General features: G+C 38.1%; 11 protein-coding genes across 14 annotated transcripts in view; 6 read left to right on the top strand and 5 right to left on the bottom strand.

Annotated features, from left to right (window-relative positions):
* Positions 1-892, top strand: part of LOC140952837 (melanopsin-like) — a 2,003-nt gene extending 1,111 nt beyond the window's left edge. The window contains exon 2 of the mRNA XM_073402291.1: positions 196-892. Within this exon, the coding sequence (XP_073258392.1) occupies positions 196-613 (418 nt within the window). The 3' untranslated portion in view covers positions 614-892. The remainder of the gene's footprint in view (positions 1-195) is intronic.
* An 11,276-nt stretch (positions 893-12,168) lies between these two features.
* On the top strand, positions 12,169-23,742 carry LOC140951541 (transmembrane protein 180-like). 2 transcript variants are annotated; one of them, XM_073400816.1, is made up of 17 exons: positions 12,169-12,401; positions 13,281-13,365; positions 14,412-14,485; positions 15,317-15,426; positions 16,009-16,084; positions 16,523-16,586; positions 17,028-17,157; positions 17,352-17,423; positions 18,036-18,064; positions 18,523-18,600; positions 18,959-19,003; positions 19,916-19,993; positions 20,896-20,972; positions 21,462-21,545; positions 22,177-22,285; positions 22,884-22,920; positions 23,301-23,742. In XM_073400816.1, exons 1-17 carry the CDS (start codon positions 12,253-12,255, stop codon positions 23,447-23,449), a joined length of 1,446 nt encoding a protein of 481 aa, XP_073256917.1. In that variant the 5' UTR covers positions 12,169-12,252; the 3' UTR covers positions 23,450-23,742. The 2 variants fall into 2 exon arrangements, with proteins under 2 accessions (XP_073256917.1, XP_073256916.1); XM_073400815.1 differs by having other exon boundaries at positions 17,025-17,157.
* Positions 23,743-24,248: 506 nt separating this feature from the next.
* On the bottom strand, positions 24,249-26,081 carry LOC140951542 (CD2 antigen cytoplasmic tail-binding protein 2-like). Its single transcript, XM_073400818.1, has one exon. The coding sequence runs from the start codon at positions 26,029-26,031 to the stop codon at positions 24,979-24,981; it is 1,053 nt and encodes a 350-aa protein (XP_073256919.1). The 5' UTR covers positions 26,032-26,081; the 3' UTR covers positions 24,249-24,978.
* Positions 26,082-26,179: 98 nt separating this feature from the next.
* LOC140951719 (leucine-zipper-like transcriptional regulator 1) lies at positions 26,180-48,650 on the top strand. Of its 2 annotated transcripts, XM_073401036.1 has the most exons (26): positions 26,182-26,654; positions 27,731-27,793; positions 28,646-28,702; positions 29,128-29,219; positions 29,722-29,818; positions 32,034-32,117; positions 32,237-32,291; positions 34,227-34,366; positions 34,767-34,913; positions 35,406-35,460; positions 35,984-36,094; positions 36,176-36,268; positions 36,932-37,024; positions 37,913-38,045; positions 38,384-38,442; positions 38,652-38,768; positions 38,868-38,990; positions 39,812-39,860; positions 39,952-40,058; positions 40,977-40,999; positions 41,345-41,396; positions 42,377-42,474; positions 42,782-42,833; positions 44,915-44,968; positions 45,813-45,893; positions 47,082-48,650. In XM_073401036.1, the coding sequence occupies exons 1-26, from the start codon at positions 26,503-26,505 to the stop codon at positions 47,187-47,189; spliced, it is 2,295 nt and encodes a 764-aa protein (XP_073257137.1). In that variant the 5' UTR covers positions 26,182-26,502; the 3' UTR covers positions 47,190-48,650. The 2 variants fall into 2 exon arrangements, with proteins under 2 accessions (XP_073257138.1, XP_073257137.1); XM_073401037.1 differs by lacking the exon at positions 38,868-38,990 and having other exon boundaries at positions 26,180-26,654.
* A 3,246-nt stretch (positions 48,651-51,896) lies between these two features.
* LOC140951739 (uncharacterized) lies at positions 51,897-53,821 on the bottom strand. Its single transcript, XM_073401065.1, has 2 exons — positions 53,482-53,821; positions 51,897-53,316 (listed from the first exon to the last, which is right to left on the bottom strand). The coding sequence occupies exons 1-2, from the start codon at positions 53,627-53,629 to the stop codon at positions 52,895-52,897; spliced, it is 570 nt and encodes a 189-aa protein (XP_073257166.1). The 5' UTR covers positions 53,630-53,821; the 3' UTR covers positions 51,897-52,894.
* A 102-nt stretch (positions 53,822-53,923) lies between these two features.
* Positions 53,924-59,963, bottom strand: LOC140953204 (S-acyl fatty acid synthase thioesterase, medium chain-like). Its single transcript, XM_073402704.1, has 7 exons — positions 59,831-59,963; positions 58,436-58,574; positions 57,630-57,729; positions 56,862-57,025; positions 56,537-56,558; positions 55,929-56,049; positions 53,924-54,588 (listed from the first exon to the last, which is right to left on the bottom strand). Exons 1-7 carry the CDS (start codon positions 59,961-59,963, stop codon positions 54,449-54,451), a joined length of 819 nt encoding a protein of 272 aa, XP_073258805.1. The 3' UTR covers positions 53,924-54,448.
* Positions 59,964-60,027: 64 nt separating this feature from the next.
* Positions 60,028-77,748, top strand: LOC140951983 (rabphilin-3A-like). Of its 2 annotated transcripts, XM_073401368.1 has the most exons (17): positions 60,028-60,385; positions 61,015-61,161; positions 62,979-63,108; positions 64,079-64,165; positions 64,727-64,819; positions 67,357-67,447; positions 67,876-68,202; positions 68,786-69,001; positions 69,313-69,389; positions 70,286-70,360; positions 70,490-70,599; positions 71,281-71,407; positions 73,380-73,394; positions 73,903-74,045; positions 74,598-74,679; positions 75,088-75,184; positions 76,454-77,748. In XM_073401368.1, exons 1-17 carry the CDS (start codon positions 60,312-60,314, stop codon positions 76,582-76,584), a joined length of 2,022 nt encoding a protein of 673 aa, XP_073257469.1. In that variant the 5' UTR covers positions 60,028-60,311; the 3' UTR covers positions 76,585-77,748. The 2 variants fall into 2 exon arrangements, with proteins under 2 accessions (XP_073257469.1, XP_073257470.1); XM_073401369.1 differs by lacking the exon at positions 73,380-73,394.
* A 1,086-nt stretch (positions 77,749-78,834) lies between these two features.
* On the bottom strand, positions 78,835-88,613 carry LOC140951678 (protein phosphatase PTC7 homolog). Its single transcript, XM_073400983.1, has 5 exons — positions 88,300-88,613; positions 83,924-84,103; positions 82,989-83,187; positions 81,505-81,628; positions 78,835-80,780 (listed from the first exon to the last, which is right to left on the bottom strand). The coding sequence occupies exons 1-5, from the start codon at positions 88,508-88,510 to the stop codon at positions 80,577-80,579; spliced, it is 918 nt and encodes a 305-aa protein (XP_073257084.1). The 5' UTR covers positions 88,511-88,613; the 3' UTR covers positions 78,835-80,576.
* Positions 88,614-90,802: 2,189 nt separating this feature from the next.
* On the bottom strand, positions 90,803-92,682 carry LOC140952252 (lysosome membrane protein 2-like). Its single transcript, XM_073401687.1, has one exon. It carries the CDS (start codon positions 92,522-92,524, stop codon positions 90,968-90,970), a length of 1,557 nt encoding a protein of 518 aa, XP_073257788.1. The 5' UTR covers positions 92,525-92,682; the 3' UTR covers positions 90,803-90,967.
* A 14,661-nt stretch (positions 92,683-107,343) lies between these two features.
* On the top strand, positions 107,344-109,532 carry LOC140953124 (uncharacterized). Its single transcript, XM_073402627.1, has 4 exons — positions 107,344-107,436; positions 107,802-107,923; positions 108,207-108,632; positions 108,910-109,532. Exons 2-4 carry the CDS (start codon positions 107,810-107,812, stop codon positions 109,270-109,272), a joined length of 903 nt encoding a protein of 300 aa, XP_073258728.1. The 5' UTR covers positions 107,344-107,436; positions 107,802-107,809; the 3' UTR covers positions 109,273-109,532.
* Positions 109,533-117,637: 8,105 nt separating this feature from the next.
* On the top strand, positions 117,638-127,696 carry LOC140953203 (uncharacterized). The gene is made up of 8 exons (XM_073402703.1): positions 117,638-117,727; positions 117,998-118,107; positions 118,419-118,961; positions 119,217-119,576; positions 122,174-122,245; positions 126,210-126,350; positions 126,580-127,005; positions 127,279-127,696. The coding sequence occupies exons 1-8, from the start codon at positions 117,703-117,705 to the stop codon at positions 127,360-127,362; spliced, it is 1,761 nt and encodes a 586-aa protein (XP_073258804.1). The 5' UTR covers positions 117,638-117,702; the 3' UTR covers positions 127,363-127,696.
* Positions 127,697-133,138: the final 5,442 nt, after the last annotated feature.

Here is a 133,138-nt window from a genome sequence, read left to right as displayed (position 1 = left end):
CCTCTTGTCGGACGGGTGTGGCTAGTGGTGGCTTGTTTTTACCGCCGGCCTCCCCTAATTAAATGTTCCTCAATATTAGATAAAGTCAAATTTTCTCTTACTATCTCTTTGTACCATACCACTCCTGATCACAAGAGAGATAAACTAAACTCAAGATCTAGACCCACTTCGTTTTCCTTTTTGTTTTCTAACTAGGCTTCTTCGACAAGACATCGTTAAGGATAATGACCGCATCAAACTGAGGCGAAGACGATGGCAATTGAACCTTTTGCGTCTGACGGCAACAGCATTAGCTGCCTTCATACTCAGCTGGTCGCCATATTGTTTTGTCAGTGTAATCAGCATTTTTAGAGGAAACAATCTTCTTTCTCCTGGAGAAGCAGAAATCCCTGCACTGATGGCCAAAGCATCAGTCATTTATAACCCCTTTGTGTACACTGTCTTAAATAAACGTTTTCGAATGACGCTATCGCGTTTATGTTGTAAAAAGGTCAAATTCTTCAGCAAATATAATAGGTCAAGTTATAGACCAGAGGTTGTTTTCAGTTCACGCCACCCTGGTCGGCCTAGTTTAACGAAGTTTGCATCTACATTTACATTAACCAGCCGATAAAGTCAAACATATTGCAAAGGAACGTTGAAAAAGCTAAATAATGGACGCTTCGATCTTGCTACTTAACTTATCAAGAAGCAGTGTGTGTTGTAAACTCGCCACTATGATGGGTCCTCTTCATAATCGGTAAACCAGAAAGAGAGATTTCCCCTCCCTAGCTGGTCTTTTCCGATGAAACTATTTACCCTTGAGTCTTAAGATGTCCCAAGACTAGCATGAATTTACATGTGAATGATTATTCATATTATACAGAGATATGACCGTTACGTTACAGCAATGGTGGTGTTAAAAAGTGAATCAGACAGAAAATAAATCACAACTTGTCTAGGTAAATATAAAATTTCGTGTTCCTTTTATGACGTCTTCTATTTCAGCGCTGGGTCTCAAACGATTATAATTAATGGTTTCTTTGCTCATCCCCAGGCTAGACTCGGCACGTCTGAAACCAAATACCAGCAGCTCTTAGGGTGGACTTTCACTGTTACTTAATTTTAACTTGCGTACGCAGGTAAATTTTACTCGCCTAAATAAAACAGTGGCAAAGCAAAAGTTGAACTTCTCTCAACTTTTGCGTTTACGTGCAACCTTTCATACATTATCGCTCTTTGGTTTTCGTAGATAAATTTTACTATACGCCAGTACGAGTGTAAAAATTATGCGACAATGGAAATTCACCCTAAGGATAAGCGCAAGTTCCCGACGATTTTAATTGCTGTTACCCTAATAGGCCAATTGCATGATGACGTCATTTTGCTATTACTACAGAGAGCACACGAGAGGTTTTGTTTTTACCTCAATGAGCACAAGAAATTAAAACCTAGCCTTCCGCGCAAACGTTCTTAACGTCTTAATGGGAGACTAAGGCAGAGCAGCCTGTGTTCGCAGGGCTCTTGTTTGCATTAGAAAGTTTTGTATAATTTCCTGTCGAGTCAGATCATTTGTGATTATCTGATATGGGTTATATTCAATATTGTTTTCATCCTAATAATAAGTTACTGTTTTTAAAAGTTTAAGTCGTAAATATGCGCATTTGTCTGTTCAATTGAAAACGCGTTATATGAACCTTATATAGGCTAAGAAATTAATATGATTACGATAGCATAATATTCAGCCTGCGATGACAGCGTCACCCTCATAGCGAGGGACGTTTGTGCGCCTGCTGGCACTATCGGATTTCGGCAGCACATTATCCTTTAAATGCCGTCCTTGTGAAGCTATTCGGTAAAAGTTTGAACAATAATGAGTTGATATGAGTTTAAAATTAGTCAATTCTACTTTTTTATATCTTTTTCTGACCTCTCTTGAAAGTGGAAGGATTACCAAGCACAGCTTGGAAAATAAGCTAACATATACCAGCGCTCAGTCTCCTCGAACTTTGTTTCGGAAGGGTCGAAAACCGTTCTGAAATCCGGCGAAGCTAAATATGTAAAGAAATTCTTTCCTTTGTTCTTTTCTGGTTCAGGTTGTCTAACCTGTGAACACATTCGCCTCTTATCACTCTCTGTTGTTGGAAATTTTTCTCTCTCTCGAAAAGTCTGAACGTTGGAGAACGATAGGAGGCGGCATTTTCCGCAGGCTACAGGCTCTCCCTCAACTAGTAGTACACTAAATCCCATGTAGCGCTAATATGAGAGCAGCTTGTATAACCTCTACCTCCCGCCATAAGCATCCACCACCCTAAGCTTTCATGAGTCTTTTGTGAACCTACTACACGAAATACCATCTTGGATTTGCTATCTGCAAAAATTAGAACCAGCCATATACACTGTTCGTAGCAGCGTGATTAAATCATCTTTGTTTAACGAAACTTGCCGTCAAAAGCCACTCGTAGTCTGGCTTGGCAAGACCCTTTGACTGATCACAACTCGTGTTTTCCTTCAGTGTTTTAGTTTTAAAAGGGGATCAAAATATTTATATCATTTTTTTTGAAAAAATGACTTGTCATTCGGCTGAAGTCTCTTGATCTATAGAGTCACTATATTGATCCAATAAACAATTGAGAAGTTTTTCTTAGTTTGTTGCTATATCTGTTGCTATGTTTAGGGAGGAACTTAAATACGTTTTTTTAAAACAACTTAAATTTTAAGTGTCTCATGCTACTGGTGACTAGGTATTGTGTTGTGGTGTGGGTATTATTTAGTTCAATCTTGTATTACAAAACGTCATTTAGTGATCGTATTATTGGCAACCTCAAGAAACTACCCGATTTTTCAATTTCACAGGTGGGTAAAATCTTGCTTAAAGTTGACTTCTTTATATGAAGAGTGCCGAACATCTATAGGTTTAAAAAGAGGGCAGCTTGTAAGATACGGATGATAACTAGAGAGCAGGCTCGCGGTGGAGGAGCGAAGGCTCATCTCCCGACCAGCGGTTGGTAATCGAGTCTAACTACAGAGACGAAATAGATAAACAAAAAAGGACCATCACGGGGAGGGCACAATCTCATTGGGAAGCAGGACTGTCCTTTTTTTCAATGTGGTATTTTACTCATTTCTCTTGTTCCATTTAATGTTCCTGCTTCCTTATTTGTCGTTTATATGGCCTTTATAGAAGTTTTTTTACTCTACCCTTGATTTTGTTGTCGTAATCAGTTTGGGAGGCCCACTGCGATGGGTGTTGTTCTTGTTTTGCAGTAAACTTTGTTGTTATAGGCGGTGAGAGAGACCCACTATATACGCACCGGTGTATACGTTGACTTCATTCAGCGGTTTAAAAAAGATCGCCATGCGCCTTGAATGGAATCTCCTCGAACTTCCTTTGACCACTGCGACATTTCTGTTGATGTGTAACACAAAGTTCCGTCTCTCGCATGAAATAACTTTCCAAAAACTTGAACGAAAACTTCCATTCGTCACAATATAAACAATAGGGTTGTAAATCACTGAGGCCTTTGCCATAAGCGCTGGAATCTCTGCTTCGCCGTTGGTGAATACATGGCTACCTTTGAAGACGGCCACGATGCTGACCAAGCAATATGGCGCCCAGCTCAGCATGAAAACGGCGATGGCTATCACTGTCATGCGTACCAGCTTGGTCATGTACAGTTTTTGGCGCACTTGGAAATGGCGACATTCAGCAATGAAAAGCTCTCGGCTTCGAAGGAGCCTGAAAGTTAAGAATTGCTACATGTTACTACGTCTTAGATCCACTGATCGGTAGGGGTATTTTGCCGAAAGCCGAATGACTTTGAGTTTAGTGAAACTAGACTGCGTCGCAGACGTAATTTATCCCCGGTTAGTAACGTCTGCACAGGAGCGCTGAAATCCTCGTACCGGAAATGCGTTTCGAATTTCCTTTAAACCTGATTGGCAAATCGACAATGGCTTTTGTAACAATCCAATCATGGCGCGTACTCAACTCCTGGTAGTCATTTGGGGGCTTATAACATGGATTATGGATTTCGGCGCTGTTTCGCAGACGGACTTAGCCAGAGTTTAGTTTCGTCTGTGGCGCAGGCTAAGTGAAATTGAATGAATCAGGTTCCATTTGGGGTCATTAAACTGAAAAGACAGACCTGAAACTTTCGTAATTCACTCAGTTTCCTAACCCTAAATAACTAAACGCCAGAGTCATTCGGCCTTTTGCAAAATACCTCTGCCAACTACTGATACTAATGTAATTGAAGGGGCAGTCTCAGGTTTGAACTGTGAATCGAACCGTCATAAGAGAGATGGTTTTTCGCATTGCAGAGGTTTCCGCAAAAGGACAATTGACCGTAATTTTATGCGTCCATGTCGAGTTCATAGGTTGAAACGATATTTCAAGCTACTTATACCTGTATATTTTGTAATAAGCCGAACACATAACCGACAGAGGTAGGAAAAACCCCAGTACCACCAGTATCAGACTATACGACATCCCAGAAGCTGTTCTATCCGTCCAATCAGGGCCACAGCTTATCTGAGCCGCACCTGGCGCGAATCGGTTCCATCCAAAAAGAGGAGGAAGCATGGATACTATACCATAGATCCATGTACCAGCAATAAGGAATCCCAGGGTTCTCTTCGAGAATCGAAAGTTAGGGTTGAGACGCTGCAAGCTGTAGTTGATAACGACACTCATTTCAGTCAGGGTCGCGATTCCCGAAATTCCTGTGGAATAGAGATCACAGTGACAGTGGGTTCAATTTGTAGGTGCAGGTTCGTATAAAAGGGAATGTTAAACTTCTTTCCCAGATTTCTCTCCTACACGTACCTAGGAGTCCCTGGGAGTCTACGTAAGTTGATTCTTAGTATAAGAATCGAATCAAAGGACCTTCGGTCGGACCCTCGTTCCTGCAAATTTAACTCTCAGGACAACATGCACGCAGTTACGGGTAACTAAAACACTTTTGGAAAACCCTTAGATTCACAATAGTTTAACTACCTTCTGAATTTATTTAAACACAGGAAAATTAAATTGAAAAGAGTTTCAGTGATTTTTACTATAAATCTTTTAACATCTGGCAAATTCAAGTCGTTTTAAGAGGGTTTATCACGGGTCAGTGCAAAATACGATGAAAAATACGAATATCAGCTTGTTAGACAAAGTTTCACTAACATTCTTTTTGGTGGAGCAGTGATGGATGTCAAGCTTGTGAAGCTTCTCTATTACTCTGATCTAACGCGCGTCGAAGCCAGCCATCTAACAATACTTTAAGGAGTTAGATTATAAGATGTGGCCTCATCTTGCTTGCCATCTCAGAAATGTAGGCAAATCTGAAACGTTTCTCTTGTACTTTGTTAACTGAATTGCATTTTGTTTTCATGAAGTAAGTCTCAAACTTACCGACTGTCCCGTTGACAAAAGCGCTCCATATACATGTAGCGTTCTCCTTTCTTATTTGACCCCCACTCAAGAGGAGGCTTATAATCACAGGATACCCAAGAATGATGATAATCAAGCTGCCAATGGAGAGGTTTAACATCAGTGGTGTCAGTGATTTACTGGCATGTTCGTGCCTCCGTAAGATGATCACTGTCAGGGCGTTACCAAGGAAACCAATGGAGAGAATGGCAATCATTATCACTGCGTATGCCAGGTGCCAAACATTGTCCCAGTTAAAGGTATATATGCTCTGTGCCGCATCAGTTGAGGCTGACATGTTGCCTTTTCTTCACAGCTGTGGCGTTACGATGTTACCGTTAATTTGTAGCTCAGGAATCTGAGATCTGTGGTTGTTGTATTTAAAAGAGAGGAATGTTAGTGGCTGCAGTTGTTGGCGGCGAAAAGTGAGTGCCAAGTACTAACTGCGATCTTTACATCATTTGGATTATGCACATATTATTTCATTTAGAGCTGGAATTGATTGATTTGGTAACAGACAAAAACAACTTGCCTTAAAATCGCTTAAGACAGGAGATTCTGAAGAGCTTGTTCTACCAGTAATGCAAGTTGAAAAGATTACAGGAACATATTATATACACCATTTACACAAACATAAAAAAACTTTAAACATTAGTCATAAAAACATTTCTCGTTTCTGATTGGACGAGGATGATGGTAACTGCTCCGGGTCTTGGGCTCCTGTAATTATTAATTAATTTTGGGGTTAAACCCCAGACTGTACTTTGTGATGAGGGCACAACGATTGTTATACCATATAAACTGCGTCATTGAAGTCCAAGTAACCCAGGGCAACCGATATTTTTTTAAGATTGATCTTCTGTGGTAAAGAAAACCCAAGGATAATAATCTGGTTTTTTCCCCTATTTGCTTTATTAACCAGTGACTACAGCAGCGCTGAAATTTTTGTTTTTGTTTTGATGCAGATGGCCAGAATAGAAATAGATTGAGAACAAAACAGGCTTTTTAGTTCCATTCTTTAATAGCCGCGTTCTTTATCCTTTCCATCCATACACTTAGTTTAGTTGTCTTCTTTTTAGGTAAAATATAATACTGTGCCGCAAGGTTTATATTTAGCTGCTTATCAATATTTATGGCAGAAAAAAGTACGCGCATTTAATTATTAAAAGTTTCTTTTAAAAAAATGAAAAAAAAGCAAAAAGTAAATAAAATGACATTGATAACACGCACCACAAGTGGTGAAATTGTCTGACGCCTGTTACAGTAAGTAGATTTGTTACACTTGTAAACAAATTGCCATCTGCATCCGTTCCTCCTTCTTAGACGTGAATAGTGACTGCATAATCACGCCACTAAAGACCGACTGACACATTTCGTTTCTTAAGTGCTACTTTAAAATTTAATACCCCAACATTTTAGATGCCCATGATTCCAAAAAGGAAATTAATGCGCAAGGAAATAAAGGATACTTACAAATTCAGATCATCCAATAGTAGACGTTTCTTTTTTTTCAAAAAAATCGAATTAAGTTTGATACCACATAGGAGATCTTTACATATACAATTCAGTTGTTTTTCTTTATCATGAAAAAAGTTGTTTTTTTCGCTTTCCATTAATGCATGTTAAACAGCTGTTGATCTGTATCGACTTTAAATAAAAACATCAGTGATAAAAAAATAAAACCAAAGGTTGAAAACAAGCGGACATTTGTCATTTCAAAATAGAAAATTTACCTATTCTGAAAACATTACACGTGTCCTTATAGGAGTATTCTCCGCAAAAAAGAACTCTAGAAAGGGTGAACTAGTTAGCAAGGCCATCATGTTTTCCAACTGTCAGTACCCTAGTAGATTAAGAATAGCCAAATTGATTTCACACCTATATATAAGTTTTGCTTCATAATTTGCAAATCTTATCGATTCAGCCTAGATCTATTTTTTTCAGTTCTTTGCCTAGTTGTCAGGTTGTCCATCAGTTCAAATCAATTGTGTAATCAGTGGTAACATTGCTTTGAAAACCTCGCCACTTCATTTTCTGAAATGACTAGTGAGTGCAACTCTACCAAAAGAGTCGTACATTTAGCTGATTTTTGTTTTCATGTACACGATAAGACGACCTGTGATAACAAACAATCATTTCCTCATTTTTTCCCCGTGAACTTAAGCCTTCTCTACGCCATCTCGAAAGTTCCGTAGTCATGCCATTTATCAGGCCACCAAAACATTTACAGAAACAGACACGTTATTCTTTAAAACAAAAGCATAGAGATCGATAGCGTTTAACACCAGAGAACTACTTCGGGTGAAAACAATTTTCGGTAGGATAACTAAGTACAACTTGACTTATTGTGACGAAGCGCTGGTGACGTAAATGGAAGTAGGCATGATACACGCATGATTTGGGGACAGAGTCCAAAATCTTATCTACTTTTAGACTTTTTTGAGAAATGAAAAATTCATTTAACCTCTTCCAGGCAAGTTAAAGTTGAGAAGTTAAAGCTGAAACTTAAACGCCATGAATTTTAACTTGTGTCATATGTTAACTACTCCACCAGGTGAGACAGCTGGGGAACATCAGTCAGTGTCACTGAGTTTGGATACAAGACTCGCCATTCGGCTTAAGAATATATTTACGTTTGTTTTCAAAATAGAATTCATAATATTTTGGGTCAACTTTTATGTTATTCCAATAAATTGTTTAAACATCATGTTTGGAAAGTTTTTCCTCAAATAAAAAAGTCAAATTGAAATGAATTGTGAAAAATAAGTTGAGTGCTCGTTTCAGACAAAGCAGTGGCACCAGCTTGACGTTCAAATTTTCTTTCCTCTTTTCTTCCTTTCGCGTCTCTATGTTGTTATAATGGCTCTGAAATTTAGAATAGAATAGCCTTCTACTGTGCTTGCTCCTTTTTGCGAAATAGCACTTCTCATAGTATATTTCTGTCTACGATAAAGAAGGGTGGCAAAAAATGATCATTTAAACTACTAAGCGAATTTAAAAATCTTCAAACCCTAAATTTTGTTACCTTCAGTTTCGTTCTCTAACACTCGGTCTTTGGAGGTGATACACATGACACCTTCAGTTTAAGGGTGAGGTCAAACGTCTTCGGTTAAAGCACTTCAAGGCTCGATATAATTGATATCTTACTGAGATATTTTCCAACAGCGACTCCCGCAGGTGACACTTGAAAATCAAGTCAGTACCATCCTCGCTTCCTTATCTTTGATCAAAACATGGATAGTACGTATGGTCGCCCTTAAATAAACCTGACTGAATGTAATTATTTTACTGTTGTTTTCTTTATATGTACCCTTGATTGAAGGAGAAAAAATAAAAATATCAAAATATTTTCGTTTTGCCTTGTTCTGTTTTTGCCCAGAATTCCACTCGCTTCTTCAATTCCCGTGCTTTTTCCCTCATAACCTTTATTTAATTAGGGTGTTATCTTTAATATGTTGGTCGCTTTCTGACACGGAATGATTTTTCTTTCTATTTTTTTTTATCCTCGATCTTCTTTACTAAGGAATTACTTTGTATTTGGGCTTCTAATACCGCTCTCAGTCCTGCATGGATCTAGATACTTAAGTGAAACAGCGCCACACGATTTCTCTAAATTTACCTCGATTTACTAATGCAGTTTAACAACTTGCAGGTGAGTCACGTAGAAATGAAAAGTCTCTAGCTTTTGACATGAACGAAATTTACCTCGCTGAGTGTTTAAGTGGTTGTTTTGAAATTAAAAAAAGGAATCTAATATCGTGGTATCCTCTTCCAAAAACGGCACGTGCCACGTGACTGCGTTACCACCGCCCATTGGTCAGTAAAACAACTATTCACATGTACCTCTAAAAATACACGTCTCGCACAACCTCTTCACGTGTTCTGCTAAAACGCAAATGGTTTGATAATCAAAATTGTTTGTTTTTCATTAGAAGCCTAAACACTGTTTATTTAGCCGAAGTCTAATTTATGCCGCGACTTAAGCTTAAGCAAAACCATGGGATCTCGTTCTAACCAGGCTGTTTCAAGACGATAAAAGCTTTTCTAGTCTAAACTATACTGTTCATTATAAACGATGCCTGGTTAAAAGGGTTTGGAAAACTGAAGGTGACTGAAGGCGCAACTCGGAATTGGCCAACCTCCGTTGAAATAACCGGCCTAAATCTTTGAGTATTACTAATATGTTTGCTATTATCATAGTTAGAACTACCCAGAAGTACATCTAAGGCCATTTTCCTTTGCAGTGTATGAAACAAAATGTCTAGAATTCGCCCGCCGTGTGCAGCATGGCGACAAGTTTCAGCAAAGGCTTTTTAAGTTTATGGCCTGGCTGGATTAAGTAAAAGATCTTCCCCAAATAATTCCTTACTGTGAGGCAGCTGTTTGTGGTAATTTTTTCAAGTAAGTTTAATCTCAGGTAAACACTCAACCACAACCATGTTTTTAAGTTATCTTGGTACGTGGGTGGGCTTTTTCGGCACCAAACAGAAAGTGTGTAAATTCGGTGTTTCAGTCTCGTTGTTAAACTCGGGTGGAGAATATCAGACGAGGGCGGCTTTAAGCCCTCAGTTTGGGTATGTTTCCTTTGAAATGTTAGATTAAAATGTTGGTATATAAGACATAAGTGTAAGGTTATTTCATTTTGACCGCACTTTCATTTTTAGTCTGGAATGCATGATTTTACTGAGTTAGCCGGTGAAATAAGTACATTGAAACTCGCCTTACGGCCGCCTCGGTAATACTGTCACCTCGTTATTACGGCCACTTTGTTTTGGCCGTCTGGCAAAAACCGCCATACATTTTCTTGTAAAAAAGCCCTCGTTAATACGGCCAATTTTTTTCGGCACATTGGTGACCGTATTAACGAGGGTTCCCCTGCAGTATTACACTCTAAATTCATTTAAAAATAAAAATGTTCAAATGAGACTTTACACTGCTGCCCATTTTAAAACACATAAAAATCCGAGCTTTCGCCGATCAACGGGATCATCAGGGATGAGAAAATCCATGTTTTGCATGAAGCTATATAAATATACAAAATTGGTGCGAGGTAATCAATTGGTAAAATGTGTAAAAGACCGAGTGTATATAGACAAAGAGTCTTAAAAATAGTCTCTAAAAAAAAAAACTCTAAACACAGGACCTAAAAACAGTAAAACAGAAGGTCTGCAAATTAGCTACATTCCTCGCACGAATTGAGGGTAGGCTTGTACCAGGGGCACCCAACGAGGATATAGTTCAAAACCACTTAACATAGCATTGTTGAACGTATTTTAGTATTTAAACGGTAGATATAGGCACATTTTTATCCCCTAAAAACTTTTCATCTGTTCGGATTTCCTAGCTGAAAGTCTAGTGATCCGAAAATTATAGGGATCAAAACTTACCTTTTCGAAAATTTCAGCCAGGAAAAGGCTCCCGAAAATTCTAGGTAGCCTTTTTTAGGGTAAATATCCGTTTAAAATGGGTAATTATACCATTTTGTAGATGTTCGAAAATCCTAGGAGAGGCAGGCAAGCAAGAAATTTTACATCAAATGTTCCGAAAATTCTAGTTCTCAAATCGTCTTCCGAACAGATATTTTCCCGAAAATTGCCGTTGGGTGCCCCTGTTGTACTCTCTCATGTAGAGTGCCTCGTATAGGCGTAGATTTGCGGGATCGTTTTCACCCATAATAATTTTTACTTCGATGCCTTTATAGTCATTGTTCTGACAGGAATAGATATGTTTCTTCACAAAGGAGTTTACTTGAAAAGATTTGGCATTAAATGTTACGTATTGTTTCAAGGGTTGAGTAAAATCACTCTAAACGCAACAGGCTCAAGAAGTCTAAGCTAGTCTAATAAGCGATTCGAGTGCACTCTTACATCGAACTCAGGATATTATACTGACTTATAACCGCTACTAGGGCCTTGCTAAGCCGTAATCTCTTCAAGTGCACAACTGAAAGTGAATATCTTTGAATATCTATGGGGTGGTTAACTTACATTGATGATAAAACAATTTCTGTCTTTCACTCACCCACCCACACAACAACACAGCTATGTTAGAAACTATCCCCTTTTGCCCCGAAATGGATATATATCTGAAAGAAAAAAAAAGATTAAGAACAAACCCATTAAAAGAAAGTTGCCCTTTTGGATCACCATCAGTATCCAACTCTGGTCTGACTGAAAGGAATAAAAGCCAATTGGATGCCTCCTGCCTGTTGGGGCATTTAATTTTGTATGTTTATGCCGTATTTGAATTAGTTGTTTCTAAGTATTTGAGTGGAGTGCCTGTAAACTAGCTGGATAAGCTAAGTGCACTTTCCACTATAAACAAGCCTTTAAACCTCAAATAGGCAATCAATATAAAAGTTTATAAAACTAGACAGGCCTGTGTCATTTTAGCCTAATTGATTTAAACACAACAGAAACAAAACTATCTCTCTTATCATCCTCCACAACAACTGGCTTAAGACTCCGTAAATTTCATAACCATTACTTGGGGGTCACTTTTTTTTCCAGCAGGATACAACCTGGGGCGTGGTTCCATGGTAATTCATTATTCGCTACATGTTAGTTATGTGTCAGTAGTCCTCCTGATGTAGACGTCATGCACAACAGGCGTTATTTGGGGTTCTCAGGTGGCTTTAGTCAGCGCCTTCAATAACGTCAGCCTCATCCCCAGGGTCTTCTCGTTTTCCAATATGCTCCTACGATCCCGCGCCTGTGAGGCTAGAATCTGGGGTTCCTGTGGTTCATACTCATCCGCTGACCACGCGTGCCCGCAGTCAGAAAAATAATGGCGGAGAAGGGCAGTTAGAGATGCTGTGTAAAATCAGCTCAGACTAAATATATTTGCCACGTGGCATGCATCTTAAAAAAAAGGAGAAGACCCACAAGCAAACCATGGAACTTGATAAGAATGCTTTAGCATACTCTGCCACAACCTTGGCTGCTACGATGATGAATTCTATATTCAATTTCTACTATGTGAAGATTTTCCTGAATGTGTACAGGTAAAGGGACATTCGAGGTGATCCAAACGTCATAGAAATTCGATCCACGGCAAACCCAAGGGACAATTAAGATAGAAGGAAAGAAACTTCAAATCTAAATCTAAACTAATGGCATTATCAGAACTATTCAGGACCTGAACAATCAATGAAATCGATAATCGATGGCAATCGATAACAATCAATATCAATTAATCGATTGATATTGCTAATCGATGGACAACCCATCACGCAAATTTTTTGTGATTATTGATTATCATCGATTATCAATATCAATCCATAATCGATGGGAATCGATCAATTAACATAATAGATTGTTACTAATACGCAATATCAATCTATTACCTATTCAGTCAAACATTTCAATTTTCAATTTCATCGAGTACTAATAAAGTTACACATTTTGATATCATTGCTCTTCGGAATTCCACACGGAAGATCGAGGTGGACGTGGGCGTCTGCACAGACATATAAAGAAAGAAGAAGAAAAGGAAAAAACAGGCTGTTTTTGAAGGTGGTGGACAAAACACTGACCACCAGTCCATAGTCCATGGACTGCCCTAAAATAGACTATGCCACTGAAGTTTAAAGATTAGGGTTAGGAGACTGAATCACGTCTCAGATCCATTTCCCCAGTTTGATGACCCTAAATGGAACCTGACTTAATCAGTTCCCTAACCCTAATCACTAAATTTCAGCAGTGTAGTCCATTTAAGGGTTGTCCATATAGGTAGTCCATGGACTAGGGGTCAGTGTTTTGTCCACCACCTTTGAAAATAGCCTGATCTTTTTTCTAAGGGGGTGAAAATCAACTTATACCAAATTATCTATAGGAGGGTGTGAGGTTCCAATTTGATGTATATTTTTATTTTGGGCCTTTAGGATTTCAAACTATTGGTTTAACATCGCCCAAGTTGTGTTCCTTATTTGGAATGCCATCAATGACCCATTGTTTGGTTATTTCCAGGTATGGTGACAATATATTGGTATTTCTATAATTTCATTACATTCTTTTACACACATGCAAAACTTGGATTGGATCACCTAATTAAAATTCTAAACAGTTTACTGGACAGTAATACCCATTTTGTACTCTCTATTTTTCAACTTGTTTACATGTTATGTAAACAAGTTGCTCCAGTCCAAGTCTTGTACTTGCCCTACTTGTTACCTTACCTTCATGTAGATCATGATTGAAGTGTCCGCTTCATTAGGGTATATCACAGGGCTGAAAATAACAGTCGGACATTAGCTGACCAAAATTTACTAGTGACTGACGAAATCCCCCTGTGTTCAGAAATTATGTCAGGAGAATTTTCTTATCATTATTCATCTTATGGCTAGGAAGAATAAAAATCTACCTTGAGTAAATCTTACTTTGTGTTAGGACAATCTCAAAGTCATGAAACAACACTGACTTGGGTAATGCAGTTTTCTTTACTTTAGCGTAGTTATGTCCGGTATTTTACCCAATATAAAAGTTCAACCTTTTTTTTGGTGATGTCTGACCTTTCAAGAGAAAAAAAAATTATTTGCAGCCCTGTTATCATTGTTAGTGGTTTGTTATTCCAGATATTGTTGAAAGTCACAGTTGAAGCCATCTACATGCATGTGCTAAAACAAACAGGCAATATTTTACGCAAATGTACCTGCAAGCCTCAAGGGTAAATGAGACGTACTGTCTGCTACTCAAAGTGTACAATTCTGAGTTGTAAATGTCTCTTATTCATGATCAGTTCTAGAGCAGATTAAACCAGACTGTAAACATTACAAAAAAAATTGGTTTTGTTCCTCATGTTATTGCAGCTATAGCAGTAAGGATATACTAACAGTCTTGTATAAACTGTAGCTAGGTGCCTTTTTGGAGGAAATTTATTAACCTTTTGCTATAATTTGTTTCTGGTGTACCTGTTCTGGGTACATGTATTTGCATTAGCAATAAATCATTGCAGCAGAGGAGCAAGGCTAATGTGGTTCACGTGCTTACTTTGAAACTGTTCATTACCTCCCAAGGACAGTTCCACCTGGATAGTTTTACGAAAAAGAAGGCTGGCAATATTTTATGGTGCTCCCTTATTTGCAATTAGGTCAGTAAATATTACTCAGAAATTATTTAAGTTTTCTTTCATTGTTCAGTTTCAGAAAATACTCAGCATTCTTCCCCCACAGAAGGATTGTTTCTTCCAGGGGAAGAAGGTCTTAAAGCCTCAAAAATTTTAAACTCTTTTGTAAATTCCAATGATTATTATGCATTTCATTTAATTTTTTTGGTCTTGGAGACCCCTCTTCCCCAAGGAATTTCAAGTCCCTTCTATGGGTGAGTATAAAGATTTTCTGCAACTTCACATTTGCACAGGCCAGGGATTGGCGTCAGAGAACAATACCCTTCCATGGAGGGCATGGATCTTTTCTGTAATTGGCTATAGATGTAATAAAAATAGTAGACCCAGATACATGGCTTTTGTATGTTAAGTACAGTTTTGACAGTGCGATGAATGTATGTCTGCAGCTGTGAATAATAATCAATCTATTACGGCATGGTCTTTCTGTCCCACTTGTCACTTGTAGGGAAGCAAGAGCAGAGTGGTGAGATCACTTGCCTCCCACCAGTATCTCCCAGGTTCAAATCCTGGCATGGATGCCATATGTGGGTTGATTTGTTGTTGGTTCAGCTCTGCCATGCTCGGCGAGGTTTCCCCCTCTCCTTAAAAACCACCATTTCCGAACTCCAATTTGACTCAGGAATTAGGTAGATGAAGAACCACTTGGTTGATGTGCTACCTTTAATTATTATTTATTTATCTATTTTATTTACTACTTGTCTAGTAATGCAATGTTAAGAATAGATACAAGTCTGCTGTGCAGAAAGTTAGTAGATTTGAAACTAAAACTGTCTCATTTTCTTTCACTGATCTCAGCTTTCTTTCTCCATGGTTTCCTTGGACGTGGCTTGGCTTCACTGGTGATTGGGTGGTTGGTCTTCATCTTATGGTGTCCCTGTGTTTTTATGATGGACTCTTCACTTTTGGTATAAATATAATAAATATTAATTCTATTTTATGATAATTATTATTATCATGACCATTAAATGTACTAGAGTGCTAAGCATTTGTAGAGGAACATCTTAGAAAAAATATTGCTTTTTTATAGCAGACAATTAATTACAAATGGGCCATTTCCGAGTTCCCCCGGGCCTCTGCAGCAAAAGGAGGTTAAGTGCTCAACCTTTGATATGGAAATGACTCTTCATTCTCGTGCAAATAAAACTCATTTTCACAAGGAAGGTTGTGCATTTAGCCTCATTTTGAAAGTGGGGGTTTTTGGAACTTGGAAGTGGCCTATAATTGACATCAGAGGGCAACTCTACTTGTGTGTGAAAATACACAAATCTTGATGAATCCTTTCATCACAGACTCAGGGAGGGGATGGGGATTTTTCCCAAAGACTTGCCTACTTTCACATGAAAAGAAGTTGATGTTTCTGGGAGAAGACTTTGTCCCATGTTGACTACTGTTGCTGTATTTAAAGAGATTAAATACATTGGTGGAAGACTTGAATTAAAACTTGGAGTCCTCACACAACCTAATAAAATGCCCTTTTTTTCATTTAGTACTACTTGCCCAGTGTGCTCTTTTTGCTGAGATTTCTACACATCAAGAAGAAAGACAGTCAACTCTCAAATATTCGTAAGAACAAAAGAATATGAAATGAACTCTACTTTCTTTTGCTGAAATCTTATTTATGACGTCTCTCTTGCATCAAAATTATTAATTACAAATAACAGTCACGGCTTATTTATTTAGCATTAAATTTGACTTGAATGAATAATAATCATAATAATAACAATAATAACAACAACTGACTATGTTTGTTTTCAATGAGTAGATAAGTGATAATAAATATTGTGATTTCTTTTGCATGGAAAAATTATTTATGTTGTTTTGGCCTCTTTTAGATCTTAAAAATGATAAGTAATGATTTTTTGCATTTTTTATGTTCAAATGGCAATTTTTTATTTAAATCTTTGGATTTCTCAATTTCACTGAAATTTAAAAATACAATTAAATAATTAGTACATTATTTATGTATCCTTTGTTTGTTTGTTTGTTTGTTTTTTTTTTCAGGCTAGTAGCCTCTATTATTGGCTCAACTGCTCTTTTCATAAGCACAAGTGTGTATAAAGATGAGGTTTGTTTAACTTTGTCACTTTATTTTTGAAGAGAATTGAATAATGTTATTATTACTGACTTCATAAATTAATGATAAATATAAATGATAACAATAGTAGAATTAATTGACCCATTAAACTCTGTTTCATATAGATGTTAGGTGAGGACATAGAAAATAATTGTGCCAAACTTCAGTGCAAACCACTCTGAAGCCCTTCCCAAAACTAAACAGGCCATGAGAGGGAAAAGGTTACCAGAGATTTGAGATGTTCTGTTTATAGATATTGTGATTGTTTTTCTACCAAAGTAGCTATATGGGGCTCTCATTTCTGATACCCAGACAAAATCTCTGGTCCCTGGCCGCACATGAAAGCCTTTCAAAGTATAAGTACTGTTGTTTTATATCTTGATGATTTTTAAGTAATAAATGTTAATATGTTCTTTGTCTTGTTGACAGCAGAGTAATTTCCATTCATTCCAAGCTGTCTGTGTCATAGTAGCACTCCTAAGTTGGTTATTGATGAGGTACACTGGTTTGAACGTACAAGTTGCAGTGGAAGCATCCACCTCTGGCAATACATCAGATCAAAGTAAATTTTGTGAAGTCTGTTATCTGTTTTAGTTCTTTTAACACTACTAGAGAAGTTTAGTCTGTAACTGTGATGATCTTTACATTTAATTCACCACCTGCAGATCTAAAATTTTAAAAAATAATACATTGTTTTTATATTCATTTTAGATTGAAATTTAATAATTAATATTGTTTTACTTTATTCTGTTTCAGATGGAAAAACATCAAAAGAATCAATACCTCTGATTACGCTTCTGAGGCAAATTCTAACCCAAAGAAGTTTTGGTACACATATTTATTAGTAACAATGATTTCACTTTGTTAGTGTTAAAATCACAATAAAACCTGTAAACCCATTTTAGTCCTTATAGTGGAGCTCACTTTGTGAATGTGAGAGTTCCAAGCCTTTTGGCAAAGCTTGTATAAATAAATAAATATATAAATTCTTCAATGTTAGAACCGGTTCTGGTCACTATGAGGCAAGTTCACACAACAATGCCCAAAACTCCATTTAGGGTGATGACAATGTTATATAACCTAAAATATTGTTAAAATGTGTTGTTCTTGCTGTTGATGAACATTAAATGAAAAGTAATAGTATGCTGTAGCTTTTGTTCCTGATGCTAGATAATAAGTTAACTTACAATGTGGGATGTCTAAGGCATGTATGTGCTAAAGTGAAATCTTGAGATACAGTAGTGTTAAGGTTTCAAAACGATGCTGCCCTCTCTTCTTTTGATCCCCTCCTCTCTGCTTTTTTTAACATTTTCTTCCTGAGTCCCCCTTTTTTTTACTGGACAGTGTTATTACAGTTTCAAGTAGCTGCAGGTTATCAGTATCACTGAGAACAGTTTAAATTATAAAGACCCTTAACATCTTCTTTCTTTTTTGTTGCAGTTTGCTTTGTTGCAATGAATTTTTTCCAGGTACTTGTAGTTTTAATGAGGACATGCATTTAGGGATGCCCAAACCATAATAACTGTACTGTAGCCACAAAAAGTGGCACGTACTGGAATATTATTATGCTATGTGATCCAAATGCAAAATACTGCATCTTGCATGATTGTTTGGAAATGCCGCAATCTGTTCATAGTGATTGGAAATTCTGACGACACCAGACTTTGGGTGGTATTGCAATATGGAAAACCCCCATCATCTACAAAAGGATGATGAAATATCACACCAAAAATAAAACATAATTATGCTCAATAATATACTTATTATAAAGTCTTCAGTTTACATGTCTTTTTTTACATTATATAGTTTACATCCACCCATTGCACTGTATTTGTATTTGACTACACTACATTGTGGGTATTTAATTTAATATTATTATTCTGCTGTTAGAATATTGAATTTATTAAGTTACATTATTGCTTTTCAGGTGTTCCATGTCACTTTTGGTAGCAACTTCTTCCTCATTTTTGTTGAACACCTGATAGGGTCTAATGCCATTCCTGCTGTAAGTCATTTAGCCTGCATGTTTCTCGTTTTAATAATTGAAAGGAAAATCATTCCTTGTGTTGTACTTTTGGGGTGTGGCTGAATTGCTGACCACTTTTTCTTTTGGTAACAAACGTATAGCAATTTTTTTTACCTTTTTTTGACACATTCCTGCTAAAGTAAGGTCACTGCAAAAGATAATTTATTCAATGTGTGAGTTGAGCCTTACCAGGCATTATTCATCAATTCTCCTTTGTTAGAATGACTTATGGAATTTAGCAAAAAAGTAAGAAGCTTGCACTTGAATGTACATAATATTATGGATGCACATACAATTCAATTGCTGACATGTACAAAAAATCTCTTTCAATTTTTAGATCCTGTATAGTATACTTACTGGGTCTGTATTCATGCTTCCTAAGGTAGGTATTATATAGTAACAAGATATGAATTATTTATTATTTTTATAATAGTTAAGTAATGGTCCAGATAAGAAGGAGAGGACCAAAACGCAGTGAACACGTCGGAATGCAAAAAGGTGCTAACTTTACTATTGTCTCTACTAAGGTTCTGATCGGTTTGAACGTCAAATTTTATGAAATCTTCGCAAAGCAGCATGTATATTAATCCCTTTTTTTCTATCCAACTTCCTTATAACAAAATCTCGTCTGAGTCTAAGTAACACAGAAATCGTATGTGCGGATCATGTAAAATTGTGAACATTTCTTGGCCATTGTTTGCAACTCTTGTGATTGGTCGACATGTTTTAACACAAAAATACACCCTTTAAAAGTGGAGTTTAAATACATTTTCTTTCGTAAACAGCCTTTTTGTAGATTTATACATTCTCTGTGTAAAAATGAAAACATTTCTATGTGAGGAAAGTGTATTGCGCCACAACAAAAGAAATTGCTTCCCTTCTTACCTGGATCATTACTTAAATGTTGTGAAATGAATTTGTGTATTCCTATTGATTCTACCCAATAGAATTAACCGATTGCTTTAAAAATACTTTCACTGGACTTACAAATCCCATCCATTTTCAAACGTGTACAATAATAATGAGCAATGTACAATGTGCCTTTGTAAAGCTTTTTTTTTTACAATAAATTAAACACACTTGGTTGTATATCTTTGAGTCATTTATCTGAATGAAATCATAGTTGTTTAACAATAGATAGTAATAATTATTTTTGATAATAATGACAAGCATTTTAAAAGAAAAATTAACGATAAAATGAACAACACTTGCTTATTCTAGACAAAAAGTGCCTGTCAATAAACCTCAGTCATATTAAATCTTAATTTGAAACATGTTCTGTCTTTCTTTTTAGCTGATTGTTTTGTTAACAAGTCCACTGTTGGCTAGATTTGGTTCTTATAAGCTCATCTTATGGTCTTTTTACATTAAGGTAAAGAGATTGAAGACTGAGTTGGAATACATGTAGATGTTAAAGTTAAAACATATTCTAGCTTCAGAATGGTGTTTTTTACTTTTAATATTAAGACTTGGAATGCTGTGAATAATAAATAACAAATTTATCACAAGGACATTGTATGCTGTATAAAGTATACGTTGTATATTTTAAATGACATGACATACATTGTATATTCCAGGTCTTATTTGTTATATTAAAGTCATTTTATTGAATTACGGTTCTGAAAATTTGGGGAGTGACTCCTTATTCCTTGACTTGTAGTGATAAACAGTTATTGAATGAGGTGTTAATGATATTTACTGGTAGAATAATCAATGTTAAGACTTTGGTTGTCAGCCGACTCTGATTTATTAAGGTCTTAAGGCTGGTAACACCTACCAAAACCATGATTATTCTTCAATTGATATCTCAAAAGCTGATTCTAATAATGTTTTGTTATATATTGTTTAAAGGGAAAAAATGGTAAAAAATGGTATGCACTGTCCTATAGAACAGAGTTTATGTTTTCTAAGAACAAACGAAAATGCTTTGAATGAGGTATAATTCTCAGTTATCAGCTAGCTAGCAGATAACTGGTTACAGAATAACCTATAGGCTCAGAGCTACTTTGCAAAATTATCAGAGAGAACAAACAAGTGAGTACAGTGAATAATAATTAATACTAATAGTAATCACTTAGTATTATCATCATCATCATCATCATCATCATCATCATCATCATCATCATCATCATCATCATCATCATTATTATTATAGGTAACTGAACTTTCATACAGCATGCAGTAACTGTGTACATTACATGGTAGATAGGACAAGTTAGCACTGTACAATTTGCCATGCTAGATGAAAACATTATCTTTTGTTGTTATTGTTAGGTATCTTTGCCTGCTATTGTCTTTTTCGCTGGAAGAAATAATATTTGGGTCCTTTACCTTTTTCTGATTATTGACAAGTAAGTTACCATTATTTTATTTCATCACACTCCAAATACTGACATGCAATATTATTTATTATTATACATTGTACTCATTATCTGTGTCCTCATTGGCTAAGAACTTACAGTTAATTTTGGAAATTGGTGAAACCTACAGATTAGTGACTTATCTGCTAGCAGATAACTGACTAATCTTTAGGTTGTGTGCACAGTGCATGATTTCCAAGAACATTTGTCAATTCTGTTCCTTGTGACAGAGAGTTTGTCATTATTTTCGTCAAAACAATGTATATAAAAAAATTATTACCGGTAGATTCTGTTTTTGTGATATCCTAAATAATCAAGGTCCATCAAGCCTCAGCCTTTGGCTTGGCTGGTATCACTTTTCTTGAACTTGATTACTCCGGATATCACAAAAACCTCATGGGAATCCAGTACTGTTTATGGTAGAGTGTTTTATGAGACAACCTTCTATCTATGCTGTTTCAATGTTGGTTTTTATTCCAGTACCCTTCCAGAGGCAACATTCTCTTTGTTCAATTTACCAGTGTCTGACATCATTGATAAAGACATGGAAAAATATCAAAGAAAGTGAGCAAAAGGCATACTATTATTTGAAATTACGGTATATATAACAGTTATACTTCCTTCATATAATAATGGCACCCACTTCTGTTCTCTGTTAATTTCAAAGATTATTGATCATTAAGTCCTTTACCTTCCATTCTAAAGCTTCACTGAACTAGTTTTATGGATGTAAAACATATTAAATAAAAAAAATTTGTAATGTCATGATCCAGAAGGAAGGGAAAGAAGTACAACTGACTGGACATACATGCATTATTTTACACACGCAATAAGCTGGTTGCATTTAATGTACATCATAGGTTTCGTGATTATCATAAATTACTGCTAGACTGTTCACATTCCCCTATTTTTTCCTAGGAGCATCAGGGTCTAGTGCTTACAAGTATGGGCAGCCATCAGTTTTTTCATATGTACCCCAGGCTAGACGGCCTGGAACATTTGAAATTAAGATAACTATCCATAACACAAGTGCTCGATCTCAATGATCTTAAGGAAAAATAGTCTATTCAACTCTTAAACAAAAATTAAACATTAAATCTGAAAGACTTTTGGAAACAAGAGTTATTTCCTTGGAACTTATGTGAAACATTATTGCCACATTAAAAAAATAATATCATTGTCTTGGTACTTACAGTGCACCTGTTTCATCAATGATATTTGGCACCAATGCAATGTTCACCAAACCAGCTCAGTCTTTGGCTCCCATGATGGTCGTTCACATCCTGTCTTGGTATGGATACAAGGTAATTTTTTTAAGGCAACACTTAAAAAAGTGTTAATAATTACAGCTAAAGAATATGAAATAGCGAGCATTACTGCAATCGTGAAACAGAGGCAATAAGAATGCGTTCGCTCCTGATTTCCCACAGTTTTTGAAGTACTAGGTGTGATAACAGGTTGATTGAAGTTAAGCAGGTTATATAGTGCAAGTCATTATTATCATGACCAATAATGTTACAAGTTGAGATGTATAATCTTTAAACAGAAAAGTGCTGATTGCCTGGCACCTATATTATGAGGTGGCTGAGTGTAACAAGTAATATTGGATTTTGATGTAATTGATCAACATTCCATTTTTCTAGCATCTGGGCTTTGTCGACCAACCCAATGCCTCAGCCTCAGGCATGTTTTTATTTTGGGTCTATAGTGGTGATAAAATATTTATGTAGTGGTATAATTTTATGCTTAGTTATTTTTATTCTCCTTTTTTTGTTTGGTATTAATAACAATATTTTAATGTGTGATAACGAGTTTGATACAAAGGAAAATTAAATTTAAACCACAACATATCAAAAGTGACATGTATTTTAAATATTAATAGTATGTAACTATTGTTTTTAGGACAGTCAAAATGTGAAAAAAGACAAAAGCCTTTCAGGTATGTACTAGGATTTTTAACCTTAAACAGATGTCCGAGTTTATAGCTCACTTCTTAGAAGCACAAAACTAACTACATTTCTGTACAAAAATTTCTTAAACATTCATTTGGTAGGCATAAAAATTTCAAAAAGGAGGTTTTTTTTTACTGAAAATAGATTTCCAAGATAACAAAACTCATATTAAATATTTAATACCATATTCATTAGTCTTACCCAGAAAACTTATAACACCAAAACTTCTCCTGAGGTAATGAGGTACAATGTCTGTGTCTGCAAATAGCAATCTTTTAGGCATCAACAAGACATATAATGACGAAATGATCAATTGCACTCTTATTATTAGTAGCTGCACAGGTCTGACTTTTGTTCTTTCTTTTAGGGTCAACAACACAAGAACTTTTAGATGCCATGTTTTCTCTTTTATGTTTTATCCCATTGTTTGTTGCTGTTGTTCAAATTGTAGTTTGGAAGTTTTATCCCCTTAAGAAACCCATAAAGGAAAAAGATCTTTCCAAGATACTTGTATAGTGTTAGGACTCCAAAGTCACAAGTACAAGTTGATAAATTTCACTCTACATTGTCAGTTCTGTTGATATCACTAATTTAAAGGACCCTGTAAACTGTATACCCAAGAGTGACAGAGACCTTCAAGATGAGATAAAGTATGTTTTGTAGCAGTCAAGAAGACATTTTGGTTTTATTTAGTATGTGAGGAGGTGGTATTGTAAAATAGTATTGTAAATTTAGAAGTAGTTAGGTAAATTGGTGGTGTTATGAACAAGTCATTAAACCGAGGGATCACATGGATCCAATAAAGCAAACTGTACTGTTTTGATTTTATGTTTCAATACTGTATTGTGTGTCTGTGGCCTGAGAAAACAACCAATGTTCACGGGGCCACTTTTGGGTTCTCCAATTTGAGGTACACTGTACCATGAACCATCAGCTGATTACAGAAGCTATGATCTTGTATTTTTACATTTGAATTTAACTATTGAAATCTTTGCCACATTTAGGTGGTGTTGTTGTTTTTTTCACCAACCCTTCATTTATCCAATCAATAGGCTTGGTTATTTCCTGAAGATTTTTCTTTGCTCCCTTTGCATTAATCCATCTTTAGTGATTTTATCAGAGAAGATGAACTGGCCCCTTGCACGGCCGTTCTTTTGGCCAAGGATGTAGAGTTGTGATAAGCAAAATATTATTGATATCTGCATTTTATAAGAGGCTTTCCATTAAAGTGTGCATGGAAATCCTCACAAACAGAAAGTGTGGTTTTAGGAAACATTCGGTTACCCCAATGAGGGTTCAGGTTCAGGCTGGTAGAAAAAGCAAACAAAGAATTTAATGAGAGGAAAATGGGGAGCGCCACTTTCCCCAATCCCCCACTTTTTTTGCTCGCTCTTTTTTGCCCTATGCTACAGTATTTCACAGGCTTGTCCACTGACACCTCTATTACAAGCCTGTGTAAGAACACAGCTTCAATGCCTAAAACAAAAGACTTTTCAACACATAGATACATAATTCCTAGCAAACCACGCTCTGACCTTATTCCTCACAAATAATGGCTGCAATTTCCACTATTCACATAGATACTCACTAACATGGGCATGTTGTAGGATAGCTGTCTTGCACAGTTGTGCTTTTCTTATTATGCTCATTATTTTCCTGAAGCTTCTACAATTTTTACTAGCTGGTTGACCTAATCTCATACAACAACCAGAAATCCCCTTACAAATGATTTTCAGGTACTACCAGTATTATGTATCCTGCTTAACATACATTGCTCTCCTAACCCAAAAAGCAATTCTGATGTTTGTGTAGGCTGGTTTAACCGGATACCCTGCTACAGCTTCAGCTACATAAGCTTTGTAAATGAAAAGTGCAAGTGACCACCTGACAAAAATGCTTTTTCAGAGAAATCACTTTATGAGCATGTACATATCATATTGTCTGGTTGACTTTGAAAGGTTCACCTATGTTGTGTCATCATTATCGAATTGTGTGTTATAATCAAAAGCACTTTATATCAAATTGGCACTGTCTCATTTTTTGTCTCAAGTATATAGTTCAAAGTCTATGCGTTTGGAATTATAAAATTGTCCACCTTCATCATCTTCACCCACTTTTCTCACCCACACACCATCACCAAAACATCCTTCATCAGTCCATTTCATCATATGAGTAGAGCTGTAAGGTCCATAAATAGTGGCATCTTTGGTATTTTCCCACTTATACTGCCAATAAACTTCACTGTCACTAGCTGGCTCTGTTTCAGTATTGTCCACCCTCCCACTGCCATTTTTGCTAGCTGTATCTTCACCCTCCCCTCCCCCCTCTTTAAAAGCGGCCTCCAGGGCATCATCTTCCTCATCCTCTCTTTGTTTTTCTTCCAGGGTTTTCACTTTATGAGCCAACTTTTCATACGTATCTTGGTAAACACCAAAGTTACCTCTTTGAAGAAGATAGTCCGCTAACTCAGTAAGCTTTAAGAGACTCTGTTTATCTGCTTCCGATGTTGAACTTTCGCGGCTCTCATCCGAAACCTTTTGTTTCTTTGCTTTTGTCTGCCAACGTGCACTTGCAGAGGAGCTTTTACCCCGACCGCTTTCTTTCCCACCGAGACGCCTGAGTGCTTTCAGAACTGTCTCTCCGGGTAAAATGATGCCTAGAATGTCTTTCATGGCGTTTATTTCGTCACCTGGTTCTTCGGCGTCTTCGAAGTTGCTGTCATCCTCATTGTCCAGATTCTTTGTACCTTGCTCTCCCTGCTGCTTAATTTTCACCCAGTCCAGCGAATCCAACCATTCGTCTCGAATCACTTCTTCTTTTTTCTCGAAATAATTTCCCTCAGCGTCGAAATGCCCTGTTTCCATTTCTTCCTTTAAGTTGAAAGGCGTTATTTTGATTCCTTCATCGTAGTCGATCGTTGCTTCCTCTTGCCCTTCTAAATCTTCCTCTTGTAAGACATATTTTTCGTCGGTATTTTCATCATCTTTGTCCTCCTCGTCATCACTATCCAAAGAATGGAGCTTGATTCGCTGCATGGAAGATGCCTCCTGGATTTCTTCGCATTCTTTTTCCGCAAATTGTACTTTACGTTTCGACATCTTGCAAGCTAGCAAAACCAAAATGGCGGAATGAATTAATTTAAATTTGTTGCCAGGTCCTTCCCGCGCTTTCATATTTCGTCACGTGACACTCTTCCAAGAGGAAATCAACAAATTGTCACAAATGTTTGCTGATCAGCTAGACGGCAACCTTCACCGCTTTCAGGCGAAAAAGAAAAATCTTCATGCTATGCAAAGGTGAAAGCTTATTGTTTCACCTTTTACAATTCTTTGAGAGTCACGAGTGACGGCTAGGGCTCTATTTCAGTTTTTAGTGTACGCGTTTATCGATTGTTTGGGCAAAAGGACGCTTTTTTGAAAGTTGTTTGTATCATTTTTTAGAACTTAAAGTATGATACAGTTTCGATGGCTATTTGAATACTGAGGAGTACGTCAAAATGGAGATAATCATACTCTAAGGACACGGTTTAGATCCCAGAGTGGAAAGCAATTATCCTTGAGGATTTCAAGATGGCTACCGGAAATGGCAATGTTCATTGCCGTCCGTTTGAAATAGACGGGAACGTAGAGGCTATTGACACACTGTCGCTGGACTTTGGACGGTGTGTAACAGTCAACAGATGGAAAGGAATGCCCGAATGTGATGAGTTTGTTGGAGCTAGGTAACAAACACTTACAGATTGTTTCAATTTGCTGATTCAGCAGGATTCTTATGTGTTGTAAAGAAATACATGTTAGTTTAATCAGTGGGCTGGTTAGTTAGCCAACCAGAGCCATTCTGTCAAGGTCAGTCAGTCACCCAATCATGAAAAAGCTCCCATATTTAGCATTTCCAACTTCATTAGGATGTCGGGAATAGAGCAAAAGAAAATACTAAGTCACAAAAAAGCAGTACAGGGGAACCCGGTTAATACGGACACCAATGGGACATTCCATAGTGTCCGTATTAACTGGGTGTTTGAGAAAGTGTATGAGCTTTTTTTTCCATCAGGACAAACATAACTGTATGTTATATACAGGTGTCCATATTAAGTGGGTGTCTGTAGAGCAGGGTTTCACTGTACTACCGTTTTCACCAGTCAGCAGGATTCTCATGTGTTGTAAAGAAATACATGTTAGTTTAATCAGTGGGCTGGTTAGTTAGCCAACCAGAGCCATTCTGTCAAGGTCAGTATGTACTACCGTTTTCACCAGTCAGATAGTTAAATAGCCAGGCATGTACTGTTGTCAATGCTGCTAGCCATTTTGCTAGTTACCAGTAATGTAAAGACAATGAGTCAACACTCATGACCTGGTCAGCCTTCCAATCTACCATCAAAAAAATGAAAACTTTTTTAGGGAGTTGTACATTTAGGTTCTCCACTCCACTAAGAGGAGGTCACATGACTCCCTTAAAACACCTGTATGGGAGCTAGTTTTTGAGAGGGTCATTGGGTTAAACTGCTTGATTCTTCTTCAATATTTATCTTGTAAATGCTTATGAATTAAAAGGAAGAATTTCATATCTGAGCAGGAATCACTTAGCGTGGCCTTAATTCACAGACCCCTTTGCTTTACCTGTTTTGGTACATGGCTACTGCGCATGCAATGTAATGGTCTCTAAGCGTGGACAGGTGATTACCCAAACAGTCCTAGAAATCTTAGAGGCAAAGGCAGGTTGTCAGTCTCTTTGGAGTTCTAAAATGTACATTCAGTTAACCTTGTTGATTATTGATTATTATATGCCCATGTTTAACAGGCGCAGCAAGCATACACTTGTAGCCTGGAATGATGCTTTGTATGTATTTGGTGGAGATAATGGGTATGTACTGTGGTTTGTACTTCAGGGTCCAGTTGTTCGAACGCCGGTTAACACTAACCGGGGGTTAAAGTTTAACCCGGGTTTCTTTTTCTTTTTATCAAAAGCACTCTCTCGGATAATTTTCTCTATTTTTTTAGCATATCCAATCATCAAATTGTAGGCAAAGAAAATTCAACTGAATTGGCCTTTAAAGCTCTCATATCTGAGTTCAAAATTTTCCCGGGGTTATCTTAACCCAGCTTCAAACAACCCGGCCCAGAAAGTGATTTTTATAAGTGCTCTTTCAACTGATCTAACTAACCACACCCTTTTAACTCTGTGGTTGCAAGGGTGCTGGTGTGTTGATTTGGAGGTCACAGTTTCAAACCCCTGCAGGACCACCAGCCATGGTCTAGCTCCTGGATCAAGAAGTGCTGTCCGTCAGATAAATCACCATTTAGTAGACAAGGGAAACCATTTTGTGCTATCCAGTGGATAGAGATTTTTCTGGTGGGTAGCATTATCCACCTTTTGAACAACTGGGGACTGAGCAGTAAGATCATGCCAGCTGTGATTTAAGACTGCCTGTTAGTCAAGTTAATTGTGTCATATTATTCACTGACATTCAGTCATTGCAGATTTGCCCTTCCTCGTTTTTTCTTGGGTTCCTCATCCCACAAAGGTGATGTAAAAGAATCCATTTGTAAAACATGTTGTTCAGAAAGAGTAATGGATGATTGTAGACCGTTGTCCTTTCTCGGTGGAAGGTGACTGTCGTTGGCCTGAAGTAATTTACTATTAAGAATTGTCTAATAATCAATGTTTTTATGAATAAGTTTGATTTATTTATTAATAAAACAATTATTATTACAGAAAGAGGATGTTGAATGACATGTTGAGATTTGACATCAAAGACAATTCATGGAGCAGGTAGGTCCTGTGACTATCTCTCAAGCTTGTGACCTGCTTGCCATATCAGTCACCCCTTCATAGCTCAATGGTTAGATAGAGTATACAACCAGTAACTGGCCATGGAAGGACGCTAAAGTTGAAGGAAGTTAAAGTAACCTGGTAGTCATCATTTGAATACACAATAACTCTCTTAATGGGGTCCTGTGGGTCTTTATTGCCTTGACCACTACAATACCATATAACCCCAGGAATGAGGGCTTGGGAAAAGCAATCTTGTTTAAGTGCTACCTGGAATTGCATGATGAGGAGGTATACTTTGCAACAGCTCAAATGTAATAATAATTACTATAGACGGGTTTGGCACTGAACTTCCGTCACTTATATTTAGTACTGATAAACAGGTTTATCACTCATGTTTAACTTACTATTTTTTATATTTGCAGAGCGGTTACAAAAGGTGCTCCCCCTACTCCCCGTTATCACCATTCTGCCGTTATTTTTGGACCCAATATGTTAGTGTTTGGTGGATTTACAGGTACGAGTTAACTTTAAAGCCTTACTTATCAATTTGATATTATTTTTCACACTTTTAAGTTCCTTACATGGTTTCTGTTAACATAAAAAGAATGGTTTAAAAAATAATTCAGACGTTTTGTTACATCTTAGTGTTGTTTGTGTTCGCTGCAAAAAATGCAGTGTTATCAAAAGGTGTTCAATTTAAAACTGCCACAATCATATGAAAGGTAGAGATGAGTAAACCCCAGCTGAACAGAACATACAATGTAGTGTGTTATTTATGTGGCAGGCCAGACCTCTCAGTTGGTAGAGGTAGAGCTCTTGATCACAGAGAGGGAGGTCATGGGTTCAACTATACTGGAACCAGAATCGACCAAGGTGTTTTGGCTTACAAATGGTTAGACCTTTCCTTATAAAGCAAACAGTGACGACCATAAACAGTTATAGTGTACAGTATGTACTGCTGCCCTTAGACTATTCCCTTCATTTGTTACTGCATTAATTTAACTGTTGCCACGTAGGTGATCTTTACTCCAACTCCAACCTTCAAAACAAGAATGACTTGTTTGAATACAAGTTCAACACTGGTCAGTGGACAGGGTGGCGTATAGAAGGAAGGTACTAAACGTTGATAAACACAGAGTAGAATTTTAAGTATAACGAGGTTGATATTGTTCATGACATAAATATACTTTTTGTAATGAAGAGCAGTTTGCTATGCTCTATTAATTTAATCGAACAGGTTACATTTCTTTGTATAAAATGTCTGTTCAGTTATAGATCATGGAAGATGTCAAAATGTTGTAAGAATAGTCCACTTCTGAGTTCCAAAACCCTCACTTTCAAAATGAGGCCAAGTGCACAACCTTTCTTGTGAAAATGAGTTTTATTTGCATCAGAATGAAAAATTATTTCCATATAAAAAACCCACTTTATTTGAGTGTCAAGGTATTTAGCACGAAAGTACTAATTGGGGGTCACACTATTTTTAAGTCTCCTACTGGAGACGGGGTCGCCATTTTTCATGGTCAGCCGAGCTACACGAAGGTCTAGCTATTTGCAGGGCAAAGGCAGTACCTTCATTTCTTAGTCATTTTAGCCCTTTAAGTCCCAATAGTGACCAACATCAATTTTCTCCTAACAATATCCATATATTGCCAAGAGAAATGGTTATGAGAGTTAATAAAATGATCACTAAAGAGAAAATGCTTTGATCTGTTAACAAACTCTCTCAACTAATTCTTTAAGTAAATGTAAGAAAATCAGTGTGGAGAATTTGTATGTGGATATTGCGACTTAAAGGGTTAAGAACCTGAGTGTTGGTCCGGCCCTGGGAGTCAAACCCGCGACCTCCTGCTCTGCAGTCAAATGCTCTACCAACTGAGCTAATCCTGCTGCAGTCAAAGGCTGAGCACTTAAGTTCGTTTTGATACAGAGCCCCAGGGAAACATGGAAATGGCCTATTAAAAAGTGGCACAGGCAAGTACATTGATGTTCTTAAGACATTTTGATGATCTTTTGCGATATCTGTTTGTTTTCTGCAGTAGGCTATCCCTGTGATCTTTTACACTCGTTTTTAAATAAATTGAAACTACTGTGAGGTGAAATTTCATTTCAAAAGTTCTTAATTTTTCGACAGATAATGGCCGGACATCAAGATTGTCCAGTTTTTACCATATTTCTGATCATAAAAACTTTATCCCAAAATATCTCGATAACACTCTCCCAGATTTTGTCTAAACTTCACAAGCATCAAAGAGTTCCCAGTGCCGAGAAATATGGCTGCTAGTGAAATAAGTAATGACATCATTTCGTTGCTATGGCAACTCCGATGCCATTATAATCCTGATCTTAACAAATTTTCATCTTTATCTAATACAGCTGTGGTGATAATGTTTCCAAATCTTTGTTAGTGGCAGCGTAGTTTATGCTCAAACTTGGGTGGTATTGACCCTGAAAACCCCATCGAGCCATGAAAAGTTAATATACTTTTTCCAAGGCCTTCACTGGCTCAAAGCGGAATATTTGCATAATGTGTGTCATATTGCTGGGCTTTTTTGAATTTTTTCCTACGTTATGCACGGATTGGATTTTTCGAGTTGCAAAAACCCGAGGTCTTTTTTGTACTTGTTCAATTCCAAATAATCTCGCAAGCCCTTAAACATTTTTAAAACTGTGCACCAAGTCGGACAAAACATGTGACAAAAGAGGAAACATTTTTCCAATGACTTCACCTGTGTGCCTACTCTCTGATCATAAACAGTGTACAACATAGGCAACGACCAGTCACAGCTCATGTAGTATTCAGTGCATCGTATAACACGTACAAAAAATGTACACGTTTTCACAGATTATAGTTCGAACTCCATCAATAAGCGCGCAAGAATCACTCAGTTATTGCAAGAAGGATTAATGTCTTTTGATCATAATCTTCCGTGAATCAGTGTTAGTATAAGTTAAAATCGTTTGGTACTTTGGGCCACTGCACCTTGTATTTCTCCTTGTTTCTTTCATTGGTGGACTAAGTTGGGCTAAGCGTACATTATAAGGATAACTCTTGCACCGGCATGAAAACCGGTTCAGATAGGGCTTTTTTTCACACATAGAACAGTGATTTTGGAGCGGTTTTTGTAAAGGAACGAAGCTGCACCGCGCCGCGCCTATGGGTTATGTGCCTTTGTGAGCAGGGAGGGGTTCATACCAGGCCGGAGTATTTGTCTTGTTGATGTGATAAGTTATACAGTCTACTGTAGCTTTATGGAAGTAGAGTGGAGTTTTATGGACGTGAATCCTCCTTTTCCATTTGACTGATAGCCAATTGACACCATTATAGATTGCCGCCTGCACGATCCGCCCATGGAGCGGCAGTTTACAAGAACAACTTGTGGATATTTGCTGGCTATGATGGGAACAAAAGGTAGCGTAGTTAATTGATCTCGTAAAAGATAGATGGCGCATAAACATTTCATTGTGACAAACCACATTAAACCTGAATAGAAGCAAAAAGTAACTTCTTATTTCATGCATTACCCATAGACTGGATGATCTTTGGACCATTTGTTTGACAGACCCCAACCCACGGTGGCAAGAGGTATTTGTGCGTATAATTATTATTTTAGGATCAGTCTGGTGTTCTTAAAGTGCATGAGTGTTCAGTTTTCTGCTGTTGCTGGCCGGGTTCAGTTTAGTCTGGTTCAATTTTATTAGTTTTTAAACTGGTTTAAACTGTTGGATGAGATACTAAGGTGTAACTACTATCCGTCGCACCTTCGAACCTATTCTTATTCTAATGAGGTCGGACATTTCGTAAGTTGTTCGGAATACGTCGTAACTTCGGACATATTTTGTCGGGACACTTCGTGACTTGATCGGAGATACATCGTGACGTGATCGGCAAAACATCGACGGAATCATTGTTATAGATAATAAGATGTAAAGGGAGACTATATTTGTGGTTAAGTTTGAAAATGAAAAGTTGAGGGACAGATAAAATGTCCTTGAAGGTGCGCAGTGCGCATTTACCATGACTAAAAACGTTTTAAAACGTTGTTCGGGTTCGCGGGTTTTGAACAAGCAACCTTAGAATCTATATAACTTAGACTTACCTGCGCACGGTGACGATATTAAACTGATCACCGTCGCAAGGTCGGTAGGTATAAAAAATACCAATGTGTTTGGGAAACTGTTCAGCTTCGATCGAGTATCCGATGATCCGATCCACATTAAACTTGTAAAGATAAAACTCGCCATGACTATAGTTGAATCCTTCTTTAACGATTTCGTAATCTGAGCTATCCTGAAACGTGAGCTCTGTCAAATGAAGTAACGCCTTGGTTAAATTAAAATCCCGGGTAAACTGGGACTTGGAATGTGTATACATTTCACAGTGGTGGTATTTGTTAATGTGATTGGCACTCCATAAGGTCAGGATCGCGGACTCCGTTTCGGCGGGAACAGCGTAGAAATCAGAGCTGGTTTCAAGCATTGCTTCTTTAGCCATGTTTGCGATAATGTGAATAAAACGGTTGAGAACTTTTAAACAATCGTCTGTAAATTCGCGCAAGTTGAAATTGTTTGATCCACCGCTCGGAGCGCGTCCTATGTTAATTTGCGCAACATTCAGTCTTTCATCCACCACGCCTTTACGTACACCTATTGTGCAGGCTAGGCATAAGAGAGCACGTTTGATAGTCAGTTAGCATTCAGTCTTTGATTAGTCAAAGAACGTTTGATGTTTCTGACTTATAGGCATTCCCTGATTGAAGTGTTAGTCAGGCATATTTGTCCTTCAACGCATTGGATTTGTTCAGGAGACTCTTCTCTCGCATCAATTAGTTTGTGTTCATGCGCGCATTGCCGAAGAATTAACGAGCTGGAATTAACCCTAGATGGACTAGTGCACTTAAGAATGGACAAGCGTCCTTTAAGAAATGAATTTAACCGACTTAAAAAATTATATAAAAACAAACCGGCTTTGGATTATAATTACTTTTTAAGACGCACTTATAACGTTTTGGGTTTTTATAAATGTTAGTGGTGTATTAACCCAAATTCAAGAATCCGAAGTGTGCGATTTAACAGATTGGGTGGAATTGAAAGGAGATTATTGCTGCAGACATTGCTTTAGAGTGAAATTTTTTGCACTAACCAGAATTAGAATAAGAATAGGTTCTGAAGGTGCGACGGATAGTAGTGGCGTAACAATTCAGCTAAAAGATAGCCCTGGTGGCAGACGCCGGTTAGTATTGTTGGTAAGTTCTTAAAGAGCGCGCGAGGGTAACACGCGAATGGAAGAGGAGGCCTCTTCTCCCCTGCGCGCGCGTCCTTGAAATTTCTCCCTTCGCCCCCCAAAAAACCTGCGCTGCTACGCAGGTTAGCTGATAAAAGTTGATTGAAAAGTACGTGTTATGTTATGCCAACATCCTGCACGGGTTTAGGATAAAGTTAAACTTATGTAAATTGTGGTCTATCGCTTAATTAAAATTCAGGAACAGGAACAAAAGTTGCATTTGTATTTTGATTGTAGGTACAACAATCTGGAGACAGACCACCCACTTGCTGCAACTTTCCTGTTGCTGTTGTCAAGGACAGCATGTTTGTGTTTTCGGGTCAAAGTGGAACTAAGATTACCAATGACATGTTTGAGTTCAATTTTTTGGATCAGAGGTAAGTCGAAGGAAAAGATTCTGCAAAAAACAGACAAGCAGTTTGGCAGTAAATTGCAGGGTTACACAGATAGAATTACGTATTTTAAATTTTATCAAATTTACTTTAACATGACAGGCGACGAAACTGGAAACTTCGGCTGTTTTTCCCGTTATTTTGCTTTCTGAATTTTCTTTCCATTTTACATGTGTTGTAGTAGGTTGTGGATCGGACATGAGGGATCAACCCTGCGGGAGTAGCAGTAGTCCCAAGGTGTTTCAAGCTACAGAAACGTCCAAGTTCTTGTGCACCTTTTTAAATTTATATTGAAAAAGCAAGCTCTTACCTACTTTGATTTCCGTCTACAAACTACCAACATAGCTAATGCATGAATTGTGTTCTTTATATTTCTCTGTTACAGGTGGACCCGTATCCCATCAGCCCATTTGTTACGTGGTGCGCCTGCACCACCTCAGCGGCGTTACGGTCACAGCATGGTAGCGTATGATAGGTACCTTTATGTGTTTGGAGGAGTAGCTGACAACACTTTACCTTCCGATCTATACAGGTATGGGGGTACCAACGCCCCATTCTTTCTTCATCCCCCCTGATATTAGCTTCCGTTTTGAGCAATTTATTTTATTTTTCACTCGCTCAATAAAAACTCTGTTTTTCTTCATTTGCGAACTTGTCTGTTTGTTTCCAGCACAATTCCCGCATATCAATTCTTTCCGCCGAAAACGAACAAGAACAGAATAACTTTATATGGTTCTTTAGGTCTAAAGCACCTCCACGGTTTTGTTTTATCACTACAGAAAGAACGAAATGGCATAACTAAGTCCTACAAATGTGTTTCAAATGATGACTTAGCTTTCCCCCGCCCGAGTACTTGTAATGGGTATTTTGGTAAGGCCTTGCGATAATCCAATATCCCTGCCGGAGGGCGAATGACATTAACAGTATTCAGAATACTTTAATGCTACTGAAACGGTATCCTCCTGGATAATCGCGCATGCGTATGTTAGCGTAATGGAGTGTTATCTGTTCTTTGTATTAAAAGATTTTCTCTTGACGAAAAGACATGGGAGATCGTGCAGCCAGCGGGAGAAAGTGAGGTAACAAATGAAATAAGATGTTTGCTTGTGCGATCCGATGATCATCGATAGTAAACGATTTGCTAGTTAGTGATATGACCTTCAGAGTTCGCTTAGTGTAGTCCTAGAAATGCTCTTAAATGCAAGGAGAATAAGTCGGACTAAAGATAGGGAACTTAACCACTTAACCACTTCCATCTGCATGTTATGCCGCAATGCACTTCATTGCGCATGCATTACTATGTACAAATATCAGTCTGTCACAGGTACCGCGGCACATCTAAAATACAAGAAACAGCAGGTCAAAGGTGTTGTGGAATAAGTGATCATGCTATAGTTAATCTTCACATCATTATTCCATCTCCAAGAAAAGCTCGAACACATTTGGTAAATTAAACTTCAGTTAGAAGAATAGCGAAGTGGCGTTAACGAGTGATCTCTTTCTTTCTTTATGTGGAAGCCAGTAGAATCTTCAGTCGCATTTGCCCGCACGCAATTTGAAGCCAACTGGTTAATTGAATTTATATTACCCTTTGTGTCGTAGATTCCAATTGGACGACTTTTCCATGATGCAGATGTTATTAATAACGAAATGTACATATTTGGCGGAACCGTGGATAACAATGTGCGAAGTAGCGAGCTCTACAGATTTCAGGTAAATTCCCACATTTAATTCTTTTGTCTTCAGGTCTTTAATTCTTGTTGAGGTAAATTTGCTGGTTCCATCTCTCTTCAGTTGGCTAGTTATCCTCGGTGCACGCTCAGAGACGATTTTGGTCGCTTACTGGAAGCGAAGCAGTTTTGCGACATGGTCTTCCTTGTGGGCCAGGTAGGCACCTCTGAGGTTAAATTTTCTTATCACCAGTCGGCTTTACAACAGAACGATAAATTACATAAGAAGATTCTACCTTTCGTTGCTACGTGCCCAACCTGAACGTCCTCTTGATGAGCAAATTGAATTTAATTCAAAATCAACCATTAAGAGCCTTCCCTTATTATTGGGCTGCCTGTGGCACATTTCAATTATAAAATTAGCTTTCTCCGTTCGCCAGGATAGAAAATATTACACTATTGCAGCCCAATAACGCCTATTAAAGGCGTCTTGTTTCATATAAAAAGAAAATTCTCAGGGAGATATTCATGTTAGTGGAGCAAAGTCGTAAGGTCACGTGAGGTCAGGAGCTTATGAATCGTGTTTGGCCTGTCAACACCTGATTTCCTACAACTCAATTAGACGCTGAAGATCATCATACTTTTTACGCCTTGTGCTATGATTTTTTTCTTGCTCCCTACTTGGTTTTTTTTTATCTGAAAAATTATCTCATTTCCTCGCCATGAAGAGTGTGGACTCGTTACTCATTCAGTCCTAGTGGTCGACGTTATGATGATAAAGGTGATGATGATCATCGTCATCATCATCCAGTTAATGAAATAATGAAAGAGCTGATGAACCCGTTTAAACGTGTTTGTAACGAATGAAATTCACTTTCAGGAAGAGACTCGATTCCCGGCTCACGCAGCCGTTGTCGCGGCCAGGTCGACCTGGTTGAGAGCACAGTTATTGCGAGCCAGAGAAAGATTGCAAGTAAGGATAAATTTCGTGCTTGTCTTCTTGTATTTTAGTTCGTCAGATACAGAGCAGTATGATTTTCTTTCTAGTGCGTTGTTTCAACATAATAGGTGCAATAGTTTTTTTCTTTAAAATGTGTTTACGTGAATTTTTGATTGTTACTGTCTTGGTACAGCCGAACTTTTGCAATACGGACATGTCTTCATTACGGACAGTTCTTCTCTTGGTCTCAAATCCCGTTAAGCTAAAAACTTACCTGATACGGACATTTTTACCTCCTGGACAGTTCTATTGGTCCCTCACTCGTCTCCAGTCGTCTCTTAGTCTTAAAATTAACATTAACGAGAGAAGTGCGAGGGATGATGGGAAAAAGGAAAGAGGAGAGTCTCCTCCTTTCCCTCTTCCAGCTTCCCATCATCCCCTTCGCACCAGATGCCGTCATAGTCTCTCGCGACCGTTTCGTGACCGCTTACAAATAATAAGAGACGACTGGGGATGAGTCCGTTTGGTCCCAAAGAAACCAAACTTCATACAAGGCCTACCTCTGCAATACAGACACTTCTCTGCCGAGCGGACACTCGGCTCTTTCCCCGGGTGTCCGTATTAGCCGTATTGGGAAGGTCTTACTGTATTTTCAGCTTACTGACAAAGTAAATAGACCATCGTAAAGAGCTGACGTTTTGAGCGCTTACCCTAAGTCAGTGAAGAATTTGAGAACTGTGGTGTTTGTGTGTTTTTGAACATCGTGCATTCTAGTTACAGTCTTTTTGTTGGTCACATGGTGCGTCAACAACAATATAAGACCAGTCAAAAGGTTTTCGATTTCACCGATTCTTCTATTGAACATGGCCATTTCTGACATATTGACGGATAAAAGGCTAATAGGGTGTCTGGTTTCTGTAGAGGGCAAATCAAGAAGCGCAACAAGATCAAGAGGAAGACAAACTGGAAGTGAGGCTCCCAGAAGTTGAGCTCCAGTCTTTCGCGGTCACTCTCCGATACATGTACACAGACTGTATATTTCCTCTGGTCAAAGGTATTACTCTCGACTTTTAAATGTTGTGACCTTTTCCACAGTATTGACAGGACGTCAAGTGGTTTACTGTTTAAAGGTGTCGGAGAGTCTGCGACTCGTGTAGTTCATTATTACATAGCTTCGATTCATCAGCGATTTTCCTTTTAATTCATATTGTTTGTAATGGTGTCCTTTTGGGTAAAAAATAACTAAAAAAATGGCTTTCAATATGATATGTGGAGAGGTTCCTCAAAACATTTTTTAAGATGTGGTCGTTGTTTTGTCCTTTTCTGTAACCCATTCTGAGAACCCTTAGATTTTCCGAGAGAGTTGCTAATCAATGTTACTTGTTTAAACAGATTGTCAAGGTTCGCAGGACATCACTCTAATCATGGATGTTTATAGACTGGCTCTCAAGGTTAATTTATTATTAATGACAGTGTTATTCCAATATTTTCATCTAGCTCGAACCAATAAAATGGATGATAGAAAATAGAGGAAAAACCAGTGCGCCATGTTAGTGAATATTTCACCTGATATCGGTCCCAGTCCTTATTTACTGTTTTTATAACAAAAAGTTGCTAGAAAATAATCAAACTTAACATGGGAATTGATTTCATGTTGCAGCTGGAAATTGGCTCGTTAGAAGCGCTGTGTGTGCAGTATATCGAATCTTCAATCTGCCAGGAAAACGTTCTTGTGGCATTGGACAGCGCTGCTCGGCTGCAGCTTGATCCGCTAAAGGTACAGACACTTATACAAAGTCGCATTTTTTACTCACTTAAATTTGAGATCGATGTGTTCTTGCTGAATTAAAGGGTGATTGGTTTCTTTTATTTGCAGGATTTTTGCCTTCGTTTTATTGTTCGTGAAGCGAACTACAACAACATCATAATGAGCAAGAACTTTGAGTCTGTACCTCAAAGACTTATGGTTGAAATTATCAGAAGAAGGCAGGTCCCACAGGTGATTACCCGCGACCTCGTTCCCAGGGCTCTCTCCAAACCGTCCCCTCTCCCGCTCCGGGGGAAGAAAAGGAGAGAACTCTGGGAACGTGGCGGTTGGATTACCAAGGGTGCCGTCTGTTTGTTTGTTTTTTAAATTATTATTATTGGATAAGATTCTGATCGTTAAACTCCAAGAGGGTCACTTATGCGAAGGCGCACATGGCTTACCCATTTAGCCTTTAAAAAGTCCGATTTAATAAGCAATAAGTATATTTTTCCCGTAAAACATGTTCCGTGCTTATTTCACGGTTCAAAACTGGACTAGTACTTTGCGTAGATAGCCATTTTTAAACTTCATAGGCATCAAAATAATTCTAGGGGGTGGGATAGCGTTGTTTCGCCCCTGACTCAGTACGACAAGCATTAGAACGGTACCCTGCGAGCAGTGGTTTCTTTCTGGCATGACTTTTGACATTTACGAAGCCTAGAAAGCACTTTAAAAATGTATGTTTTTCTGGCATGTATGTTTTTTTTCTTTCTGGTATGACTTTTGATATTTACGAAGCCTAGAAAGCACTTTAAAAATGTATGTTTTTGTTCTAAAAGACAGTAAAAAGACAGTGACAGCGTAACTGTGTTAGTCAGCTGCTTCGTGCGACAATATTCGTGCGTTGTTCAGGCGAGATGACTTTGGGTGACTTGAATAAACTATTAGAACCACTTTACATTGGTTAATGAAGCGGGACACATTCAAAGAGGAATAATATTTAGAAAATAATCGTTTGACTGGACAAGTAGAGAAAGGTTTAAATATGAGTTATTTCATTACCATTTTTTAAGGCGAGTGCCCCTCTTCCAGGAGATTATCAATGCAGATCGACGCATCCAGGTACGGTAAAAAGCGATTATTACAGAACCCGTCGTCTTTTCGCGTGGCGAAAGTTAAATTTCACTGACGTTGCTTTTCCCTGTTTTTACAGAGAAGACGTTACAGCAAGACCTTTTGGACTTTCAACAGGGCGCGCGTGGCCAAGACTTTCATGATATCACTTTGATGGTAGACGGTGAACCAGTTGTAGCGCATAAGGTACTGAACACATTGTCTTTTCATGTAGGCTTATACCCTATATTATACGACCACTAAGTTAAATTGATCGACTTGCGCTGATTACAATAGGCGAATTTTACTTCCGCGTTTGGAGATCTCCCAAGAAACATTGTACGTGATTCTACTGTTAAGTAAGAAGGTTTTGTTAGAATTTGCCACGCCTAGAGGATTTCATCAACAGTCCCTATTTAAAGCTTACGCCGGAGTTTAGAGTGCACAGCAAAGAGGCCATATGCAGTTGATACAAGAAGACCCCGTGTACGATATTCGAATATCAATTCTCGCGCAATTCCAAAGTTATCTACCCTATATCGATTTGATTACGCATATTTGTTTTACTCTATTATTATATCATGTAATCCGTAATCCGTCATGAAAGCTATACCGAGATGAAAATGTTATAATGACTTTTTTCTTATATCACATGAACGACTGGTTTCGAACTTTCCATTACTTTGGCACACTCGCCACAAAATTAGCTCCCTGTCAATCGTATGGAACGCTTTTCGTTTTTATAAAAAAGACTACAACGTTAGAGTTAAAACCATTAACATAGTAGAGGAAACTATACGATAGATTTCGCCCGAGTTTTAGTTTTTCGGGATTTTGTCCCAGTGCAAAAACGTTTTGGAAAAGCTGCAAAGAAGACTGTCATAGCAAACACAACTAAGCGTTCTTCCTTTTTTACTGCGCAAAGCCTGAAACTGTGAAAGGCAAGGTTGGTGATAATCAAAACCGACACCGACATATGCACTCTGCTTTCTGAGGCAAGATTGATGTGAGCCGGCATACCCTTTGACTTAAGGGTTTTGGTTAAAAGTCAGTATTTAACATATTTTTCTTGTAAAGAATTGTGTGGAGTGAATTGTACTTTTCTTTTGATTTCGTCCTATTTAGGCTGTCCTGGCTGCAAGATGTAGGTACGTTTAAAGTGAATTTAATTCTAGGTACATAGTTAGATGGGTACTAGGTAGTTGCGTGCCTAGGTAAATATGGTGCGTATTCACGGAGGAAATGTGTCAAGTTTTATTAATGAACCTTGAGCAAGAAACATTTTTGAAATCCCCCTCCTTTCTTTCTCCCCCTCCCCGCCCCCAGCACTGAGAACAGAAGGGCATTATTTTCAATCTTTCACACTATAAAAAAAGGTTCTAATGGCCGAAAAGTGCTGCTAAGTTGTCGTACTTTTGACTGGTGCACATCGTATAAATGTTTAAAGTTTACCTACCTGTGAAGAAATAGTGACTCTGTTCTTTTTTGTCCAGTTACTTTGAGGCGATGTTTCGATCATTCATGCCTGAGGACAATACAGTTACAGTAAGTTAGAACGGTAGTTTTTAATCTGAAAGCTCAAGCATGCATTCTTATTAATCTAGTCAGATCAGCGCGCCTCAATAACTGTTATTTAACTTGATCCTCATGTGGTCAAATAAGAGTAATGATCCTGTCGTTTCTTTTCCCTGTGTAAAAACCGCTGATAATCGTAATAAGAGCTGTTGTCAGTGATCCGTCCCTTTATTACCTCCCTTTATGTCTAGAAAGCCTACATAGTCTTTATAGATAGTCTTTAAAAATAGTCTTTGAAAATAACACTTCTAAAAGTGTTATTAAATTGACCACAGGACAGTCTAGTCTGGTCAGACTATTCCTTAATACAGTCGAATCTCCATTAAGCGGCTACCTATTAAGCGGCCACCCTCTATTAAGGGGCCAGTAATCACTGTCTCGAAATATTTGTAGAAAAGATCAGCAAATTTTAAAACCTCTATGAAGCAGCCGCGCCAGCTTTGGACTGTCCCAGCGATAGTTCTCTCATTGTTGTCACCTCTATTAAGCGGCCATCAAGCGCTTGATACACTTAGCTCGGCTTCATTTTTAGAATATGTCGAAGTAAAATACTGTCTGAGATAATAAACGGTGACGACCGATTGTGGAATAGTATAGTAATGCTTCTCCCATCGTGCGTTTCTTTCAAAATAAAGTGGCGTTTCTGCTAAAGATTATGCTCATGTTATGCGGATTTATGACGAACCTCTATTGCGCGGTCAACCTCCATTAAGCGGCCACTTGCCGGTACCCTGAGGGTGGCCGTTGAATGGAGGTTCAACTGTAGTAGACACGGTAGCGTGCGTACGAGGAATCTCCGTCCCCGCCTTAAGAGCCGAAGTTGCGGGACGGGTAGGAGAGAACCTGGGAACGAGTATGAATCATCAGGGGACATGTCACAGGTTTCACGACTGGATTTCGTTTTCTTTCAGTAGAACAATGGATTAAAACTCCCCGATTTATTTTTCTAGATTACTATTGGTGAGACTATTCCCTCTCGAGAGGCCTTTAATTCGCTCCTTCATTATATCTATCATGGAGATGTCACCATGCCGCCTGAGGACTCACTGTATCCTTTGTTTTAAATTCAAGCCAGAGTTTGCTTTTCTTTCACGCATTATAAGTACAGCTAAAGAGCATCTTCGCTTTGTCTGAAAATACTGAAAGTCAAACACTTGCAAAAAAAGCTTGGAACAAGAATCCATCCGCATAAAAGGACAACTATATTGTAAGAAAAATGTCTTAATAAGTAAGCCTGAGAATAAAGTAGTTCCCCTTTGGATCTTTTTTTAAAGAATAACGTTACTAAAATTATTTTTTTCAAGCCCAGCTGTTAAACGAAGAGAATAATTTCTTTCCTTAATATTCTTAACAAGATATCTTTTGTCTGCTCCGTACTTTTTTGGGTTCACCAACAATAGACTTCAGGTATGTGTTGTTTATTATCTTGTTACGTTGAGCAATCAAAGTCCAGACAAAAAGGAAAACAAACGCTGCCTTTTCAACGTATCGGTAGTTTAAGGTGGCTCGATACAGTTTTTCAGGGTCAATACCTGCCAAGTTTGAGCATAAACTACGTCGCCAAAAACAACCTTTTGCAAAAATTGCCACCACAGTTGTATTAGATAGAGATGAAATTTTGTTCTGATCAGGGTTGCAACGGCATCGGAGTTGTCATAGCAACGAAATGACGCTATTACCTATTTTACTTGCAGCAGTATATCTCGGCACTGGGAACTGTTCTTCGAAAATCATTCACTGGAGCTTTTTCCTCCAATAGCAGCCTCGATGTTCGTGAAGTTTAAGCGAAATCTGTAAGAGCGTTATCGAGATATTTTGGGATAAAGTTTTTATTGTTAGAAACACAGTAAAAAATGGACAATATTGTTGTTTGGTTGTTATCTGTAGAAAATGAAGCGCTTTTGACATGCAATTTCACCTCATTGTAGTTTCAATCTTTTTAAAAGCGTGTGTGAAAGATCATGGGAGATAGCTCCAGCCGATTGCTAGAAAGAAGGGTTTGATTAGTATGTATCGAGGCGCTCTTGTTAGCGCTTTTGTAAACATTTTGGTCTACGTTAACAAATTAGCGAATAATTTTTAAATCGCTCGATAGATTGTTTTAAAAATTTAAGATTCTTGAGATTAACCTTCCTTTTATATGACCTTTTAGTTTCAAGATTATTGATATATTGTAAGGCAGTAAAATAAGGGCTACAATTCGTTACTTTTTTATAGGAAGTTTCGTCATTACAAGTGAAAGCCTCTAATTATTCAAGGCATTGTCTCCAAGTTTCATTTTCACATGAACAGCAGTAACTAACAATGCATTTGAAATATGCAAAAATGCTAGCTATTGTTGTGCACGAAAATATGAAACTTGGACACAATACCCTGAATAATTAGAGGGTCACACTTTTAAACACAAACTTTCTGCCAAAATATTAGCGAATTGTAGCCCTTATTTTACTGCCTTACAATATATCAATAATCTTGAAACTAAAACGGTTATATAAAAGGAAGGTTAATCTCAAGAATCTTAAATTTTTTTAAAATTATTCGCTAATTTGTTAAAGTAGACCAAAATGTTCAAAAAACCGCTAACAAGAGCGCCGCGATACATACTTATCAAACCCTTCTTTCTAGCAATCGGCTGGAGCTATCTCCTTGATCTTTCACACACGTTTTTAAAAAGATTAAAAATACTATGAGGTGAAATTGCATATCAGAAGCGCTTCGTTTTCTACAGATAACAGCCGAACACCAAGATTGTCAAATTTTTTACCGTATTTCTAACCACAAAATCTTTATCCCAAAATATTTCGATAACGCTCTTACAGATTTCGCTTAAACTTCACGAACATCGAGCTGCTATTGGAGGAAAAAGTTCCCGTGAATGATTTTCGAAGAACAGTTCCCAGTGCCGAGATATACTGCTGCAAGTAAAATAGGTAATAGCGTCATTTCGTTGCTATGACAACTCCGATGCCGTTGCAACCCTGATAAAAACAAGTTTTCATCTTCATCTTATACAACTGTGGTGGCAATTTTTCCAAAACTTTGTTTATGGCGACGTAGTTTATGCTCAGACTTGGGAGGTATTGACCCTGAAAAACTGTATCGAGCCACCTTAATTCATTACGTCAGTCGGTGGACATTAGTTAAGCCGATATAATAGCAACGCCTACCCTACCCCTTTGAAGCAGTTCTGGATTAAGAAAGAGAAACAACAACGAACTCAAACCACGCGTGTGTATGGCTTTAACTCTTAAAGTCGATCCCGCGGAGGCACATTAGTGAGAAGCGAATGCCGGTGCCACCGTACGTACCCCTGCACCACTGAACTTTGCTGTTTGGCGAAGGTGTTTTAACAAAAACCGAAAGCGGGACATTTTATCAACAGATTTGCTTAGATGGACCCCCAGTCTCAAGGTCCACTCTTTGTGTGGGTATCTCTAACATTTTGGCTTTTACTATGTTAACAAATGAATTGGTTCTCTGCACTTTAGGCCTTCTGTAAACAGAACCTGGAAATGAATGTCTCATTTGAAAACGTTGTCGAGGTAGAATATACGAGTTGTATTTTAGTTAATATATTGAGTACTCATTTATATCTTAGATGTAAAATATTGTATCTACCCAACCCTCTATTTCCCATCTCTGATGCGGTATACCCTTATATCCGTCTCATTTGTGGGCAAATACGACGGCTAAACGTCTATACCATGTTGCAAACGATTCCACCCTTTGTAAACGCACCCCAAGTTAGCGGAAAATAAGAAGCAAAATTTAGAGTGTAAAAAGCATCAAGTTTACTGCAGACTGCATACAGTAGAGATGAGAAGGTAACCATTTTCCACCCGTTGCCGTTTGTCTCCAATCATCTATTAACTGAAGTGAAGATGAGTGCTTTGCCTTCACTTTCGTGAAAAACGCGAGATAGAACTTTACTTCAGTGGTTTATCGTTCTCGGATTCGGGGTGCAACCCTATGAGCCGTCTCTGCCACTTGCCCTAAACGTGATGCTTACAAACCTGCCTTTTCTATTTCGTCTTCCGAGCGGGCTTGTTTACTGAATAATTTCTTTTCCCTTAAATAGAGAAGAGAAGTGTGACGTCACGTAACCCTGGTAGCAAAATTTCTGGATCTCAACAATGCTACCTTGGCAACGTGACGTAACGACTTGTTCTATCTATTTACATAATGGGAAACACTTTTGGTCTTATCGACCAACGTGACCGCATTACCGTCGGCTGCAAACCAGCAATGAATTTTGGAACATTTGTTCCCACAATAATTCCTAGTCTAGCAAGATTCTTTGAAGTATAGTTTATACTTGAAGAAAGCTCTTTTCTCTTTAAACTTAACTAATTACCTGGATGTGAACATTTCCACCACTTTTGCCAGATTCTTGAGGCAGCTCATAGAATTGGAGCCACAGACATGAAGAAGCATGCACTCGACCTTGTTGTTGGACATTTTCCCAAGGTAAAGGCTGCAGTTCGCGGAAAAGGGACGCATGGGTTGTGCAATTATCGAAGAGTTTTCAACAAAGCAGTTTTGATTGAAAATAAAATTTAACATGTCTGACATGTGCTCGCTTGGTTTTTCGTTTGTTGACCAGCAAAACCGCGCAAACAAGTTTGTCGAAATTAAGTGCACGTGCACGGAACCGACCAATTACAAACATGTTGCTTCTTATCTGACCAATCAGATATTAGTGAATACCTTTGGGACACAAATATTTTCCCGCGCCTGGCGCAAGTCTGTTTTTCCGCGCTTAGAGCCACTTGCCTATTTTGCTTTTTGTTAGTTGATTTTTGTGCACCTTCGCCCTTGTTATATTTGATGTTTTTGCATTTTAATTTGCTTGTTTTTAATACTTTTCTGACTGTGATCAATTAGATGTAGCGGTCTTGCCTCTAGCTAACGACCATTAAGTACGCTGTCAGTATATTACGTAGATTTTATAGTAATTTGCTTTCATTATCGTAAAAATGGGATTCAAGTCTAGAAGATGTCGCTCTCACTGCTAAGCCATGAGTAATCCGTGGTAATCTACGTAATTTACGAGTTTTGTCAGACGAAAGAAGCATGTAGTCTTCAGGACGCGCTTGTATCATTAAGTCCTTTAGTGACTGCTTTGTAACCGGCTAGAAAAAGTCTCGCTCGCCTCTCTCGACCAGTTACCAAAACCAAAACCAATCTTGAGTTGCACACGTTCTCCCTGCGCATTACGCCGGTTCTGATTGGTTCGTTGCATAGCCTATTATGAGGTTTACTTCTTGTTTGGTCTACAACAGCCTATTAAAACTGCACTCTAAATCAAGTGAGGTAAAGTACAACAGCACACCACGAGTCTTCCTGTAGTGTAATGGTGTACTGTTGAATAGTAGCATAGTTCCTAGCTCACAAACCGGCCAATTTTGCTTCGTTAACGGATGGTTACATTGTCTCATTTTCAAAGTTATTGAAACTTTGATCTTAAATACTAACACAACAAACGTAAAAGAGCTTTTTGGGCCCGAAAAGTTATCGGGACTTTCGAGAAAAGGGCCCCCGGACGGTCAGATGAGTTGCCCGACTCCTGTCGGCGAACTCACACTTGCTTTGTTTCTTGCTCGTAACAGTCTCATCACATCATTCTCATATACACTTTTTTCTTTCCCTCCTCAGGTCGCCAAATCTCCGAAACTGAGACGGCTTAGCCGCGACTTGTTGTTGGAAATTCTGGACGCCATTGCGGACCACTTAAAAGACTTCAACCTTGCTGTTAACTCGTGACAAAGCGGTGTCTACTTATCAAATGTCTGAATCCATATCTTCCGCACGATGTGATACCTGACTTTCCGCGCCGGCGCAGGCCACAGCGTAACGATGTCGAATTAAATCCCAACGTCTGTGTAAATCTCTGAAAATGCATGGATTCGATCTGAATAAGAGGACGCATCTGTAAATTGTGGATCTTAGGATGCTGGACAATTCACCCCTTCTTCTCTCCCCTTTTAAATCCCTTCCGGCTGGATGTGTACTGTATCGAGAGGGTGCGTAGATAAGGCGCGCGTGTTGCTGAAAAATGTACACCTCTGCTCTCCTGTGTAATTCCAGGTCGAAAGTCCCGGGAGCTTTCCGGGCCCGGAAAGCTATTTTGTGTATGCCGTATTTACATTCAAGATCAAAGTTTCAATAATTTTGACAATAATATTATGAAACTATCAGTTAACGAAGCAAAATTGACTGGTTTGTGGGCAAGGAACTTCGCTACTATTTATCAAGTTTTGATTTTACAATTTGCCTTCGGGTCTGAAAAATTTCCGGGCCTTTCGAGAAACGAGCCGCAGGATTGTCATAGGGAGATGCAGCTGTAAGATACATCCAGATGTTTTGATATGACGCACGCGCGACACTGAATCTTCCCGAGTCGATGAAAAATACTTATACTAAGCAACCAGGCCGCCACAAAGAAGAAATTCAGGAGTAATGTGAACGTCGGGCCTTACTATAGACTCCGAACAAGTAAGGGAACTTGAGGATAATGACCGCTACACTGGGAATGCTTTGATACGCCCGAAGAAGAAGCATAGGATAAGTTGTTTTAATGTTTTCTGGGACTTAACAGTAAATGAAATAAAAATATATATTTATCATCGAGAAGCAAAAAAAGGAAATGAAATAATGTTAGACTTGCCAGAGTCAAGATAAGTTTTAACAAGAGAGAATGATCATTCTCTCTTGGTTTTAATTAAATTCAGGCCGTAAGGAGAGCAAACATCTAGATCACCTTGGCTTTGACCGGGTTAACATAAACACGAAAGATCAATAATGGCTATTGCACAAAGTAGAACAGTTGATGTTTTACAGAAAATGCCGCTTACTTTTCTTCGATTAAGTTAAACTTAGCAAGCCTTTGCTGGTTTTGCAAGTTATGCGATCCCTTTGTAAATTCAAGTGATAATTTGTATGGTTAATTATAATTTTAAAGAACAGAAAATCCGTTTCTAACGAAAATGCAAAATTGGCCTGCTCGTTAAATTACCGCAAGAAGCAGGTGTTGTTCGTTTTTTTAGCCTTTGTTAGCTCGATCCAGTAGCATAATTAATGTCATTTATCTCCCCTTTTTAAGACTTAGATTTCCCCTCTTTTATTTTTCTCTTTGAAATATTATATAATTACTATTGTCTCGTGTTGGCGCTTACCTTAAAAAATTTAAAACATATTCAATTGTCAAATATTCACTATTTTAGTATCCTTCAGTTTTATGTTCAGGTCAACCAAGTATGTAAATTACGATAAGATCATTCCATGTAGCCAGCTTTATTTGGGTTTTACGAGCTCTTTATTTTTTACCCTAAAAGTCTTAACTGAGTTTATGGGAAGCATCTCGGCTATTCTTCCGTTTTCTCGTAGTGATTCCATTTTCGCAGCAAGACATAAAGAAGTGTATTTGTCATTAAGCCAGCGTCGATTCTGGTCTGTGCTTCGCGAAAAAAAACATTACCTTTTCTAGCGCGAAGAGTAAACAAGTGTAGTGCAGATCGCTCGGTTTTCGGCTGTTTTTAGATTTTTACCGATCAATGATCGCAAACAAACACGTTTCTTGATAAATTCATTATCTCCACAAAGTTTCTTTTTTCCTCTCAAAATTTGAAGTTTGGGTGCAATGCATTGAAATGTTTAATGTCGATAACTGGCACCAATGTTCAAAACACTGGAGGTCGCTCTTCATTAAAAAAATAATTATCAAAGTTCACATTATTGTAAATGCGATTTATCTTTTAACGTTGCGGCGAATTCAAAGAAAAATCTACCGAACAGTGTCGGCAATCTTCGGTTCCAAATGCACCGACGAAGTGTATTCCCGTAATCGTCTCTTCGGTTGATGCTGCATCCTTGTTTTGTATACTTCTTCTATTACTGGCTCGGTTACAACTCTTTTCGAGTGCCAGTGGTCTAGGCATCTTGGTACAAGATACATCATGTCCTTGTAAATTGTAAATGGCTTTGGATTGTTCTTCGCGGGAAAATGAACGACTACAGAGATATGTTTTTTGATTACCACCTTTGGGTAGAAAAATATCTCGCAGATGTAACTTTTTTTCGACGCTTTCCGTAAGCTGTAATGGTAAGAGCAAACTTGAATTGGCCCCTCTGTGAACAGGCGAATTTCGTCGGAATATAAAAAAGGAGCAAGCTGTACCCCTTCGTTTACTGTAGCTTTTACAGTTGATCTGTTCGATCGCCGAGGAGGATGAACCGCATTATTTTCAAATTTCCTACGATACATTTTCCTTTTGTTATGAGTTCAAACGGACGCTAATCGTAGCTCCATGGTGTCCAAAGAACAACTGCTGGTAAATTGAAATGAAGCGCAAGCCGGTGACAAATTATTTTATACGCGCGAAATGATCAAAATTGCAAATCGCAAATGTTCATGGTTTATTTATTTTGCACAGTTCAGCTGAGTTCTTTTTTTGTCTTCATTTGACGTAACTCTTGATGAATACGGCAAACTATCATCCCCCGGATTGAAAGATTATTTCACAAACCAATTCAGTTGTAGCTACAGGACGATGTAAAGACTTGTTTTAAGACCGTGCTAACAGCTTATGCCACGAATAAAGTGAAATTGTATTTAGAGGATAGTGTTGTACTCTTGTCTTCATGTGACGTCACACCCGATGAATAAGCCAAATTATATCAGCCCCATGATTGAAAGATAAGTACGATTATTTACCAAACCAATCAAGTTGTAGCTACGGGTGTAAGGACTTGTTTTTTAACACCGTGCTGATAGTGTCTGCGTTTTCAAAGTTGGCACGTTTGTATCATTAGATCGACAAAAGAGACGATAATGTCCTATTATCCTTTGTTGATCGACAACCATTAATGCGAGGTAAGAGGAACAAATTACAAATGTTATAAAAGAATTTCTTCAAGAGAAACCGGTCAGAGAAATCTTTTTTCCGTGCAGTGCAGTGCGAAAAGCATGGTTTTGGTTGTTTGGTCTTTTTCTTCAGGAACTGTTTTTTATTGTTTGTTTCCTTTGTTCGTCTACTTATGGAGGATGGTGCCAGACTCTCCCTTTACATCGTTCTCGTTTAATCCTCGCGTGGACAGAAGCCGCGAACACATATGTGTACGATTACAAACTTTAACTCACCTTTCACCTCGTGAGATATGTCCAGGATTAAACTCTGTCGCAAAAATTTGCTTTTTTAGCAAATTTTTATCGTAATTTTAGCAAAAAAAAAAAGATTCACAAAAAAATGTTGTCAGACACTTATACTTGCAAATTTCGCAAATATATCAAGAATAACAAATTTAGCAAAGTTTTTGAAGAAGAAAGGCAAAGAAGGCCATCAAGAAGACCGCAAATTTCGCAAAGATCGCAAAAGTAACAAGAATTTTCTTGTTATCAACAAAGTCTCGGTAACAAATATCGCAACAACAACAAATTTAACAAAATTATAGTCTTTTAAAGAAGAAAGGCAAAAAATTCCCTCGAGAAGTCCTCAAATTTCGCAAAAGTAACAAGCGGAGAATTTTTCTTGTTATCAAAGAAGACACGGTAACAAATATCGCAAAAATAACGGTAATAACAAATTTAACTAAATTTTAGACTTATAAAGAGGAAAGGCAAAGAGAACACTCGCGCTAAACTTGTTGTTCTTGCGATATTTGATAGCTTGACTTTCCTCTTGGAATGAAAAATTCTTGTTACTTTAATTTACGCGGATTTTTGCCAAATTTGCGACTTTCTCTTGGTTCGTCTTTGTCTTCCGTTGACAAGTTTTCAAAGCATTGCAGATAAAATCCTTGTTACTTTTATGACAGACGACTCAGCTACAGTTTGCAATTCATGTTCAATTTCGGTGTCATTCTTGCTATATTTAATTTGATATATGTGTAACAGAAATTAATAGGCTCAGAATGAACGGCAAATTTGTACCCTTCCGAGGGGTACAAATATGGAGGCCGGAAGTACGAAACCTAGGAACATTAGAGAGCTTTATTTTCAGAATGGGAAACCACACCAGGTTGAAAACTTGCAGAGATCGGATGTTAATTTTTAAGAAATTTTTTTCATGAGAGAGATAAACTCCTTAAAACAATGTTAAAAGTGCCCGTGAGTTTGGAGCGCGAGTTTGTGTAAGCCTAAACAGACTTCTGTCGATTCAGCCTTATCTACTGAATCATCTGACTGTTTTGAATAACCTACAGAATAACTGCGTTCTTTTCCAGGATATCAACAACTACTCTATATTTAAAAAAAAAACACAAAGAAAAAGGAAAAGAAAAGCAAAAAGGAAAATGGTCAAGAGATATTTTTATGGCCATACATAACAAACAATTATCAGACCATTTTAATTGTCGGTTCTTCTCCCGGTTAGTAGCATTTCCTGTCCGAAAACTGAAAAACGGCTGATGAAAAATAAAATAAAATAAAACGAAAAAAACAGGCTCTTGATTCAGGAGTAAGACTGCTGATGAGTTATGGCGGATTAAGATAATTCAAAGAGTAAATAAAACTTACAATAGCAGCAGTCATCGCTCTTTTTTCTTTTAGTTAAGTCGATAAAACAAAGGACTAATCGCCAAACAGAGAAAAAGCGGGCATGCTTATTCGGCTCCTGACTCTTCTCAAACTCGTCGCTTGGTGTGTGACTTTCTTCAAGCGTTCACACAAAGGAACGGAGTTAAAGCACGGACGGTCAAAAGGAAGCAAAAAGGACTTATCAAAGGCAGTCGGAGTTCGAAGAAATGGCCGCAAGATTACGGTTTCGAAGAATTAACATCTTTACAACAAGTAACGAACACTACCAGATAATAACACTTCTTTTGTTATTCAAATCACTCGTTTACAGCACGGCCTGAGTGCCTAACTTGAGAATAGTTCTTCTCAGTTTTTATCTAAACTTTCATTAAGTCACTAAAATTCTCTCCTAGAATTAAGGCGATCCTATTCACATATTTACAAGATATTTTATACAAAAGATGTTATGTACAGTAACTTGTCGCACAAGCAGGCATCAATAAATAATTAAAATGTAATGAATAGACGTCTGTGATCTGTTAATTATCCATTTTGAGGTGTAGTTAATCCTTCTTTCAACTCCACCACCACTTAAGTCTGCAAGCGAAATAACTCACTGAAAAGTGAATCGGTTGTCAAACGATTTTTGAAGAAGTTGTTGTCGTTCGTGCGTCACAACATTGCTTTACACTTAAAAACGACAATCTTAAGTTTTGGTTCAAGGGTCAAAGTGACCATCTCACGTTCCTTAAAAACAACATCTTATTTTCAAAAACGTCTCTTTATGTTAACAGCATATCAATAAACTCTCAAACCCAAAGACGCTTGAAGAACAGTACTTCCTCTCCCTTTAAGAAAAGGAAATCATAATTAAGGGTGTGTGTTGCACTGTTAACAGCAAATTTACGTGTAAGCAGGCTGCTATAAATAACTTACAGTTACTAAGTAAACCAAATTATGCATAGAAACCACTTTGTTGTTCTCCTCCGGTTCTCTTATGCAAGAAATCCATGTATCGCTTTCGCCTATGTAACTTATAAATCCGTAATCTTTCTTCTTCTTCGCCTGGATCTTCACATTGCGTGTAATCCCATCGTAAAGACTCGTTTATTCGTGTCAAACTCGTCGACTTTTTTAGATCGTCCACCCTTTCTCGCATGTGACTTTCTTCCGAAGACGATGAATTTGTACAAGCTGTAGCACCGAAGTTTTCCCCGCTGCTACTTGTACTCCGGCCATCCGAGCTGCTTAGTCGCCAGCTACTCGAGGAAGTGTTTTGTGTGCTTGAAGATCGAGATTTGGAGCTCAGATCTTCAGCTGGCTTTTTCACATTGTCCTTTTCGGTTCGTGATTTAGCTCTAGACTTGCGTTGAGTTCCTGCAGTAAGAAACAAAAAGTTGTTTTAAATTGTTCACAGTATGAAGTTAATAACGTAGTGCCTAAAACGTGCGAATCTCTTTAAATGATAAGCTATGATAACATTCAACTTGAATGAACTTTTATTTCGTCTAAGAATAAACAAACAACTTTGACAACACAGACCTTCACTTGAGCTATCAGCGCCCGATGCAAGGGTTTTAAATGTATCACTTCTACTATATCTCCCCGAATCTTTTTTCTTTTTCTTCTTGGGTTTAGCTGGTCTGTCAGTAGGTGTCACGGTAAGCGATTTCTTACTCTGTGTTGGCATTTTTGTGTTCTTGATTTCTCAGCCATCCGTCTTGAGTTGTAGCGTCCATGGCAATATCACACAATAGCTTTTGTAATGCAAAATCGCGTTATTAGGTCACAAATACACAATAGCCTCAGCGCGCGACATTCCCGGATGTTACAATGCGGAAGACGATAAAGAAGATAGGTGAGTGACGCATGGATGATCAGTCTCCGAGATTCTATCAAAACAGGGATTACATCATGAAAATGTGCAAAGTGTAATTAACATTCTGTAAGTCAGTACGGTAAGAATACGTCACTCTTGTTTTATCTGTCTTATACAAAAATGAGTTTAAGAATCAGAGGCAGAATAATCTTGCACTGATAGTAAACTGTAGATAACCATCACATTTTATAGGGCTATTGTACAAGCACAACACTAAAAATTCCATCCCACATCCAAAGCCTAAACCACGTCTTTGGTCTCAAGATTTAAATTGCCTGGTGCTGAGTTTCAATCGTAAACTGAATTGAGGAAAAGATGACACTCATACTCTCGAAGTATTTCGCCGTTTCACTCAAACACACCATGTATGCAAAGCCTCTCCTCGCGAATTTGCTATCAGAGTTAACTGAGGTACCCATCCTGCAATGCTCTCATTGCCGAGTCCTATCCACAGTATGCAGATGAACCTCTTCAAAAGGGCTACCATGGGGACAGAAGAAACTGGCCATTGTAGAGAGTGGCCGTTATTGGAGGTTTGACTGCGTAGTCTAATAAGACCCTTGCAAATTGATTTTCCAAACAGCCAGCCAGACATTCTGGGCGGGATCCATTTGCTGAATTAAATAAGATCTAGCTTGCAGAACTACTGAATCCTACAGCAGCAGAAATAAGGTTTATGAGAGAAGTTTCGTTGTCTCCTTCCATGAAATAAAAGTGGCCACCAGGAAGAATATGTCTCTTAAAAGGACCATGCATAAGTTCTGCCCAACCTGTAAGAACAAAAAAGAAAAGAAAAAAACACAATCTAATTAGAAAGTAATTAACAAAAAATAGAGATGTGGCTATTAAACTTAAGGTGTCCGACCTCATCCTTCAGATCGATGTTACTATGACTTTCTCTTTGACTCTCTGTCTACAGTCAACTCTCCGCTCCAAGACTTAAGTTGATGTTACATGGGACGATTCGCAACGACGATTTTTAGCAAATTGCTGCGTGGCAACATTGCTGCGACATTGTTTCGAATGGTTACAACATTGCTCCAACATTGCAACGCTGTATTGCGCTAAAAATCGTCGTTGCGAGTCGTCCCGTGTAACATCACCTTAAGTCTTGGAGCGTCTCATAGAGAGGTGTCCGCCTAAGAAATAGGCTCGATTACCAGCCGCTGTTCGGGAAAATGAGACGGCGGAAATCGAGCCTACCTAAGAAACTGTAGAACCCAAATCTAAGTGTCCATCGTAAGGGAGGTGTCCGCCTTACAGCGAGTCAAAGAAAATGACTGAAGAACGCAGGGACCAACTATAGGTGAGAGGGAAAGTGTCTGAAGTGGGTAAAAATGGAAAAATACAGTCAATTAATGTTGCAGTTCCTTTGGCTAGGCTTTAAATTAAAGTCTAGTGAAAACATGACAAAAAAACATATGGTGTACAGTCGACTCTCTCTTAACGGACACCTCTATGAGACGGACACCTCTGTACAACGGACACCTAGAGTTGGTCCCTGCCTTTCTTTGCTCCCTCTATTTGACTTTCTATAAGACGGACATCTCTCTAAGACGGACAGCTAGTGCCGGTCCCAAAGGTGTCCCTCTCAGAGAGAATTGACTGTAAAGGGTAGAACACCACTCCGCGATCGGCGTACGTGGAAGAAGACTTCCGCCATATCGTGGCCATATAGCCTTACTTATTTCCCCCGCGATATTGACACCACGGCGACATATAGGCACAACGAGCTGAAACTTCCAGCCAGCATCGTGCAACTTAATGGGGCGGTGTAAGCAATTATTCTACTCTGGGAAGTTTATCTTATCAGTACTACGTGCCGACTCCGCCGGCACGTGCTGGAATGCAATCAAATAAAGAGCGTCAAAGTAAGTTTGCGTTAAATCAAAGCCTGGGGAACTCGCCGTGAGATTTTTAAAAACCGATGGCGAAAGAAAACGGTGGGCCCGGGTTTATTGATAACAACAACAAAACCTCCAAAAGGAGGGGAGGGTGGGAACGAGGCTGCAAAATCCTTAGGTTACCCGGCTTAGTTTGGGCACGTAAGTTAAAGATCTAGCAGTGGAAAAAATGCGCTGTCGGCGCGGGGACTAGAAAGCTTACATACCATCTTGATCGTGAAGATCTGTTGAACCATCGAAGCATGTAACGGGGCAATTCAAGACTACGCTGTTATTAGTTTCAAACCTACAGTTGGATATTAGATTAGAATGCAAATCAATAAACTGCTAGCTCAAATCAATTGGCAACAATCGCGGTTGGCTCAGAGAATTAGCCTACTTCTAAATATTAAAACACCCGACTTTCCTGACCATGGTTCATCACCAAAACATCTGATTAGCTCCCAGTCGTCCGGAAGCGGTCGTGGTAGACTATCACGGCATCTTGGCGAAGGGGACAAAAAGAGAAGGGGCGTCTCCGCAGCCAAAACATGATTATCTACACTATAATGCGTGATACCTGAGCCGCTCAACCGACGGTACAAGGGCAGTTTTCTTTTGTCAGCTCAATTGACAAAATCAATTTCTAGAGTCTAACACTCAGAGACGACTTCGCCGAAGGACATTTTCCATTAAATGGACCAAATATGCAGTCAAAAAGTAAACTATGGACTGCTCAATTGATCACTTCTCACTACCCACGCGAACTTTTTTAGAACACACAGTCATTGTATAAATTTCCATCTTTTTCAGTGTTTAGGCAAAAGGCCTCAACCCAAATAGTTATAAATCTAACTCTTTGAAAAAATCGACCTTAATGTCCAAAAAACAGACACAGATTTGGATAGACTGTGAGGTTTTATTTGATTAAAATATGACCTGATAAAAAGGCAAGTAGGTTCGTAGGAAGTTTTTCGGTAAATAAATTGAAGATCCGGTATGAATGGATTAAGTCGTTCATTTTATCAGAAAGCGATACATAAAGAAAAAAAAGCGTTACGGTAGCTTTTGAAATGATTTATAATGGGCAGCCCCTCCCTCTTCATCACTACATCCTGTCAGTCTGCTAATGTATTTTTGGTATTTCAAGTTTATGCTACCTGTAGTTTTGGAGGAGTGTCAGGTCAGCTCTTAAAACACGAGCAGCAATCTTCATCATGTCTTTGTTTTCGGTCAAGACTTTTGGTGTTCCTCCCCAGTTGCGGATTTTTTGGATTAAGTCATCATCACTCAAACTTGAAACATCAAGAACTGTCCTTGGAACCTGTAAGAAATATTATACAAAGTAGAATACTGTCTCAATTTTTTTCTTTCAATCCTTGAGGTTTGAACAATACAAAAGCAAGGTATATGATCACGCCCATATGATTTTCAAAGAACCTGCAATTGGTAATTTCGACTTTTTACTCTCTTTTTTACTTATCTCTGTTTCCGTAAATCACTGTTAATCAAAACCATGCAAATAGCCTAATTTTACAGACATCAGATATAATAATCTCATTTTGGAATGACTTGACTAACTATGCAGAAAGTTTTAACTAAGACAAAATCCCATTAATTGATGTAACAATTTAAAATTGATGCACGCTTCCTAAAAGATCAGCAGATGCTACCAATCATTTTCAACCATTTCAACTAACTTGATCAGCCAAACTAACCAAAAACCTTTTTTTCCCATTATAGCATGAAAAAACCTAACCAACCCAACCAACCCTAATATAACACAATCTAAATTTCAAGTCCTTTGGAGATGACAGAAAACTACAAACAACAGAGCACTATATGCCATCCAGAGCTGTATCAAGAGTTTTACGGTGGTACTCGAACGAGGTCAATAATATTGAACTGAAGGTGTGTCTGCAACCAACCTGAGGTGCTGATGCTGATGATATCAACATGTGAACTGGCTGCAAGTTATGCTGCAGTTTTAGATGTCTCGCTACCTCAAAGCAAATTCCACCACCTAGACTTTAGGAGACAACAATAAAAATGGTGGAAAATCATTCCACAAGAGTTCCTCTCACAAGTGATATTAAAATAATAAGGATGCATGTTGGTCCACTGAATCACGGTAGCTTTCAGGGATTGACACCAATGAAAAATGCTATATTTCCATGTACCTTCTAAAGTGGAAGTAAAGAGTCTGAGCAGTTTAATATAGGCCTGGACTTGTAATCCAAGTCCTCCTCTAACTGCTAGCAAATTTACCCTCTAATGGTAATGGCACACACAAGCCAAAGCCCTAAACAGCTGGAGTTTATCCTGGCTTCCTTAGCATAAGGCATATATTTCCTACGAGTATTGCTACTTCCCCTTGACTGGAAGCTAGCCTATCACAGGGTTACCCCCCACCAGTATGTCGCCGGTACCCATTTAATATACACCTGGCTGAAGTAGAGTAAAGTTCCTTGTCTAAGGAAACAACAGCGAGGTGACGCTTGACACCTGGACCTCCAGATCCGGAGTTTGAGGTGTAATAACCAATTGGCCACACATGCCTCACACCCAGTGATAAAAGTTATAATTAATTTTTGCAATATTTATTCCATCATTTTAATAGGGGGTACCACCCTGGGGAGACTGACCTCTATCCAGTAAAGATGAGATATTGGCAGCTTGATAGGTTGGCAATTATTATTACTTTGATTATTTACTGTGGCTACTTGCCACTAACCTGTGTCCCCAGAGAGCAAAAGGCTTTTCTCTTAGAATCCCTTGCACATCCTGGCAAATGTCTTTCACAAGAGACTCCCAGTCTGTATTAAACGGCTCTGAAAACCTGCTCTCACGGCCAGGTAAACAAACCCCATACACTGTAGATAAGACAAAGACAACAAGACCAAAAATTATATAACTACAGTTGGACTTTTATGTGCGACCGCCTTTCGTAAGCAGCAGCCTTTCCAAAATTTTAAAATTTCCCCAATTAAATCACTATTATAGTTGGAACCTCTTGTGAAGTAACACTTCTTGTGAGTGACCACAATGCAATACCTTTTGCCCTATAAGTGACCAAAAATATTTTCTCATTTCTATATTCGCTAATATAGATTACTTAACTCAGAGTATAAGAGGATTTTTTTAGCGGGAAGTACATGAGACTGCCAATATTCTAACTCAGAAACTGTATGCAACAATTCTCTTTGAGTAAATAGATATGTCAGACTTGTTGCCAGAAGAGATGGTCCCGATCTGTGTTACAGCTGTCATAAGTGGCAACCTCCAATTGCATATCAAAGAGAGAGTGACCAGAAATGGACTACCATGTCTCGTAATCAACCTTCGAATCACAGGATTTTGAGTGGTCACTTAACAGAAGTGGACGGTAAAACATTAACAATTAGGTACAAATTTGTCAAATTTAACAACTAGATGTTCATATGCCCCACTCTTACTGTCTTTGCATTACCCCACTCCAGTTACACTGTGGGAACCCCTTTAAAGTTTTACATTAAGGTCTACAATACGAAATGCTCACCAATATTTAGACCAAATGGTGATTCATTGAATTTCCAAAACATGTCCATCAAGTGGGAAGTGCTGGGGGGAGGGGGGTGGGGTAACTGCTTGGGGGAAAAATTAACAGGTTTTGTTCTCCCTTTGGATTGTTAAAGATAGAAAGTCATTATTTTTAGCCACTGACATCTACCACTTAGGGCTGTGCATAAAGATATATCTATATAAGCATTCAAAGTCAATTTCTTTAGTAGCATGCATCACAGATGGAAGTACACTTTTGCTCAAGTGCCTCTGTGAAACGCGAGGGGGGGGGGGGGGGGGGGCGGAAACCGGAAATGAAAAATGTTGTCATTATGCTGTCAGAATGCGCACGGTGTACGTAAAAAATTGGATTACTTTTGTTGATATTTCTCTTATATAGAATTCAATAAAATTGAAATCTTTTATTAATGCTAAAAAGATTGGCGAGATGATAATCTTTGGCGTATCTGTCCTTCGAGTTAATTCGCTTAATGCCGGGTAACGACTGGAATAATTGCAGCTGTCATTCGGAAAGCAGTTCTCATTAAGTATTAATTTGAAACTAAAAAGAAGGAAAATTGACACAAACCCTCAATTTCCCTAGTAAATTTCTTTCCCCAGTTTCCATAGAATGCTGCACCGCCGCCGGCCCAAGGAAAGCATATCAACCTAACTTGAGAGTTTTGTTGTCGATGAACACATCGCAGCCATTTTGAATTCATTTTCCAGGAGGTATTTGAATAATTCGTAAATGAAGCATTAATGAATTGATCACGTGACGTGGTCTGTCATGCAAAATGTTTCGTATTAGGAAAGATTGTTGTTTGATTTTTGGGTTGGAGCAAGAAGCGATTTGCTGTAGATCCCTATGGCTAGAGGCATTTTCGAGGAAAGATTCACTTTGTTAGACAGCTGAAGGTTAATTTTGCGTGACTTTGATTCCCCGCAGCGCTGTTTTAACGGGAAACAAGTGCGTTGCTCATTTGGGACGATGAAGACAAGTTGTACTTTTCCCGCGGTGGTAAGCAAACGTTAAGTTGACACAGCTGATCTTTCGATTTAGTGGAAAAATGGGTGAATTAACCACCGATGAGGAACAACGATGGGTCTGTCCTAATGATCGACAGTTACAATTGCGAGCAAAGTGAGTATATACTAGAATGAGACTTAATTGAATTTTTGACCGTGCACAAATCAAAGTTAATTAGGGCAGGCGTGGAAATAGGCATGCTGAAATTTACAAAATATTGCACGCAGCGGTTTGCTGTGATCATGCAGTAAAGAGTCGATGATTTTGTTGTTTCCGGTTCCTAAATAATTGAAAACTGCAAAGCCACAAACAGCTGGCCGAAGTTCCCAAGGACTGTTAATAATTTGGACCTTGTATTTTATCGTTGTAGAGTCACTGACAGTCAGCTCCTCGTTCGATTCGAATGCGGGAGCTCGTTCGGATAGTTGCTTTTCCGTCTTGCAGCGGCCATGACAGAGGATGTGTTTCAGACCCAAAAAGGTCTTGAAAAGGTTTTTCAAGAAAACCCGCCCGAGATGGCCCAAGTTTCTGGAAAATTTGTTGTTAGTCTCCTGAGCTTTTGTCATATTTTTCCAATTTGTCGCATTTCGATTCAGTTTTGATCGCATATCAAAATTCTACTGATGGTAGTATACGTAAGCTTATATAAAGCTTTAGTTGTTTACATATTATTTTATTTAGAGTGGACTTACAGATAAATAAGCTTACAACAGATTAAGTTAGCTTTTTTTCTTACGTTTCAGGCTCAACTCAGGTTGGTCTTTTCATTCGAGCGGCCCAGCGAGAAAGACATCAACTAAGGCAGATATAAGCGCTACTGAGCAAGAAATTATCAGAGAAGTTTTAGAGCGATCTGAAAGAATTCGTCAAAATGAAGAAGAAAGAATTGGGTAAGTTCCTTTTTGGAATTAAATCACCGTTTAACGTCAATAAGTCTGAGTTTGCTCCTAGGAGAAAAGGGACGGAAATATGGGAGATTGATTTAATCTTTCTTCCGCATTAAAATTTAACGTATTGTTGGTTGTGATTTGCATTCATTGATTTTATTTTTGTTCACTGTGTACCGCATCTTTCTTGACGAAAATATTTAACCTTATTATAGAAAAATAATCATTATCGTATGTAAACTACACCTCTTTATTAGTTTGCATTACTACACACTTAAGCAACGTTTAAGACAAATACAAGTTGTTCCTAATTTATGAAAGAAATTTATTGACTCAAAATTTTTATTAAAATGGGAAAAAGTGGAAATATTTTGTTTTCTTTATCTCAAATTTATTGGCTTTTCACACCCTTTTAGGTTGAAAAATACAACAGTTTTGTTATATTGCTACGTACAGACCGTAGTAGTTAAACTCAATTTTTATTGACTTGTTTTTGTTGTTGTCGTTGTTTTTTAAGGCCTTGTGTGACAGCACACACTCAGGCTATGTTCATGCCTTAGCAGATAGTTTTTTGTGCCAACGTGAAAGGCTATCCAGTGTAGGATGGACAGCATATGATGCAGAAATAGAGAAAGTCCTTTACCCACATCAAACATTGTGGAGGCCCTGCCAGCGGGGGGGGGGGCGGCCCATGTCGCTCATCTGAATTTTAAACTGTCTGGTGTCGGTGTTTATAACTGCTTGTCGCTTATTGTCGCTTTGCTGTCACTGTCGCAATTTGGCTGAGGGAGGTTGTCTCTTGCCGTGATTTCATTTTACGCGCTGCCGCTACTTTTTGGGCCATGTCGCTTGTCGGAATTTACCCTGGTAGGGCCTCATTGTGCCAGAGGGGTTGGCCAAGAGGGTTTGCTAAACTAAATCCCAGTCCTCACTCCTGAATATTTACTTCCATCTCATTGGATTCCAGTCCTCACTCCGATTTATTCACTTCCACTATGGTCCTGCGAATACCCATTCACACTGTACCAAAGTGTGGCACAGATCCTATTGTGATGCTCAACTTTCAAGGCTTTGCTCCATCACAGAAATCGTGCCATAATCACCATTCTTTTGTGTGAACAGAAGCCCCCCTATCTGGTTTTGTTTTCATGCCAGCGCAAGAGCTGTCCAGTATAATGTGGACATAGACCAACATAGCCTCAAGGGGCACGTGTCATTGTTTGTACAACAAGTCTAGGTGTACATCCAAAGGATTAGTTTTTAAAACTCACAGGACTCGTTGATAAGTTCTTGTTTTGTTGCCTGAAAGTAAAGTCACTGCATTAATAAATTTTGTTGCCCCTTTTTATCCTGAAAGTGCTGAAAATCCAGAATGGTCTATTATTTTCTTTTGCCAACAAAAATTCATTAAAAAATATTGACTACTCCCCAAAATTTTATCTTCCCACGAACTTTCAGATTCTGTGAAATTCTTCTCTCAAAAAGACCTAAATATTATTGTATATGGCTACCACCATCTTTCAACCTACCGTACTTATTACAGCAACCTATATTTTTTTCATGAGTGTGTGATTTGACAGAGCTCAGCTAGAAGCCATTTTCTCACTATCAAGATATTAGCTTGAAGCATATCTTGCATTTCATACATGATATGAAATGCAGCCACTATCCTGAATATGAGTGATGTTCTGGCCCCAGTTTAAGAGGGCCATGGTAGGACTTCTGTTGTGTGCTTTGACACCAAATAGTTCTCACAGAGTGTGTAGGTGGCTTTAAATCCTCATAATAATTGTTATGACCACCTGTTTTGTTCTTATTAGACGGCTTGTGGAGAAGCTGGAGAATATGTGCAACAATGCCATTGGAGATGGGAAAGAGACTTGTCTTCTCTGTAATTCCAAGTTTGGAACCTTAAAAGTTGTTGCAAAGAAATGTGATATATGTGGGAAGGTATGCTTCTAAAATACATAAAATGTATTTCTTTTAGTAAGCTTGTTTGCTTTTAGGGTTAGGTTGCCTAGCATGAGATTTTTGCCTGAGAGTGCAACAATTTTGTGCAGAGATTTCTGGAGATGTTCTAAAGATTCCTGAATAATTAGGTTTAATTGAAAAGTTTATAAGAAAAAGTTTGAAAAGTTTGTAAGAAAAAGATGAAGAAATAATGCAATTCTAATTGGAGATTTGGGAAAATATGATTATCCACCTTTGGTTCCATTTTGCTTTGCAATTTGTTATTGTAAGTTATTATTGTTAATAAATATTATTATTATTATTATTATTATTATTATTATTATTAGTTGATTTTATTTATTTATTAATTTATTGATAACCTCTCACTCCTACCAAGATATGGCGGAACGATTTGTCACTCTTGATTCTAAAGACTAATAGTTTGGAAGAAATCTTATGGTGTTGCCATTGATATAAAACCTCTTTGACAGAACGTTTGCATTGGGAAAAATCAGACCCAAAAATGCTATAAATATTTATGATACAAGATTTACAAATTTCAGACGAAAGCAAAGATGCCCATGTATGAAAAGTGAAACTACCACATTACACCCTACCCTTCTACCCCTCCCCATCCCTACCCACACAACCATCCCATCCCCTCCCTTTAACACTATCTATAAATTAACAAAAAATTGGTCGTAACTTTTCAGTTTTGGTGTTTTTGTGTTGTAAGGGCTTGGGAATAGTAACATTATTTTTGTTTTTATTGAAAATGGTACATTTAAAGCCTTGGCTTTTTCATCTGTAGAGGAAGGGGTGCAGATAGTATCTATCATAAGAATGATTTGAGAACAAAATATTATAGTGATAATATTTAGTATTTAAAAACAGTTTCTTATCAAATTTTTACTGTTAACCCTTTAATGTATTTCTTAGCTTGCTTTCCTAACGTTACTTTCGGTTTCAGAATGTTTGTCAAAAGTGTGGCTTAGATACGCAAAACAGTCTTGGTGAAACCATTTGGTTGTGTAGGCTGTGCAGTGAACAAAGAGAGGTAATATAAAACGGAAGTGAAATGAAATATTGATTGAATTAATAGCTACATGTAATAACTAGATGGGTGGCTCAGTTGTTTTGTAAAAAAAAAAGGGTGGAAGATTTCATATGCAAATACATGCACGAAATAGCCATTATTACTGCCTCAAAGAAATTGCAAGAATTATTACAAAAATTACCTGAAGGATGACAACTACTTTTTGGAGCACATTATCTGCAATAAAAAAGCATCTGTTCATATCCTTAAACTGAGAAGGAACAGGCAAACATTTTGCAGACAGGAATTTTACATAGAGGCCATACAGGTATAGCCTTCGTTGCAGACGTAATTTAACCAGGTTAGTAACGTCTGCGAAGCAGTGCTGTGATCCTTGTTCTTGGCTCCCAACAGACTCAATGAATTACCGGAAATACATTATGGATGCTATGAGGCTGGAAATACCATTAATGAGTGATAAAATAATTATACCGATAATGGTTGAATTTTGCTTTCTTAAGATCTTAAGATCCTACAGGGAGATTTCTGCTCCAACTTCAGTTATTTTGTTTTTATCTGTAGCTATGGAAGCGAACTGGAGCATGGTTCTTTAAAGCAATTCCTCATCACACATATCCTGGGAGACAGCAAAGAAACTTATCAGCTGAAAGGAGGGTGAGTTTTATTTATTTATTTATTTTTTTAATTTGAGGCCTTATTTTGGTTAAGAACTTAATGAATTGACCAAAAATTGTAAATATGATTATTAAGTCATAATCAAAATCAAACTGAATAGTTTATTATCAATTAATGACTGTGGTTGAAATTGATTATAAATATATTGGGTGATTCCAGAAAATATCCATACCCTACCACGGGTGGCATGAGTATTTTAACCCCCCCTTGCCCTCGGAAATTCCAAAATGCTTCTCCCCCCCTTGCCCTCCGAATTCCAAAATCGCTAACCCCCCCTCTCCTCCGGAATTTTCCACTTTTGTTTCAGACCCTTTGGAATTTCTGTTCGTCTGCCTAAATCCTCAAACGAACGAGAAACTTGCACTTTTTCCCTCTGCAAAAGAATTCTGTTCACAATTTTTAGTCAGACGATCAAGCAACTCAAGTTTGTTAACGTTAGTACACCGTAGCTATTCCTTCTAAGCATTATCTTTAAGCTGCTTACCACCTAATAGAACTTTTTGTTTTCCATTCAATACCGTCATATTTTCAGGAGTAGATCGTATTGATACCAGTGAACGCTGACAAGAGTAAAGTCTACGATCGATATTCGATATTATAATTTTTTTAGGTAAACCTCTCCCCGACTCTTCCAGTTCTATTGGCAAATATACGTCCGTTTAAGGATATCAGCTCCTTGAATAAATAGTTATTTCGAGGAAAAATAACTATTTAGAACTGAATGATCAAAACACTTGCGCATAAACAGTTTTGAATTAAACAGCACATCAAAAGGCACGCTGTCGGATTTTACTACCTACATGTTGGCGTGAAAATAGGCGTGAAATACAAAATCTGTCAGGCGTTCTATTAGGAAACGAGAGACTGGTGCGAGTTTTCAGCAAGCAACAACACATCGTCGATCGACAATCGGCGAGAAACACCGACTTGGTTATATTTTTATTAATCAGTTGACTAATTCATCAACTTTAAGGCCTCTTCGATGTGGAGCTTGCTGCACAACCCATCTGCTTACCCATCTGCATGAACGCATACTTCTTCCGTGGTCGGTTCGTCCTTCATTTACAAACTGGGAATGTTAACAGGTCAGCGATTTCAAGCGGAGCTTTCGCCGTCTTTCCTCTGGAAATTCACTGAATTCAGAGCTGAAACACCCCCCCATGCCTTTGGAATTCCAAACTGCGTTACCCCCCCACGTCTTCGGAATTCCAGTCCAAGAAACCCCCCCTCTCCCTCGGAATTCCAAGATGCCGCCCGTGGTATGGTATGGATATTTTCTGGAATCACCCATTATTATACTGCTTATTAACCTCGTCCGTTTGGTCACTACAGGGAAATCTCATACCGAGGCCTTCAATCCATCAAGGTGATCGAGGTCTGAGATTTCCCTGTAATGACAGAATGAACGATGTTAAAAAGCTATTTATTATATGGCCTGAAATTTTGGACCTGAGCCACCAATAACTGGTCAGCAGATAACTTGAAAGGAAAAAAATGTCACCTCACTGAGTTGTACACTCGAGCCTGCAATATGTTCATGTGGCACTGGTCAGCGGATACCTTTTTTGACAGCTGTCAATTGACTATAATGTGGAAGCCCATTATCAAGTTAAACACAGATTGTATATGCCCTGGATACCTAGCTAGTAATGGTCAAGAGGAAAGGAAAGAAAATCTTGCCCGCTTAGCAGACTATCATAGCGCGCGTACTATTGTAGCCATATAATAATGTCATTTTAGTCACATTTAATCGGCTTACAATAAGGCTGTGCTCCTATAAAAATGGAAAGGAGACAAAAAACCTGTAAATATTATGAAATCCAGCATGCCTGGAACACATTTAAACTGTGTGCAGAACTGTGTCACCCAAAGGTAAAATTAGCATTTCCAGCGTTCCCCAGGTACTGCTTGTGTGCAACCCCCTCCAAGGCCAGCTGACTCAACTAGTAAAACAACATACCCACCTGAAATAGCATGTTCATGATGTCTCTGATCCTGCTCTGCTCTAAAAGGTGTTTAAAAATTGTTCATTTATATTGCATCTATGCCTCCAGTTCATCAGCTGTTGATTAAAGTGCTAATTTATTTATTAGCCACTGCCATGTTTAAGTGTGACTCTGAAATCTGTGAGCACTTGAAATATCTCAGGAATGCTTATTGTGTTATGACCAATCACAGCATTAAGATCCAGACATGTGAACTGGCCACAAAACCACAAACTAATTAATGACCTTGCTTGCGGTTGAGTTTTCTCATTCCTGACTGGCTTTTTTCTTGAAAGACAGTAACATTCCAGAAATATTTCTGGTGTTCATGGTTTTCCCGGTTTGACTGTAAGAGGTGTCTTAAGAATAAAAGGAAGAATTATATAAGAAAAAAAGGGGAATCTCATTGAACTAATTGGTTTTAGAAGACATTCTATCACACTGGTGGCATTTTCTGGGGAAGAGATCTAAGCAGAAGATCATATTTTTTATTAACCTTTTTATCTGTGCTTATATTTTGATTCACTACAGGAGACAAGTGGTTCCAACAGCTCAGACCAACTTATTTTGCCACCGCCAAACAGATATAACAAAACATGGACAATGTACTCTAAATCAAAAGGTGATTGACTCTCCCTTATGTATTGTACTAGTATATTTTTTGTTAATTTTCAGGGGTGGATCTAGGAGGAGGGTGCAGGGTGGTGTTGAAGTAGAGCAAGAGACGAGTGTGACCCCCTCCTAAAAAAAATCGTGGATCCATCCCTGATTTTTAGGTACTCTAGTCATTAAGATACTCAGTTGCCTGTGCTATGATATATGGTGTGATCCTCAACATGATGAAGCACTAAACAATATTATTAGTTTGCTGGAAAGTTAATAGTAAGCCTAAAACCATACTATTCAGACTTAAATATATTCATCTTTTTGAAGAGTCCAAACTGTCTTTCATTGTAGTAAACTGGTAGCTGATTTTATATAATAATTTAGACCAAATAATTTTTAGGAATGAACTAAAGTGTATAATTTTTTTGGTTCACCTTTTTGCAGACAATTTGCAGGACGGGGATGTTAGAGCAGAAAGTCCATTGGAAAGTGAAGAATCAAGTAGCTCAGATGAAATGATTTTTGATAGTCCCAGAAAACCTTCAAGTTCAAGCAGAGAAAGATCATCTACAACTGATGAACCATCACTTAGTCCGTACACGGGTCGCTTGTCCGAGGTTTCAATGCCAGGCAGTGACATACTGGAAAATATAGACACACCCCCTCCATTCCGTAAGAGAACTCTTCTAGTGACACCTGAAGAGAGAGAACGTCGACCTAGTAATGTCAGTCTCAACCAAAGTGAACTTCAAGCTGTGAATGGCCAGGATGGTAAATATGTTGTTTCCTCATTATAATGCCATATTCTTTGAAAAATTATAGGTATACCGGTAATTCTTCATGCCTGTCCATGACTGCACTTAAGAGGAGATTTATCATTGATTGACCAGATGAGAAATGTGAACATTCCCCTTTTTCATATACATGTGTTATTGGACAACATTATTGTGTCAGTGGAATGAAAGGGTCAGGGAGATGGTCAAGAGGGGAGTTCCCCATTAAATGTAAGAGGCTATCGCACCAAGAAAAGTTTTTGGTAATTGAATGATATTAACAATCTTCCCGCAGTCTTACTACAGTCATGAGATTTCCCTGTTATTAATTTTGGCAGTTCTCAAATTGTGCAATCCCCTTATTTGGCAGCACATGTGCTGTTACACTGAATATTTTACTATTTGCCACCTTTTGTACATGGAAAACTGAAATTTCATGTAACTTAAGTTTGTTAGATGAAACAAAGCATTGCATATCTAAACATCAATGATTATGTTTAAATGCTTAGCTGTCCGGTCAAGTGTAGTGGTGTATTTTTTTTTATTGAAATGATAAATAATTTTATTGATGCATTCCTTAGTACCAGATGGTAAACCTGTAAGAGGGCCGTCTCCCAAAGCAGAACAACGTAATTTAGTTACGCAACAACACAACAAAGTTACAGAGAATGAAATTAAACGTGAAGTGCGCAAGGCATTGATAAAGAAGCAAGATACAGAAGAGGAAGACATTGATGAGTTGGTTAGAACATTCAAGGAATCTGAGGCTGCTGTCCCAAAGGATTCTGGTGACCAAGGTATGTGACTTTCTTAAGGCAAGCTCAGTGAAAGAACACAGAAAATGACCATCAGTTCACTCCTTCCAAGGCGAGGCTCTAGAAGTGCATGGTGGCCCCTGGCACTTCACTTTTGCTCATGGAAAACTTGGAAATCTTAGCTTTTTCATAAACTTTTATGCTTGACACCCAGGATTTCTCAGGTTCCAAGCAATGGGCTCCCTTCAATTTTTTGTAGAGCAGAGCCTTGTATACCTTCTAGTTTTTGTTGAAGGAAATTTATGTACATTATTGGAATCCAGAGCCATAACCAGTCAGTTGTCTTTTGGCAGGACTAGGAACCATAGAGTTTAGTGTTCATTATGACAAGCAACACAGTCAGCTCCAGGTCAAAGTAGAGTGTGCAAAGGTGAGCTTAAAAGATTAAAATATTACAGAAGTAACAGTGGCCTCAGGTGATCAGGGTTGAAGATGGATGACCTGCCCTATTAATAATAATTATAAAGGGCAGTTAAAGTTGGCCGAGCTTGATATAAGACTAAAATGTACAAGAATGTAAGGGAACTGGCTGAAAACAAGGTTTTTGACAGGAGCCGATGAATGGGCTCCTGGTTTGTGGTCACTGGCACTCAGGTCTAGATCTAGTTTTAAAAACATTAAAATAATGTAACTGTGTGTTCACACTATCAGGCAAATTGAGAGCAACAAAGCTAGCTTCTAGAGAGAAAAGAGGGATCCTCCTTTGGACAATTTATGAAAATGTTTCCTCTAAATCACTGTTTTCAGCCTCCTGAGATTAGTCAGGGAAGCATGGGTACATTCAGTTTATGTTAAAATCGTGAAAAGTTTCATGTAATATATCAAACATGAGATGCAGTGTTTCATCACCAGATGAAACACCGAGAAGAGAGTTGAAAATACGACGCGCAGCGGAGTATTTTTGACGAACTTCGAGGTGTTTCATCTGGTGATGAAACACTGTGTCGAATGTTTGATATTTCTTCTCAAACAAAATCATTTTTGAAGGAGAAATTAAGGATGCAAATACTAAGCAGTGTTTCATCCGATTTCCAAACACTCATTAAACATTAATTTCCTTTGTATTTTCTTAATGAATTATTAATGAGTTTGAGAAGCTTTAATGATAATTGATTAAAAAATAACTGAAACATTACAGTAACTCACGGCAAAGTGCAGACATCACTGCATTAAACAAGGAACCCTGCAGAAGAAGATCTTGTCTCTTAAGTGTAACTTTTAGTTGTTGTATTATTTGGTAATGTAAATGACTTTTGTAATTTTCAGGGCTTGAAAGCCATGGATCACAGTGGAACCTCAGATCCTTATGTTAAATTGCACCTTCTTCCTGGTGCTAGCAAGGTTTGTAGAACGTGAATTCTGATTTACATCTTGACAGTCTGCATAGTATTGTCAACTGGTCGTTAGAATTAACTCTCAGTGTTTTTTTCTGACATTCTCTTGTTAAAAATAATAATTGTTTTTTACCAGAGTAATAAGATGAGAACTCAGACGAAGTACAAGACTTTAAACCCAAAGTTTGATGAAACCCTGGTGTACCATGGTATCACAGATGACGACATGTCGAAGAAATCACTCAGGTAATGATTATGTACAGCCTCTAATTCAAAGGATCTTAGAGCCATGAGTTAATGTGCTTAAGAGTAACCCCAGGGTCAAAAGAGCTTTACTCCGTACATGTTTTTCCCTCTATAAGATGTACAAAGAAATAAGACCGGAAAAATGGATGGGGGCAGAGGCTAAGGAAATTAAAATAAGAGCAGCACTTCTTTTCAGATACAGAGTTAATAATGATGGCATGTTAGAACAGTTCATTCCATCACTCTTAAAAGCAGCCAGTTAAGTAAAAAATTCTCAAGAATTCCAATTTTTTTTAGTAAAATCTTAAACAACGAATAGCACTATGCAAAAATTCCGCTTAAGATGTTTCGTTATAGTTAGAATGGCAACATCACAGGATTTCAACCACAAAATTAAAAGTTAAAGTGATAAGTTATTGCACCATAGCTTTGGTCAAGCGGTCAAAAGGTAAACGTAAATAAGTTTTATGTCTGCGGATGGACTCTTGTGTTGTGATGTAAAAAAATATCTGGTGGAGGACTTTGAATTCAGGTGTATTGGATAATCCATAATTTCTCTAAGATGTGACACGATGGGATGACATTTTTTGACAAGTTCACAAGGTAATTAAAGTAACTGCCTGCTATGGCGTTTATTCGTTGCTTAAATTTATGATGTTTTCACTTTTCTTCTATCTGCAGACTGCAAGTTTTCGATGAGGACAGACTAGGTCATAACAATTTCATTGGCGAGGCTTGTGTTGCCCTCAAAGTCTTTCACAGTAAACCGTCCCAGTCACTTAAAAGGTCTCTCATCTCCAGAGCTCATGTGAGTATTGCAGTTTTTTAGTTCCTAAGAGTTGAGCCTTACACTTGTGCATACAGATAGCCCTTTTAATTTATTATGAAAAACTCTCTCTGTAAGGCTATGGATAGCTTTTGCGTCGGCGCGAAGACCATACCGGATAGGGCCTCTGTGCACACATAAGAACGGTTTCTCGGCGCGATTTCTGTAACGAAGCGACGCGGCGCTGCTCCTCTCTCTAAAGTTGAGAGACACATATGGGATAGGTGTTCACACGAAAAGCTATCCCGCATAGTGTGAATATAACCTAAGACGGACATCATCGGGACCAGTACAGTGAACGTCTGTCTCGTAGACGTATCTACTTTGTCGCGCTCGTCAGAACGCATCCTAATCTGGTGTTCCTGTGGCACAAAGGCAGAAATTTTCGAGCTATCACGGGCGACTGCCGATTAGCCGCCTCTGTTCATTTTAGCAGGGGCATCTCGGCCACAGGAAACTGGACTCCTTTGGACTCGTTTTTGTTTCCTTTAATCTCGTTTTTGTGCAGATGTCGCTCAAGCTCGAACGCGGATCCATAATCTATGATTATTACTAGTAGTTAAATAATAGCTTCTATTTTTCCATGTGTCTGCACAGTACGGTAACGTAAAAAAAATACATTGGTGTTATGAGCAAAACAACAGCAATGCACGTGCAACACGCTTTTTACTACATTTCTTTAACGTCCACTGCATGACTACAACGTGAAACTTCCTTATGCGACGTTTTATGAAGGACGTGAACACACCGACGAAACTTCTTTTCTCTTTTTTAACTTGGGTACAGTCCCTAAGCTTTCAGCTCTAGGAAAGTTCGCCAACAGTTGACATATTTAGGGAGGCTGAATAAACGCGATAAAGTTTAAAAGAATGCAAAGTTATTTTTTTAGTGACGTTTCTCACTACCGTCGTCGTGATTTAGAACACTGATGATGTCAAAATAACAATCATAATAAATAATGTGATGAGAGAAAAAAAGTGGTGCACTGATAACCCATGTGATCTATTACTGGACAGACACACGGCAAAGTGGAATCCATTTGTTTTATACAATTAATAGTATTTAAGAAAACAACAAACTTGCCTCGTGGCACCCGACTGTCGTCTACATGTTCCGGTTTACACTATTTCCGAGTCACCAATTTTTCTCCTTGTCTGCGGCTGCTTTTTGTGTTTGCTCTCCTGTAAACTGCCTGTCCTCCTTTTTCCAAGGCCCTTACTTGTTCAGAGGAGAGTTGTCTTGTAAACAGTTTCAAAACTGTTGCCAGCTCGTGGCCAAATGACAACTGTTTCGAAGATTTGTTACAGTTATTTAAAGGCATTTTCAAGTCGCCAAGAACACGTTTCTCTCGCTTTTGTTTTTTCTTTCCAATTTGTAAACAGCTCCTGCTGAAGACCTTTTGAGGTATTCACTTGCTGAATTAGAATTAAGCCGGCAAATATTTTCAAAACCGCGCGCCATGTTGAACAAACAAAGGCAACAAGTTTCCCGTGACGTCATCTGAGTGTGTTCTCTAATAGATCATTGGCAACGACCAATCACAGCGCGTGCAACATTCACTATATTGCATAAACTCAAATAGATCATAACCAACGACTGATCAAAGAGCACGCCTAGCATTCAGTACCCTGTATAAAGAAGGATAGAAAAGACCCGTTTGAAGTTCTGCTGAAGAGGTTTCAAATGAATCGTAACATTTAAGTGTGGCGTCTAAAGACGCGGAAGTCTGAACTGTAACAATAATTACTTAGTAACAGAGACTCGTCTCCCAGAGGCCGCTTCATCATTGTCATATTGAAAGACGATGGCACGTCCACTCCAGACCCCCCCCCCCCCCCCCCCCCCGCCTCATGCCCTTAATACCAATGAACAGTAGTCTCTAAGGGAAAGGTTGTACTCATCTAAAACTTTTTTTTTCTCCATACACTATGTGCTGTTTGTCACTTTGGATTAGTTTGAAGATGGAAGGGTATGTCCTATAGTTGTTGTTTTTTTTCTAAGTGTATCGTGTATTGATCTGTTTATCATGGCTTTAAGTTTCGTCATCTTTTTGTTGTGTAGAACTACATTGTATCAAACATTGATGTACGTTGTTTTACGAAATCCATTTTTATTGTCTTTTCAGTGCTCAGTCCAGGATGTCCTTTTTGCAATGCACGGTCGGTAATGACCTTCTTACGCAAATTAGATATCTCAGTGCGGCGTGAACATTCTCCCAATTCTGCGTTAACATTTTAAGAGGATTTATGTTTGACAAAGTTCGTCATAGTAGTTTTGACTATTATACGGCATATTCCGCGTTTGTTGCCACCATTCCTTTTTGCTAGTTCTTGTGGAGACATGGCACGTGACATTTTCATGCGTTTTGAAATAATCACCGCTAATGTTCAGCAAATGTTCCCACAACCACGGAACGAACGTCTCTATCTGGAGAATTTCTGGATTGACAGCTGTTTTTCGGCTCTTTGTCTTTGTAGGAATCTCCGGAACCAAATCTCGGCCGACTTCAGCTCTCCCTTAAGTACAAGACACAGAAAAATCAACTTGTTGTTGGTATAATTCGGTGTGCAGGACTTGCAGCCATGGACTCAAATGGTTACTCAGATCCTTACGTCAAATGGTGAGTATCGTGTCTCGTCTCCTTGATATGTTTCATTCAATGATTATTAGCTCAGCTACTATGGGACAGGTCTTCAGTGAAAGATATCAAGGCAAAGGAGAAGTTTTGTTGTTTCTTGGGTGTAGGCATATTGCAATGTTGACAATCAAAAATTGCTTGCTTGATAGAAAAAATGCTAGTGCCAAAACGCTAGCTTTCGAATCTCTTTACGTTGGCAAATGTTCTGTATCAACACCAAATTATTTATTGTTTGTTTCACCCCCACCCCCACCTATGGAACACAGCAGATTCTTTAGAAGTTTAACTCCTCCATTCTGAAGTCACAGATGAGACTGATATAAAGTTACTAAAAATTCCCATAACGACTGGGTGAGAGTTAACCTCCCACGCAGAAGTTCTTAGTGGTTCGTCACGCGTTCCTGCGTGGGGCAGGAAGGCGTGACGAACCACTAAAAACGTCTGGGTGGGAGGCTAGGTCACAATCAGTTGCTATGAAAACGAGAGTTGACGTCATACGTAACTTATGGTACCTCCTTTCTTTTTTGTTTTCAGTTACTTAAAACCCGATGTACACAAGAAATCAAAGAAGAGAACTAGCGTTAAGAAGAAGACACTTAATCCTGAATATAACGAGGTAAGCATACAAGATCCTGTTAAAATCACTTACACCTGTAGCTGTACCAGGATTACTTGGTCTTAAGCTTTTGTTTTTGATGATGAACAGTATCGCACTTCTTTTATAAAGGTGATGTTACACAGGACGATTCGCAACGACGATTTTTAGCGCAACGAAGCGTTACAACATTGTTGTTACATTGTTTCAAATGGCAGCAATATTGTTCCAACATTTGAACCCTGTGTTGCGCTAAAAATCGTCGTTACGATTCGTCCCCTGTAGCTCCTGTTTTCTAAAGTGGCGAATTGGAACTTATTTTTTCATTGTTTTCCCAACCATTTCTGTGAGACCTTAATAATAGTTAGAAGCTTTAACAATGGGGAGGTGTTAACTCGCTTTGTTTCGCTGCATTGTATCTGGTAACAGGAATTTGTGTACGAGATCTCACACCATGAGTTGGCCAAGAAAAGTTTAGAGTTGACAGTGTGGGATCATGACGTTGGAAAAAGCAATGACTTTATCGGTAAGAATATGTCATTACTTACTCCGGAGTCTCAAATGTACGATGACTTTGCCACTTTCTTCCAAGTCCCTTAAGCCCTGTGCAAACGGACGCAACATTGTTGGATGTTACATGTTGCGTCCGTTTGCACACCCTGTTGCATGTAGTTGCGTGTTGTTGGGAGTTGTTTAGCGAAGTTTGAAGCCGGTCAAACTTTAAGCTACGTGTAAACGGACACACAACTCCCAAAAATGTTGCGTCCGTTTGAACGGGACTTTAAGTTGTGCCCAGTTGATTGTTATTATTTACACTAGCGCGGGGGTCAGGAGACGAGTGAGAATAGCACGGTAATGCAACAGGCAGGATTATCATCGCGCGCTTCGACGCGTCCTCTCACGCTTCTGTAAAATGAAGGAACAACTTGGGACAAGGCGGCTTATGGAACCTTGCACGGTTGTTGTAGTATATTTTTTCAACTTTTTATAAAAAGCAGTAAGCGAATATTCATCAACACTGCTGCAAAGAGGGCCTTAAAATAAGGTAACTGACCAAGTTTAAAGGTGATACGTCCAAAGAGAGCGAAGCTGTTCTTGCACTAAAGTCGTGAAATGTTGCAGGAGTTTGTATGGTGGTGGGAGGCACGAACTTGCCCCCCCCCCCCCCCCCCCCACCACCACCACCCCCATTACTATACAAACGTATGGAAAATGCCGCGACTTTGCGTGGCTATGTCTTGGTTAGTTTTCAGCAAATCACTTTTAAACTTCGCAACTTTACTGATATTAAGGTGTTTTTTTCAGCTGTGTTGACGGACTTTACTGCTTACTTTTCCCGATCATACCCTGCAAGCAGAGGTTCCTCTCTTGCATGGCTTTTACGCGACAGACAAACCACGCGAACGACTTCGTAAACGCTAAAAGCCATGCAAGAGAGAAACCCCTGCTCGCATAGACTACGAGTAGTCCCCCATTTGTCCTCAGGGATAGTAGAGCGAGCGAAACAAGAGCGCGCGTGAAAATCGTCTCGCCTTTCTCGCGTGGGGTGATTTTCACGCGCGTTCGCGTTTCGCTCTCTACTATCCCTGAGGAAAAATGGGGTACTCGTAGTCTACTGCTCGCAGGGTAGCCAGTCAAAAGTTGAAAAAAAATATGGAGAGCTCTAATGTTATTGACTTAGTTGTTCTTGCGTCTTTACCCTAGAATATTGGTAACCTTGACAAAAAACTAGCAACTCGCTCAGTAAATCGTTTTTTGACGTACCTTTTTGTATGATGTTTTTGTTCCTTGTTAGGTGGTGTTGTCATGGATATCAATTCCAGCGGCACCGCTCTGATGCATTGGTATGATATGCTTAAAACCCCCAACCAGGTCCACACACATTGGCACACTTTAGAAAAACTGGCCAATCACGAGCATGAATGAGACGTGCATTGCGTGATCAATACTAAAATAATCATTGGATTAAAAACAAGTCTCTTTGCAAGTCCACAAGATGGACATCGGCAGCCAAAAATGAAAAACCGTTATCCTGCCGAGGAATGTAAATGGGAGAAAATTACAGATTATAATTTATAGTATTTATCTAGGCAGTTGTATCGGAACGTAAATGAGGCCCATGTAGAGTTTTGAAGGCAAAGCTAGTGTACTTCTACAAGGAAAATTAGTGTACTTGTTCAGTGGCGAGCTTGTTCGCCACTTTAGAAACGAAAAGAAAACCAGTGTACTTATTCAGTGGCGAGCTTGTTCGCCACTTTAGAAACGAAAAGAAAACCAGTGTACTTGTTCAGTGGCGAGCTTGTTCGCCACTTTAGAAACGAAAAGAAAACCAGTGTACTTGTTCAGTGGCGAGTTTATTCGCCGCTTAAGAAACGAGAAAACTGGGCCAAGTTAACTTTCGCAAACACTTTTGGGACTTTGCTGGGGAAAGGAAAAAATTATTTAGCTATATATTTTTTGTTGATATCGCCACCTTATTATGACACTGTAACAAATTACAGAGATTCGTAAGAATATGGCAAGAAAGCCCAAAGAAACTATGGGGCTTATACAACGTGGGCTTTCTCTAACAAAAATAACAGAAAACGCCAAATATTGATTGAAAACATAAAGGCAAAAGACAAAGCTTACAAAGAAAGGAAAAAAGGGGGAGAAGATGGAGGGAAAGGAACAAGCTAAGTAAGAAGGTGATTCTTGGGTTTGTTCTTTAAAGTTGGTAAAAAAAAAGGGCCAATAGCTGACCGGCGCGTCCCCAGTAATGATTCCAGAAACAATTGCGGGACACATTTCGGCTCGCTCCTTTCGCGTTTCTTAAGTGGTGAATTTCTTATCATGTGTCGGTAAATAGTTGCTAAGCAACTATATGGCATCTTTCGAGATGGAGTGCTGTGAAATTGCTCTTCAATTTTCATATTTCAGTATAGTACTGCATCAAGTATCTTAAGAAGAATGTAGCTTCTTAACAGTGTGGTTTACTGCAACAAAACTATATGAAATTTCTTATGTAGGTTGAATTTGAAATTCTTGTCAAGAATATTTAGCCGGATTTTGTAACAAGAAAATATTAAAGAATTGTCGAAACTGTAATAAGATGTTTCGTTATGTTCTTCCCCAACACCCTTAACACTCTACCCTGGGTGCAAGAGGCTTCTCATTCTCATGCGGTTTCGGTCAAGTCTCAAAAAGTGACCCGCGCGAAAACCTTTTTCTCGCGGCTTCGCCGCTCGTGTCTTCGACCTTCGGCCGAACACATGTCGGCCTGCGGCCGACGAAACGAAGCTCCCCGTCGCACGCGCGAAAAAACCTCTGGTACCCAGGGTATTAACACGCATACATAGAAGGAAATTAATTTTTCATCTCATTATCGTTGTTTCACAAAACTGAAGATGTTTTAAAAGCCGTCCAGACCGAATAATGTTGTAATCAACGTTAAACTTCAAAGCTAAGCCCCTAGGCTTACGGTTTACATTAAAGGACTTAGTAACCCGTGTTCAGACGGTTTTTCCTCCCTTTTCTTAGAGAGAAGTCCCCTTAACTATGACTGCAGATGTAAAGCGTTAGTGATAAGATGAAATTAAGATCTGTAATGTTGTTGCTCCTGGGTGAGTTAAGCTTTGGAGAGAACTTTGACTCTGTCGAACAAATGATAAGATTCACTGAGTGAATAGGGGGTACAAAAAATAGAAACATCATGGGCTTTTTCTAAGGAGCTTAGGAGTGTGACATGTTTTCACCATTCATTTATATATATATATTTGTACAAAAGTTTTTCCCTTGCTTGGACGCGTGAGACAGAGAAGTGCAACTCTTTCTCTTTATCCTTCCAGTCATACCGCTCCCTCCTCTTCGGAAGTTCGACTGAGTGTTCTTAGCAAATTAAACAGGCGCTATTTTTTCGCGTGTTTCAGACAAGCACGAAAAGTTCGTTAGGGCGAGACGCACGCTCCATGCTCGCTTCGTGCTCGCCTAAAACACGCGAAGAAATAGGGCCTGTTTTCTAGAGTGTCATTGGCTTGCTGAAGCAAGGCCAAAACGTAAAGCTCCTTGAAGTCTCTGCGCAGGGAGGAGAGTAGTTTGTAGGGTGGTTTCCTGTCAGGAACGCTGGGAACAAGGTTGAATTGGATTCACTTGCCTCTCAATGGTGATTTTTTTACCCTAATACAAGACTATAATGTATTACTGACAAAATTTTAACTTTTATTAAAACATCCAATTTAACTCCAGGCGCACTGTCAGAGTTCGATAAACAAAGAATCATCAAAATCAACCTATCCCTCAGGGTATCTCTCTTCTAGCCTATGTACAGCATCCTCCTCCGATCAAACTTTGTTTGAGGCGAGGGAGCTGCTGTGCAAAGGCTACTCTTTTCCAGTCCCCCTTTTTTGTTTCTCTCTCCAGGGAATGGACAGAAGCAGCCAATACCCTTGAAACAAGTTGTTTTAATTTACAGTACTAGATGAACTATTACTCTTATTTACAGACAGAAAATAGGGGCAAAAAAGAAATTAAATTAAATAACATCATCCATTTTTAAGGATCACATGATTTTATACAAAACATGGTCTTATGAGAACGTATAATAAATTATATACAAAATTCAGCATTGTTCTCTAGCAGATTCTTTTTAACCAAAAACTCTAAAGTCTTTGGTAATAAAGTCAAAACGGTTATTTTAAGTTAATGTATCATTTAGCAGAAAAAGCTTTACAACTCAACAATTAGCACTGGAGTGATTCTTGTGGCTATAACAAACATTTGGAGCAAGGCCAAATGTGGAATCTCATTAAATTATACATTAACATATCAAATTGCTTCAATTAACTAATTCAAGTTGTCTTGATGACAACAAGGGACAATCATTATGGCCTTTTTAGACTGTTGCCGGTCCTCACTTTAAGGGACAAAAAGGAATTTGGATACATTCATGGTTAGTAAAAAAAATGACCTTTTTCTGAAAGCCCACTATGATACCAAAATGCGATAAACAAGAAGCTTTCCTGTTGTAACTTTACATGTAAGAAAAGAAAAGCTTCTCAAAAAAATGAAAAAAGCTGTGCTGTGCTTTGTTGGAGGGTGGGATGAGACATGTTTGGATGTTACTCTTTAAAATGAAACAAGCCCATGTTCCAACTGGTTATGGGCAATTGAATTGAATTGAATCATACAATAATATAAGATGACATAACATGAGAAAGCCAACAGTGTACATAGGCTTGATTACCCGTACTATTTGGAAAAATCAATCACTCCCTGCCCCTGGCCCAAAAGAGCCGTAGGACACTTCTGAATTCTCTTTTATTTTTTAGCCAGTTAGCATACTGCCTGCAGTTTTTGTCTGGCAACATTATTGCAAAAATTATCAGTTGTGAAAACCACAGAGTATGTTAAAGAGCTGATGAATGAGGCTTTTCAGCGAGCTCTGGAGACCTTTTATAAAACCAAAATTAAATCAAAAGATTTGCAGTGAGAGGTACTGGCCATCCATTAAAACATTGAAAAGTGATATGCAATGTACAGAAAATAATGAGCCAAAGAAACTCTCACCAAAATAAGCAAAAGAAATTTGGAGTTTCATTTTACACCCACTGATTGTGGAGATTCATACAACAATTAACTATTATTCAAATAATTATCATGACGTAGAAAAGGTTAATAAGTCACTGTCCAGCTATCTCTCTTGGTGAATAAAATTTGGACCTCGGAATTGTGTCGATGGATTCTTGTTCTTTAAAATAACAACCGTTTGCAAACTCGCAAAGTTGATGAGATGTTGAATGACAACGAAGTTTTTATGTGGGAAGTACAAAGAGACAGACTATCAGTCGGAATCAAGGTGGAATAGCTTTCTGTGCTGTCATAATACAGACACCAATCCCATGATGTGAGTCAGTAGCCTCTTCTCGCTAATTCTTTCACTTTCAAGTGTCTAAATCATCTGCTGCCATATCAGATACTACTGCTATAAGGATGGTGATGTCATCAGGCTTTCCACCTGTAATGTTAAAACCTTCACATCTGGCTTGTTCAGAGAATGGAGAGGAAAAATTAGGATCAAATGAATGAGTCCTTGCTAAATGTGCTAGTGAATCAGTGACATTTTGTATGCTCTCTGTGCTGTGATCCTGAAAGGAAGGAAAGAAAACGACTATTTAATATCAGTGCTTGAAACTAACGGTCGTTTACTCGTCTAAAACAAGTAAAATTAGCCAAAAAACGAGTAAAATTTTGAGTTAGTCGTTCTCATGGACGAGTGGAAGTTTTAGCCTGTGGATCTTGGTTTCACATTTGTTAAATCAGCACGTAATATTTTTAAAATTGTTCTTTCAATTACGTTGTTTACGCTCATAACTTCCGCATTACAATCGCCATTTTGTAAACAGTGAGGGAATGGGCCACATTTGGTTCTCAGTCCACTCCGCTGCAAATTGTGTAAACATCATGCAACTCCGAAAAACATCATGGAAAATGCGGCCTCTCGTGCTGGGACTTTGTTATGCTATTTCAAAAGGGGCAGGGAAGATGAAGAAAGGAAAGATGAAGAAAACGCTACTACAGGTGATTCCCAGCCAACAGGAGTGAAAAAGGCAAAGAAGGATAGAGACTTCAAACCAGCTTGGATAAAGGATTTTGTAACGTTAGTTTACAATGAAACCGAAGGGAAAAAAGTTAGTTTCGAGCACTGAATATTAATATCCATTTTTCTGTGCTGTGTTTCCAGGGTGTAAACACGTGTATAAACAGTTGCAGGAACAAGAACTCGCACACTTTACCGCAAAGCAATCAATAATACTTGTAACATGCATGATGAATCAATAAATTAATTAATCAGGTATAATAAATTCCTACCTCAAGTTGTGATAATTCTTTGAGTATTTGTTCAGTGGAAACATTATCAAACAGGCCATCAGTAGCTAACACAATCAAATCCCCTGGCTCCACACTAAATGATGTACTCTCTGCTTCATCCAAACTGAAAAAAAAAAACAACAACACACACAAACAAAAATCATGACTGTTATTTTACAATGCATCTATTCAATCCTGTCACTTTGTTGTGTATATTTACTTTTGTACCTATTTCATTATAATATTTAACATTAAATTTTATACAATATCAATGTAGATTTGTTAAGCCTCGATCTTTCTTGACTTTGCAAATTTACAGTTATTATAAATATATTATTTATTACGATGGTCACCCAACTATTATAGTTTAGCTTTACAGATATTTTTTATTGGTAAAATCCAACTAGTGGTCTATTATCAATGCTGTGTTGTGATTGGTTGAGCTACTACTAGGCTATATGTTATAGCCCACTAGTAGTGAAAAGCACCAGCTTTGAAAACCAGAACAATGGCGGCTGAATCGCGTTTTGCTAGCTAAAGTTATTTTGTCTCGATATTTTTGACCAACTAGTTGGATTTTACTAAAACAATAATTATTCCTCGCGCCCTCATGGCTTCTGAGTCAATAGGCCTCATGGGCTATTGATTCAGAGCCCATTCGGACTCGAGGAATAATTGTTAAATATTGGGTGTCCAACTACTGCATGTACTGCAATTGTTAGTACTAATTAAAATTAATTCTTGTGAATTCTTTTAGTTGCCTGTCTCCAGCAGAAATGAAGTTGTTGTTGTTTGCTCTGTGCACTTATGACCATGTTGTCAGAAAAGAACTTCAGGAATAAATAGCACATTTTAATTTTATCATGGATATCCAAATGATGGCACAGGAATGAACATTGGAGGAGTATAGTCCTGTCAAGATTTCCACTCTAATTCTTCAGGTTTGTTCATGACAATGGTAAGCTTTTACACTAACCTTGTACGAAAATAATAATAAATAGTAATTTTATTGGTAAGTGTTACTGCACTGCTGTACCAACTAAAAGAGACAATAGGAATCTTTACCAATGGCCATGATGGCAGCAGTGAAAATGTCGCTAAAAATATAAATAATGTCGTTTCAAACCTTAATGCATCTATTTGGATCTGCTTAATCTTTCAAACGCAAGGGATTTTTCCTGGAGTTGAATTCTTAAGGACTTTATGCAGGTTCAAAAAGAAAAAGGAAAAATTGTTGTCAAATGTTCATGTTCTCCATAAAACGTTGCATCAGAAGGTTTCACATCATACTCATGCAGTGAACATGTAAGAAATGAACTAAAAAGCATACTGCACATGCAGAGCTGTTGTTTTGCTCATAAAACCAATTATTGTTTTTTGACGCTGTTATTGTAGTCATCGTTGTTGTTGCTAATTATTAATCTCCCTACAGTATAATTAAAATAAAATGAGGAAACCGGTTATTGAGCAAGGTATGCAGTCACCTGTCCTGTATAACGGTACCAGCCTGTCCTGGAGGTGGAAGTGCTAACTGATACGGAGTGTTGAAATAATGCTGCTGTTCAGATGAGTGATGTACCACTGAACCTTGACGAATCACCAAAAATCCGGAATCACCCAGGTTAGCAGAGTGAAGCGTCTGGCTTTTTTTGTCAAGTACCATAATACAAGCTGTGCTGCTACCTATATCACCAAAATATTATCATCAGTTCCTTACAATATTACATATTATTAGAACCGGAAACCAAAATATTACAGTCAAGCCAGGTCAAGCGTACCCCCCAGAATTCCATTAATGAATTTATCATTCGAAAGTTGAGTCCGTTGGCAGTTGTAGATTTCAGATTCATCTCTACATTCTTGCATGCATAATGAGCCGTGAATTCACACGCGACTCAGTTACAAAATTTCTAACCACTCAGTTTCCCTGAATTTGATGTAAATGTCTTCTAAGAATTTTGATTCATTCAAAGATTTTCAATCTGACCAAATACAGACAAGTTCTCGTAAAATAATTCACTGCTCATTACGCAAGCAGTAATTCTGATTTGAATTTGACACTAGTTACGGGAACGACTAACAGATTCATTTCCTAATAATCAATTCATTAATAGAATCTTGGGGAGTACGCTTGACCTGTTTTGACTGTAATTATTGCAAAAAACATTGAGCACTTTGTGTAAATAACTTTTAAATTCTCTGAGCTATGGACAACCAAAAAGCATAAAAAAACACTTTCCAGGCCACTACATTCAAAGTTGAAAAAAATTCAAGGACTTACATAGAAATTTAAGGACATTTCAAGGAAAAATGGAATAATCAAGGACTTTAAAGGACTTTTCAAGACTGTGTGAACCCTGTAGTACATCGTACTGTAGTCAGTTTATACAATAAGTGACAAAGTTATTAAATCACCTACCAAACAAAGGCTCCTTATGTTCAGCAAGCTCTTGGAATCCTGCTTTAATTATACTGACCGGAGATGGTGTCTCAAGACCGCCCTCCAACACAAATCTTTTACAACTTTCCATTAATGCACTAGAGAAAAGTGAGGAATCAATGCCATAGTGTCGCCAACCTCCAACTCCATCTGCAACACCTGATTAATACAATAAATAAATAAATAAATAATGATGTGGTGGTAGCACATCCTCATCTTTATTCTTTGTCTAACATTCCAGACTGGATTGGAATTTGGAAAGGCTGGTTGCTTTTGAGAAGAGGAGAAAAATGGAGTACCCTGACAAAAACCATGGGACAGAATGAGAGATGGAAAAGTTCTTGCACAAATTCTGAATCTTAACCTTTACCATATCTTTCCCCTTTAATGTTTCATGTCTCAATAATCCAATAATTCTTAAAACTCGATTTCTGAAAGGTGACATGATTTGAATTCTCAATTCTTCAACTGTCGACTTTGTGATAATTTGAACAGTAGGTGGATGCAACACTGAAATAATCAACTTCACAATGATTTAATCTTCCTAGAAATGCTTATCCGGTTTTCAGTATAAAATGAGGGTAATGCAACTGAAATAGTTCGTTGAATTATCTACCAATCAGAGCTACATAGGCAAAATTAGTTGAAACAGTTTATGCTTGACAACATTTACTATTTTTTGCTATTCACTTCTTCTTCAAAAAGGAAAATTATTAAACTTTCCCTCCACGGGCAAAAAAAAGTCCTTTATGATAGATATAGGAAAATAAAGAATTTTTAGTAATAAAAAGTGACTCAAAACCAAATAAACAGAGAGATATATAAATTTTAACAAGATGCCTAACGTCGTTCCCGTGGGATGCATTGGTCTATAGAAGCATAGTGGCGTTCTATCTGAATTTGGAAAAATTAGGGAAATTGGAAATATGTGTCATGTTATGAGTATCAATGAGTAGCAGGGTGCAAAGAAAACCATTTTTACAGCTTGCCATTTGGGCAGGCTGAAGCTAGCATTAACTAGCCCAGATGTCATTTCAACTAGCCCTAATGCTTTTTGATGAGCAGAATATTGATTTCACAGTTTTTCTGTTACTCGAATAGTTAAAAACAGAATTCACTTACCCGATAGGAAAATCCACTACCCCTGAGCTATCAGACACTACTTTCGTTGCACGCTGAGTAGGTTACCTGTATGGTTTTTTAATGTGCTTATGACTGAATTTATAGTTGTCAGTGGTCGCATGGATGGAGTTGATTTTGTTTTGATCTAACACCATTTAGTTATTTTCGTAGCACAATTTGGATAGGAAAATGAAGTTGTTTTGCATCAAAACAAGGTTTACCTGTGTAACTTTGAAAATTGGAATGTTCATGGACACAAGAAATGGAGAACGTAATGCTTTTATTAACCTAAACAGGAACTATATGTACAACGATACATCATATCTTGGTAGAAAGTTGCCACAGGGAACTTTTTCAAAGAGAAATAAACATTGCAGTTTAAGGTTAATGGAACAATAAACAAAACAAAACATCCGCTTGCTCTATCCAAGGTTAGAAAGTTCAATAAAGTTCCAATGTTTTGATCCAAGATGAAAGTATAATATTCTGAGACACTCTAGATCTGGTTAAAAATTAATTGCAGTGTGTTTCCAAGGTCTCAAAGTTAACATAGTTCCAATGGTTATCCATGATTCCAAGGTATAATAAGTTCACTAACGTCTGGATGTGTGTCCCATCCAGAAAGTCCAATCCATGTCGAAAGCAAGTCGTCGATCGACGTGGACAATATTTTTGTGATTTCACTGCCAATTGTCAAGGGTACAAATTGAAATTTACGCGATTTGACCCCCCATCGTCAAGGTGTTTTCGATAACAAAAGAAAAAACTGAACTCTAGCTCTGCTCTGTAAAAACTGGTGAACTCCGACTTGAAAAATCTATCCAAAATCACGTCCCCCCAACCAGATGCTACTAAAACCTTAAGAAAAAGCCAGACTAAACCAAAAGAATCATGGAGGGAAAAAAAAACAAAATAAAGAGAAATAAGTTGGCCTAGGTCGCCTCCCATGACTTGCCAGTGTCCCGAAGGATTTCGCTGGTTAAAAAGCCATCCTAAACATCACAAGTGACAAATTTGGCAAGGAACATCCTGAAACATTCTTCAGAGGAAGCAAGTCGATTAAATATCTACAAAGTTTTTGAACAATCCCATTGGTTGGCTTAGAAGAAGAAATAATCGATCAAGATTTTATGCAATCTATTGGCTGGCTTTCCCATTTGTTCGTACAAATAATACAATGAAAAACAAAAGAAACCAGATTTTTTACCATGGTGTGCCACAGGCACCGCACGGAAAAACTCTTTAAACAGGGCTAGTAAAATGCTTATGAAAGCATCATATCAAACTGATCAAAACAAGCTGCTAAAACTACATATGGGAGGAAAAAGGGATAACTACAGAATGTACATTGCACCATTTTATCTTTTATTCAATGAAGGAATTGGGCAATATATTATTTTGCAACATTTCCAATATCTTAGACAGCTTATAAAATGTGTCCAAATTTTTGTTTACAAGTTTGCAAATTCAGGGTTTTAACCACTTTTCTGTACATGATAAACATGGTATACTTTTTCAGCATGTAAAACTGTACATAGCTGTGAATAAAAGTTGGTCATCTGACTAAAATACAGAATGACAGAAAACCAGATTTTACCTGTCAGTAAATCATCACTGGATAAATAAAGACTATGATTATTTTAAAGCTCAAAATTTTCATACCTGAGGAAATTAAAAGTTGCCATAATGTATGCTTTACACTGTTTCTGGTATATCCAATAAAAGTTTGACAAACTCAAAACTACAGCCTTCACAATATCTTTTTTTCCATGATACTTGCCAAAGGACTACCCATACGAAAAAGGAAGTAAAAAATGGGAAACAGCAGGGCTGTGATAAATAATATGATGCTTTCTTGCAAGGTCAAAAGAGAAATGTGGTACAACATCCTATTATGTCACTTATGTTATTTGCTTATTTTTAATACCTGTGATTTGTAATTACAGAAAAGGAGCACATAACAACAACCGAATTTATCAGTGAACTGGTTACTTCCTCACGGCAAATTTAATCCCCTTCAAAATTAATATCCAATCATGATTTAAAAGCTAGCCATAATGTCCAAATGTGGTGGGGATTTCATTACACGCACGAAAAATTTTGCAGCCATTGTCCAATTACCAACTGTTACTTCTGGCCTTGAAATAGAGAAACGAGCTATCTGACAGAAAAATAGACAACTAGGAAAAGGGTGTATGGGCTGTGACAGCTTCTACACTAGAAAGAGTACAGTTGTACTGTAAATGAAGATGGAAATGTCTAAGGCAGTTAGTAAAACAATTTAACAGGGTCTGTACAAGGGTAACCAATCAGCCCACCAAGTCAATAAAAGACAGGGCTAATTAATTAAATGAAAGTATAATATAAATTCACAAAATTTAGAGGAACAATATCACATGTATCTTCATCAGTGAGAATCACCAGATACAGACAGGGTCATGAAAAAAGAGAATGCACAAGGGAAAGTTAAAAAGAAAATGGCAATTATGGAATTCTTTGTAAAATGTAATTAAGAGCTCCAATTAACCAACTGTGGTTAAACCTAAAACGATAAAGCAAGGAGATCTTGTAAATTAAAAGCAATATGCAATAAGCACTTCAGTTTAATAGTAATTCTTATTGCCTTTCTGAAAGAGGAATATAAAATACAAATATTGCATTTTCATGAAAACAGTTTTTCAAATTAAAACATCGTTCAAAAAAAACCCTGGAAAAAATAAAACGAATTCCATTAAAGGAAACAACCCTGTGATACATGTCTGCAGTTAGCGCCGTATTTTGGTTTCATCCTAAAAATGAATCTCGGTAGTTCCTTCTAAAGATATTGTAGAAGCACACTTTCTGCACTCTATTATGGCTATAAAATACTTTAACCCAGGGAGCATAAACGGGAGATCGAATGCACTGCGTGAACATGCGATATGTAATTCGTCTTCTTTTGAAACCACATGGGTAAACCTTTTAAAAATAAATGTTATCAAATAAAACATATTCCCGTTCGCTGGAACATCCAATACTATCGTAAGAGTCTGAAAGAACGATGAAAAAGGTTGACTTAAAACAACAAATCTTCATTTTCCACCGTTCATGAGACTAAACCGCGTGCTGCAATATTTGTTTACAGGAGGAAAACGAGTTTACAATTCGAGCCCGGCACAAACTAAAATATCCATACGTAACAGCCATTCAAGAACAACACTAAACCGTTCAACCGTTTTCAAAAAGTAACTTACCTAAGACATCGGAAGTTTTAGTTTTGGCTAGAAAACATGCATCTTCTCCAAATACGAACTTGTTCTTCGCCGGCTTGAAATCCTTTGAAAAACCACAATAAGCCGTGATGAGCCGAAGATCCGTAGAGTTAGTCTGTCGTTTCAGCAAAGGCGCCACTAATTGTCGCGCATGAGAAGCTAACAATCGCCCATAAACCACGGCACTTTGCATAGCTATTGCACGTTTGCTGTTAGTAATAAATTCACATTGTGGAACTAGAGGAAGGAAGCAAGTAACAGTATTGAACTCTGAACCGACATGTTAGTTTCCCAAGATGCTCCCTGGGGCGCATTACGTCATTACCCTCTTGGGATCCGGTGTTGTATCGGCAAGCATTTCTTTGAATTTGCACAGATTTTAAAAAAATTCTTTTACAGATCTTACGGGTAACGTTAGTCTCGAAGGCCAAAAGTTCTTTTCAGACCACAACAGGAATCATGATCTAAAAGCTCTATTTTAGCTTGTCTGATCTAGATCTCGATGTCTCCAGACCAGTTTCTTGGACTACATATAGTAAATTATGCAATAGGTTTAAGGTAATTTTTTTTTTTTTAAAGTAGTCTTATTCTTATTACTATCAGGCCATATGCTATATTGTGGTGTTTCGAAAAGAGGAAAACACATCCTCATAGTGTCCTAGGTAGAGGGGATGGAGAAAACTGTTGGGAATGCCAATTTTGATCATCATCCTAACTGACTCCCAGGGTTCTCTCCTACTAGTGCAAACCTAGCCTACGAGACTGATGGGTTTTTAGGGTGAGTGAAATACCCCAAACAAAACACTCCCCCTAGCTACACAGACAGGAGATGACCCTGGGAATGGACCTTAGTTCTGATTTCACCTCACCCCCACCCACCCCCACCAACCATCTCATGCCCACTCACACTCTTCTTGCTTTTCAACAAGGGCATTTTACGCCTGGAAGACCCCACGGGTTACCATACTTGGACTTGTAGAACATAGGTGTCTCCTTGATCCAGGATCACTTCTAGTATAAATTATAATGATAATAATAATAATGATGATGATTTAGATGGAACACATCCACATCATAATATAGTGGTACACCATCTACCATTCTTATTCAGACTTGGAAGTTGGAAATGTTAGTTTTTGAGGAAACAGTCAGAGAAAAACAAAGGAGAGAACCAACAGCGAACTTGAGCCACATATGCATTGGCAGATTCAAGGGAGGCAAGTGATTTCACCACTGGCAAGTGCACTGATAGTAAAAGTAAATGAATTATTATCTTGGATATTTGTCTATTTTAATTCATCAACTTCTGATGTGAACCCATTTTAAGGTCAACACATTTTAAATGGATATGACAGCTGTCAAAATAATAAATACCCAAGCAGGCATTTCCTTTGTTACACATTTTGGTCTATTTATTTATCAAATGTGTGTAAAATAAAACAAAATGATAACAATTTGGTCTTAATCATTTGCATTTGAAAATTATCAGTTACAGTCTTTAAGTTGAGTCAACTCTGGTAACTTTCTGATAATCAACAACTTATTATAAACTAGTAATGAAATTTATATGAAACAATAATTAACAATAATTTATTAATTCTTTAATAATAATATTGTGTTGTAATCAGTATGCATATGATTCATTCAAAAAGTCACAATATTTTAGTCATTAGGAGATTTGTTATATACCCAGCAAAGTAAGTCTTATCAAGCATGCAGCCAAAAATATTGGGTTACATTCTTTACTTATTTCACCTCTGCTGTCCTAGTTTTTACAATATTTTATTGTTCCACTGCTCAAGAGACTTTTTGAGAGGTTTTATTTTACGTGTCATGTGATAAATTATTTTTACACAAGCTGAATACATTAACTGCCAAAAACTGCCACTTAATATGTAAGCCCTGGACTTATACATTTTCATAAAGGGTTTTAGAAGTTATCCAGAAGGACTTATAATAGGACAGGTTATATCTGAGGGGGGGCTTATATTCGGAAATGAGAAAGCTCCCGGATTTTTGCAATGAAACAAGCTATTTTTTCCTTTTTAAGTGCCAAGAAGTCATGATAAATCAAAAATTCATTTCAATACATTTGAAGGGTTTATTATCAGACGTATTTTTTTAAACGTAGATGGCCCTGTAACCAGGGGCGCTAATAAGTGGGGGTGCTTATATGAGGCAGTTTATGGTATACAGTAATAAAGCAGCTTTCTACATTTTTAAGCTTAAATCTTGGACACCATTGCAACTGCCCTCAAATTAAATATAGTCATTTGGATACTTAAAGTAAAGAAAGTTAACCTTCAAAACAACCACTCAAAACAATAGGCCTGTGAGGCTGATCATTAGCTCAAAGTGTTTTGAGATTATAGTTTTGAAAACCTATCCCATTCATGGGATAGGTTTAAAAACCGCTAAGAGGGCTACATATTATTACTTCTTTTTCAAGATAACCCCCCCCCCCCCCCTAAAAAATTTTCACAACACAGCAGCCCTTCAGCTTCCAGGGAAAAATAGCTACTGGTAGGTCTTAATAATTTGTCTGTGGCAGGTCTACCAAAGGACCTGCAGACAAATTCTACATCTTTAGAAGTTGAACAAAAAAGTTTAGCTTCTTGAAAACGCCTTGAAAGACTCAAGTCATCACTTGTCACTCACTCCCTGACAAAAGGGGACTTGTTTCGCTTGGCTCAGCATTAACTTGCAACATGCGCCTCACCTTCTTACTATTTCTGTTTCGCACAATGCGAGCAGTTAACATGATGGAGGCAACCACAATGAGCAGAGCTCCAAGAATAACAAGTCCAAGTTCAATTCCATGAACAATGGTGAATTTCTCTAATACTTCACTTTTAAGCTTCTTTGCTGAGGCACTGTCGAGTGTTGCTGTTTCATTAATGAACATAATAGGAAAAAACATTGTGTTAATTCCACTGGTCTGCGAAATCCCTTCAACTGCTTCTACCTTTGTGTTGATCTGCAATCGCTTGCTGCTTTTCACTGATATCCCAGTATGTGGCTCTATATTAAGAAACGTCCCATGCTCTTCTTTGTTAGGAGAAAGACCTTCCACTGCTTGGACGAGGGAAGGGTCACCCAAGTAGAAATGTGGAGATGAGATAAAGAGAGGTATCTTTATCGGAGACGGTGGCTGGCATACACTTATGTCTAATATTCCAGAGGGAAAGCACTTTGTAGTGCAAAATCCTTGGTTATCAGGATTAAGGGAAACATTCAGAAATACCTTAGGTGGAACGCTGAACTGAATAGCATCTATTCCTCGAACTTTGTTCTTACCACTGTAAGTTAAGTACAGTGAACGGCACAGCTGCGTAACAAAGACATAAAGTTTGTCATCTTTACTTGTTTCTGGTGCAAATTGAGAACCATCAGTACCATTGATCATATTTGCATAAGTTGAATTCCAAACTTTGAGGTTTGTCAGTCCTTTCCAATCCATCCATTGCACAAGCTTGGTGATATCTTTTTCTCCAGTGTGTACTCCAGTGACACCCTCAAAAGTGTTATTCTTCTGAAGGGCAATAAGAGGGCTTATTTCAGGCAAAAAATGGCGAAACTCCGTGGGTATCTCATTTCGTATTTTGTTGTATTCCAAAAACAATGAGTCATTATAGCCCCATAGTAAATCATGTACCCGTCTCTTCATAAATAGCTTTTCCTTAAAATTGTCAAAGACTGTAGAAATTAAAACTAGCACAGTAAATGGCAAATTTCTGGCTGCTTCGGCCAACGTGACCAAAGGTATATTCACCGTTGTTATCTCTGCAGTGTTAGGATCGCAGGATTCACAAGAAGTTTCAGGGTCGAACACAAATGCCATCTCCTCGTTGTACCTAACTGAAGCCTTGTTAGAATCCCAAGTGATGTTTTTCTTCGGCCTGAGTTCTTTATAAGAAAAAGGCCCTATTTGAGCTAAAAATGGTTTAGCACCCTTCTTGACTTCCATAGGATTCACTACATCGAACATAAAAAACTGCAGGTAGATAGGTACGGAGGGGTCCTTCCATTGTTTGAACCCAACGGAGTCAGGTTTGAGAACCAAACTTTCATTGACCTTCTTTTGAATATATTTGTCCATTAGCGGGTACATAACGATGCCAGCAAAAGCAAAGAGGATTCCCAGAGCATACAAAGCAATGATTTTCTTCCATCCAAAGATACAAGCGCGGCTTTTGTCCCTCGCCATTACGTAATCTCAAGATTTGATAGCGGCTTTTTTGCTAAAGTAAAACGCGACAGATTTTCCTCGCGAACAGGCGCTGTAGAGAAACAGAAACGTCGCGTTGTCCGCCGAAAATAAGGTAATTTAAAACCAGCTTTTAAAAGCCCAGAATGTTTCAAACAAACTCGTGACTCAGCAATGTTCAATAAACCGAAACAGTCATGCCAAACAAACTGGCCATGTGATTTCTTGCTGCACGAAATGTCAAAGTTCACTTTCAGATTCACTTTGTGATGACTTACCGGCTAATTGAGAACTGTATTGTGGCTAAAAGATACCTGTCACTCGGAAAGAAGTTCACTGAAGGTTTTAAAACCGAAGACCAAGAGCCATGGGCTCCTGTAAGAGCTGATTATTCTCAAATGTCACGCCAATTTACGGACCTTGCACACCCTGTCACGTGGTCGAAAGATAGCTAGTGGCTCAGTGAATTATGAAGCACGGGCTTTCTTTCCCCGGAAAAAGTAAACTTTCCGTAAAGCGAGGTCTGACTGATTAGATATGTATTACTGTATTAAATATCTGAATACTATGTGAATTATGTTATTATTCATAATAATATATTATTCATAGAAGAGTAATATATTATTTCACCCTTTTCGACAACCTTCACCATCTTCTGACTGCTTCCGGCCCCAAAAGGCATCCTGTTCGAGACGCTAAATCAGTAAAATTGTATACCCTATTTAAGGCTCAAGACCCTGAAACTCCCATGGCTCTTGTCGGCTCCTGAAAACCATGCCCTGTTCAGTGGCACATACCAACCTGGGTCAAATATGAGATTTTTCCCTTGGGAGTCTTTCTAGAGAGTCCAGTCAGAAGTCGATTGATACTGATTCTCTCACTTCAAAACCGACAGGACTCCTGATCAAATAAGCCAGGAAACCGATCGATACTCTTGTAGAAGGTTTCAGAAATACAAGGGGAGATTTCAGGGCCTTAGTAAACGTTTCCACTACAACACGCACTCCCTAGCCTATAAAAGGGGGAAGCCCCGCCCGAAAGGGGTACCTGGTATAAAGGGTACGGGTTTCACTAGTTAAAGTCTGTGGAAGGACTTAAAAAGGCTAACAGGCTCCGAAACAGGCGCGTTTTATGGCCGTGAAAAAGACGACAATAACTGAGAAATTTCTGGTTTCAGTGATTTATAGCCTGAATTTCAGACGATTACTTCGAATGATCGTCTGCAGGAGCTCCTGTCGTCTGAAAATACTGAAATCAGTCAGGCCAAGTGATTTATTCATATCTAAAAGCCAGCGCATTTACAGCAGTTAAAATAGGATGCAGCGTTCTATGCGAAAGATGTTCCATATTTTGTCACTGAACTAGGTATATTTAGCAAAAATGGTATATAAAAGGCAAGGGGTCCTACATCAGGGCGGAGCCTTCCCGCATAAAATTTTATTGACGCATTCCCGCATAAGATTTTATTGAGGTGTGTCTTACTAATGTCATGATGTATTTGTTGTTTAGACTTTGTTCAAGTGGTATGGTGCATATAGGCTGGATGGTTCTTGTAGTTCATATAAATTTCTTAATGGCCTCAAAGAATGTTACAGTGTGATGTAAAAAATTAATAAGGTAGCGTAATAAACTCATATTGCGTGAAAATGATACGTCACCCTCAAATTATCTCTTGAGTATTTTCTATTGATTTCTTATGTTAACTATTCTATACATATTTGTATTTCGCGTTCAAAGTTCAATGAATAATTTCCGTCATCTTACCACCATAGAAATAGAAAAACAATCCATTAACAATCAAAGAGGGCTCTTTGACCTGTTTCAAAGTCCGAGGACCAGATTTCAATCAGCTCCAAATTTAGAGCCCTTCAATGACTAAAAGTTAAAAATTACTCGGTTCTGATTTATCAGTCGTCGAGAGAAGATACAAAAATTTCCAAATGAAAATAAATACCATACACGACTAAAAGAAGGGGGTAGAACTAACTGAAATATGGTAAGAGCCTGTTTAGTAGAGAGAAAACGGAGGGAGTTTACACAAGAGAACTGTTATACTGACTCAAGAGGAGGGCTATGATGTTTCCTTGATTTCAAACCGCAAATTATGATTGACGTGACCCCAATGGGGTTTTCGCTTTATCCACTATTTATGATTTTATCTGGTAGCAATTAACCAGACAACAATTTCTGATTGGAGTAGTTGACGCAAAAATAGAGGAAGAGTGCCGACGGACTATCTCCTATCTGCAAGGGTGTTCTTGCCCAAAGCTTTACTGCTAGAAACTGAGTAATCAGAAACCTACGGCGAATACACTGTCAGGGGAATTCTTGTTATAAGTTCTAATATTTCCAGTTATATGGCCAGAAGAGGACTTCGCCATAGATGCTTGGATGAAGCTTGTCTCTTCTGTAAAGAAAGGCGATGGGTTATGCCGTTTACAATGTAAAAGAAATGTGCAAGTAAATAATCTGCAGCTAAAGATTCGAAAAGGTGTTTTGTACATTGTATGCTAGCGACCTCGACACTATGATAAAGTTCTTACTTACTTACTTATACGTACATAGCTTTTTCAAAATTTCAATTCAATGTCGATTATAATCAATGGCGAAATAGTGAAGTTTATATTAAGAGGTTCTCAATGGGGTGGTGGCTTTTACGGTTATCGGCTAAAATTTTGGCTCTTTTACGGCTATCGGTTAATTTTTTTCAGTTACGGTTAAGGGAAAAGTTGAAAATTAACTTCTTTTGTTTCAAAAAGTTAAATATTAATTATCCTGTATTTTTTTGTATCTTTAAATCAAAATAAAGGTCTTCGGATCATCTCGGGATGAAATAAGCTATTCTTTTGAAAAATTTTAACATTTGATAGATCATACTTTTTATAAAGTATTGCACTTCTGATATTATTTTACACATAGAAATGTCAATAGTCAATTTAAAAATAATCTTTGTGAAAAAGCAAAAGCAGACACGCGAACGCCCAACTCAAGGCCGGGGCGCGACATTCATTATAACAGAAATGGCCGTTTTCACACTAGAGAAGGATTATTCGTGTGAGACGGGTTATCCGTTTGATGATTCGCGTCAGATAGGTGATACGTCTTAATTTGGCAATGGGATAGTTTTAATTTGGAATAAACAATCCGCCTGACTTTTGAAGACAGGATTATCCGTTCCAGATAGCCTGTGTACAGCCGCCCCCTCCCCTCAGAAAAAAATCGGAGAAGAGGTGTCTGTGGGGAGGGCGCGACTGTACACAGGCTAGTCTCAGACGGATGATCCATTTCTAGGTCTAGTGTGAAAACGGTCAATAACAAAATTTCCGTGTCCAGTGTTTTTAATGATAGCGAAGGACTGTACGGAACGACTGTCTTGCCGTTGCCTTGTCCGTAGGCCGCATTATTCCGCGCGGCTGATGCCTTTCGGGTCATGTGGTCCGAGCGAGTTCGCCACTGAAATGTCTTGATGGAGACTGCGTGGGAAGACGCCGAACAGGTACAAGGCATGGCGATGTCTACCATAGCGTCCGAGAAAAACAGGGAATTGTTGTTTATCGGCAACGTGTTTTACAAACAGTGACATCTCTGCGTGTTGTTTCACTAGAGTTTTGAGGGCACGGCCTCCTGAAAATTGCAAATATTAATCCCCAGCAAGAAGCCACACTTTCGCTATGGAAAAAATTAGTTCCCCAAGAAAGCGCCGGAAATGGAGCCTAGGTCTTGGTTAACACCTAAAAGGCGCTTCCCCTAACGTGCGTACGGATTCACAATAGCCGGGAAATAAAAAACACAACCATAAGTGAGTTTAGTACCTTCCTTAAAAGTAGCAAATCTAGGGAACACTTTCTTTTACGGTTAACTCTTTTTTACGCTATTTACGGCTAACGGTTAAATTTTTTTAATTTTTACGGCTATCGGCTAAATTTTTGGCCGTTTTACGCCTATCGGTTAACCCCATTGAGACCCTCTACCAAGCCTGTTCAGGTCTTTGGAATTTTTCACATGCCAGATATTCGGAGAAATAGATTTATAGTGGAAGCTCTCGTAAGCAACCACTTCAAAAATTCGAAAAAGTGATTGTAACTAGAGCTGGTCGCTTACGAGAATGACCTCTCGTAAACGACCGCATGGTAAAACAAAAGAAATTAAGGTTAAATGAGTGTCTTTATATCTGATATAGACATGGCCAAGCTTTACGTCCAATGTTTTAGACCATTAGCACAGTGTGCAGTTTCATTAAAGTCATTAAAGTGTTTATTCATTATAATAAGACTCTTGAGTGGTTGCTTACAACAGCTTAAAAACAAAGGAAAGGTCCAGTTGGGTTATCCCAAGAGTGGTCGCGGTTAGCCTGCGAAAACATCCGTTTCTCCTCGCTCTTCGCCGCTGGGACGTTTCGTCCCCAGCGGCGAAGAGCGAGGAGAAACGAGTGTTTTCGCAGGCTAAGGTCGCGGTCGCTTACGAGAGGTTTTCATTACAAAGTTTAAGTCACAGTTCAAACAGGGTTTCACAAAGGCGGTCGTAACTAGAGCTGGTCGCTTACGAGAGTGGTCGCAGGGAGAGCTTCGACTGTATTCAGTGTATTCGTGATCAAATTTATAGAGCTTTGTATTGGAGCACTAACATGGCGACCACAACCTAACAGAAACAAGCTAGAAACATCTGGCACTGAGTTTTGCTAAGAAAGCGTGAATTCGTCTCTCGAGGAACTCATGAACATTAATATAAAGTAACATTTTTTCTAATATATGACAACTGTTCACATAGCAAAATCCCTCCCCCCCCCCATATAAGTCACTTCTTCAACCTTCTTGTTCTTGACAGCTCTCTCGGCTGCCGAGAATGCCCCATCACGCAAAAGCTTAGAAATTCAAGCTCACTGTGGTCACAAAACAACGAAGAACCCTTTCGAAGTAAAAATTTGTTGGAATATTCGTTTTCAGCTGCTCTAATATACTTCATGAAAGAAAAAACTCAGGAGCATTGAAAATTCTCTAGTGTGCCGTGAATTTTTGATGACCTCCCGTGAAGGCCAGCAATAATCCACTTTATCATGAAAGAAGCTATTTTTCAAACTTTTTGGTTAGTTTTTTTCTTTCATCCGGATGAAAACAGGTTGAGTAGACTCAACTGTATTCAAATTTCAAACTGAAAACCAACCAAATAAACAAACGACTAGTACGGAGCTCTTGATGGCAAGTCAATTAAACGCCATTCAGGATTGAAACATTTTACAGTCTCTTGGTTTTACAGTTTGTTTTTCGAGATATCTAATGATGACCTTAATAAAGCAAAAATTAATTTTAAAAAATCACAAAAGCTCTATGGTAAAGAATTGAACTTACGAGTATAATTTCTCACTGTAAATTAGCATTTCTTCTAGATAATTGCGAGATTAATAAACAATAGACAACTTAGATCGTCTGTAATAAAAGATCGATGTTATTTGAATGGGTGAAATCAGAGATTGTTTAATTTGTATTAGCCAATCACATTTCATATTACAATGAAGCTGACTGCTAATAGCACTCGATATTTTGTTCCTTCTTATTAACGCGATCTGACAAGAATCTCACTTAACAAATGCGCTAAAAAAACCACAAGAATTGCTTTATTTTTGGTATGAACTGCTAACTCATACAATTAAATCGGGATACTGACGCAGTCTTGGGGCGAAGGGAGAAGGGTTTAAGACTCGACGAGAAGGAAAGAAGAAATGTAACACACCCAACAACATCGATGGACTTGAGACTTGGCCAACGCTTCGATCCGAGATATCGAGATTATTCCTAATTTACCAAGAGTCTCGAATTTCTAGGTACTACTCTCCATCCCTTTTTTACATGGTAACAGTTTGCATTATTGCTGTTGATATGTGAATTATATTATATTATTTCCTTGCTATGTTTCGTTTAAAATCCTTTTTTCTCTTTGACTGTTTAAAGGTTCACCTTCCTTGAAAGCGGTTATGTATCCAATTACCCAAAGGTAAGTGAGTTTATTTATTTTGCAATGAAGCGTATTTCTTTTTTGTCTTTCAAACCATTATCTGTTCGTATATGATAAAATTACCAGTATGAACTATTTAATAAGAAAATCATATCTGTCGATATCAATTATTATGGAGGTAAATTCAAAAAAATTTGCGCTCCCTTTAGATAGGAATCTGGCGGTATTTCTTGATATACGGAATAATACTGAATCGAGGGTTTTCGTTCTAGATTAACTTTTAATTAATTCAATTTTACCCCTAGATTCAATTACGGAGATTTTTATTGTACTATTGAGTCTTTTGAGTCTGTGGATCGAATATTACGTTTGCAAAATTGATCAACAATGGAAATGACATGTACATCATGCGCAAAAGAAGGTATGTACCGGTATCAAGAGAAGGTTGGAGTTGAAGAACTCGATGTTTTGCGGGGGCAATACGAAAGGCCTGCAAGGTCTCGTAAATGCATGATATCGATAATTTTGGGACTTTTTTGTAAGTCTGGTCACTTTTGTAAGAGGACGACCGGATGATCAGATACTGAACAATGAAGGCTAAACGTTTCATGTTTTACTATACTGAAACATACATGTTTTCCTCTGTTTCTTCAGCTTTTCGTTATCACTAGACTATAGACTGTCGCATAACTCAAGCTATTGTGATCGCGCAATTTCTTAAAGGTAAACGATTAAAATTATTACGGAAAGGCAAATGTACTCAGTGTAGACTACTTGTACGTTCAATTTTTCAACATCAGTTTTGTGCTGATAAAGAGACATTAAACGAATTTGGCTCAGGATTACGATAAACCCGTATTGTTCACATTGTGTCTTAATTGTAAAATTTAAAGCTCAGTCTATAACTTTGATGAGCCTACAGGAGATACATTCTTTGAGAGAAAGAGGTATAGAAAAACTTAAATAACTTAAATATTAAATAACTCATAATACGTAATCCCGAACTGTGATGTTATCATCTGTAATATATAATTAACTGCCTTAAATTCTCAGCCTAACCTTTGTGAAATTGCAAACCTTTATTTTTCACTGAATTAAAGAATCACACAAAGTCAGGTCTCAGAGGTATCACAAAAGCAATGCGGAAATAAGAAAATCCATATCATTGGACGAATCACTGACAAGCCCAAAAAGTATTAACCAATAGCATTTCTTGTTAGAATGCTGGCAGAGTGTTCTCTTAACTTGTTACTACGAGAACTTAATCAAACAAACCACAGCCGGAGTGATTCACATCGTTGTTGCATGGAATTGTCAGCAACAAAAAGAAGAACTGAGGGAATTAAGGATTCAAGATAACGACAGCGTAGGTTCGCACACTTGTACTTTGTGAATTCTCACATGTTACAATATTCCTTTCTCGTCCTTCTTCTTTGTACTCTGTTGGCTGAACTCAATGAATGCATAGGTAGATGAGCACTCTCATGATACGAAAGACGTTTTCAGTTAAAAAGGCGACTGAGTTTAAGTGGGCAACGGCGAATAAGCCTTTTTTTCGGCTTAGAAATATTAAATCATCTGCAAGTTAGCGTCTATTTTTATAAGTGACTTTTAATTTCGTGCAAGCGGATTATTATTGAGTTGCTTAGTAAAGTTTGTTCAGCCTTTCTAGAATTCCTCAAATGTTTCTCGAGGTCGCCGACTGTTTATCAGAGAAAAATAGAACGCGGCTTTCCCTGCTAGCAGAGGTCTCTCACGGCGAGGCAAAAATGAGAGAAAGGAGAGAGTCTCTCTCCTTTCTCTCATTTTTGCCTCGCCGTGAGAGACCTCTGCTAGCAGGGAAAACGCGGCTATGATTAAGACAAGAAAGGCGATAATCGAAAACAGGCATTTTGTTGTTTTATACATCGAAGTGGTAAATCTTAAACGTGTTAAGAATTGACTGTTTTATTAAAAATAGATAACAAATAATGGCGTAATTAAAAGATTTTCTTTGAAAAGAGAAGCGTATCATTTCAGTCGAAAGTCCGGATGAATGTTTTTACACTGACTGCAGTTTTTCTTTTATAAAGCAAAATAAAACTCGGATTGTCCGTAAAGAAAACATTTCAAAGTAATGTACGATTCCAAAGACTTATTTTAAAGGTGTATTCAACAGCTGAAAAACGCACCAAATAAATAACGTAGCTACCAATCTTAAAAGCAGTTAAGAAATATATGTTTAAATTTCAATATTTAACGCACATAAGGGGTAATCTCCTTATTTTGTCTAATCTAAAAGATATTGTTTCAGCGCGATCTATGTGCGTTTTGAACATGAGCCTGTGTCAAGCTGACGTATAATGTAATTTGACGGAGAATTTTTATGACGAAAAGAGCCTTTAAGTTCTAAAGGCGCTCATTCTCTACGATGAAAGGAATAAATGGCGACTGAAAGGAAGTTTATTTTGTGAGGTTCTATTAAAGGAATGCAAATAGAGGCGCAATTGGTTCTATGATTTGACAAAATTCCACGCTGGTCCGCGAACAAAAAATTTCCAGAGAAGTGTGAAAATGAGTAATCCGAGTTTAAGAATAAGAGCAAAAAAGCACAGAATTACTGGACGGTTGGCTCAGAAACGAAATAAATAAACACTTAAAATACTTTCCGTATTTTAACACGTTGTTAGCCTTATCAAACTTGTTTCTTATTCAAACAAAAAAAAAAATTAAGCAGTTGCTCTCATTGGTCAATCCAGAAATGACTTAGCCAATGGGAAGTTTCGTCGTGTTTTCGTATTTTATACGTCACCAACCCTTCAACTCGTTTTAGCATGCAACGTAAAATAATAAAGCAAAAGGAAAAAATCTTACAATTGGTCAATTAAGAATCCATGCAACCAATAAGAACTCTTTTAGCATGTTGTATTTAACAATCTCTCCAACTTATAAACCAGTTTGCAATACCGTACAATTCCGAAAATAAGCCCCAGGGCTTATAATTTTCAAAGACCCTTTTGAGGGGCTTATGTTTGGAGGGGTTTATATTCGGAGGGGCTTATGTACGGAGGGAAATTTGCGTCTCAAAGTTTATTGGGCTAGTTTATAGTTGGAAGAAAATTCACACCGTTTTTGCTTCGCTTTACTCTGTATTTGAGGGCAATTTCCAAGTACAAGCCCCCGGGGGCTTATATTCGGAGGGGCGATTAAACGGAGGGCTTTTTGCGTTACGAGTTTGGGGGGCTTATACATGGAGGGGCGTATTTTCGGAATTTTACGGTATGTCACAAAAAAGCCGCAACTAACTGCTGATGATCTGTAAAAGTCTTTACATCCCTTTACTTGGAATCCACTATGAACAAGATCTAAAATCCTAGGAAGCTTTCCGGAAATTAACCAGAAAGCAGAAGAGATGGAGGGAAGGGGGAAGGGGAAAGGGAGATCAAGCTACCCGATAATTCGAAACAATCCAGGTCATAATTATTGAAGCCGAGTTGCTGTTTTCGCCCCTTCATTTTACCCTTCAACCTCGTACCCAGCGCTTCACTCTTGAAAGAAGGAGGGGCGGTCCAAGTAAGGGAAAAGCCTGGGGACGAGATTATCTGGAACCCAGATCTCACTCTGGCTGACATTAGGGACGAGTTTAAGTTCCCTGTAGAAATTCCGTGAAATTAAAATTGTGAAATGCAATACGTGTATTTGTGGAACAGCTTAGTTGAAAATCATGGGAAACACATTATCCCAAATTTTGGCGTGACATTGTAGCATTCATTGATAATTTCACTACATGTGAAATTACAAAGTTTCTATGGCAACGTCCCCTATTTGTTAGTGCTAAGATGGCATCAAAATTTAAATAATTTTATGAATGAAGATGATCATGACAGGGCATTAACATACGCCCAAAAAAATCTTAACACATGAAAGATTACATCAAGAAGGAATCCAAAAGGATTCCATTCCAGGATTTTGGTGAACTCCTGAGCCATGCTATAAACGTTTCAGTGCGTGGAGTTCTCTACAGGATAAACAAGTAAAAAAAACACGATTTTAAGCGTAATTTGTTACACATGATATTAATTTGTAATCAAATGTTAATACCCCTGAAATTAGGGAATAATTTCATAATTTCACTCGTCAACATTCGATGATACATGCTAAGAGTGATTTTAAATTAAGGAAAAACAGTTAAAACCCTTTTACTTTTATTTTATTTCAGAGGTCGTATTTCCAAATTTTCCGCAATCCCTTAGCTCAGCGTCGATGATATCATCTAATGAACTAGAGAGCGCACGTGCCGGTGGAGACGAAATTGAAGCAAAGTTCGAAGGAGCGAGTCTTGGAAACAAGATTTTCTCTAGTGAAAATTTAGGATGTCAAATTTCAGTTCCCTACTTAGCAACATTTCTTAAATACCCCTTAAGCAGGTACAATCGTCTGCAGTATCGCTAAAGTATCATGGTGACAGAGCCGCCAACCAGCGCGAGCGAAGGGAAAAAAGGGGTCATAAAAGTGAGGGGGTGAACAGTTTCACCTGTATTCAAATTTCAAACCAAATCTAACCTAATTAAATACGAGTAGCCCTTGTATGATGGGTCAAAGAGTAATTGTACTAGGTGTTGCTCAAGATATCGGACGACGATATGAAGGCAGAATAATTAAAGTTAAAAAAGTGCTTCAAGTGGTAAAAAAGAAAAAAAATCCCGTAGTGACGGATGAGATAATTTCCAACCCTGAGTTAGTAAAATGAGTGCAAGGTCTGCATGTTTTCCTTTTTTGTTGTGTTAACTACATCTTATTTGGTTCATGCGAGATCAGAAGGAGTAAACAACTAAGGTCATATTAAAAATAGCATTAATTTGATTGGTCAAACCAGCAAATATTTGAACTGTTTTAGCGAATAACATTTCATGTAAGAATGAAGCTGATCACTAATAATTTACAAACTTGAACTGACGAGAACCTCATGCACTATACGCACACAAAGCAAAACAAAGATCGCTTTACTTTAGATATGGGCAACAAACTTATTGGACGGATGAATGGACATTTTGAAGGTAACAGATCACATTATTGTTAATTGTTGATATGTGGATTATATTGTTTACTTGTTACAATTCATTTAACAGCCTTTCTTTCCTTTGACTGTTACGGATTCTATTTCTTCGAAGGCGATTATGCATCCAATCACCCAAAGGTGAGTGAGTTTATTTATTTTGAAGTAAAAGCTTTTTAATGATCATCAGAAGCTATCAGAATCACTGCCAGTATAAATTAAATAAATTAATTCAAAAAATGTTCATAACTGCCGATATCCGATCGAAATTCACTACACTTCGTTCTCAAATTTAATATGAATCGGGAGGAGTCAGGATGGCAAAAATTGCTTCTAAGCAAAAATATCATTGAATGCTTCGTGATTCCTTAGATTAACCTTTTCACTTCTTAAGTCAATCACGGGGAAGTGTATTGTACTTTTGAGTCTGCATGTGGACAAAACTAAAAGGGTGGATGTGTGATCATTCACTGATGAAACTTCTACAGCAGCAGTTTCGCACGATCGCTCTTCTCTGGTTATAACTCTTTGGAAAATGGTTCAATTTTATTAATCTTCTTAAGTGGCAACCAAAATGACCGCTCAATTTCATCAGTACTTTTGCATGGTTTAATTTGCATTTTAGTATTTTAGAACATTAAATTAGTATTTGGCAGGGGTTAACAGTAATTAATGTTTGGTAGAATTTTACGATCGGGAATTGTAAGCAGTTGTCCAGGAAGGCAATTCAAAACAGGTTGTTAAAGTTCAAACCAAGAGACGGCAACAAATCTGTGTTACAAAACCTCCCAAAAAGGTACTAACAGGAACAGAAACGAAGTTTAAGCGATTTCAATGCTGCAACCTGTTTGCGCGTGACAACTTGTGTTTCATTTATGTGTTAAGTGAAGATTTACCACTTGGAGGCTAGACTCGTAAATATCACCTATCGTTCACAAATTATGAGATTTCCCATATGTTTTGGCCTTGAGAGCACGAGAAGGACAAAAGGAAGTAACGTTGTAAAACTTGGAAGAGTAGTAAACTAATGGGTGTTTTCTAGCAGGTTTGATCATCATGTAGCGATGCCGCAGTACATCCTGCATAAAAGAATATCTGTATTAAATCGTTTTCAAAAAAAAGTACCTATTTTTGATACCAATTATATTGGGAAATTTAAAAATCATCACGGAGGTTTTTTCGGACGTCAACAATTCCCGAGGAGCTGCAGCAAATCACGTCCACCTGTTTGACTTACATTTTTTTAAACTACAGAAAATACTATTTCGTCCACCGCAACCAGAAATATATATATATGAGAGACCTGCACGGTCAAACCCTTAAAAGATATCGGTAACAATTCCTGGGCTTTTTTTTCTAGTCACTTCAACTTAAAATTTACCTATTAGATTTTGTGAGATTTTCTTCAAGATTTTTGTTGGTTTAAGCTAAGACAAGCAAGAACCGCTCAAGGAGAAATCTCCTAAAGTTAGGCGATGGAACTGATAAGTGAGTGTACAAAGAATACATTCTACCAGGGAGAGGCCTGCCTTAATTTGTCTGTTAAAATTATAACTAATAAGGCTTGCAAGTTTTAGAGTCCTGCTAAGCCATACTGTGGGAAAGCGGTTCAAAACAGATTTTTTAGTTTCAACACAAACACAACAAATCTGAAATACATTCCGTGGGGAAGAGCTTGAAAAACTTGTAAAATCAGAATAAAATAGCTCATAATAAAAAATCTCAGACATAATTCTTATTATTTGAAATATACAATCTCACCTTAGTTGGGTCTAGTTGATAATCTTTGTGAAATTGCAAACCTTTTTTTCAGTTAAAAAAGGCAGTGATCAAATTAATTCAGGTGCAAAAACACAGTTAAAATAAAAGACGCCATATCATCCCGCGACGAATTACTGACTAATCACTTAACAACCAAGTCACTTTGCTCCTTGGAATACACGTAGAATGTTCTCTTAACTTGTTATCTCTAGAACTTAATCAAACAAATCAAAAAAGTGATTAACATCACTATTTCACAAAACAGTTGTCAACAAAAAGTCCTCAGAATTAGGGATTTTAAGGTAAAAACAATTTAGGTTTGAATATTCCTAGTTAATTTAAGAACTTCTTTACACGCTTCATTATTTTATCTCATAGTTCCCTTTCTTCTTCCCTGCTTTCCTGGACACAGAAAACGCAGGTACTTGAAATAGGAATTATCCTAAAGATTAGCAGTCTTTCATTTAATGTTGAGCACCACGACCTTCTCAATTAAACTGAGGAACAAAGTTTAGTGAAGAGTTTGCAAATTAATGAGCATTATCAGTTGTGAAAACTTTGTTTTCCTAAAAAGAAGTAAATAATCGTTCTAACACTACACGTCTGATTGAGAATTTTAGTGCCTCCTTTTAAAATTCAGTTTCAAGTGAGCGATTGAGTTATTCTCGAATTTATGATCGGTGCTGTGCCCCCATTTTCCATTAAGAACTGATGAAAAATTGGAATCTGAGTGCCTTAATTGAAAGAGAAAGGAATAAAATACAGCAGGCGAACTACGAATCGGCTGAAAACCAGTTACGAATGTTATTTTCTGGATCGTCTGTTATCAGTTTTCTATTAATATCCACTAACGATTCGCCGGGGTCTTCTTGGTTCTTCTTAGCTTTTTGTCGCCTAAGAACTGTAAAAGGTGTTGACTTACGTTGCAATTTTTTTTCTGTAATTTCAGTCCCATCGGTATACGTCGGTTTCACCGAGCAAAAAATTAATTGATAATCAAAGTTCAAAGGACACTTGAACACACTTTTCACTGTAGATGCATAGAAAGATTAAGAACGTAAGAGTAACAAAGGCTATGAATTAAAAGAGGTATAGTTCATGTTTCATGTCGTGTGTTTGAGTGCGGTGTCGAAAGTAGTAATGCTTCTTGTCAGTGAACACCGCCATGTTCAAGTAAATGCAGGCAGCAGAAACTCAGATTAAATCAGCAATAAAATCAAGCAAATCGGCTGCAGTAAAATCAAGCTTGATTGATCAAGAGGTGATATTTCCATTCTTTCTTAAAACTTGTTATAGGGGACACATTTGAGTCAAGGGGCACCGGGAGTTTCCCAAATCTTCAGAACAAGAAAATTTTAGAGAAGTCCAACTTAACTAAATTAGTGATTACACGAGATCTAATAAATTTAGTTTCCACGCAAATTTTGTGTTATTATTGTGTATATTAGATACTGGAGTCAGGACACCAAGGAAGACATGCATCTGCATGTTATCGCTTTCATTCTCAATCTTATGTGTTAGGCAGCATGCTCATATTCGAAATTTATTTATTTTATTGTCTAATTCAATCGGGACCGGCACTAATTACTTAGCATGTGCAAAGAGAATACATGGCAATGTACTAAGATGTCTAGTACTGCCGGCACAGTCTCAGGCAATCATTTCATAACTTAACCATCCGAACATGTCAAACTGCACAATATATTTGTTTCAGCATATTAACATCCAAGTAGAAGAGAACAACAAAAAGCATATCGTTAAGTAGGTGTCAAAAATGACCAGTGATGAAACTTCTGTTTCTGAACAAAATTGGCCAAATACCTTTCAAATTTCGCATAACGTGAAACATGGATGGGCTGTTAGAGTCAATATAGAAATTTTCTCGTCCAATAAGAATTTTGGATTTTTTCGTGTTCTATACGTCACGGATCCCTTCAACTTGTCCCGTCTTGTAACTTATGGAAAGTAAACACAATGAATGAACTCCTTTTAATTGGTCAATTGAGAACTGATTAAACCAATGGGAAATCTCGCCTGAAACTTGTCTTAAGACACTTTTTTTGGTTATGTTAACTAGGTAAGAAGAGGACATAAAAAGTTTCTGGTTTGCCAAGGATTTGTCATTCTTCATCAGGTGACTAGCTACAGCCTCACACCAACAAACCAGGTTAGTATCTACTAGTATGTTATCATACCAAAGTTATCACTGGCTCATTTTTACTTTCTACTTATACTGTCCACTCCTGGGAGTTCTTACACTTTCAATTCTCTTTAACTTTTTGAGGGAAGTAGAAGAGTTATTTTTAACCCTATATTTTATCCTTAATGCGTACTAAAAACTCGTTTATTTTAGAGTCTCTACACTTAATATATTAATTTTTTGTATACTCGATTTGATAAAAAAAGGGAATAGTCTAGTTTTTAATTAACGTGGTATATTTCACTGGTATAGTTCATGATGTAGGCGTGATAAAGTTAGTGGGTTGAGTGCTGGTGATGGGATGAGTTTTGAGTCTGTTCATGTTTTCGCAGAGTTTACAATGATGCAATCCTGTGCGAAGATACCGCTGGCTAATACGTTAGGGCTACTGCTGTTACTATTAATCAGCTTTTGTTCTGCAAATGACAACAACAGCAGCAAACCACGTGATAAGGTGAGTTTGTTTAATAAAAGATCGAGTAATCGGAAAATTCTTTAATGTACTTTGCTGTATGATAATTGAAAAGTGATACCACTGAACAGGGTCTATAGGTAAAAAGGTCAAAGGAAATGGCTGACTCAAAGATTGTCAAGAAGTTTCTCTAAAATGCCACGGTCTGCAATTTTTTCAACTCAAACATTGGGAATTGTTTTTTTAGAATCTTAAAAGATATTTAAAGTAAAACAAATTTGGCCAACAGGACAATAATGTATGTTTCCAATTAATATTCTCTTAGATTACACGTCAGCAGACATCATCTTATGGTTCCTGTGGTCATGGTGGGTGTTTCTGTGCACCAGGAATTCCAGGCATCCCTGGAAGCCCTGGACCCGCGGGACCAGTAGGTGTTGCGGGATCACCCGGTAATCAAGGACCTGAAGGACCCATGGGCCCACGAGGAAACAAGGGTGATGAAGGAACCCGTGGAAGACAGGGACCTCCAGGTCCTAGCGGTACCAAAGGTGAAGCAGGTCCACCTGGCCCCAAGGGAACTCAAGGACCCTCAGGTTCAGCTGGTTCCCCTGGAAACAAGGGTGATACAGGTGCTCGTGGAAGTCAAGGTCCCGCCGGTCCCAAGGGTGCTCCAGGATCGTTTGGCCGTAATTGGAAACAATGCGTTTTTAAGAAACTGAACGATGGCAGGGACTCTGGATTGATCAAGGTAAAGACTCAGTTTAAAGCTAAAGATATGTGAGGTTAGCCTAAAGTAAATAAGGATTAACTGACTTCGGATTTGAAAATTCTAGTTTTGTCAACTTTATCACGAAAAATGATTTTTATTAACAACAACAGGCCTGGAACTAGCCCATGGCTGCCTTCAAATAATATCTCTTTATTCATTATTTAACATTAAGTTTTTAAGTCCGATTGTTTCAATTTTGGTTGCTGAAGTCGCTGATCTTCAAATGATCTATGATGTTCTATTCATATTTTCACAGGAATGTATTTTCAAGAAGCTGTCAGACAACACAGCGCTGCGTGTCTTCTGGACAGGCGCTCTTCGAATCTATAACTGTGACGGCTGCTGCAGTCGATGGTATTTCACCTTTAACGGTACAGAGTGTTCAGCCCCAGCAGCCATTGATGGTGGGGTGTACATGGTATACGGAACCGGCAGCAGACTAAAGAATTTGCACCGCGTACGTCACATTGAAGGAGTCTGTGAGAAAATCCACAAAGGCACAGTGCGTGTTGGATTCTGGGTCGGCAAATGTTCTGCTGGTAATTCTGCTGATGCTGAGACAGGCTGGCCCGGAGTGTCCCGTATCTACGTGGAGGAAATACCTCCCCCACAGACTTAAGCCGATTCAGATTTCTTTCTAAGTAAGGATGATTAATAAGCTAACTTTTGACAGAATTTTTAGAGGTCCAAGGAATAAAAATAATGGGTGATATTTTTGAAATTAGAAACCAACGTAGGTGAGGTTTAAAAATAGCTTGAGCGTAAAGATCGTTTGCATACGAAAGAAATGTAAACCAAGCGAGGAATCTGCAAATTAAAATTAAAAAAACCCTTTAAAAATAAGTTATTTATAAGTAAATGTGTAAAAGTTAAACATCATTTGTTTGCCGCCATTCTTAAAACGAATCAAAAGTGAAAGTGCAAAACGTATATTCCCGACCTCCTGGTCGAGTGTATGAAGATATTGTCGAAGGGTGGAAGAGGGTGCTTTGTTAGTGTTAACGTTAAACCCCGTCTGTAGGAAAATGCTTTATGGGTTTGCCGATGTAATTTTCTTCTTTAAAAAAGGAAAATCGTCTTTGAGACTTTAAAAAAGTCTCAATCCAGAATCTCAGTCATAGACGTGTAACAGAAACCGCCAGAAGGCAGGCTGCTGGTCCAGCGACCTTCATCCGCCTATGAACTCCAATTCTAACAGTCACCAAAAAATCATATTTTCCTTTTTTTAAAGGGAGATCTCTAAACTGGCTTTTTCGTGCCATGGAGTGTGTAGTTTGTAACAGTCATGAGCGTTGCCCTTAAATTTCAAGCTCGAACACTGTCATCGCGAATAGAGAGTATTCTTCAAAATGGGCACCCTACCCTCTTTAAACTGACCAACATGTAAAAGTAAAAGTCTTTAAATCACTTGGCTTTTCTGGCATACAATCCACTATCTGCTTAAATGACATCTAAACTCACAGAAGGCAAGTTTCCAGAAATTGACCACCAAGCAGAGGAGATAAGGTTGGGGTGGGGGAAATGAGATCACACTAGCTACCTTAATCCCGGTCATAATTATTGAAGCGCTGCTGTTTTTTTTTTCATTTTCACCCCAGTGCTTTTCCCTAGGAGGGGCAGGTCTCAGTTGGTCTCAGTAAGCAAAAAATCGTGGCCACGAGTTAATCTCGAACCCAGATCTCACTCTGTGGGAGATTAGATACAAGGGGGGTGTATTTTCCGTGAAATCAAATTCAGTGTAACAAGAAATACGTGTATTTGTGGAACAACTTTATAGTTGAATATCATAAGTGACAAATTACTCCTTAATTTGGCGTGCAAATATATTGAAAAGTTGCTATAGCAACATACTTTCCGTATATCTCAGTGCCAAGATGTGGTCAAGTGAATGGAGATAACAGGGCATTAAAAGACGCTTTAGAAAACTTAAATACACAAAAGAGCCCATTAAGAAGGATTCCAACAAGTATTTTGTCAAAAAATTCGAAAAAATGGCGAACCAAAAGTTATGCCATAAACTTTCCAGTGCGTGGAGTTCTCGATAGGATAGCCAAGTAAAAAGCCACCATTTTGAGCGTAATTTATGACACATAATATCAATGGGCAATCCGAATGATATAGGGAATAATTAGAATGTTCACAGTCCCTCATTTTTTTCGTAAAATGGTCGAGATGAAGCCCTTTCGTTACGGGCGGCCATCTTGGATGAGTGTCGAATCTAATTAGGAGGCGAGGGGCGGTTATTCTCACTTCATCCTCCCCCTCCACCATTATGAACCCCTGTACCCGCCCCCTCGGTACATATAAAACCAAGATGGCCGTCTATACTGGAAAGCGCTCGCTCCCGGCAAGTCTGATCGGAACTTACCGAAAACAATAGGGGAGTGTAAACAGTCTAGGGAATACTAATTTCACTCGTCACCATTTCATTACACAGTCATAATAATCCTGATTTTAAGTTAAGGAAAAAGAGGTAAAAACTTTCTAGTATTATTTTATTTCAGAGGTCGCATTTCCAAATTTCCCCATTCCTTAAGTTCAGCGTCGAGGGTCTTATCCAATAAACTAGAAAGTGCGCGTGCCGGTAGGGACGAAATTGAAACAAAGTTGTAAGGAGCGAGTGTTGGAAACAAAATTTTGTGTGGTGAAAATTGGAGATGTCAAATTTTAGTTCCTTACTCAGCAATGTTTCTTAAATACACTTTAAGCAGGCTCAATCGTCTGAAGTATCCCACAGAACCGCCAACCAGTGACGTTAGCGGAGAGAAGAATGGGGCCATAAAAGTGAGGGGATGAACTGTTTTAACTCATGTATTCAAATTTCAAACCAAAATTAACAAAACAAATATAAGTAGCCCATGTGTGACGTGTCAAAGAGTGACAACTAGTGACTGCGCTTTACGTTGCTCAAGATGTCGGACGACTTTATGAAGGCAAAATTATAAAGGCTAACAAAATGCTTCAAGTGGTAGAAAAAAATAAGTAAAAATTAGTAAAATGAGCAAAAGTTTTGTTCTCCTTTTTTGTTAAGTACCGTAATTCCTCTAATAATAGCCGTCCTTCGATTAATCGCCTCCCTCGAATAATCGCCCTCTTAAAATGAAATATTTGAAATTATCGCCACCCTCGAATAATCCCCCTACCCTCTTGCCTTCTTCTCTTTTATTTAATTTTCCCCTCCCTGTCAAGTTGTAGTGGAGTCTGATCCAGTAAAACTGATCCCTGACGATTTATGCTCTGTCGCTGAGGATATTGACCGATTGAAAATTAATCAAGGAACCAAATTTAAAACACTTGAAAAACCGATGCATGTTCAGTGTATTTGATGTGATCATTTTTTGATTAATGGATAACAAAACACAATATATTTAGGGCACGACTTCCAGTGAGCATTGTTTGAAATAACCATCTCCCTCGTATAATTAAATCGCCCCCAGCTATTATTTGAGGAAGTATACGGTACATCTCATTGGTCGGGCCAGTGAATATTTAAACTGTTTTAGCGGATAAAAATTCATGTTAGAATGAAGCTGATCACCAATAATTCACAAACTTGAACTGACGAGAACCTCATTATATGCACAGAAAACAGAGATCGCTTTAGTTAAGGTATGAGCAACAAACTCTGACGACTGAATGGATATTCTGAATGTAACAGCTCATATTATTGTTGTTGGTATGTGGATTATATTGTTTACTTTACTTGCTACGTTTCGTTTAACAGCCTTTGACTGTTATGGGTTCTATTTCCTTGAAAGCGGTTATGCATCCAATTACCCAAAGGTAAATTAGTTTATTTATTTTGAAGTGGAAACTTATTTTAATGATCATCAGAAACACTGCCAGTATAAATTACATAATTTAAAAAATGTTTACAACTGCCGAAATCGGGTAAATTAATAAAAATTCGTCCTCAGATTAGATATGAATCGGGGAGAAATCATGGAGGCAGAAATTGCGTCTAGATTTTTTCACTTCTAAAGTCAACTACGGGGACGTGTGGTTTGAACTGTAATGGGTGATATGTGATCATTGAAATGACAACGCAACTGCAGCACTTTTGCATGATCGCTCTTCTTATTACTCTTTGTAATGATTCAATGTTCTGAAACAGTGGTGCATGTTTTCATTTGCTTTTTACATTTATAACATTAAATTAGCCGATTTATCCTGTCTTGGCGCGGGTTTACACAAATTAATGTTTTTATTACATCCACTTTGAAATCACTGGCTATCCGTGCAATCTGATTGGCTCTCAGCAGTGTGATTTATTCCTAAATCGCACCATTTTTTGCTCTAAATCACATCTGTTCCAAATCGCGTCATTCATGTTCAAATCGCATCATTTCTGTTTTAAATCGCACCATTTTTGTTCTATATCGCATCATTTCTATTTCGAATACAAAATGAGATGTAAAAGCCTTTTTGTTTCGGCTTTTTAACAAACCGGCTACTCGATCAATAAAATATTAGTACTGACTAAATTCTGCGATTTCAAAATGGATGTAATAAAGTGGTAATTGAACTTCGTGTCGTGCAATTTTGGTCTGAAATCATACTTGTGATTTCAAATCAAACTCGCGCTGCGCGCTTGTTCGATTTTGGAATCACGCGTATGATTTCAGACCAAATTGCACTCCACTCAGTTCAATTACCATTATTAATCGGTAGGGTTGCATAATCGCGAATTGTACGTTTTAGATTATACCGGAAGGCAATTCAAAACAGGTTTTTGAAGCTCAAACCGGGAGAAAACAATTCGGTGTTAAAAAACTGCCCCTACGAACATTGAAAAAGGCAGTCGAAGCAAGGGGAAACGATTTCGATGCTGCAACCATTTTGCGCGCGGCAACCTGTGTTTCACTCATGTTTTAACTGAAGATTTACGACTTGGAGGCTAGACTCGTAAATGTGATGTATCGTTCACAAATTAAGAGGTTTTTCATTTGTTTTGGCCTTGAAAGCACGAGAAAGACAAAAGGACGTGACGTTGTAAAAGAGAATCTGTAATCGTTTTCATAAATATTATCTATTTTTGATAGCAATATTCTATTGGGAAATTTATACGGTACCAGACTGGTGCCACGGAGCGGATAAGCGACCTGCACGGTCAAACGCTCAAAAAAAATCGTCAACAGTTCTTGGCCTTTTTTATGAGTCTAATTACTTCAACTTAAAATTTACCTATTCGATTTTGTGAGATTTTCTTCACGATTTTTGTTTAAGCTGAGACAAGCAGGAACCGCTCAAGAAGAAATGGCCTAAAGTTAGATGTTGGAACTGATACGTGAGTACAAAGACTATATTCCACCAAGCAGAGACCTGTCTTGGTGTGTTAACATTATAACTAACAACACTGTAATAAGGCTTGCATGTTTTACCATAGTCATACTGCGGGAGGCAGATCAAAACAGATTTTTAGTTTCAACCCTAAGACAACAAATGTGATACTAAACCGCTTTGCAACGAATTCATAGGGAACGAAAACAGCTTTATGCACTGCGGAAAACGATTTCAATGCTGTATATACTCATGTGCACTAATCTGCTACATAATTAACAACAAGAAGTTAATCAATCTCTTATGTTTTATTTAACTCGCAAGTACACAGCGCAAATGTTACCCGTCTCCGCGCTATAATAGTAGCAAAATAATGGGAAATTCCAAATATTAACCAACTTGTACATCAAGCATGGAAGAAGGTCTGTATTAGAATCAAGAGAATGTTCTACTTTTAATAGCAACTATATTAAATAGGAGTTTACAATCTGATTAATCAGGAGCACCCAACGAGAATATAGTTCAAAACCACTTAAACATAGCATTGTTAAACGTATTTTAGTATTTAAACGGTAGATATAGGTATATTTTTATCCCCTAAAAATTTTTCATCTGTTCGGATTTCCTAGCTGAAAGTCTAGTGATCCGAAATTTATAGGGATCAAAACTTACCTTTTCGAAAATTTCAGCCACAAAAAAGGCTTTCGAAAATTCTAGGTGACCTTTTAGGGTAAAAATCCGTTAAAAATGGGCAATTATACCATTTTTTAGACGTTGGAAAATCCTAGGAGAGGCAGGCAAGCAAGAAATTTTATCAGAAATGTTCCTAAAATTCTAGATCTCAAATCGTCTTCCGAACAGATATTTTCTGAAAATTGACGTTGGTTGCCCCTGATTTATGATTCAAGTTATCGATATGTCTTGGAATTTTTTTGTAACTCCGGTAACTTCAACTCGACTGTACTGAGAACAGCTGTGAGAAGACGACCCAATAATAAGAAACTAAACAATGAAGGTTAAAAATTATTTTTTCTGATATGTAGCAGTTTACATGATTGGACGTTAATTTCTCATACACAGCTTCTTAACATGTTTTTCCAGCATTTCGCTATCACTCGAGACTGATAACTCAAGCACTCAGAATTACTTGAAGGTTAAACGATTAAAACAAGTAAGTACACAGCGAATTCACTTGTACGTTCATTGCGTTAGACAATAGTTTTGTGCTGTTAGACAGATATCAACAGATTTGTCTCAGAATTACGAAAAACTCATTTCGTTCACATGGTATCTGGCACAAGTTTTGACCATAATTGCGAAATTCAAAGTTCAGAGAAGGAACCACTAAAACGAAGTCGATCTACCTTACATGATCAGAACTGACAGCAACCGTATACGAAAATACATTCCATGAGGAAGAGGTTGAAAAACTTGTAAGATAATAAAATAGCTCATAATAAATAATCGCAGACATTATTATTATTATTGTTGTTATTATCATAATTTCAGTGACATATAAAATCTCAGCTTGGTTGGGTCTAGTTGATACTCTTTGTGAAATTGCAAACCTTTCTTTTCAGTTAAAAAAAGACAGTGATCAAATTAAGTCAGGTCCAAAAAGCACAATAAATTTTATAAAAAAAGCCATATCACCCCGCGACGAATTACTGACTAATCACTTAGCAACCGAGTCACTTTGATCTTTGCAATACACGTAGACAAGAGCTATGGCTCTTGACGTAGAATATTCTCTTAACCTGTTATTTCGAGAACTTAATCAAACAAATCAAAAAAGTGATTTACATCATTTTTGCACAAAACAGTTGTCAACAAAAAGTCCTCAGAATCAGAGATTTTAAGGTAAAAACAGCTTAGGTTTGAATATTCCTACTTAATTTAATGACTTCTTTACACGCTTCATTATTTTATCTCGTAGTTCCTTTTCTTCGTCTCTGCTTTCCTGGACACAGAAAACGTAGGAACTTGAAATAGGAATTATCCTAAAGATTAGCAGTCTCTCATTTAATGTTGAGCACCACGACCTTCTCAATTAAACTGGGGAACAAAGTTTAGTGAAGAGTTTGCAAATTAATGAGCATAATCAGTTGCGAAAACTTCTGATCATTACAGTTCAAGTCTGATTGAGAATTTAGTGCCTCCTTTTAAATTCAGTTTTAAGTGAGCGATTGAGTTATTCTCGAAATTATGATCGGTGCGGCTGTGCGGCCATTTTCCGTTAAGAACTGATGAAAAATTGGAATCAAATTAAGAGTGGCTTAATTGATAGAAAGGAATAAAATACAGAAGGCTAACGATACTACGAATTTGAAACCAGTTACGAATGTCATTTTCTGGATCGTCTGTTATCAGTTTTCTATTAATATCCACCGACGATGGGTCGTCTTGGTTCGTCTTAGCTGCTTTGTCGCCTTAGACTTATATTTTTAGTGCGATTTTTTTCGAATTTTTGTTACGAACTGTAAACGGTGTTGACGTACGCTGCAATATTTTTCTGTAATTTCAGTCCCATCCGTATGCGTCGATTTCACCAAGCAAAAAATTAATTTATCAAAGTTCAAACAACAGCACACAGGACATTTACACACAATTTTCCGCACTGTAGATACAAGAGAGAAAGATCAAAAGAGTATCATAATCTATGAATTGTATTTTATGTTTTGTGTGTGTGCGTGTGTGGTGTCAAAAGTATTGCAAGAACCCATTTTAGTCAGTTAGCACCACCATGTTGACAAGTAAAACTCAGATTGAATCAGAAATAAAATCAAGCAAATCGGCTGCAGTAAAATCAAATTTGATTGATCAAGAGGTGATATTTCCATGCTCTCTTAAAATTTATTACAGTGGACAAATTTGAGCACTAGGGCCGGGCACAGTTTCCCAAATCTTTGGAACAGGAAAATTAAGAAGACGTCCAGCTTACCTAAATTAGTAGTTATTCGCTAAGTTAGTTCACGCAAATTTTGATGTGTTATAATTGTATATATTAGATAGTACTTTAGATAGTGGTGACAGGAAATCAAGGAAGACATCTGGAATTCTATCGGTTTCATTCCCAATATTATGTGTTAGGCAGCATGCGGATATTCTTAATTTATATATATATTTTGTAATTTAACAATTCCTAAGAGCTTGTATTAAATCGGGACCGGCGGTTTATCTAACATGTGCAAAGAAGATGGGTTCACAGACACTAATTTTTCTTAAGAAGACAATTTAGTATGGTACGTGCTGGTACAGCCCCAGGAAATGATTTCATACCTGAAATACTTACATATCAAAGTGCAATATATTTGTTTCAGCATATTAAAATCCAAGAAAAAGAAAACAACGTAACAAAGAACATATCGCTATCTCTTAGTAGTTGTTAAAAGTGACTAGTGATGACACGACTAAAAACAGAATGGTCGTTACCCTTCAAATTTCACTGTAAATTTCGCTTAACGTATCTCTAATCTAAACATGGAAGTTGCTAAAGTCAAAGCAGAAATTTTCTTGTCAATGAGAATTTTGGACTTTTTCGTGTTCTCTACGTCACAGACCCCTTCAACTTGTCTCAACTTGTAACTTATGGGAAGTAAACACAATGAATGAACTCCTTTTAATTGGTCAGTTAAGAAATGATTAAACCAATGAAAACTCTCGCCTGAAACTTGTCTGAGACGTGTTTTTTTTTCAGTAAAAAGGTAAATTAGGTTAGAAGAGGACATAAAAGCTTCTGGTTTTTCAAGGACTTGTCATTCCTCATCGGATGGCTACAGCCTTACGACTACAAGGTTCGTATTTAAAAGCATCTTCTCAGGTTTAATGAGTCTAATTCTTGGAGTTCTTTCTTTTTAGTTTAAATTTTTCAATTACAATTCAATCTGTTAAACTTTGAAGAAAGGTAAAGATGTAGGATTATTGTTATAGCCTCGTATTTAAAAAAATATCTTTGTATACGGTTTGAAAAACGAGTACAGGTCACTGACACTAGGAGTAACAAATTTAGTATATTTAGTGCAGGCGATGGGATGAACTTAATGCACGTGTACATGTTTTTGAAGAGTTCACAATCATGACATCCTGTGTGAAGATACCGCTGGCCACTTTGCTGTTAGTACTGATCACCTTTTGTTCTGCAAATGACAACAACAGCAGCAAACCACGTGACAGGGTGAGCTCGTAAAAACGAACATTGAGTTATCGGAGGTTCTTTAATGCAGAATGTAGTAGGATAATTGAGAAGTGATACACCTAAACAAGCTCGTTACCTTTAAGAATGCAATGGCAAGGAACGAAATAAGGAATGGTTTATTTTATATAAGAATGTTTTATTGGTTTTGGTGACCCAATGATTGTTAGGGTGACACTGTCTGCTTTTTTTTTTGTTTTCACCTGTGATGATTTCATAGGTTCATGGTAAAGGATATTTAAAGCAAAACAAATTATTCCCGACAGGGCTATAATGCATGTTTCCTTTTTTAGAGCAATCCTCAACAGACCTCATCATATGGTTCCTGTGGTCATGGTGGGTGTTTCTGTGCACCAGGAATTCCAGGCATCCCCGGAAGCTCTGGACCCGCGGGTTCAGCAGGTGTTGCGGGATCACCCGGTAATCATGGACCTGAAGGACCCATGGGCCCTCGAGGAAACAAAGGTGATGAAGGAGCCCGTGGAAGGCAGGGGCCTCCAGGCCCCAAAGGAGTTATAGGACCTTCAGGCCCAGCAGGTCCACGTGGAAAGCAAGGTCCCCCTGGCCTCAAGGGAGCTCAAGGACCCTCAGGTTCAGCTGGTTCCCCTGGAAACAAGGGTGATACAGGCGCTCGTGGAAAGCAAGGTCCCCCAGGTCCCAAGGGACCTCAAGGAAACTCAGGTTCAGCTGGTTCCCCCGGAAACAAGGGTGATACGGGTGCTCGTGGAAGTCAAGGTCCCCCAGGTCCCAAGGGTGCTCCAGGATCGTTTGGTCGTAATTGGAAACACTGCGTTTTTAACAATCTGGGCGATGGAAGGGACTCTGGATTGATCAAGGTGAAGACTCAGCTTGCAGCTATAGATCAAGGAAGTAAACCTACAGTAACTTGAAGAAAAACTTAGCTCAGTTCTAAAAATAACTTGAAAAATTTTCAACTTTATCTGGAACAATTTTCTTTTTAAACAGTCAAACTTGAACCTTTTACAGCTTTCAGACCAGATTGCATTGTTCATTACGGTAGCAAGTATATTAGTCTAGTTGTTTTAATTCTAATTTCTAAGTTGGTGTTTGTTTCTATGTTATTTCCACAGGAATGTATTTTCAAGAAAACGTCACACAACACAGCGCTGCGTGTCTTCTGGAGTGGCAACCTTCGCATCTATAACTGTGACGCCTGCTGCAGTCGATGGTATTTCACCTTTAATGGTGCAGAGTGTTCAGCCCCAGCAGCCATTGATGGAATAGTGTACATGCCATATGGAAGAGGCAGCAGACTAAAGGATTTACACCGCGTGCGTCACATCGAAGGAGTTTGTGAGAAAATCCACAAAGGCAGAGTGCGCGTGGGATTCTGGGTTGGCAAATGTGCTGGTCGGAAACCTGCTGATGCTCAAACAGGCTGGATCTCCGTGTCTCGGATGTACGTGGAAGAAATACCTCCCCCACAGGCTTAATAAAAACAGATTCCGATTTCGTTCCTACGTTAAAAGTCGATTAAAAAGCTTTCTTAGACAATAATATTTTTAATCTTTGGAACATGAATAATAGTAAGTAGTTTTGGAATTTTAAGCAAGCACAGGTCATTCTTAAGGTTATCTCTAATCGTAAAAAGAGGTGAAGCTTACGATATGGAAGAAAAGTAAACAAGTAAAAAATTTAACAATGTAAAATAAAGCCGCTTAATGATATAAAATAGCAATTTATTTGAGAATTTTATACACCAGGGGTCACTGTTACGGGAAATTCTCTTTTGCAACACCAAAGGGAACGTTTCAATGAAAGGAAAGAAAAAAGTATTAGTTCAGTAGTTCATACACGAGACTTTCACACAACTTTAAAAACACAGAAAAACCTTTTCATTTCTTTAAATTCATTTGTCGTGGCAAAAGACAACGGTGAATAACTTCACGGCACTTAAACATGGTCATTGTTGCCAAAACATGTTTGCATTTCTTCACATATCGTGACAAGGCTCAGGGTTGTAACATTGTCGAATTCTGACAAAAGGGGCCCTGCGTCACTTGAAATGTTTCGTCTTGTAGTTTCACGAAGACGGCGCCCATTTTTAAAAACAGAATGTTCTCTGCATCAAAAAATCTCGCGCTTTAGTAGCATGTAAAAGTCTGCTTCCTCCATAGAAAAAAAAAATCGTTAATCGGTAACAGGCAGGAAATACAAAAATCAACCTCCAATCTCTTTCTCAAAGCCTTCGTTACCCTTGATCTTGGTTACGTACCAAAAGGATTGCAGCCTCTGGGGACGAGACTGAGAGCCATGTAACTTAGAGCTTTGGAGCACTCGGACGTTGCTGATCCAGCATCCTCGGAGAGCCAGGGGCGGTCAGCCAGATCGGGATAAACGGCGGCGAAAGTTTTCAAGAACAGGCGAGACAGCTTGAAACCTTTCGCCGCCGTCTCGGGCGTACCTCATATTCTCCCCTGGTCCACCGACTCGCAAAGCCTCGAGCCGATTCTCCCATATCTTATGCATTTAGGCTCATTTTGCTTTGTGTGCGGGTCAGTTCCGGGTGAGAATGTATAAATTACTATTGGCCAGCAAGCAGTAACGTTTACACAGGGGTCGTGTGCCACAACAAAAGGAGACTATTCTGCTCATAAACCGGTTGCAGTTCGTCCTAAAAAGCCTCAACTGGATCGTTACTACCTTATCACAGTTTGTACCCAATAAGTAAATTGATTTATATTGTCCACTTTACCATTCCGCTTAAAAGAAATCTTTTTTCACTATGGGCTTAGTACTTGTAAATAGGTCAAATACTCCGAAGGGTTGGGCAAGGATGTAAAATATAATAATTATGTTAAGCTGCCTATGTCTAGAAGAGGTCGCTTTGAACATGTTGAATTTCCATTTTGATCCAGAGATCGCTTTTCCGTTCCCTGCCCAATTCCTTCAATCAGCATTAATGATATCCATTAGACTATAAAGTGTGGGTACTGGGGATGGGATTAAAGCAAAGATTAAAAAGTAGGGGAAACTGGAAACGAGAATTTAAGATGCCTCAATTTCGGTATGTTACTTAGCGAAGCTTTTGATGAGCCGGTAAGCTCTACCCAGGAGCCCTTTCAACGGCCTTTGATTATCAATTCCAACTGATGACGTGGAGCACTTTCACGAGAGGTGAGAGGATAAAGAGTCAAAACTAAACTAAATGAATTTACCATGAAAGAAGTTATGTTTTACGCCGTTTTGGTAGGTTGTATGGAGTCGACAGCATTTTCAAATTTTAAACTAAAAATAACAAAATAAACCAAGAGAGCCCCTTTATCCTCTCTTGAATAAACTTATGTCCAGCACTTTTGCTGGGATAACGTGTCAAACAGAGCAAACACTCTGGGGATCTGTTCAGGATCGAAGCATTTTGCACACAAGTTATAATTATTGTACAGTGTATTGCCAGAGATACCGAAAAGTAAATTACTAATGCAGGCGAAAAGAAAAGTTGATCTTTTGACATAGAGACTTAAGAAACTCGGTAGCATAAGCTCGCACTGAAAAATTGCATCTCATTTGGATCAAGACGAGATCACAAAATAAACAACTAAGTATATCAGTATTATAGTAACAAAAGATCGTTGCTATTTGATTGGTCAAATTAGAGATTATTTAATCTGTATTAGCCAATAATATTTTATTTTACAACGAAGCTGACCATTAATATATATTGTTCCTCTTTTACAAACACGATCTGACGAGAACCTCACTTAATATATGCACAGAAAACAAAAATTTTCACTTTTGGTATGAGCAGCTAAATTATACAATTGAATGGATGTTTAGCGATGGCGCAGTCTTGCGGCGAAAGGTTTAATACTCGAAGAGTCGGAAAGAAATTACATGTAACGCACCCTGGAAAAACGAGACGTTTAAGAAGATGCACTGCGAACGCTTCTGAAATCAGATCATAATTTTCCGAGAGCCTCAATTTTCTAAGTACTACTCTCCATCCTTATACTTTTAAGGTAACAGCTTACATTATTGTTGTTAATATGTGAATTGTATTGTTTATTTTCTATGTTTCGTTTAACAGTCTTTTTTCCTCGTTGACTCAGTTGAAGGTTCTGCTTCCTTGAAAGCAGTTATGCAGCAAATAACCCAGAATGTAAGTGCGTTCATTTATTTTGCATTGAAGCGTAAAAACATTATTTGTTCGTAAGATTTTCCAATAAATGAAGATCAGATTCACATCTGCCGATACGGGATAAATTCATAAAACTTCGTGCTCACTTTCGAATGATAGGGATCGGCCGGAATTGAACCAAGTCCCCGTGATTCTAGTTTTACAATTCACACCAAGAGTCAATTACTTGGTCGTTTCTGCAAAATCACCACGTGAAAACCTCAACCTCAGTTAAAAACTATATGAAGTGGTTCGAACGTTTTGAATTTGTGGACGAATTTTTCTGATTTGCCCGTTGAAATGAAATCTCTTTACTAGTACTTCGCTTGAGTTGTGTTGTCTACTCAGTTTTTACAACTCGAAATCGTGATTTTGAGCGCGAGTTGACACAAAATACCTTGCTTCATAGTCATACTGGAAGGCAGGTCAAACAGGTTTTTTAGTTCTAACCCAAAGACAACAAATCTGTGATATAAAGACGGTTTCACCACAAATTTATAGGAAAACAAAATCGCTTTAAGGGACGGAGAACGACTTCGATGCTGCAAACTCTTGCGCGCAGTAATCTGTGTTCGCTGATGCTTTATAAGAAGGTTTAACAGTGAGTGGCTACAGTCGAGAGTAGACGCAAATTAAGTGACCTCTCCTCCAATTCGTTTATCAAATTAAATGCAATGCACATCATGACAAAAGAAGAGATGTATTAGTGAAGTTATGAATATATGAAAATCATATATGAGAACTGCGGGGTGAGGAATTATATGAAAGAAGATCATCGAGAATTATCTATTTTAAATAGCTACTATATCAGGAAGTTACATTTCCAAGAGCTGTTCAAATTTGGCACTTAACACATGCCAAGAGCAGCTTGAGTAATCTTCACTTCTGTATAGCTTGCGTGGTTATAACCTTGAAGTTGAAGAACTTGCTCTTTCGGGAGAAAAATGGATATCGATACATTTAGGGCTGCATGGTCACATGCTTTAAAAGATTTCACTGTTTTATTGACTTATCGTGTGAGAGTTATCAATAGAAAAAACAGAGCTAAAATAATAGACGCAATAATTATCTGAAAGGATAACCCCTGACTACGCAAACAGAAGCAACCAAAGCATTGCTCGTTAAGAATACAATAATGTAGAGTGATCTCAGCTTTAATAACTTGTTATTACGAGAATAATCAAACAAATCAAAGAGTGATTCAAATCATTGTTGCACAAAACAGTCAGCAACAACAACAAAAAAAACAAGACAAGAATTAAGGATTCAAGGTAATAGCAGTTTAGATTTGAATACAATCATGTATTTTTACTCTATACAGAAATTCTTTACAATGTTGCGTTTTTTTTAATCTCATATTTCCTTTTCGTCTCCTTCTTTTCAATCGATCGTGCTTTCCTGAGCACAGAAGGATTATTGAAATGAGAAATCATGCTAAAGATAAGTAGTCTCACAACTAGTTGTGAACCACGACGGTCTCATTTAACGAAACAAAATTCAGTGAAGATTTCGCAACTGATTCCCATGATGAGCACAGAAGTAAATAATCGTCTTAAAACCACAAGCCTGATCAAGAATTTGTGTCTCCTTTCGCAGTTCAGACTGCCAAGTAAGTGACAAATTCAGTGTGAATTATTTTTGGTCGGTGCTTTGCTGTTAAAGTGAATTTCTTTTTTTACCCACTTTAGAATTCCTTGAATGTTTCGAGGTTAACGTGTTTATAAGTGAAAACTACGGCCGTGGGTAGACGAGGAATGCGACGATAAAAATAATCGTTTTCTTTCTTTTTTCTTCGAAATGGTTATTAATAAGAGATGATCGAAAGGATTTTCAAAATTGACTGTGTTAGTTTCAAGGACTGTAAAGTGAAACATATTATTGAGCGGAAACCCGATTTTTCGAACCAACATTGAAAAAGTAAGTTTGTTTGAATTATCCGTCGGGCGGTTTGAAAGATCGGGGGTAAAACTACAGTGTTTGACTGGTGAAGGGAAGTTAGGTTGCAGGTTGGAATCTTCGCGAGTTTCGAAAAACCGAGGATTCCAGAAATCGGGATTCTACTATAGACTTTCTTTAAAAAGGTAAGCACTTGATTCTGAAAGTCCCTTAGATTGTTTTTCGGTGCAATTGTTATTAACTCTTTAATAACTCTAAAGCCAGCATGGATTGTCCATGAAAAAAAGAGAAAAACCGATACAGAGTTACCGCTCATTTTGCATTATGAAATTATAAATGGAAAATGCTTAATAGAAAATGGAATCAGATAGTGCTTAAAACCACAGTTTTTATAGTTTTATTATCAAAGCGATTTAATTTGATAGAAAATAATAAAGCAGGCTTAAGCTTTGAAGGCTGAAAACCAGTAATGAATAAAATGTCTTCTAGTATTGTTGCAATATTTAATGTAGGCGAAGAGTATTTTTTTTTTATCAAGTGTAATCCAAAAGTTTTGATAATTTCGGGGCACAAAACAGTTGTCCTGTGATTGATGACTGAGCGATCTGTATAATTTTTTTTAGGCTGCTCCCGGTAGTAATCGTCAGTGGTTGAGCTCGGTTCCATGCATGGACTAAAAAATTTTCAAAATCACTGTAAAAAAGTTGGATTATTTATTTACATCAGGACATTAACACATAATTTTTGCTGCAGATAAAAAAAAAAATAAATAAAAAAGTAACATAAGCTATGAAGAGGCACAGTTACGTGTCATGTGTGTGTGTGCGCTGTCAAAAGTAGAAAGAACTTTCTAGTTGATCATTGGAACACCACCATGTTGATTGCAGGCAGCAGAAACTCAGATTAAATCGGTAATAAAATGAAGCAAAGCTAAATCAGCAGTAAAATCAAGCTTGATTGATCAAGAGGTGATATTTCTATTGTTCTTAAACTGACTATGGGAAACAATTTTGAGTTCAAATCTTAATGAACCAGAAAATGTAAAAGAAGTCTTTTATCTAAATTAGTGGATACTCCCAGTCTAAAAAATTACGTTTCCTCGCAAATTTTGTGTTATGATTGTAGATATGAGATAGTGGACAGGACATCAACCAAGACGTCTGGAATGCTATTGGTTTCATTCTCAATCTTGTGTGTAGCTAAGGCAGCATATTCTTAAATTATACATAATTATTGATTATTCGATTGCATACTATCTAACTTAACAATTGCTAGGAGCTTGACTGCATTAAATCAGGACCAGCACTTTACCTAGCATGTGCAAACTTCGCAGACACATTTTTAGCTTAAGAACACAATTTAGTCTAGTACTGCTATAACAGCCCCAGGCGATGATTTCATAGCTTAAATACGGACATATCAAATTGTTTCAGCATATTAAAAGTAACAACAAAAAGCATATCGCTAGGTAGTTTTCAAAGATGACCAGTGATGAAACATCTGTTTTTTTTACGTGTTCGATACGTCACGGACCCCTTCAACTTGTCTCAACTTGAAACTTATGGAAAGTAAACACAATGAATGAACTCCGTTTAATTGGTCAATTAAGAACTGATTAAACCAATGGGAAATCTCACCTGAAACTTGTCTGAGACACGTTTTTTCGTTATGTAAACTAGATTAGAAGAGGAGAGGACATAAAAGTTTCTTGTTTGCCAAGGATTTGTCATTCTTCATCAGGTGACTCAGTACAGCCTTACAACTACAAACCAGGTTGGTATCTACTAGCTGATATGTTATCATAGCAAGGCAATAACTGGCTTATTGATACTTTCTATTGTCAATTTCTGGGATTTCTTACAATTTCAATTCTCTTTTACCTTTTTCAGGAAACTGGAAGTCTCTACACTCAATATATTTTTGTACTCAATTTTAAAAAAAAGGGAATAGTCTCTTAACAAGGTATAGTTCACTTTAAATTACAAGGCTTTAATAATGTAGGAGTGATAAAGTTAGTATATCGAGTGCAGGTGATTGAATGAGCTTTGAGTCTGTTCATGTTTTCGCAGAGTTTACAATCATGCAATCCTGTGTGAAGATACCGCTGGCTAATACGTTAGGCTTACTGCTGTTACTATTAATAACCTTCTGTTCTGCAAATGACAACAACAGCAGCAAACCACGTGACAAGGTGAGTTTGTTAATTAAAAGTTTGAGTAATCGGGAGATTCTAAATGCAATTTGATGTAAGAAATGGCAGACTCAATGATTGTCAGGATATTTCCCTAAAATCCCACTGCCTGCAATGTTTTCAACCCAAGACATTGGAAATTGTTTCGTAGAATATTAAAAGACATTTAAAGCAAAAAAAATTTGTCCAACAGGACAAAAATGTATGTTTCCATTTAATATTCTTTAAGATCACACGTCAGCAGACATCATCATATGTTTCCTGTGGTCATGGTGGGTGTTTCTGTGCACCAGGAATTCCAGGCATCCCAGGAAGCCCTGGACCCGCGGGACCAGCAGGTGTTGCGGGGTCACCCGGTAGTCATGGAGCCGAAGGACCCATGGGCCCACGAGGAATAAAAGGCGATGAGGGCGCCCGTGGAAGACAGGGACCTTCGGGCCCCAACGGTAACAAAGGTGAAGCAGGTCCACCTGGTCCCAAGGGACCTCATGGACCCTCAGGTTCAGCTGGTTCCCATGGAAACAAGGGTGATACAGGTGCTCGTGGAAGTCAAGGTCTCCCAGGTCCCAAGGGTGCTCCAGGATCATTTGCTCGTAATTGGAAACAGTGTGTTTTTAAGAATCTGGACGAAAACAAGGACTCCGGATTGATCAAGGTAAAGACTCAGCTTACAGTTAAAGACATGCGAGGTTAGCGTAGAGTAAATAAGAGATTAACTAACTTCAGATCTGAAAATTCGAGTTACGTCAACGTTATCAGGAAAAATGATTTTTATTAACTACAACAGGCCTGGAACTAACCCATGGCTGCCTTCAGATAATATCTACTTGTTCTTCATTTAACATTTTAGTCCAACTGTTTCAATTTTGGTTGCTGAAGTTGCTGATCTTCACAGTAGTCTATGATGTTCCTATTTATATTTTTACAGGAATGCATTTTCAAGAAGACGTCGAACAACACACACTGTAATTTTCAGGGAGTTATAATAACTCCTCTAGTTGGGCTAATTTAACTCCTTACTGTGGAGTTATTTTTCGTGGAGTTATTTTAACTCCAAAAAGGAGTTTAAAGAACTCTTTTTCAGGAGTAAAAGTGACCCCAGATATTGAGGAGTTAAAATAACCCCAAAAAAGGAGTTATCCTGTACCTAAAATTTTTACTCCACTTTCAGAGTTAAATTAACTCCAAAAAGAGTAAAAACAACCCATGTAAGGAGTACAAGTAACCCCATTTCGGAGTAATTTTAACTCCAGACTGGGAGTAAAAAGAACTCTTTTTCGGGAGTAAAAATGACCCCAAATTCGGAGTTAAATTAGGAGTTAAAATAACCTCAAAAATGGGGTTATCCTGTACCTAAAATTTTTACTCCATTTTTGGAGTTATAATAACTCCCTAAAAATTACGGTGCAGCGCTGCGTGTCTTCTGGACTGGCGCTCTTCGCATCTACAACTGTGACGACTGCTGCAGTCGATGGTATTTCACCTTCAACGGTGCAGAGTGTTCCGCTCCAGCAGCCATTGATGGTGCAGTGTACATGACATATGGAAGTGGCAGCAGACTAAAGAATTTGCATCGCGTACGTCATTTTGAAGGAGTTTGTGAGAAAATCCACAAAGGCACAGTGCGTGTTGGATTCTGGGTCGGCAAATGTGCCGGTCAGAAATCTGCTGATGCTCACACAGGCTGGCCCGGAGTGTCCCGGATTTACGTGGAAGAAATACCTCCCCCACAGGCTTAATGACAGCAGATTCAGATTTCCTTCTAACTTCAAGCGTGATTAACAAGCTATTTATAGACAATTTTGGTATTATAAAGAAATTTAAACTGTCAAAAGAAGGGTGAAGGGTTTAAAACATCGTTTGCAATACGAAAGAAAATTTAATATAAAACAATTATATAAGGAATCTGCATGCAATTATAAAATAAAGCCACTTAAAGATATAAAGTAGAAATTTCTATTTGAATAAAAGGAATTAAACAGGGCACTGTCGCAGGAATTCTTGTTATAAGCCTTCACGTTTTCAGACTAATGAAGCACCATAAACCGGAGCATAGTTGTAAGAGTGCTGGTTTGCAGAGCGGGAGGACAGGGGTTCGATTCTTACGGTCTAAACAATAGCACGGGTCTTAAAACAACTAAGACACTAAAAAAGGATTTGCCTTTGCCTTGTGAACGGCTGCTAGAGCTTCGCGTGGCTCAGATGTAACCGCGTCAAAATGGCGGTCTCGTCTCCAGTAGGACACGTAAATACAGTGCCCTCATGCTCAATTAGTACCTCAGTGTTTGCTAAAGATTATGGCACATTAAAAATAAAGTTACGGGTTTCTGTAATTTTCCATTTTAGCTTTTAGGGCGTTACATAACTTTCATGGCTTTCAATGTGCCTTTATTGGCCACTTATTCGATGTTTCACGAAAATACAAGGGGAGGAGAAGTGCAAGGAAGGACAAGGAAGGCGACAATTTGTAGAAAACTGACTTTTCCATAAATCGTGGCTGGTCATCCATCCAGTTTCTAATCCCGCCCAACAGGAGTAAGCTGGAGTAGTGCCGGAATCCGCGAGGCTTTTGCGAGACACGCACTTTCAAGTAATAGTAATATATGCGCTTTCGTACTAATCTGAAGTCTCTTTCCTCTTTAAATGTCAGTGATCAACAGACCATAGTACTTCAAACTTTTCGCCTTGTACTTTGGCAAGGATGGCGCTCATTTGTAAAAGTCAAAGCTTTTTCTGTCCTAAAAATACTAGTTCTTTAGTAGTATAAACGTCTGGCAGTTTCCTCCATAGAAAGAAAATCCTTAATTATTAACAGACGGCAAAAAACAACATGGAATCTCGTTTCCAAAGACTTTTTTGTTCGTTACCCTTGATGCTTGGTACACACCAAAATGATTGCACCTTTGGTAACGAGATTGACGCACATAACTAGTATGTAGCTCACGATACGGTAAAACGTGCAACAAAAACGGGCGACTTGTTTTGCAACATTGCCGCAAAACGAGTTAAATAGGGATATTGCCTGTTTTACCACCCAGGAATCAAACCTGTCTGTTGCAGGTGGAGGAAAGTTGTTGCAAAAAGTAGAGAACGGTTCTACTTTTTCGATTAAAACCTGTACATGTTGCGCGTTTTACCGGCCCAAGGCAAACTTCGTAGTGTTTTGCAGCAAGTGACGTAGCTCCCTAGTATGGCGTGACTCCTGCGTAATTTTATCCAATCAGAAGTCAGTATTCACACAACTTGCAACAATCTGATTTGTTACAAAACAGGTTTGAACGCAGCTAGTAAAACGCAAAACATAGCTTTCAAACTCTTTCCGCAGCAATGCCGCAAAACAGGTCGCGCGTTTTTGTTGCCTGTTTTACCTTAGCTTTAGATCTTTAGAGCACACGCGCATTTTGCAGATCCAGCACCCTTGGTCTGTGAATTCTACTTGCAATCAACTCTTTGAAATTCAGCCTTACGCTCCGTAAACAAACCAACAGAAAAAAAAACCTGTCCTTTATTTTTTATCTGCAGCTGAAAGGATCGACATAATGACGACAGATAAAAAACCATTTTTTAATTTAGAAGCATGTAAAATATCCTTAGTTTTCAAGTAAGTTCTTCAGTCTTATGTCACTTACCGTAAATCCTCTATTAAGCCCCATGAGAGACTTATTTTTTTCAAGCACTTTTTTTTTGGGGGGGGGGGGGCTTAATAGAGAGGGGTAGGGGAAGGGCAGAGAGAAGGGCTTATTTAATCTAGCGAAATGATCAACGGGAGCAAGGTTTCTCGAGGACGGAGGTCATGCGGCCGAAGACCAAAAACAATGTGAATTTCCAGCCTGAATAAACCATAACTGATCTGTCCACGTTAATTGTTTGTGAAGAATAAGAATGAAGGGGAGGGGAAGCGGAGGCTTAATAGAGAGGGGGGGGGCTTGTCGACTTTCCTCCTCTGAAAAGGGGGGGGGGGGGGGGGCTTAATAGAGGATTTACGGTATATGACTTTCCTGAGCCAGCACACCATTACTATCTCGTCACTTAGGACGAGACTAAAGCAAATAAAAATAAAAAATAAAGGAGGGATCACTGGAAACGAGATTTTAAGATGCCGCAATTTTGTGGTTTGTTACTTAGCAATTGCTTTTGATTAGTCCGTGCGCTTTAATTGCACAATACTAACTGATGACGTGGAGCACTTTCAGGCTAGGGGAAAATTAAGACAAAGAAAAGCATTAATAGACTAAAATTATTAACTAACAAAATAAATAGATGTCTGGCGCTCGCGCTGGGATAAAGTATCAAACAAACGCATTTAGGATCAGAGCATTTTGCAGACCAGTAATTGTAAAGTGTAAGACATCGGGTAATAAATAATTAAATTAATCACTTATGCTGTCAAAAGGAAAGTTGATGTATTGACAGGTAGCATAAGTTCGCCCTAAAAAATTGCATCTCATATGGGTCAAGGCGAGATCACAAAATAAACAGCAGACTATATCATTATTATAGTAACAAAAAATCGATGCTATTCGATTGGTCAAATCAGCGATTGTTTAATCTCTATTTATGGCGTTCATTACTGCTCAAAACACTTTGAGCACATTTTTGACTTTCTGACACCTTTTTCACGTCCAGGGGGTCAAATTCTCCTGTCAGGTATCACGTCGTAAAATTTACGACGTAAACCTTGTACTCGCATCGTTACGTCGTAAAATATACCAACGTCTATTTTACGGCGAGAAATCGATTATCCTTCTGTGTACTTTGAAGGTCGTCCTAAAGTCGTCAAATATATCACGACGTCACATTTACGACGTGATTATATTTAGCATGACACGTTACGTCGTTAGCTACACTGAACCTTAGCAATAAAAAGGTAAACGAGGATATGGCGTTCATTACTGCCCAAAACACTTGGATCTTGTTTACTGTGGGTAATGTCGACCGAGATATCGGTCGATATAGCGGCCGACACTCGGTCGATAGTCGGTCGACAGTCGGTCGATACTCGGTCGACACTCGGTCAATACTCGGTCGACGCTCGGTCGGCAGTCGGTCGATATAGCGGTCGATAGTCGGTCGATAGTCGGTCGATAGTCGGTCGACACTCGGTCGAGACACGATCGATAGTCGTTCCAGATGTGTCTCGGCCGATATAGCTTTTCGTTCACCGACACTTCGCCGACTTTTCGCCGACACTTCGCCGATAGTTGGTCGATAGTTGGTCGATACTTGACCGATGTATCGGTCAGTAATTGGTCGACACTCCGTCGATGGGCGGTCGACACTTAGCATTTCCTACATTTTTTAGCTTGGAAAACAAGAAATTAGAAAGCATTTTCTAGCTTGGACCTAACTGTTCTTTTAAATTGTGTTTCTGCTTTTTTAATTTCAAACTTCAATGTACTTAGCCAAAATTCCGAAATAATAGCTATTAGTCATTTATCTAGCCTTTTCTTTTAATTCATGTGAACGGGATTTAGCCTATCTGTATCGATGCCCACCACCTTTTCGCAGACGTTTCCTCCCCCCGTTTTTTTTTTCAGGGGTGGGAGTCTCGCTACACGTAGCCGGCTAGAATTGAATCATGAAGAAGTCCGCTAAGTGAGAATGATAGGCCTTCAGCTTCTTGTTATGAGATTTATTCCCACCGTGTAAGGCCTATATCTGGCTGATTTTTCCTATGCCCAGAATTTTTCAACCGACTCAGAACTACACTGATGAAAAAATGTATTTACAGTTCATTTTTTTAAACTTGTTTTTCCTTAACAAGTTAAGATAATATTAATGTTAACGCGGCGCATACTGTTTCCTTTTATTGGATGAACAAACGTGACTTACCATTCAATATTAATTTCTGTATACGCATGGTCGTCTCTACTTTGAACAAAATATAAATATGAAGCGAAAGGACATGGCAAAAGGACAGGATAATGTAATGAGAACGTAGCGTATCCCACAATAAATGAATGTGTTCAGTCTACTGGATATTTTTGTCACCTTCCTCGGCGCATTATCAGCACGTTTTATCAATAACTGATCGTTAAACAAAGGACTGTTCCCGTCTTCAATGCAGAAATATATAACTTTAATTTGTGGTCTCTGCACAAGCGAGAACTTGGCGTGATGAAGCAGGTCAAAGCCCGATAATAAAAGATGTGTATTCCTCGCTCTTAAAGCATGTCATGAACAGTAATTAATGACGTCTTTGCTCAAAAAAAAAAGCCATTGGACTCATCTGATAAATTAACACACGACTGATATTCGAACGACAGTTAACCGATATACCACCGACAGTTGACCGATATACCACCGACAGTTCACCGATATACCACCGACAGCTGACTGATATACCACCGACAGTTGACCGATATATCACCGACATATGACCGATAGCAAGTCGAGGTGCGTCGTCGAAATATCGACCGATACTCGGCCGATAGTCTATCTCACTATCGACCGACTATCCACCGACTATCGACCGACTATCGACCAACTATCGACCGACTATCGACCGACCATCGACCGACTATCGACCTACTATCGACCGACTGTCGACCGACTATCCACCGACTGTCGACCGACTATCGACCGACTGTCGACCGCTATATCGACCGCTATGTCGACCGATATCTCGGTCGACATTACCCACAGTAAACAAGATCCAAACACTTTGAGCACATTTTTGACTTTCTGACACCTTTTTCACGTCCAGGGGGTCAAATTCTACTGTCAGGTATCACGTCGTAAAATTTGCGACGTAAACCTTGTGCACACTTCGTTACGTCGTAAAATAT

Source organism: Porites lutea, chromosome 11 (assembly GCF_958299795.1).
Source record: "Porites lutea chromosome 11, jaPorLute2.1, whole genome shotgun sequence".
Classification (NCBI taxonomy): Eukaryota; Metazoa; Cnidaria; class Anthozoa; order Scleractinia; family Poritidae; genus Porites; species Porites lutea.
The sequence above is the reverse complement of the archived record's forward strand: the minus strand, read 5'-3'. Positions and strand labels throughout refer to the sequence as shown.

Coding starts and splice junctions, on each gene's coding strand:
- LOC140951542 (XM_073400818.1), bottom strand. CDS start 26,031: ATGTCGAAACGTAAAGTACAATTTGCGGAAAAAGAATGCGAAGAAATC.
- LOC140951678 (XM_073400983.1), bottom strand. CDS start 88,510: ATGCAAAGTGCCGTGGTTTATGGGCGATTGTTAGCTTCTCATGCGCGA. Junction 83,188..83,923: donor ACATAAGGAGCCTTTGTTTG/GTAGGTGATTTA, acceptor TTGGTGATATAG/GTAGCAGCACAGCTTGTATT. Junction 80,781..81,504: donor AAGAATTATCACAACTTGAG/GTAGGAATTTAT, acceptor CCTTCCTTTCAG/GATCACAGCACAGAGAGCAT.
- LOC140951983 (XM_073401368.1), top strand. CDS start 60,312: ATGGGTGAATTAACCACCGATGAGGAACAACGATGGGTCTGTCCTAAT. Junction 67,448..67,875: donor AATGTACTCTAAATCAAAAG/GTGATTGACTCT, acceptor ACCTTTTTGCAG/ACAATTTGCAGGACGGGGAT. Junction 68,203..68,785: donor AGCTGTGAATGGCCAGGATG/GTAAATATGTTG, acceptor TGCATTCCTTAG/TACCAGATGGTAAACCTGTA.
- LOC140953204 (XM_073402704.1), bottom strand. CDS start 59,963: ATGAATTCAAAATGGCTGCGATGTGTTCATCGACAACAAAACTCTCAA. Junction 58,575..59,830: donor ATTTACTAGGGAAATTGAGG/GTTTGTGTCAAT, acceptor TCTTATCTACAG/TGTATGGGGTTTGTTTACCT. Junction 57,730..58,435: donor TTTGCTCTCTGGGGACACAG/GTTAGTGGCAAG, acceptor TGTCTCCTAAAG/TCTAGGTGGTGGAATTTGCT.
- LOC140951719 (XM_073401036.1), top strand. CDS start 26,503: ATGGCTACCGGAAATGGCAATGTTCATTGCCGTCCGTTTGAAATAGAC. Junction 41,397..42,376: donor CTGAGGACAATACAGTTACA/GTAAGTTAGAAC, acceptor TTATTTTTCTAG/ATTACTATTGGTGAGACTAT. Junction 44,969..45,812: donor CATTTGAAAACGTTGTCGAG/GTAGAATATACG, acceptor CACTTTTGCCAG/ATTCTTGAGGCAGCTCATAG.
- LOC140953203 (XM_073402703.1), top strand. CDS start 117,703: ATGGCTACAGCCTTACGACTACAAG. Junction 119,577..122,173: donor AAATACCTCCCCCACAGGCT/TAATAAAAACAG, acceptor TTCGTTTAACAG/TCTTTTTTCCTCGTTGACTC. Junction 127,006..127,278: donor AGGACTCCGGATTGATCAAG/GTAAAGACTCAG, acceptor ATATTTTTACAG/GAATGCATTTTCAAGAAGAC.
- LOC140952252 (XM_073401687.1), bottom strand. CDS start 92,524: ATGGCGAGGGACAAAAGCCGCGCTTGTATCTTTGGATGGAAGAAAATC.
- LOC140953124 (XM_073402627.1), top strand. CDS start 107,810: ATGATGCAATCCTGTGCGAAGATACCGCTGGCTAATACGTTAGGGCTA. Junction 107,924..108,206: donor GCAGCAAACCACGTGATAAG/GTGAGTTTGTTT, acceptor ATATTCTCTTAG/ATTACACGTCAGCAGACATC. Junction 108,633..108,909: donor GGGACTCTGGATTGATCAAG/GTAAAGACTCAG, acceptor ATATTTTCACAG/GAATGTATTTTCAAGAAGCT.
- LOC140951541 (XM_073400815.1), top strand. CDS start 12,253: ATGCATCTTAAAAAAAAGGAGAAGACCCACAAGCAAACCATGGAACTT. Junction 14,486..15,316: donor GCTCCCTTATTTGCAATTAG/GTCAGTAAATAT, acceptor CACTGATCTCAG/CTTTCTTTCTCCATGGTTTC. Junction 21,546..22,176: donor ATGGAAAAATATCAAAGAAA/GTGAGCAAAAGG, acceptor TGGTACTTACAG/TGCACCTGTTTCATCAATGA.
- LOC140951739 (XM_073401065.1), bottom strand. CDS start 53,629: ATGCCAACACAGAGTAAGAAATCGCTTACCGTGACACCTACTGACAGA. Junction 53,317..53,481: donor CGCTGATAGCTCAAGTGAAG/GTCTGTGTTGTC, acceptor TTCTTACTGCAG/GAACTCAACGCAAGTCTAGA.